Source organism: Eulemur rufifrons, chromosome 18, assembly GCF_041146395.1.
Source record: "Eulemur rufifrons isolate Redbay chromosome 18, OSU_ERuf_1, whole genome shotgun sequence".
NCBI classification, from domain to species: Eukaryota; Metazoa; Chordata; class Mammalia; order Primates; family Lemuridae; genus Eulemur; species Eulemur rufifrons.
Genome location: NC_091000.1, coordinates 47030203 through 47174381, shown reverse-complemented (window position 1 = coordinate 47174381; position 144179 = coordinate 47030203). Strand labels below are relative to the sequence as shown.

At 38.2% G+C, this 144179-nt stretch overlaps 8 protein-coding genes and 1 non-coding gene across 12 annotated transcripts; 8 read left to right on the top strand and 1 right to left on the bottom strand.

The window, feature by feature from the left end:
* Window positions 1-5075: 5075 nt before the first annotated feature.
* LOC138399075 (putative olfactory receptor 2W6) lies at window positions 5076-6002 on the top strand. Its single transcript, XM_069493566.1, has one exon. The coding sequence runs from the start codon at window positions 5076-5078 to the stop codon at window positions 6000-6002; it is 927 nt and encodes a 308-aa protein (XP_069349667.1).
* Window positions 6003-23069: 17067 nt separating this feature from the next.
* Window positions 23070-23283, top strand: LOC138399282 (small nucleolar RNA U3). Its single transcript, XR_011236157.1, has one exon. It is a non-coding gene; the product is annotated as a small nucleolar RNA U3 (small nucleolar RNA).
* A 5177-nt stretch (window positions 23284-28460) lies between these two features.
* On the top strand, window positions 28461-29402 carry LOC138398797 (olfactory receptor 2W3-like). Its single transcript, XM_069493265.1, has one exon. The coding sequence runs from the start codon at window positions 28461-28463 to the stop codon at window positions 29400-29402; it is 942 nt and encodes a 313-aa protein (XP_069349366.1).
* Window positions 29403-45864: 16462 nt separating this feature from the next.
* LOC138398796 (putative olfactory receptor 2B8) lies at window positions 45865-54188 on the bottom strand. The gene is given in 3 exon segments (XM_069493264.1): window positions 45865-46712; window positions 46715-46803; window positions 54118-54188. Coding segments are annotated over 3 exon segments (1008 nt in total).
* An 8208-nt stretch (window positions 54189-62396) lies between these two features.
* LOC138398794 (putative olfactory receptor 1F12P) lies at window positions 62397-100659 on the top strand. Its single transcript, XM_069493263.1, is given in 4 exon segments — window positions 62397-63331; window positions 96307-96367; window positions 96370-96384; window positions 100588-100659. Coding segments are annotated over 4 exon segments (1083 nt in total).
* Window positions 68359-76569, top strand: ZNF165 (zinc finger protein 165). Its single transcript, XM_069493561.1, is given in 4 exon segments — window positions 68359-68468; window positions 72013-72496; window positions 72764-72902; window positions 75569-76569. Coding segments are annotated over 3 exon segments (1458 nt in total). The 5' UTR covers window positions 68359-68468; window positions 72013-72085; the 3' UTR covers window positions 76477-76569.
* LOC138398881 (zinc finger and SCAN domain-containing protein 31-like) lies at window positions 88565-93089 on the top strand. Its single transcript, XM_069493335.1, has 3 exons — window positions 88565-89142; window positions 89274-89421; window positions 91840-93089. The coding sequence occupies exons 1-3, from the start codon at window positions 88744-88746 to the stop codon at window positions 92778-92780; spliced, it is 1488 nt and encodes a 495-aa protein (XP_069349436.1). The 5' UTR covers window positions 88565-88743; the 3' UTR covers window positions 92781-93089.
* ZSCAN16 (zinc finger and SCAN domain containing 16) lies at window positions 100497-108982 on the top strand. Of its 4 annotated transcripts, none has more exons than XM_069493326.1 (4): window positions 100497-100565; window positions 101267-101597; window positions 102721-102850; window positions 108321-108982. In XM_069493326.1, the coding sequence occupies exons 2-4, from the start codon at window positions 101298-101300 to the stop codon at window positions 108839-108841; spliced, it is 951 nt and encodes a 316-aa protein (XP_069349427.1). In that variant the 5' UTR covers window positions 100497-100565; window positions 101267-101297; the 3' UTR covers window positions 108842-108982. The 4 variants fall into 4 exon arrangements, with proteins under 4 accessions (XP_069349427.1, XP_069349425.1, XP_069349424.1 ...); XM_069493324.1 differs by having other exon boundaries at window positions 101267-101684; XM_069493323.1 differs by having other exon boundaries at window positions 101267-101684; window positions 108267-108982.
* Window positions 108983-124836: 15854 nt separating this feature from the next.
* LOC138399179 (zinc finger protein with KRAB and SCAN domains 8) lies at window positions 124837-139104 on the top strand. Its single transcript, XM_069493778.1, has 6 exons — window positions 124837-125084; window positions 131752-132263; window positions 132931-133072; window positions 135228-135319; window positions 135631-135754; window positions 136704-139104. Exons 2-6 carry the CDS (start codon window positions 131847-131849, stop codon window positions 137681-137683), a joined length of 1755 nt encoding a protein of 584 aa, XP_069349879.1. The 5' UTR covers window positions 124837-125084; window positions 131752-131846; the 3' UTR covers window positions 137684-139104.
* The last annotated feature ends 5075 nt before the right edge of the window (window positions 139105-144179 follow it).

Sequence of the window (144179 nt, the reverse complement as noted above, 5' to 3'; positions counted from 1 at the left end):
TACCCTGATACCCAAACCAGACAAGGACACAACAGAAAAAGAAAATTACATGCCAATGTCCCCGATGAACATAAATACAAAAATTATAAACAAAATACTAGCACACCAAATTCAACAGCACATTTAAAAGATTATTTACCATGATCAAGTGGGATTCATCTCAAGGATGAAAGGATAGTTCAACATACACAAATCAATAAATATGACATATCACATTAAAAGAATTAACAAAAACCATATGATGAAGAAAATGCATTTGATAAAATTCAACATCCTTTTACAATAAAAATTTCAACAAACTAGGTATGGAAGAAACATACCTAAACACAATAAAGGCCATATAGGACAAACCCATAGCAACATCACACTGAACAGGAAAAAGTGAAAAGATTTTTCGGTGACATCTGGAAAAAGAAAATGATGCCCATTTTTAGCACTTTTATTCAACATAATACTGAAAGTCCTAGCCAGAGCAATTAGGCAAGAGAAAAAAATAAAAGACATCCAAATTGGAAAGGGGAAAATCAAATTATCCCTGTTTGCAGATGACATAATCTTATATATAGAAAACCCTAAAGACTCCACCAAAGAAAAAAAACCTGTTAGAACTAATAAACAAATTCAGTAAGGTTGCAAGATACAAAATCAACATACAAAGATCAATAGTGTTTCTATATACCAATAGTGAACTATCTGAAAAAGAAATCAATCCCATTTACAGTAGCTACTGAATAAATAAATAAGATACCTAGAAATAAATTTAACCTAAGAGGTTGGAGGAGGTTAAAGATCTCTACAATAAAAACTATAAAACATTGATGAAGGAAATTGAAGAGGACACAAATAAAAGGAAAGATACTCATGTTAATGGATTGAATGAATTAACATTGTTAAAATGTCCATAGTATTCAAATCAAACTACAGATTAAATGCAATCCTTATCAAAAGACCAATGACATTCTTCACATAGAAAAAAAAATCCCAAAGTTTGTATGGAACCACAAAAGACCCTAAATTGCCAAAGCAACTTTGAGCAAAATACTACTTGACTTCAACATATACTACAAAGCTATAGTAACTAAAACAGCATGGTACTGGCATAAAAACAGACATATAAATGAAGGGAAAAGAATATAGAACCCAGAAATAAATCCATACACTTACAGCTAACTTATTTTTGTAAAAGGTGCCAAAACACACATTGGGGAAAGAACAGTATCTTCAATAAATAGTGCTGGGTAAACTGGATATTCACAAGCAGAAGAATGAAACTAGACTCCTATCTTTCACAATATGCAAAAATCAACTCAAAATGTACTAAAGTCTTCAATGTAAGACTCAAAATGATAAATCTACTAGAATAAAACATAGGAGAAGCACTTCATGACATTGGCATGAGCAAGGATTTTTTTGGATAAGACCTCAAAAGCACAGACAACAAAACCAAAAGTAGACAAATGAGATTACATCAAACTAAAAAGCTTATGCACAGGAAATGAAAGAATCAACAGAGTGAATAGACAAACTATAGAATGGGAGAAAATATTTGCAAACTATGCATCTGATAAGGGAGTAATATCCAGAACATATAGGAACTCAAATAATGCAATAGCAAAAAACAAAGTAATCTGACTTAAAAATAGGCAAAAGACACAAATAGATACTATATTTCTCAAAAGAAGATACACACGTGGCCAAGTGTATGATAAAATGCACAATATCACTAATTATCAGGGAAATGCAAATCAATACCACAATAGGATATCACCTCACCCCAATTAGAGTGGCTAATAACAAAAACAAAAAATTACAAATGCTAGCATGGATGTGGAGAAAGAGGAAAACTCATATACTGTTGGTGAGAATGTAAATTAGTACAGCCATTATGGAAAACAGTATGGAGGTTCCTCAAAAAATTAAAAATAGAACTACCATATGATCCAACAATCCTACTATTGAGTATATATACAAAGGAAATAAACTCAGTATGTTGAAAAGATATCTGCATTCCCATGTTTATTGCAGCATCATTCACAATAGCCAAGGTGTGGCATCAAAGTGTCCATCAACAGATGAATGGCCAAGGAAAATGTGGCATATATACACAAAGGAATAATATTCTTTTTTTTTTTTTTGAGACAGTGTCTGGCTTTGTTGCCCAGGCTAGAGTGAGTGCCGTGGCGTCAGACTAGCTCACAGCAACCTCAAACTCCTGGGCTCAAGTGATCCTCCTGCCTCAGCCTCCCGAGTAGCTGGGACTACAGGTGTGTGCCACCATGCCCAGCTAATATTTTCTATATATTTTTAGCTGTCCAGCTGATTTCTTTCTATTTTTTAGCAGAGACAGTGTCTTGCTCTTGCTCAGGCTGGTCTCAAACTCCTGACTTCGAGCGATCCTCCAGCCTCGGCCTCCCAGAGTGCTAGGATTACAGGTGTGATCCACCGCACCCAGCCAAAGTCCAGAATTTAGTTTTTTATTTGAAAATAATTTAAAGAACATCAATCAAATTGCATGTATTTATTTTGCATTTACTACATTCTTGTAACTTTACCAATCCAAGCTGAAGATAAAAGTTACAAATCAAGTAGCAAAGACAAAAATAACATAATCTTTTGGATTTTTCTACTTGAAAATTGTATTAAAACATAAGTAAATAAATTAGACTTTAAAATTCTGTCCTAAGAAAACTAAATATCAATTCAATTCAAGGATAAAGAAGTGTTCAAAAGCTGTTTATATTTGTGCTATGTTGCCAAACTTGACCTTTTTGTCCCACCAAACACCAAGAATATTTTACCATAGGAATAAATTTTGAGGATATGAATAGCTATGGCCCCAGTCAAAAACCAAAAAGAGAATCTGAGAGTTTTGATTCCCAGTCATCTCTTGTTATTTCATGATTTCCCCTAAGGATTTACCCTTCTATTCTCTTCTGCAGCACCAGATAATTACCCAAAGGGAGTATGCAATCCCCGTGATCTCAGCAAGAAAACATGTTATGCCAACTTCCAGGCACCATCTTCTATGCTAAGAAATTAGTCCTCTGTTTTTTCCATCGGGGTCTATAAGAGCTTCCAAATCTGCATTGGTTATTTTCTGGAGTGAGCAGGAAGTCCTTGCCTTGGAGCTTTGGTTGACAGCTCCAGAAAGCCTCTAGAAGGCTAAGTAGTTGGCTCAAATGGCAGGTAGACAGAGGAAGGATGCTAATGCTATTTTCTAATACAATTGCCTTTTTTCCCTATAATTTAATTACCCTATGGCAATTACTCCATTTTACCTTTTCTCTGAAGTAGTGCTATACTATTACTCTATCGCTTTAATCAAATTATAAAGAAAAGGAATAGACTCTTTCTCTTTTATCTTCAAAAGGAAACTGGAAACCAGAATTTAATGCATAGAAGAGCGTTTGGGGCTTGACTGAAAATCTGTTTCTTGATAAGTTGAGATCTTTGTAACTACTTCTATATAATTGCTGGTGCAGTAGTCTCATAACCTTACTGTTACTTTCTATTTCTATTAACTGCCCAGTCTTCCACAAAATCCCAGATAACAAACAAAACCAGAAGAAAAACATTAATATATTTTCTTCCTATATCCTTTGGAAAAATTAAAGCCAGGTAAGCCTAAATGACTAGAGAAAATGGGAAAAATTTTCTTTTGCTTTGGTGTGCTATATTTGGCTATGGAAAGTAAATTTACTATAAGAATTTCAAGGTCAAGAAAGTTTCATCAAAGACAAATTTTACATTTGAAAATCAAAATATCTATGATAAAAATTTAAGTCCTATTCTGTCTTTATTTTTTCTCAGATAACTAATTGAATATATTATTATTATTAGAAAAAGCCCTTAATTCTGTAGATCACACAGCAGTCTAGGTATTTTGTAATATCATTTAATAATGTTAGTCTTATTTATGCTTAAGTTATCAAAGAATCAACATGACTAAGGGTGTGAGATATATTTCCTTCTATACCAGCTGTTCTGCTTTTACACTTGTCTCCCTTTATCTGTTATTTCTTTGTTATCCAGGCATCCTTTAATCCAGTTATGAGTGTATCTTTTATGGATCTGTCTCTCTTTCTTCTTCTTGGTGATTTTAGGGTCAATCTTTTTTTATTTACTTTTTAAAATTACTCTTTCTTACTCTTTATTTACCACATTCCCTTTCCCCCTTTGTGTCCATTCATCTCTATTGTCATGTGCCTCTCTTCCGCAAGCTAATCACATTGTTTTGACATTTGTAAAAGGCTAAAAGAAGATAAAATATATCTAAAGTTGCCATTTTATTACTGGACAGAATATCCTCCCTGACCTTGGCAATCCAGGTTGCAAAATTTCATTACTTACAATGAAATGAATGGTAGAGATCTGAGTTGATAGTATTTTGTGAGTATAAAGAACTGAGATATTTATTATATACAATTATAATCTAAGTAAAAAGGTGACATTGACACTGTAAAGTGAATACACACTTATGCCACATTAATAAGATTAGAATGCTCACGGTAAGTAGTAGTTTCTCTGTACCTTGTGTTTTTCAAAAACTCAGTTAATGAGCTCAACCCTGGTTGTCACATTTTCAGAAAGTCATTGTTAACATTGAGGGCATATGGAAGACAGCTACTAGGGTAATAGTACACCTTCTAACCTTCTTATATGAAGAAGAGTTGAAGGAGTATGAATGGTCTTGGCCTGAAATAAATTTATTAATAGCTGAGATGTGGTAACTGCCTCTAAATATGTTACAGAAAGAAGTATTAGCCGTGATGTATATTCAGTAAAGTTAAAATACTTTCTCTTATGAATCATAGGGAAAAAATGTCAACTTAATAAAAAGATGATGATTATAAGTGGTAATTTGCCAATAATGAAATATTTTGCCTTATGTGTTTGAACAAATGATGAACATCTTATATAGCTGGGCAGAAGATATGCTATTATTGAATGGGTTGTTAGACTTGATAGCTATGTGTTCCCCCCAAATCCTGATATTCAAAGATATTCACAAAATATATATTAAATATTCTTCATTTTGTCCTTGCCAGCTGTACAGATGATGTGAAAGGAAGGCAATGGAAAAATCCAATGACAGCTTAGACTATGGTTTTATCTTGGTGGGTTTCTCTGATCGTCCCAAGCTGGAGATGGTGCTCTTCATAGTAAATTTTATTCTGTATTCAGTGGCTGTTCTGGGAAATTCAACTATAATTCTTCTATGTATATTAGACCCTCGGCTGCATACCCCAATGTACTTCTTTCTGGCAAATCTTTCCTTTCTTGATCTCTGTTTCAGTACTAGCTGCATCCCACAGATGCTGGTAAACCTCTGGGGTCCTGATAAGACTATCAGCTATGCTGGCTGCGTTGTCCAACTTTTTTCTTTCCTTTCTGTTGGGGGAATCGAGTGCATCCTTCTGGCTGTCATGGCATATGACCGTTATGCTGCAGTCTGCAAACCTTTGCACTATATGGTCATTATGCACCCCCAGCTGTGTTTACGATTAGTGGCTGTGGCCTGGGGGAGTGGACTGGTCAATGCCATTGTCATGTCCCCACTAACAATGACCCTCTCCCGATGTGGTCGCCGCAGAGTTAACCATTTCCTCTGTGAAATGCCAGCGCTGATCAAGATGGCTTGTGTGGATGCTCGCCCAGTGGAAATGCTGGCCTTTGCCTTTGCCATTCTCATTGTCCTACTGCCTCTCACTCTTATTCTTGTCTCCTACGGCTACATCACTATAGCTGTGCTGAGAATCAAGTCAGCTGCCGGGCGATGGAAGGCCTTCAATACCTGTAGCTCCCACCTCACAGTAGTCTCCCTGTTTTATGGGAGCATCATCTATATATATATGCAGCCAGGAAACAGTTCTTCCCAAGACCAAGGCAAGTTTCTCACTCTCTTCTACAACCTAGTGACTCCCATGTTGAATCCGCTCATCTATACTTTAAGGAATAAGGAGGTGAAAGGGGCACTGAAGAAGGTTTTGGGAAGGCAATAATGAACAGGAGAGGTATGATAAGCTATAAACTTGTGAACTAAAAATAAAATCCTAAGCCCTCTGCTAATCCTCAGCCAGCGGACCCCAGAAACACCTTAAAATTGCATTCCCAGCCATGAAGGGATGGAGAAATAAAGCACAATTACATGTATATGATTTTCCTTCATAAATATTCATGACTCCTCCTATAGCTTGTTGAATATGGATATTTGACAAACCCCACCCCCACCCCCCGGGTATAAAATCCTGTTCTTTTGTCTCTTCTTTGAATTATGTGTGCCTGGCTTCTGACTGGGGCTTAGGTTCCCAACCTGTGGAAATAGCCGCCCAACAGTTACCCTTCATGAGAAATAAAGCTCTCCTTCTTCCAAAGTATAAACCTCATTATTTTTTTTTTTCTAGTGAAAAAAGCCCTAGGCAAATTTTTTTCAAATACATTCATTTTGTGCTTATAATAAAGGCAGCCAATGTAGCAAACATTCTTGAATTTTTTTAATGTGAATAAATACACTGAAATGTATCCAAAGTCAATATGACTCAACCATAGCTTTATATGGATAAATCTTAGCAAAATAATTTAGTAAAAGGAATTGGGTCTCAGAGAGATAAAATGACTCCCATATAGATATGAAATAAGTATGTTAAAGATTTTTTTCAATTCAACAATGAGGGAACTAGGCAGATATAATAATTAGTTCAAAAAAAAGTCATAAAAGTTGAAATGAATGAGCAAATGGAGGAGGCAAAACTTGCTTCTTCCACTGTGGAGAGGGATATTAGTTCAATCTCTATCTAACAGCACTAAATTTGTCACAGAGAAGAATTATTCTACATTGCTATCAGTTATAAATAATTTATAATTATTTATAATTTAAATTATAAATAAATAATTTATGAAGTTTAAAAACATCTGCCACAGAATCAGAATCAGATAGCCTGAAGGGATAGAAAATGCAAAATTTTCTGCTGAAGCATAAATTTTTTTCTGCAAGCTAAACCATATATCTTATTTATGTTATAACACTAAGTCTATGGTCCCAAGCCTCATAATAAAAGGGTGCATTTTCATCTTGATTTTTTAAGTGGTGAAACTATGGTTTATAGAGCCTATGTAAGTTAACCTGGGTCACATAGTAAATAAGTGGGATTCAAAAGTGGTGGGTATGATGCCTGAACTTTTGCCATTATCCCCTGGTCCCCCTATCTCTTTGTTATAGAGTATTTGGTGCATATACAGGACACTCAATAATTGGCCCCAGCCTCATTTGCTTCATCTGCTTGCACAATCCTTCAAGCATTCTGGATATGCTATAGACCCTATGAGAGAGTTCTCCGTGCTTAATACCACCCCTTCCCACATTTCCCCATGAAAATACCCTGTTTAAATCTTTCCCATGCTTTGGTGGTCAGCTCAAATACAATATACTTGTAAAATTGTCTAGGACTCTGATTTAAAAATGTTCTATCACTCCTTTTAACCTATGGCATTTTTATACACTGAAATGACAGGATTTCTACTTATTATATTCATATATTTCCTGTGTCTTCTATTAGATTGTAAGTTCCTTGATGGTAGGGTCATTTTTCTTTTAATCCCTTTTAGCATCATTCCAAGTATTAAGTTGTTATTAAGGCTGGGCGCGGTGGCCTAGCACTCTGGGAGGCTGAGGTGGGCGGATCGTTTGAGCTCAGGAGTTTGAGACCTGCCTGAGCAAGAGCAAGACCCCGTCTCTACTAAAAATAGAAAGGAAGGATCTGGACAGCTAAAATTATATATATAGAAAAAAATTACCCGGGCATGGTGGCGCATGCCTGTAGTCCCAGCTACTCAGGAGGCTGAGGCAGGAGGATTGCTTGAGCCCAGGAATTTGAGGTTGCTGTGAGCTGGGCTGATGCCATGGCACTCTAGCCCAGGCAACAGAGTGAGGAGACTCTGTAACAAAAAAAAAAAAAAAAAAAAAAAAATCATGGAAGAGTAAAATGAAAAATTTAGTTATCCTGTGATATCAAACATATGCTTATCTAAGAAAATAAAAATAATAAATTATTTTTTAAAATTTCTAGTCAGATGATTTCATGTCACACAGAACAGATATGTTTATTTTTGTACAAGTGAATAAAATATAACCTAATATTTTGGCAAAATAACTTATAAATTTATTACACTTACTTGCCAATGACTGTTGGTTATGTCTGCAAATCATATACATTTGAAAGGCATTACACTGGTAGAATCCTGAATCTCACTTTAAAAGTTACCTCTAGCCCTAATTCTTTTTAGACCAAATTAATTGCATCAAGGGAGTGAATACCTATCTATTTGGATACACATATGCAAATTCCTGGTCACAATGGGGCAGAAACCCTTTAAGACCAAAACAAACAATGTAAAGATTTCATCTTTATAAAATTCTCTGACAGAGGTATAATCAACATGTTGTGCTCAAAACTGACTTTCAATTCACTGCAAATGATCTTTCCAGATAGCGTTAACATTATATTTGATTCAAACACATGATAATCAAACTGCCTAATGCTTAAACACTCCAGCTCAATTCCCCGTTTGTATGCTATGATCACCTTTCCGTAGGGTGGATGCAGGTTTTCATGAAATTATAAGATGCCCCAGAAGTTAAGAAAACTTTTCTCCTCATGGAGAAATTAATTTTTATGGTGGATATAGTAATTGTTTACTTCCAGATTTAGCTTTAGATTTTAGAAAATACCCCCTTTTATTTCCCTTGTGGTCTTCAACAACATGTATTTTCTTCAACAAAGAGTGGTGGAAGAGCATAGATATTTTAGTTACCGAAAGTTAGAGGTGGATCCCAGCTCTGCCATATTTAAATGTGTGTCTTTACCTAAAGTAACTAATCTCTTTGAGTCCTGGCTTATTTAGCTATAAAATCTGGTTTATTATAAAAATCTAGTGAGGCTATTTTGATAGTTATTAATACTATATTGCCAGATGTGAAAACAACACAAGTGCCCATCAATACATGAGTGGATTAATAAAATGTGGTATATATATACCATGGAGTACTGCTCAGCAATAAAAAAAAATAGTGAACTATCTCTTTTATTATCCTGGATAGAGCTGGAGCCCATTCTTCTAAGTGAAGTATCACAAAAATGGAAAAACAAACACCACATGTACTCACCATTTAATTGGTACCAATCGATGAACACCAGTGTGCACATATAGGAAGTAACATTCATAGGGTGTTGGGCAGGTGGGAGGAGCAGGGAGGGGATGGGTAAATTCACACCTAATGGGTGCCGTGTGCGCTGTCTGGGGGATGGGCACACTTGTATCTCTGACTCTGGCCATGCAAAGGCAATTGCAGTGCAAAGGCAATTTATGTAACCAAGGTGTTTGTGCCCCATAATACTCTGAAATTTAAAAAAATACTATATTGCCATCAATGTAACAGTTTGCTTTAACTATTAAATGGCAAGACAATTGTGTAGGTGTCTGAAAGCGTATGTGATTGAGAACAAGTAGCCAGTGAGGCAAGTTCATCTGAGGCAGGAATTCGGGAAAGCAGTAGAGCCATAAGGGGTAAGGGGATGACTGCAAGCCCACTGTCCCCCAGGCTGTACAGATGTTTGGCCTCACCGGTCAGAATGTATCCTTTGACTAAGGAAACACAACTTCCTCCAATTGAACAGGAATACCTCCTAGATTTTGACTCTTCCTCCTTAAGTCATTGCAACTCTAAACAAACAGTTAAATTGCCCTAAATGTTCCCAGAAGTATTTAACAGCATTGTCAGGTTACTTCAACTATGAGTTGATGCTTAAGACTATAAACTTTACTGATATTATAAGTAATAATTTAATTTTCCTGTATTAACTCTCAACATAAAATTTCTGTAAGCTGAGCTATGATAAGTGCCTGTTGTAATATTGACTGATAGCGAACATTCCAACATGATCATATTATAATATTAATTTCAGGGAAAGTGTTCTTCATTGGTAGAAGGAACACAATCAGACAAAATTAATCACTAGTAATTAGTAATATTTGAGCCCTAAAAACTTCTTGAATTATTTGAGGAAATATAAATAATTCCTTTGTTTAAGAAACTGTATGTTTTTGAGGTAAGCCTTTCTGGCAACAGAATGAGACTCTGTCTCAAAAAAAAAAAAAAAAAAAAAGAGGTAAGCCTTTCTGAAAGCTCATATTATGGTATCTTTAGTAGTGTAACATCAGCTCTGTGAGAAAGATGGAAACTCCAGACTTCAAAAGTCCTAGGGGAAAGACACAATAGGCTCTGCCTTCATTTTCCCTCAGGTTCAACAGAGAATAGAGTAACAAATATAAAAGATGATACCACTAATTATCCAGTCATAACCCATTCTAACTGCAATTCCACTAAAGAAGAGCTTCAAGGCCACAGCCACTTGTATGTTTTGACTCAGGCAGTGACTTCCAGGAACTTGGGCTCTGGGTGACATTGTCAAGTAAATAAAAGAAATATGACATGACCATTTGGTTACCACCTGAATTCTGGAGTCTTAATAAGACTTTCCCCTGTTTAATTGCCTCTATTAGTCATTGTAATTACTGTAGAAGTACCTTCCTTATTTAAGGTAGCATAGCATCTCTATTGGCTCCTTAGGGTTATCTGCACCATAGTTCATTGTGTCCTTGGTTGTTGGGTTATATGTCTATTGTCAGGTCCTCCTTTTTTGACTAAGTGATCCTGTTACAATGAGTAAGGGGGGATGATGACTATTGAGCCTCTTTTTGTCCAACAAAAAAGGAAATGTATATTATGTAAGTATGTGTAGGTGTGTATGTGCATTTGTGTGGTGAATATCTTGAAAATGGGCAGCTGGAGCTAAGGGAGAAAGAGGAGTTGTTTCAGTAAATAAGAGGTGGTGGCTTCCTGGGATGTCCTTTCTGCCTATGTTAACATATCTTGGGAGTAAGACAAACTATCTTTCTACTTAATAGTTCATAGGATACTCTCTCCTCCTAAAGCCTCATTAAACATCTTCAGGAGTATCATTGTATATATTGCGATAGTTTTGTGGTTCTAGAGAGCCCCTTGACCAATCTCCACTCCCACAAGTGGAGAGGGATGGGAGGGTGGGAAAGTGAACTCCAAAGACTGGTTTTTCCTTCCTAAACTCAAAAATGATACCATTGCACTAATAAGTACATGAATCTGAATTGGTAAGGGTAGATCATTATAGGCTATACTTCAAATCCTACATATACTCATTGCCATTTAATTTAATGTTAAGATAATGATAAAAACCTTTCCAAGTTTCAGTCACTTATCCTGTACTCAAACTATGACTATTTCTTTCTCAATATCCTAATTCTTTTATCCTTGAGTGCACAGAATTGGATTAAATATAACCTTTTTAATACAAATTTATCATTGATTGATGTATCATATTCTTGATTGTTTAATATGGGTAAATAAATTGCAGTATATTTAAGAGGCATGCCATATAGTAGTCAATATGAATGAACTTCAGCTACACATACCAATATGAATGAATTTAGTAGCAATATTAAGAGAAAAAAGTAATTTCCAGAAAGAAAAAAAGCAACATACTGCTCTGTTTATAAACTAAAAACAAATAGAAGTAAACCATATACTTTTAAGGACTACACATGCGTTGTAAAACTTAATACAAGGAAATGATGAACATAAAATTTAAAGTAGTAATTTTTTTCCAGTGAAAGAGAGCAGGGATATGGAAAGGTAAGAAACTTATGGTAGATATAAACTATTATCAACATTCAGAACGTCTTGTCAGATGGTGGGTTTGTGTGTGTTTATGACATATTTTTAAAATAACATGGTTATTTGTATTAGTTTAAGACTTCACACTTTTTAAATAGAAGAAAGAAGTAAAGAGCAATTTCTTGGGAAGCTGGAAGCCAGGTTAGAAGACCCAATAAAGCTGAAAACTAACCCAGCTGGGAAATGGGGAAAGAGGAAGAACACAAGCAAGCTGATTTATTTTACATTGCCTTAGGTTTGGATGGTGAAGCACTAGCAATTTATGAATGTGAGGGTACAAGTCAGTCTCAGGAGAAATTATTTGAAAGTCTGTATAAGACACAAATAAATCTCCATTTCTCCTCTTACTCCACCAATCAAGAGATCATTCTACCCAAACCTTTGGCAAAAATGGGGTCTACTCCATTGCGAGGTTGAACAAAAAGGATATCAAACTCTGAAATACCAAGCTCAGCATAGTTGATTAATCTGAAAATAGGAGAATGGATGAAAGTCTAGATATCAAATTGTGAGAACTTCCCATCCATGTTCCCCTATTGGTTCCAAGATCACTATCAGAATTATTTATGAATCCCACCAGAGATTTTGGAAAATTATTCTTTGAATAAATTGTCCAGCTGCACCACCCCCAAATACCTATTAATACAGACAGTTATGGGTCCTTGAAGAAAATGGCCAGTGAGAGCCATTTCTGGTAAAATCCAATAAACCACAAGTCCTGTCCACACAGCAGGATGTCCCATTGTCTCATAATCATATCAGTGCTTACTCTGTAAAAAAGAATGGTCAATCACAGATGAAGGAAAACCTCTACCATGAAGGAACTGGTTACCTATCTATTTGAATATGCATATCCAAATTCCTGACCACATTGGGGAGAAAAACCCTTTAAGACTGTGAACAAACAAATATAAAGATTTCATCTTTATAAAATTTTCTGATATGGAGGTATAATCAACACATTGAGCCCAAAACTGATCAAATCACTGCAGATGATCAGTCCAGATAGTGTTAATTTTCTGTTTGATTCAAACATCTGATGATCAAGTTGTCTAATCCTTAAACACTCCAGCTCAATTTCTCATTTGTGTGCTATGATCTCCTTTTCATTAGGTGGATTTTTCTTAGTAATGTAATATTCAATAAAAGATGCAAAGAACTTCTACACTGAAGACTAACAAATACATATGAAAAAAATTAAAGAAAATCTAAATAAATTTAGAGATATAACATATTTCAATGGAAAGGTTAGTATTTTGAGATGTACATCCTTTCCAAAAATCATCAATTGATACTATTCCAATCAAAATCCAAGTGAAATTTTTTATAGATTGACAAGATGACCCCAACATTTATAGGAAAATACCATAGACTAAAAGAGCCAAAATAATCCTAAAGAAGAAATCATACTCCACAGGAAAGACAAGTAAATTAATAGAACAGAAAAGAGAGTCCATCAATAGATCCACATGTAAATATTCACTTGATTTTTTTAAATGTCACCAAAGCAATTAAATAGAAAATTCTTTTACATAAATGGAGCTGGTGTAACTGAACATCCATGTAGAGGAAACAACATCAACAACAGAAAACCCAAATACTTGACCCTACCTCATAATATACACACAAATTAAATTGAGATGAGTCATATAACTAAATATGAAAGCTAAACTATGAATTTGTGTTCTTGTTATTAATCATGGCATAACAAATTATCCCAAATTCTAGAAGTGTAAAAACTACAACTATTTCTTAAGCTATGATTGTGGGGGTTAGGAATTTGGACACGGCATGGTAGGAATGTCTCATTTCTGCTCCATGATGTGTGGGGTAATAGCTAGGATGGCTTGAAAGGCTGAAAATGGCTGCTACAGCTCACCTAGGGCCATAAGTCTCGAGCTTCATTTCTTCTCCACATAGCATTTTTTGAGAATAAAATATTCAAGATGATCTTTCATTCACATGTCTGATGTTTGGTCTGAGGTGGTTATAATAGCTGAGGGCTTACTAGGACCACTCTTTCTCCACCATGATGGTCTCAGGGGATTCAGACTTCTAACATGATGTCTGGCTTCTTCTGGCATGATTGTTCTAAGAAACCATGGTGGAAGCTTTAAGAGTTCTTATAATCAAGCCTCCAAATTCCAGAATGTGATTTTTAGCACATTCTGCTGGTCAAGTGAGTCCCTAAGGCTAGCCAGCCCAAACCCAAGGGGAAGAGAAGAATATATTCTTTCAGTTATTGGGGGAATGGCATTATGTGTGAAAAGAAGAAAAGAATTGGTGGTGAACATCTTCGAGACAATCTACCACAAGCTTAGAAAAGGGAACATAGAAAAAACATCGTCATGGCCTTTGGTTAAACAAAGATTTCTTAAATAGGACACAGAAGACAGGACACACTAACAATATAATGGGAAAAAATGATATAGTAGAATTTATCAAAATTTAAAACTTTCTATCATCAAAAGACACTTTCTATCATCAAAAGCACATCAAAGGGCAAGCCATTATTGGAGAAAATACTTAACGTACATATACCTGATTTTTAAAAAAAAGGCTCATATCTAGAACCTATAAGGAGCTGTAGCATCATAAAAAAGAAAAATAGCAACATTTTTTAAATGGGCCAAAGACTTGAATAAGAATGTCACAAAAAAAGATTCAAGTGGCTAAAAACATATGAAAAGGTGCTTAACTCAGTACTCATCAAAAAAAATGCAAATTCTAAGTACAATAAGATCTCATTACACATAATGGCTAAAAATACAAAGACTGATAATCCCAAGCGTTGATGAAGATGGGGAACATCTTGAATTCTCACACATTGTTGGTGGGAATATTAAAACGCTATAATCCATTTGGAAAGCTGTTCAGCAGTTTCTTATAAAGTTAGCCATACTATCAGTTATCCATTGTCATTTTAACTAACAATCTCAAAGTTTGACAACATAAAACAACAATCCTTTAATTTGTTTATGATTTTCTAGGTCAGCAATTCAGGTTAAGATTAGCCAGGTGGTTCTTCCACTGGTCTTTCCCAGTCACGCATGTTGCTGCAATAATCTGGCTTGACTGGGACCAGATTGTCTAAGAGGGCTTCACTTATATGTCTGGTAATGGCTCTTGGTTGGGCTACATATCTTCAGCAAGATAGCCCAAACTTCTTTACATGGCATAGTGTTTCAACAGGGAAAGTCCCAATGTGCACTTTTCAAACCTCTGCCTAGGTCATGTTTGCTAATGTTCATTGGCCAACAATACTGATATGGTCAATGTGTCAGGGAACTATAATTCAGCACGGATATAGGGAGGTGGCCATTTCCTAACAATATACCGTTAATATATATACCTATCCTATAACCCAACAATTCATTTCCTAGACATATACTCAACAGGAATGAATGAATATGTCCACAAAAAACTTGCATGTGTTTACTGTTGACTGTCAAATCCCCAAAAGACCACCATACAGATCAGTTGATCAAGCAAAGCAGAGTTTATTGGACCTACTGCAATAATGGAAAATATTATCTTAAGAGTGTTACTATTATCTCAAAATGGTAAAATTGGGGAAGCATATTTGTAAGGTTTTAGGACCTCCGATAAGTGATAATAAAGTGAATTTTGCAAGACAGGGAACTGGTTGGTGTTGAGCAGAGTTTATAACTTAATAACTTTGGATCAGTGGGCACATCAAAGCAAAAGTCTTGAAGAAAACCTTGATAATTGAGCTGGTTAGTTGGTATTTCATGGAGCAAGCCACTAAGTTACAGTTGATAGTCTCTATATTATTTAAAATGGGGACTGGAAAGACTGTCTGGTCCATTTAATGCAGGGCAGGAAACTATGTTGTCTTTGGTTCTCACCACACAGTATGAAATTCAACTGACATTAGATAGTTAATAATTTTTTTTCTGTGTCTTTTTTTAACAGTGCCTTTCTAAATGTCATCTTTGTTTCTGATTGTAAGAAATAATTAGTTTTAGTAACCGGAAATTTAAAAAAAACTCTACATTTCTTATTTTGAAGTCAGAGTATATCTAACCACAACTCCTTACATTTATAGTTTTAGAAGTGGCAACATGATCATGCTCATGTATAACTAATAGAACTGTATCTCTATCATACTCCTTCAAAGTATTGACCATATTAATCCTTCCAGTTTAATAGCTAAAAGCAGCTGTTATAAATTAATAAATTTTTTCCTAATTGAAATTATCTGGTATTATGTAGAAAAATCTCAACTAATTTTTCTAACTCTCATTGTCCCTAATTTTTCACTCATACAACTCATAAATATTATCTTCCAAGTTTAAATTGTTGGAACTTTAAGTTGTTATTAACTCACATTGAAAAGCCAAAATTATTTCATAATTTTAATGCTAATTATATAATTTGACAAATATTAATCTATTAGACACTGCTAAAAATACAATGGAGATCAATTAAGATATTCCCTGCTTACTAGAATTACTAGACCAGTGTGAGGAAAAACAATAAATAAAATTCACACATAAAAGCGCAACTACAATTTGCCATAATAACAATAATGATGATAATCATGAACAAGCATGAATGTAATGCAGGTGTTGTTATTATCATTATTCTTACATATGAGAAAACTGTGGCATAGAAAGGTAGGTAACCTAACTACGATCATACAACTAAGTGGCAGAGTTGGGTTTGAATCCAGGCCATCTGAATCCAGAGCCCATGTTCCTGAACATCGTCCAGTGCTGACTTTCTGTGGGTTTTCTTCTTAAGTCTGTAATTGCTCAATTGTAAGAACTATGGCCACAAAGTATAAGATGTTATAATAAGGTATAGACATGGGCTAGGTGAGAACTTTATGATGAAGGGAATTAAAGTGGTGACCTAAAGGATGAGGTGGTATTATTCAGGTAGAGGAGCAGAGAGAGGATGAGTTCCAGTTTTAGAGAATAACAGGTTTCAAGGACAGGAAGTGGGAAAAAGTTTACATGCCAAAGAACTTAGACAAGAACAGCATGTGGTGCAATGCGGAGAGAGAAGAGATTGGAGGAGTCAATAGGAATCAACTCACACCAGGACCATAAAAGACACGTTAGGTATAACAGAAGGCCATTGAAATGTTATATGCATAGTGATAGCGTCTTAGTCTGTTCAGGCTGCTGTAACAAAATACCATAGATAGACTGGGTGGCTTATAAACAACAGAAATGAGAGTGCCAGCATATTTGGGTTCTGATGAGGGCCCTTTTCCTGATTTACAGACAACTGTTTTCTCATTGTATCTTCACATGGTGAAGAAAAGAGAGAGAGGTGCAAGTTCTTATTTCTATTCTTATAAAGACACTGACCCCATATATGAGGGCTCCACATTGATGATGCAATTGCTTCCTAAAGGCCACACCTCCTAAAACCACCACATTGAGGATTAGGATTTCAGCATGTAAATTTGGGGGGACGCAAACATTTAGTGCATAGCATAAGTTGAAGATGTATATATAGAAGTAAAGTGTAAAACAAAAATAGCACAGTGGGTAGAAGAAGTGGCAAAATATTATTTTAACTTAGACAGTGATAAGTTAAAGATTTATATTGTAAAATAAAAAGTAAAACAAAGAAGTACAACTAATAAAACAAAAAAGAAAATAAAATGGAATCCTAAAATGTTCATTAATAAAAAGAAGGCAGGAAAAGAGGGAAAAACAAAAAACAGATGAAAAAAATAGGAAGCAAGATGAGATTCAACTGCAAGTATATTGATAATCACATTAAATGTAATAAAGAAATATCACAAAGCAACAGCCTCAACTTTCTACTAAATAAACTAGAATAAAAGAACAAATAGAAACTTAAAGTAATCAGAGCAAAGTAAATAACAAAAAGCAATCAATCAATTAGAAAACAAACAATAACTAATAAAGAAAACCAATAAAACCAAAAGCAGGTTCTTTGAGAATATGAATAAAATTGATAAACCTCTACCCAGAATGATCAGGGAGAAAAAAGTCACAAATTGCCAATATCAGGAATGAGAGAAGTAACATTATGACATATACCATATATATTAAAAGGATAATAAAAGAATCTTATTAAAAGTTATGTCAACGAATTCAATAACTCATGGAATGGAAAAATTTCATGAAATACACACACTGCCAAGAGCTTAACCAAGAAGAAATTAATAACCAGAAGATCTGTTAAGGAAACTGAATTTGAGATTAAAAATCATTCCTGCAAAGAAAACTTCAGAATCAGATGGTTTCACTGGTGAATTCTACTAAATATTTAAGCAAGAAGTAATATCAATTTTATATAAACTCTTCCAGAAAATTGAAGCTGACTGAATACTTTCATGACTCATCCTTTGAGGCCAGCACTACTCTAATAACAGAACCAGACAAAGTCATTAGAAGAAAATTAAACTACAGAATAATATGCCTCATAAACATAGATGTAAGAATTCTTAACAAAATTTTAGCAAATCTAATCCAATAATAGAAAAAATAATACATCTTGACCAAGTAGGGTTTATCCTAGGAAGGGGGGTTTACAGTTAAAAATCAGCCAATCTAATTCACTGCATTAACTGACTAAAAAAATTAACTATATGATTATCTTAATAGAAGCAGAAAAAGTATTCCACAAAATTTAACATCTATGATTAAACTAGGAATAAAAAGGTACCTCCTCAATCTGGGGGGAAAATAATCTTCTGAAACAAACTGTAGCTATGGTTTTCCCCCCCTTCTAGGGTTGGGGGAAAAAGGCAACAATGTTTACTCTTGCCACTGTAATTCCACATTGTACCAAAGGTTCTGGCTGGTCCAATAGGCAAGAAAATAAACTAAAAAGCATATGTAAGCAAAAAGTAAAAAGTAAAAATATCCTTATTCATAGATCACATGATAGTTTATAGAAAACTTGATAGACTCTACAAAAAATCTGTTAGAATTTATAGGTGAGTTTACAAAGGATTGAAAGTTATATGACCATAATAAAAAATTACATGGTTACAAATCAGCATTGAATCTCCAAAATAAAAATAAAAAAACAATTTACAGTAGCCTCAAAAAATGTGTCCTATCTAGGGACTGGATCTGTCCAAATAAATGTAAGATCTATACACTGAAAAGTAAAAAAAACTGCTAAGAGAAACGTAAAAAGATCTAAGCAAGTGGAAAGACATACAATACAATTGGCCCTTCATATCTGTGGGCTATGCATTTGTAGATTCAGCCAACAGAATATTGAAAATATTAGGAAAAAAATGGATCCTTGCATCTGTACTGAACATGTATAGACTTTTTTCTTGTCATTATTCCCTAAACAATATAGTATAACAACTATTTACATAGCATTTACATTGTATTAGGTGTTATAAGTAATCTAGAGATGATTTAAAGTATACAGGAGAATGTGCATAGGTTATATGAAAATACCATACTATGCCATTTTATTTGAGGGACTTGAGCATCGGTGGATTTTGGTATCTCAGGGAGGGTCCTGAAACCACATCCTTCATGAATATTGAGGGATGACTACTGTGTTTATGCATCAAAAAACTCAATATTGGGAAATGTCTATAGATTGAACTATAAATTCAATGAAACTCATTGGGCTATAAATTCAGTGAAATTTCATTCAAAAATTGATTGATATATCCTTTTATCCACAGATTCATTCAGTAATTACTTTTTGAAGACCTAACAAAATATCAGTCACTATGTTTACAACTGAAGATACAAAAGTGAATAATGTATGAGCTATTACACTCAGGCGATACTATTTGGTATGAGAAAAACATATTGATAATTTATGGCAATATGTTGATGGTTCAAGGGCAGCAAAGTAGGAATTATTAATTCAGTCTATGAATGCCTATTGTAGACATGTATCCTACAGAATAGATAGGTATTCAAAAGATCTAAAATTACAAGCATCTCTGAAAGGAATAAAAATTCTTAGAGCATGAAATAGCATAGCATGTCAATGGTAATACACATAATGTGATGTTGCTGGAGAATAAATTGCTATGGAGTGTGATGAGCAAAAAGACTAGAGATGTAGGCAGTGATTTGGTGATGAAATGGCACATAGATAGCTAAGAAATTCTAAAGATCGATACAAATTGATGTTGTTCCAAATCTGGATACCAACATTTCTGCTCACCTTCCTTCAGTTTAAAATACAAAGTTAGCTGGGTATGGTGGTACATATTTATAGTCCCAGCTACTTTGGAGGCTGAGGTGGGAGGATCACTTGAGCCCATATGTTAGGATCCAGCCTGGGCAACACAGCAAGAAAAATGTAATAACAATAATAAAATTATTTAAATGGAATATATCTGGCTATATAGTTCATAAATAAGGCAATACAAAGCTCACAGAATTTCTCAGTAATTTATAATATCTTTTTCTGCTGTTTTTTTTAGAAAATATATTTGTTTATTCAAGTATGAAAAGATTCCAGTATTACATCAAAATTAATATATCAATGGAATGTTCAATGAAACTTGACAAGCTAATCTGAAAATTTAAGTGAAAGAGCAAAGGGCCAAGAATAGTCAAAGCATTTTTGAAGAATATGACTCTGAGGTAGAGACTTTGACTTTGAGGTAGAAAAGAATTTCTTAAATAAAACACTAAAAGCACAACTTCAAAATAAAAGACTGATAAATTTGACTGCATTAAAATTAAGGCATTCTGTTTCTCAAAAGACGTGACAAAGAAATACACAACACAAATAGGGAGGAGATATTTGAAATACATACAATGAGCAAAGGATTATTACGCAGAATTCAGAGGAATACATGTACAATGTAGGAGAAAAACACCAACAAATCACTAAAAAAAAAGAAAATGAAAAAAGAAAGGTGCCCAAATGAAAATGGTCAAAATACATTAATAGACATTTCACAAAAGAGAAAATGCAAACAAAGAAACAATGGACTTAAACAGAACTCCAGAACAAATGTGTCTGAATGACATTTACAGAACATTCTACCCCAAAACCACTGAATATACACTTTTCTCATCAGCTCATGGGACATTATCTAAGATGGATCATATCCTAGGACACAAAGCATGTCTCAAAAAATTTTTAAAAAAATAGAAATTATACCATGCATCTTCTCAGACCACAGTGGAATAAAATTAGAAATGAACTCCAACAGAAACTCTCATCTCTACACAAAGTCATGGAAACTAAACAACCTTCCGCTGAACAATTATTTCGTTAAGGAGGAAATCAAGATGGAAATCAAAAGATTCTTTGAACTGATAAAGGAGACACAACTTATCAAAATCTGTGGGATACAGATAAAGCAATCCTGAGAGGAAAATTTATATCCATAAATGCCTACATCCAAAATACAGAAAGATCACAAATAAATAATCTAATGAGTCATCTCAAAGAACTGGAAAAGGATGAGCAAACTGACCCCAAACCCAGAAGAAGAAAAGAAATAACAAAGATCAGAACAGAACTAAATAAAATTGATAAGAAAAAAACTATATGGAAGATTAATAAAACAAAAAGTTGGTTCTTTGAAAAAACAAAATTGACATGCCTCTGGCTAGGTTAACAAGAAGCAATAAAGAAAGAACTCTAATAAGCTCCATCAGGAATGGAAAAGGAGAAATTACAACTGATGCCATGGAAATACAAAATGTCATCTATGAATACTATGAAAATCTCTATGCATATAAACTGGAAAATGTGGAGGAAATGGACAAATTCTTAGAAACACACAGCCTCTCTAGGCTCAATAAGGAAGAAAGAGAATTCCTGAACAGACCAGACAAACCCACAGCTAACATCATACTGAATGGGGTAAAACTGAAAGTGTTCCCACTTAGAACTGGAACCAGACGAGGTTGCCATTTTCTTTTCTTTCTTTCTTTCTTTTTTTTTTTTTTTTTAGGTCTCACTCTGTTGCCCAGGCTAGAGTGTCATGGTGTTAGCCTAGCTCACAGCAACCTCAAACTCCTGGGCTCAAGCAATCCTCCTGCCCCCAGCCTCCCAAGTAGCTGGGACTACAGGCATGTGCCACCATGCCCAGCTAATTTTTTCTATATATATTTTTAGTTGGCCAGATAATTTCTTTCTATTTTTAGTAGAGACGGAGTCTCGCTCTTGCTCAGGCTGGTCTTGAACTCCTGAATTCAAACGATCCACCTGCCTCGGCCTCCCAGAGTGCTAGGATTACAGGTGTGAGCCAGTGTGCCCAGCCAAGGTTGCCCTTTGTCACTGTTTCTATTCAACATAGTGCTGGAAGTCCTAGCCAGGACAATCAGACAACAGAAAAAAATCAAGAGCATCCAAATGGGGGTAGAAGAGGTCAAACTATTGCGCTTTGCTGACAATATGATCTTACATCTAGAAAACCCCAAAAATTCTTCCATAAGTCTACTGGAATTGAGAAACAAACTCAGCAAAGTCTCAGGTTACAAAATCAATAACATTCCTATACACCAGCAACAGTCAAACTGAGAACTAAATCAAAGACTCAATACCTTTCACAATAGCAACAAAGAAAATAAAATACCTAGGAATATATTTAATTAAGGAGGTAAAAGACCTCTACAGGGAGAACTGCGAAGCACTGAGGAAGAAAATAACAGAGGACATAAACAGGTGGAAAACCATGCCATGCTCATTGGTCAGCAGAATCAACATTGTTCAAATGTCTATACTACCCAAAGTGATCTACAGATTCAATGTAATCCCTATTAAAATACCAACATCATTTTTCACAGATCTAGAAAAAATAATTCTATGCTTTGTATGGAACCAGAGAAGATACCATATGTCAAAAGCAATCTTAAGCAAAAAGAACAAACTGGGAGGTATCTATTTACCAGACTTCAAGCTATACTACAAGACTATGGTAACCAAAACAGCATGGTGCTGGCACAAGAACAGAGACATAGACCAATGGAACAGAACTGAGAACCCAGATATAAAACATCCTCATATAGCCATCTCATCTTTGACAGAGCAGACAAAAACATACACTGGGGAAAAGAATCCTTATTAAATAAATGGTTCTGGGGAAATTGGATAGCTACATGTAGAAGACTGAAACAGGATCCGCACCTTTCACCTCTCACAAAAATCAACTCACAGTGGATAACAGACTTAAACCTAAGACATGAAACTACCCTGTATTCTTTTAAAGTGTCAAAGTCATGGAAGTCAAGTAAAAACTGAAGAACTTTTCCAGATTGAAGAAAACTAAAGACACAAGAGAACTAAATGCAGTAGGTGATCCTGGATTGGATCCTTTTGCTATAAGAAACATTATTGGAAGACTATACTTTCAGGGACTATTTCTATACTTTGTTACTAGAGAAGTTTCTCTGAATGTGTAACAGTGGAAACCTCAGAGAGAAGGTGCAGCGTGTTCTCCTGAGCATGAACCCAGCTCTTGCTGTTCCTTTGCTGCATCTGCCATTTGCCATTGATGATCATTCTTCTCTTCCCTCAGGAGAGTAAGAGGGAGAGGATGCAGTCTGAGTGGTTTCTATTTAAAAAAAAAGAAAAAGAAAAAGAAAAAGAAACATTATTGGGACAATTGCTAAAACTTTAATGGAGTGTGTGAATTAGATGATAGTAACATATACATGAAAATTTCATTTCATGATTTTGATGGTTGTATTGTTATGTGGGAGAATTTTCTTGTTTGTAGGAAATACACTGAGGTATTTGGGTGTGATGGAGCAAACCGCTCTTAAATGATTCAGGGAAAAAAAGTTATTTGTACTAATCTTACAACTCTTCTATAAGTTTGAAATCATCACAAAATTTAAAATGTGAAAAAACACTTCCGGTACCTAAAACACCACAAAATCTTTTGAAACGATCTCAGGCCTGGCTAAGCCTCCTGAGCCTCAAAGATGAGATAAAGGAGGTAGACAGCTTATACAAAATGAAGACAAGTCCAGGACCCAGCAGCCCACCCCTTCCTCAAAGTCTAAGGGAAGCACAGACATTAGAAGTTTTCTTAGACATGTCCCACTGGCCTTCCTTTCTGGACAGAACAGCAAATTTGTCTAATTGCTTCGATGGAACATATATTCCCAAAGGCTTCCATGAAGAGAATAAAATATTTTTAGCTCTCCAATCTGAGACGTTTAGTAAAATTTCAAAGTATAAATTGTCTTTATTACTTCAGAATAGTTCTTTAGGAGTCTGAGGATCTGACCTCAGACTCCTGGTGTGGGGTACACTGAAGCCTACCAAGGCCCTCAGGATGACTTTACAAACTGAAAATGCACCAGTTTAAGAGGAATGCTGCCACTGTGCTTCAGCTCAATACAAGCTGAGGGTCAAAGTGACCTGAGATCAGGGTTGTTTGGTGAGTGGTTGCTCTCTCACACTGGCCTCCTTATGTAGGATTTATTTATGCAAGTTCCGAAGCAAGTTACAAACTGAAGTCACAAAAGGGCAAATATCCTCAAGAACAGAGACCACTGACCTGCTTCCTAGAATGAAAACTAATTTTCAGAGGAAAGAAAAAGGAAAAAAGAGTAAGAGAAGAATGAGAACAGAAATAAATCCTGACACTATTTCCTCATGGATACTTAAAGAGGAGGCAAGTAATATTTTAATTATTTCTTTATTTTCTAACAATAAATTGCTTTTTTTACCCCAGTTTACTTATCTCTTAACCATATAAATATGATTAACAAATATACTTAATAATATTAAAGGCTATATTTTCTTTGAAGTATCTAAGAAAAAAGAGGGTAACAGAGAAAATTACATAAGGAAGGAAGTATTGGACTGGAACATAACTTTAAATATAGTTGATAATAGAAATAAGCCAGATCATCACAAAAATAGAATTCATGTAGACAAATGAAGTATTAAAATTCATGCTTACGAAATTATAGACTGTCAAAATTCAACTTCCTTGATTCCTACACAGAACTTTTTATCCAACCTTCAAGAAATCTACATATTCATCAGTTGTGAATTATGATGTCAGAAACAAAGCTGTACTAAAATTCTTCAGCTTTCATTTTGGGGGCCATGTTTAGATAATGTTAAAAACCCATTTGTAAAAGATCCATGCTTTAATATAAATTATATGAATAAAATATCTTTCAAAATATTTCCTAAGAAAACTATAACTGTAAGAAAACCTGATTAAAAAGAAAATCTTTCAGACTTTCATAAAAATCCACCAATAATAAGCCTGATTCATCAGGTTAAGATTTTACTAATTCAAGCTAAAGTGAAATCAAGTTCTTGGCTGGACATGGTGGCTCATGCCTATAATCCTAGCACCCTGGGAGGCTGAGGCAGGAGGATCCCTTGAGCTCTAGAGTTCTAGAACAGCCTGAGCAAGAGCAAGACCCCTGTCTTTTTTAAAAAAAATTAAAAATTAAAAAAAAGAAATCAGGTTCTTCTGCTGACATTGGGAGAATTCTTGATTTTATTGGATATCATTATTCTTATCTCTAAACATGGACTGATCTGACCATTTCTTTATATCAACCTCAGGTTTGAGAACAAATTGACTATCTTAAACTTCTTTTTTTTTCCCTCACTCTATCACCCAGCTGGAGCGCAATGGTGCAATCATAGTTTATGGTAACCTCAAACTCCTGGGTTCAAGCGATCCTCCTGCCTTAGCCTCCTGAGTAGCTGTGACTCTAGGAGGGAAAAGGTGAGTGAATGAATTATAACTAAAGAAAAGGTTATTGATGATAAAGGAATTTGAAAATTAGGAAGACAAGCATTATTTTTTTTGCAGTGGGACAGACAACACTATGGAGAGGAAAAAAATATGATGATAAGAGTGTATATATGGTCAGGCAGAAGGAACTTTGAAATACATTTCCTTCACATCTCTACACCTAACAATTCTGGGCAAAAAAACTCAGTCATTCTATTAGAGGACACAGTGGACTTCCCAGCTCTAGTTACAGTGGACTTCTTTGATGAAGCTGATAACTGGAGATAAACACCACAGATACCACATGTAAACGCCATAAAGTCAAACTTCTTCAAAGCCCAGCAGAATTTTGCATCACATGTGGCCAAGAACACTTAATAGGAGTGTAACTATTGTGATAATAATAAATCTTTGAGTGATTGATATTATTAGACAGAAAAATAAACATTTTATACATTAGCCCCTTTATCTTTACACTAATATAAGTGATGCTGTGAAGTGAAGACACTTCTTCAATAAAACTGGCCTAAAGCCACGTATCTACATACCAGAGCTGAGCATTAATTAGTTCAAACAAAGATTGATCTGACCAAAGTGGACTTAGCTATTCTTTTTGTATTTAATTTTTTAAATTTATTTATATATTTATTTTAAAGATGAGGTCCCACTATATAAGATAAATCAAGTGAAGTAAATGTCTCCAAATCTCAGTTTTCTAAAACCAATAAAAGACATATAGTTATCCATTAGTTTGAAAGTTTCTGGATTTTAAGTAAAAAAATGATAAATCCAAACATAATAATGTTGACTAAGATTGTGAAAAATAACTTTTTTTTTTTTTTTTTGGAAAACTGGATATTGCAAATATAGTAGTTCCTCCTAATCCATGAAGGACTAGGAGGGACAACTAATCCAAGACCCTCAGTGGATGCCTGAAACCACAGATAGAACCACACCTTATAATACTATGTTTTTTTCTATACAAACATACCTATGTCAAAGTTTAATTTATAAATTAGACACAGTAAGAGACTAATAACTACTAATAAAACAAAATAATTATAACAGTACACTGTAATAAAAGTTACATGACTATTATCTCTCTCTCAAAATATCTTATTGTGCTGTACCCACCCTTCTTGTGATGATGTGAGATGATAAGCTAGAAGGCTACAAAGTGGTTACTGGGTAGCATAAACAATGTGGATACACTGGACAAAGGGATGATTCACATCCTGGGTGGGAAGGAGTGGGTCAGCGTGAGATTTCATCAGCCTATTTAGAATGGCACGAATTTGAAACTATGTTGCCCATTATTCTTTACTGCCTTCCCCAAAACTGAGGACATGGACACAGACTGATGCTGGGAAAGAATTATCAAGCCAGAGTCATCTGTCAGCCCATTGCATCCCATGCTCCCAAGTATCAGAACCTATTTCACATCCAGATTTTCATAGTAGTTCTTTAAAAATTGTCTCATGTTCTGAGCCTAACAATTTTTCATTGCCTTAACAATCTGACTTAGAACCAAACCGTGTTGGCTCTGTGACTGAGACATATCTGAGCATGTCTAGAATCAATTTGCCCGAAAGACCGAGAAAGTCCTGCTAAATAATTTAACAAAAGTATATATTTGTTTTGTTTGATATCTGTCTTCTTAACCAAAATGTAAGCATATCAAATACTAACTCATTTAATCCTCCAAACAACTCTTTTAAAAACTAGTATTATGCCCATTTTACAGATGATAAAATTGAGGCACAGGGTGTTTAAGTAACTTGTCCAAGATCTCTTAGCTATTTAATAGCATTACTAGGATCTGAAATCATGCTCCAGAGTCTGGGCTCTTTACCATTATGACACCCCTTTCTCAATTATCTGTTGTTCACTCAAAGATATTCAGAAAAAATTTTATTCTGTATTTCAAATAAAAATCTATTGATTTAATAATAATCAACATTATGGTATTTGTGGTATTTGAGTCCAATGCAAAGGATGATATCACTCAAAATAATGATTGAAGTGAACAGTTGCCGGTGATTTGGGGGAAAGCATGCTGTTTAGAGTGTAGTAAAACAGGTACTTCCATAATCTCTCTATCAAGACTTTAAAATATAGGAAATATCCTTAATAACCAACTACAGAGAAATATCTAGATAAATCATGCCATAGCTATAGGAATATTATACAGACATTAATGATGATTATTTTTGTAGAATCTTTTTTTTTTTTTTTTTTTTTGAGGCAGTCTCACTTTGTTGCCCAGGCTAGAGTGAGTGCCATGGCGTCAGCCTAGCTCACAGCAACCTCAAACTCCTGGGCTCAAGCAATCCTACTGCCTCAGCCTCCCGAGTAGCTGGGACTACAGGCACACGCCACCATGCCCGGCTAATTTTTTCTATATATATTTTAGTTGTCCATATAATTTCTTTCTATTTTTAGTAGAGATGGGGTCTCGCTCTTGCTCAGGCTGGTCTCAAACTCCTGACCTTGAGCGATCCACCCGCCTCGGCCTCCCAGAGTGCTAGGATTACAGGCGTGAGCCACCGCGCCCGGCCTATTTTTGTAGAATTTTAAAACCAAAGCAAGTTCTCACACTATAATATTTAATGAAAGAAAATCTAGAATATAATATTTTAAACACACTATGATATAGGTTGTGTGAAATTATATGTACTCATGAGAAAAGACAGAAATCAATAGTGCGATGGTGATTGTTTCTGGAGTGTGAACGATCTTTTCCTATTATTTTTATATATATGTTTGTATTTTCCAAATATTCTGCAATGAGCTGTACTTTGGTATTCAAAAAGAAATAAAAGACGCCAATAAGAAGAGACATTCTTCCCCAAATATATAATCTATGTCTCCATGGAATATTGAAATTTTATTTAACTATGTTGCATAATTCCTTGATATTACCCTTGTCTCTCTGTGTGTTCTTTAGCCTGCTTCATTAAGAACACATTATGTTCCTATCACTTCCCTGCAGGCATGTCCCAATGATCTGCTGTCATGACCAACCAGAGCTGCCAGGAACGGTTCATCTTACTGCGTTTCTCAGACAGACCCAGGCTGGAGCATATCCTCTTTGTGTTTGTCCTCATCTTCTACCTTGTGACTTTAGTGGGCAACATCCTCATTATCTTGGTCTCCCGCCTGGACCCTTCTCTCCACACGCCCATGTACTTCTTCCTTACTAACTTGTCCTTCCTAGACCTCTGCTTCACCACCAGTTCCATCCCCCAGCTACTTTTCAACCTAGGCGGGCTGGATAAGACCATCAGCCACATGGGCTGTGCCATCCAGCTCTTCATGTTCCTGGGGCTGGGTGGCGCGGAATGTGTTCTCTTGGCGGTTATGGCTTATGACCGCTTCACCGCAATCTGCAAGCCCCTTCATTATTCTGTCATTATGTATCCTCGGCTCTGCTGGCAATTGGTGTCTGTGGCCTGGGGGGTTGGACTCCTCAACTCCCTAGTTATGTCTCCGGTAACTATGAAGCTACCACGATGTGGGAGATGTAAGGTGAAACATTTCCTATGTGAGATGCCAGCTCTGATAAAAATCGCCTGTGTGGACACAGTGGCTATGGAGAGCACTGTTTTCATCCTGTCAGTAATAATTGTCTTGGTGCCCCTGTCTCTTATCCTCATCTCGTACAGCTACATTGCCCTGGCGGTGCTGAGAATCCAGTCGGCTGCAGGAAGAAGGAAGGCTTTCAACACGTGTGGGTCCCACCTCACTGTAGTCTCCTTGTTTTACGGGAATATAATCTATATGTATATGCAACCAGGAAATAATTCTTCTCAGGACCAAGGGAAATTCCTTACCCTCTTCTACAATTTGGTGACCCCTATGTTAAACCCTGTCATCTACACACTGAGAAACAAGGACGTGAAGGGTGCACTGAAGAGGCTTGTGTCTAGAAAGCAAGGTGACAGTCACTTTTTCTAAGGTTGCTTCTTTTACTTATTCTATTAATAGAATGAAATAATTCTTGAAGTGAAATTTTCAAATACGTCTAAATATTCCTACCTACCCAGTAAAAACCTCCAGGGGTGGAGCTTGAGACTATGTATTATAAAGTTCCAAATATGATGCCGAGGATTAGGTAAATTATAGGCAAAATTTAATTTTTATAGCATATTATTTCAACACATCAAATCATCTTTTCTCCTCCTTTCCAAGCTAGCCACATCCAATTAAAATCCAACAAAACCATAAGTAACTGTTTCAGTACCGTGGATTAACTGACAGAAGCTCTGCCTTAGCAAAAATCATATGATGATCCTCTTTCTCATTGGTAGTTTGTATGATTGTTATTTTTCCATGGAATTGAGCCAATGGAGTACCAAAATACTTGTACTACTTTAATCTTTTGATATCTGTAAATTTCATCATGTGGAAGAGATAGAGCATTAGCCTAGACATTGGCCTGCAATATCATTTAAATTTTTGAGCTCAATACTGCCTCACTGATCAGCTGCATTAAAATTACCTGGAGATATATATACTTTCAATTCCAACCCCAGAAATTGTGAGGCTTAGTAAGTCTAGAAATATTTGTGTTTAAAAAGTTCCTTGTGAGATTCTGATATGATTTTATGTTTGAAAACAAATGAACCATTCTGAATCTTTTCATTAGATAGCTTAGGAAACATTATCAAACAAACCACAAATAGTGGAGCTAAGAATTTAACATGTATCTGGATTTATCAGGATGAGTATAAATGTTCTCACTTTTTTAATATAAATTTTATTTAAGGGACTATTAAAAGTGACAATGATAAAAGTGAATATGAAAGCTGTATGTTTACAAGTATGCAGACATACACATTTATAAACATGCAAGCATTATAGTGCTTGTGCAAAGTTACACATGATTAATTTCTAAACTATATGGAAGAAGTGGGATTTGTGATCCTACATTTTCCTAGTGATAAAAAAAGAAATATATTCTCAAGTGTCTTCCCACTGATTCATATTAAGGACAAGGGTTCTATCTTGGTGAGCCCTTTAAATAGCTACTTTTTCAATTAAAATTTTCAAGTAGACATTGCTAAACATAGCCTTGATACAATGCCAAAAAATCCAAATATTAATAATTGTATTACAATGTTTTCTTTTTATTAAAGACAATTATTTGTATTTATTTTCTTAAAACTTAAAAATCATAGTAACAGCCAGGTGTGGTGGCTCATACCTGTAATCCCAGCACTTTGGGAAGCCAAGACAGGGGGATTGCTTGAGCCCAGGATTTCAAGACCAACCTGGGCAACATAGCAAGACCCCATCTCTACAAAAAAATTTTCTAAATGAGCTGGATGTGGTAGCACGTACCTATAGTCCTAGCTACTTGGGAGGCTGAGGTAAAAGGATCACTTGACCCCAGGAATTTGAAGTTATAGTGACCTATGATGAAGCCACTGCACTCCAGCCTGGGTGACAGAGCAAGACCCTATCTCATGAAAAAAAAAAAGCATAATAACCTTTTGTGTCTGAAGTAGAAAAGTAGTAAAGGCCATTTAAAAGAATGAAAAGAGAGTTTTCCTGGAGTAAAATTGGATTTTGTCAATTTATTTTTCAATTTTGAAAGTGTTTCTGTCTCTGGAGTGCTTCAATTTTCTCTCTATAATCACTGATATCATAGTGACAATTCTTATTGTTTCAATTTTTCTCCCTCTGCAGACAGCCCCCAAACCCAAACTGCATGCTAAAAATTGATTCCAAATACCCATTGTGCTGGAGAGTTCTCTACCCCTGGTTAAACCATCATCCTGCATATATACAGCTAATACCTCTGGATTTCTTACAGTTTTCTCTATTTATTCTCCTAGTTTATTTGGAATTTAACTTGAGGGAGAGAGTCAGCATTCCTCATAATTCAGCGCCTTGTTCAGGACCAGACTCTGGTCTTTTATTCCTTCAGTTTTCTGTTTCTTACTCAAAATTTCAGTACTTTCTTTTAATTATCAAAACAAAACCTATTAATTATATTTATTTTATATTCCACATCTAAAAATTCAAAAATCCAAAGTCTTTACAAAACTGATTCTGATCCCTTTTGTTTCTACCTTGTTCTTCCTCGTAGTACCTGTATTTCCTTGTGTGTTATTGTGATTTTGGATTGTGATTTGCTCATTTCCTTAAAACTTTACCTGTGGGATTGTTTGAACCCTGACATAAAGTTATATTCATCCATATAGGATTTGAATTTTGTTTGTCTAAGTCACTTAGATGCACTATCAAATTCTTTCAAAGGAACACTGAATGCAAAAGGGCAATGGAGTATTACTTTCAAAAAATTGAAGGAAATTACTTCAAACCTAGATTTTTATCCAGTAACATTGTAATTTAAATATAAGGGTGTGATAAAACTTCTCAGGTATGTAAAGCCTCAGAAGTTAGTCACACAAGTGAAGAGTGATGAGATGCTCATTTGAGTGATGAGATGCTACCTCTAAATGAATTATTCAGTTTCTCTATCTCCCCTTTTTTCTTTATTCCCTCATTGTTGTCTCCCATCACCTTTGAATATATTTTTCTTTTTGCATTTTATTCAACTTGCCTCCCAATCCACCACAAGAGATGATTAATATAATTCTGCAAAGAATATATTTCGTAAGTATTTAGCCAATGCCTACAAAATATTTTACATGTATGTATACATTTGTGTGTGTACACACATTAGTATCACCAAGTTGATCTTTTATTATGACTCATAATATATAGTATTCTTTCTCCCTTATTTACCTTTCATATCCAACATACAGAAATATTAGGTACAAAGTGAAGCTACATAAATCTTGACTCATTATAGACTTATTAAGTTGCTAAGCTTTCCAATAACATTTATTTTTCTAATATCAGAGTTGGTGGTTTCTTTTGAAGCTCTTCTGAGCTCCAGTTTCTGCCCTGAATGCTAGACCAGATGTTGCCATTTAATACCATCATGATTAGAAGAGTAATGGAATTTTCTGTCCTTTGGGAAACTGAAGATCCTGAGAGAAAATTGTGTGGAATGCTAAGTGTCTGTCAATACTCTGTTGCAGTGGCCTGGCTTGTGATTCTTCCAAGCCAGGAGCCAAAGAACTGGGACAACATCCCTCAAAAAAATCAACCCTGAGAAAAGGGGTAACAGAAAAACAAAAAGAAAGAATTCAACGTGTAACATAATTTCTTATAGGAGGAGAAGATCCTCAAAGCCAGATTATATTTAGTAAGAGGATGGTTAGCTCATCTACTTTATGTGATTGGAAGTGTATTGGAGATTGCACTGAAAGCAGCTGCACCAGAGTGGTGGGGAAAGAAGGCATTTGGAAGTGTTGATGGGAGAAGAAAAGAACATGGATTTTTTTGTGTCCTATCAAAAATATTGTAAATTAATGGAAGAGGAGAACTAGAAGAGTATGAGAAGGAAGAAGGTTTAACTTCTATTTTTATTTTTCACGTGAGCATATGTTTAGGCTATGGAGAAAGAGCCACCGGGATATCAGAAACTGAAGGTAAAATAGATAAGACATGATTGACTGACAAGGTCTCAACAAAGAAGGAAGGTAATAGAGTTGATAGCACTATTGGAAAACAATTTTTTTTTTAGCAAGCACAAACATATAACTAATTATGAAAGAGAAAAGGCACCAAAATTTATGCTTAATGAGATCTTTTTTCTCTTTTAAGTAAGAAGAGATATTTTTGAAAATATGGATGAAGAATTGAAATACTGGCCAAAAAAATTTTTTAAAGCAAGCAAACTGCTAGGTATGGGAAATGGAAGTATAAGTAGAGACAACTGGTTCATTCCTAGTCAATTTGGCAGCAAAAGACTGACCATCTGTTGATGTCACCTCTCCAGAGTCTTCCTCTTTGTCTGCTCTCCAGAGGCAGCCAAACTCTGGATACCTGAACTCAGGCTAATGAGTTGCATGGGCAGGACACTCTTGGGGCCACTAGAAATAAACACATTCTGACGTATCTCAGTCCCTAAAGCATGTACCTTAACTTTGATGGCTTATAAAAATATCTCTCAGATATAACAGCAGCCCCTTTATTCATGGGCAGATTACTTAGACTTCACAGATTCCAACTTCTGTTTAGTCACAGACTCAATTGTTCACTCTCATATATACTCTCTCTTATGCACTGGAACACCCTATAAAATGAGTGGATAGTCTTCCTGGGAAAACTTTGGGGATGACACAAGTTATGATAATAATTTAAAAAGAATTAGTACCACCTTTAACAGATCCTGAATGAGTAGCATTTTACATTTTCCTTGCCTTTGATAATTAACCCCTTTCAGGGATTATTCTGTCTGAGGGTGGCATATTTTAAAGCATATTTTTAATATGTGTATCTGTATTTATTTTAAGGATACTGTTCTGCCTACCTTATCCCTAACCCCATCTCTAGTTTCATGACCAAACTTACCACTTGGTACTCACTGAATGTCCTATAATTGGGAGACGAAAGTTCATGTGGTTTCACCTCCCTAATAACATGACAACTTTCTAGTTTTGTAGAACTATGGTGGTTCTTCTAAAACTATCTTACTTCTTCTAGAAGGTGGTTGGATGTATATAATCTTTGTTATTCTTCTGTAGAAGAAGATGTCATATTCTTAGCTCTATAGTCATTTAAACTGTTCCCTAAACCAGCTGAGGTTGTTCATTTCACTCCTGATTCCTTAGACCTAAAAAATGATGGTACTATCTGCAGAATTGTTGTCTATGCATGAATTTGCTATTTACTTAGAGTAAGTTTTAGACTGGAAGAGGAATATGAACTCTAGGTTAGCTGAATACCTCTGCACTAGAGAAGAGGATGTAAGTCTTTTCTCTTCCATTTAAACCTACCATTGCATCCAACGTGTATTGATGTTGTAGACCTGCAAAGAGTAACAAACGTGTGTAAGAGAGAAGCCATCACTGGTTTACTTCCTGACAAGTAAGAAGAATCAGTTTTTTTCTATTACTGTAGATTTCTGCTAGACACACACCAATACAAATGAGAGAAATAGCAACATTATCAATAATAATCTTAATGATTATCATGATCACAGTGTACCTCATTGATGAACTTGGAATAAGATAGAACTAATATCTGCATTTTAGGCTTACCATTGTGTGGCAGGCATTTATTATATAATAAAGAATCATTGCAACTTGGCAGACATGATTACATTACACTATTGTTATGGATTGAACTGTGTCCCTCCAAAAAATATGTTGATATTGTAACTCCTAGTTCCTGTAAATGTGATCTTATTTGGAAATAATGTCTTTGCATATGTAATCAAGTTAAGATGAGGTTATACCCAATTTGGATGGGCCCTAATTCAATATGATTGGTATCCTTAGAAGAACAGTAGACGAGACAGACATGAGAGAGGAGAATGCCATGTGACTATGGAGACAGAGATTGAAGTGCTGCCGGTACAAGTCAACAAACACCAAGAATTGCCAGTAAACCACCAGAAGCTAAGAAAATACAAGGAAATATTATCCCCTGCAGGTTTCAGAGGGAGCATGGCCCTATTGACACCTTATTTTGGACTTCTAGCCTTCAGAACTGTGACACAATAAATTTCTGCTATCTTAAACCATCCAGTTGTGGTACTCTGTTATGGCAGCTCCAGAAAACTAATATAACCATATTGAAATTTGTGTTTAAATAGCCTAAGTTAATTTAATTATATGTTTGTGTTTATAATGAATTATACATGGCTCTTGTCACAGTATATGCATTTTTGGTTCAGATCACCTTCTGTGCATCACTGAGAAGAACACAATCGCTTAAAAGCATGTTCTACACTAAGTTATGAGGCATTTAGGTGATCTCTAAGAAATAACAGACTATTCTAAAACATTGTAAGAGGCTTCAGCTGGGCACCATAGTGTGCTGGAGAAGCACCCTCTTTATGAACCTTAAAGCACAAGGACAGAGAAAGAAGCAAAGGTAAGCATTAACAACATTTGATAAAACAAACTCCAGGGGTTAATAGCAGTTTTATGATTCTAGGTATCTTGTAACATGGCCTGATAGTCTGGAAAACATAGAAATTAAGAACCATGTTGTCATTGAAGAATGTGCTAGAACTGAGGAATTCTTATTCAAAATATGGCATTAAAACTGTTGGGACATAAATCTATAAAGTTCAGTAAAGAGCTAAAAGTTAATAACCTTCTCTCTTTTATTTGTAAGGAGAAATGGCTAGGAAGTAGCAATGTAGACTTTAGAATTTCAAAGTTTATTAATGGCAATTTATACATAGAATACAAGTATTCTGATTCCCATGTTATTGTGTTTTAGAAGTTAACCACATTCTTTGGCACCATAGTAACAACTACCACCAAAGCAATCACTAAGAGCATTTAAGAATATGAACAATTAGGAGAGTCAAGAATCCAACAGGAAAAGCATAACGGAAAGAAGGCAAATTGTCCTCTTCACTGGTCATGGGTTTTGCTAATAGAAAAGTGGTATTTACAAAAAGTTAACAGCCTGCAAGTTTCTACACAACACAGCATTAAAAAACAATTTAAAGTTTAAATATTCATGGCTGTTTATTGCCATGTATCTCTAATGTGTTAGAGGAAATGGAAATTAAACTACGTATTTCCAAAGAATCCACATTTTTCAGGTAGCTAAAGTTTTTCTTATTCGAGAGCTAATATGACTCTTTAATAACTATTGTTCAAGATTTTCTTTTTTCTCTTGTACATGTATAAAGTTCTATAACCCCTAAATTCATTATCTATAGGCTATTACAGTTTTTAAGTTTCTTCTATATTTCCATTTATCCTATAAAGTTTTTATGTGAGTCTACCATATGGCAGGCTATTTTATAGGCTATGGAAAAATTATAAGACATCACTCTTTGTCAGATATTATTTACTATTAAACTTGAATCATAGGGGTGCATGTGTGTGTGTGTGAGAGAGAGAGAGAGAGAGAGGGAGAGAGAAATTTCTAAGAACAGGCCCAGTGATTTTAATAGAAAAGATTGTTTTTGTGAGTTTGGTATTTTAGGAAGTGCAGAGTGAGAAGCTGAAAAAATACATTATTCTATTACACTGAAAAAAATTTTTGAATTATAAAGTGAGAAAAAAGGAAAGACTAAATATTAGACTGGTGGTTCCAGGTTTTTTTTGCTGAAAATCGTATCAATGTTGCTTACTCAAGAATCCTGGAATATGAGGTTTGGAGACAATGAATTCTAAAATCATTTTCAATAGAAGCTTTCCAATCAATAAACATGATTCTAGGCTCTAGTAGTCAAAGACTTCATTGGTTTATTCACTAAAGTACATTATTCCTCTTTGAATAAAATTGGTAAATACTAAGTTTTATATGCATCTTCAGAAAATAAATGTTTTCTCTGCACAAAAAATAAATAGAAGAGCCAATCTAAAATATTTCAATTCTTGATGGAAACCCAAAATCGATGGATCAGGGGAGTAGAAAATTTGCAACTTATTCAGGAAAATTAGATTTAATTTTCGAAGAAACTCAAGTTATCTTTAAAGTTCATACAATCATAAAAAAAAAAACAACAACACAGTGTCCCTGGCAGTGAAGAAATAATGTTGTAAAGTGTCAACAGAAAAGAACTCAAACTCTGTAAAATAATTTAAAGAAGTTTATTCTGAGCCAAATATGTGCCACCATGTCCTGGAGAGCTATGCCCAAGAAGCCTTGAGCAAGTGATCTCACTGTGGTTGGGTTACAGTTTGGTTTTATACATTTTAGGGAGACAGGAATTACATGTAAAGTCATAAATCAATACATGGAAGGCATACACTGGTTTGGCTCCAAAAGGTGAGATATCGCAAAGTGGGGGATTACAGATTATAGGTGGGCTTAATGAGTCTTTTTGATTTGTAATTGGTTAAAGAAATGAAGCTAGACTTGTCTAAAGGCTTAGAATGTTTTAAGTTAAGATAAGGAAATTTGTTAATGAACTACAAGCCACCAGACAAATGTGGAGACTCAAGTGATCTGTTAAGTAAATTGATGGCCTACAGGTGTGGTTTAACCTTTGCCTTACTTGGCCTTAATCTTGTTAATGATTTTGTATCTTATTGTAACAAAGAATAACTCCAAAAGGGACAGGGCATAACTAGACATGTCTGACCTCCCTTCTCGTGGCCTGCAACTCAGCTTTAAGGGGTTTTTTTGCAAGGGATGAGGTCCCTTTGGCCAAGAGGGGCTCCATTCATTCGGCTGGGGGGCTTAAGATTTTGTTTTAGTTCACAAGAGTCAGTTTAAATCTTGCCTCTGCCATTTATTAAGTGAGACACCCTAGGAAATTTACTGAATCTCTTTAACCTTCAGTTCCTTTATGTATTCAACAGAGATAATGATAATGACAATCTCATAGAGTTGTAAGAAAATGCATGCAAAGTACTTAGGCCAGTGCCTATAACATGGAAGACACTCATATATAGTAACTATTTATCACCCTCTTTCTTGCCAACAAGGAAGTAACTGTAAAAACACCTCTCAATCAAGCTCTATTTACTGACTCTAGGAAAAAGGACATGGATTAAACATGCAAGATAAAAGTTAAAAGGCCTCTTAATACCAATCCATAGGGTACGATGGAAAGAGCTAATGATAGCACCTTCTCTGGATTCATTCTCTTAGGCTTCTCCAACAGACCTCAGCTGGAAACAGCTCTCTTTGTGGTCATCCTGATCATCTACTTTTTGAGCTTTCTAGGCAATGGCACCATTATTCTCTTGTCCATTGCAGATCCTCGCCTCCATACCCCTATGTATTTCTTCCTCTCCAATCTCTCTTTTATGGATCTTTGTTTGACTACTTGTACTGTTCCTCAGACACTGGTCAACTTCAAGGGGAAGGACAAGACCATCACCTATGGTGGCTGTGTGACTCAGCTCTTCATTGCCTTGGGACTCGGGGGAGTGGAGTGTGTCCTCTTGTCTGTCATGGCCTATGACCGCTATGCAGCTGTCTGCCGCCCTCTCCACTACATGGTGATCATGCATCCCCAACTTTGCTTGCAGCTGGTGGTAACTGCTTGGCTTACAGGATTTGGCAATTCTGTGGTTCAGACAGCATTGACCATGACTCTTCCCCTCTGTGGTAAAAACCAAGTGGATCATTTCTTCTGTGAAGTTCCAGTGATGCTGAAACTAGCCTGCACCAACACCTCCATCAACGAGGCTGAACTCTTTGCTGTCAGTGTCTTCTTCTTGGTGGTACCCCTCTCACTCATCTTAGTGTCCTATGGTCACATTACTCATGCAGTTCTGAAGATAAAGTCAGCCCAGGGGAGGCGGAAGGCTTTTGGAACCTGCGGTTCGCATCTCCTGGTAGTGATCATTTTCTTTGGTACACTCATCTCCATGTATCTCCAGCCTCCCTCCAGTTATTCACAGGATGTGAACAAAAGCATTGCACTCTTCTATACTCTGGTGACTCCTCTGCTGAATCCCCTGATTTACACTCTGAGGAACAAAGAAGTCAAAGGAGCACTAAGAAGACTGGTGGGGAGAACCACAGACTTGAGAGAGAGTTAATGCAGGGCTTGCAGTTCCAAACACTTGTGCATTAGAAAACTGTTGAGCAACTAAAAATTAGTTTTAACATAATTCAGTAAATCCTCATAAATCACCTACTCTGTACCAAGCACTGTTCTAGGGACTTAAGATATATATATGTCAGTGATCAAAACAGAGAGAGACCTTTGTCCTCATGGAGCTAAACCTTCTTATGGGGAAAAAATAAGCCAAGTAAGATAAGCTAAGAATAACCTGTGGTATATCATATATTGGAATGCTATACTATAATGAGAATAAACAAATTATAAGGACATACAACAATAAGAATGATTCTCACAAACACAATGTTGAGCTAAAGAAGTCAGATACAAAACAGTTCATACTATATGATTTCATTTACATGAAATGAAAAACCAGGCAAAACAAACCTGTGGCTTTGGAAATCTAAATAGTGCTTCCCCTGGGGAGTAGTGATTAGACGGAGAAATGGGGGAGACAGGCTTCTGGGGTTCTGGTCATGTGCTGGTTCTTGATCTGGATGCTGGTTATGATATGCAATTTGTGAAAAGTCATCAAACTTTACACTTAAGGTATCTGCAATTTCTGTATGCATGCTGTATTTCAATATCACCTACACATAAAATTTTGAATAAGGCAGAAATTAACAGAATATTATGGTACTAAATAATCACATTAAGTATTTTTTCCCTTTCATACAAAGTTTGAGTTTATATTCTAAGTGGTCTAAATTACTTCTTTCCATTGAACTGAACTACTAGATGCTAAGATGTTTTTGATATTAGCAGTATATAAACAGACTAGGATGAACTTTACAACTTTCATTTGAAGATCTCAATCAAAGATCATTTTTATAGTGAGTCTCTATCTCTTCTTCTTTCCATGTAGAGCCCTAGTGACCAGTTCTTGAGGCAAAAATTGAGTGATAGTTTTCAAATGAAAATTTTACTACTAAGTATTTTAATTGCCATGAATTAACTATATTATGACTGAAAAAGATGTTTAGTGTGTGCGTGTTTGTGTGTATGTGTATGTAGGTAGTCTACAAAAATCCACAATTTAGTAGAAACCTAAAAATATTTTTACTAGCCAGAGATTTCAAGATAGTTAAATATTTGATAGTGTATACATAAAATAGCAGGTATTGAAAGGGATTTATAAAACAAAGTAGAAAACAGAATCAAATTATTATTTGGTAAGTTCAATGTATGGTTTATTTGAACATTTTCCTCTTAATTATTTATTATTTTGATGATGGCAAGTTTGAGGGTTTGTTCATGTATTATTCCACAAATGTAATAATAGAGAAGCAAACATTTCTTTACATAAATGAAAACTGATTAGTGAACTGTTAAGTTCCCTAATGACCTTGTCCCTGCTTGTACTGAATAATTCTGAGTGATTTCTGGTTATTTTGTGAGTGCAATACAGAAGATATTATTTTAATGATAATTCCTTGGATTTTTTTTTTTTTAAATCATGACAGCTAGCTTCATTGACAACTGTCTCTATACTCTATATCCACCTTAGTGTTTACTTTTTCCTTTTCAGAAAATAAAAACTGCTTCCATTTCACTAACTCAATTTATTATCACATTCAAGGTAGTCTTTTGTGACTTTCACTTCTAGGCAGGATATGCTAGATTATAGCAGGCCAGTATTTCCACTGCAAGTACTTGAAAAAGTCAGATAAATTTTTACCAATCATATTTTCAAAGACATTAGAGAATTGTGGAAGTGACGAAGGTGATATGGAAGAGAACTACAGACAGGAGAAGAACATTCTGAGCTGAGCTGATGAGAAAAAGCATTTCTCCCCCAGGGAGAATTTGCCAAGCCTGAGTGTGAGCTAAGGATTGGGCTTGACCCAGACAGAGAACCTTTGCCAGAAGAAAAAGAAACCAGCATTATAGTCATATAAGGCTGGAGTGAAAACATAACATATCTCAAATGCATGGCCAGATGTTTCCATTTCCAATGGACTGTATAGGAAGCTAGAGAGCTAGACCAAAAGCTTCAAAAAGATAGAGTAAAACTGCCGGTAGTTTTTGTTCTTAGGGACACTAACCAGGGAAAGTAGTCCTGTCTCTATCACAGTTTTTCTCATTAAGACATTTGCCAAACTTTGAAGTTGCACAGAACAGGACACTAAATAGCAAAGCTGAATGTTGTTGAAGGGCAGAACTTAATCTCCCAGAATCTTTTAGAGTTTAAGACTTCCCAGACTTTCTGTTAAAATCCCAGGAGGGCTAACCCCTAAGATTAGGAGGGAGCAAGAGGTAGACTGAATCTAAGTCTACACCCCAGCCTGACCCAACTCAATCCTAACCATGGAAAGGGAGGATTCTCACTGGTGGAAGATACATTACCCAGAGCCTCCATGGTTCTATTATACACTATGTCTGGAATATGATTAAAAATTACAACAAATGAAAAGAGGGAAGATCATATGACTGATAATTGAGGGAATGGATGACAATAGAAGAGGAGGGACAGATGATGTAGATCAGTGGTCCCCAACACTTTTGGCCCCAGGGACCTGTTTCATGGGAGACAATTTTTCCATTGAGGGGGCGATGGTTTGGGGATAATTCAAGCCCATGACATTTATTACATTTGCAGCTGCTCCCCAGCACTAGCATCACCGCCTCAGCTCCACCTCAGATCATCAGTTATTGGATTCTCATAAGGAGCCTACAACCTAGATCCCTCGCATGCACAGTTTACAGTAGGCTTCATGCTCCTATGAGAACCTAATGCCACCAATGATCTGACAGGAGGCAGAGCTCAGGCGGTGATGTGAGCAATGGGGAGCAGCTGTAAATACTGCTTTGCAGCCCCCGTTCCTATCAGGCCACAGACTGGTACTGGTCCACAGCCCAGGTGTTGGGGACCACATATGTATTAATAGATAATGGAGTTAACAGCTTACAATTTTCAAATAGCTACAATTAAGACATTCAAGAAAAACAGACCACAGACTATAGGACAAAAATTGATGAAAGAATGAATTTCATGAGAGAATTGGAATCTATATAAAAGAATTGTTCTGAACCTTCAGGGCAAGCTAAAAAAGAAAAAAAATTAAAAAGAATTAAATGGACACTATAGAAATGAAAAATACAATTTCTATCACCAAAAACTCTCCAAACGTAATTACATAATGGTCCTAAGACTTGTAGCTATGCCTTGGGAACATTCTTCCCATGATTAGATGCACGAGCCTTGAGGGCATTTTCAACAGGCAAGGGAACTGATCAGTTAGGATTGGTGAGGTTTCATGCTTTTCTCTGCAATAACAGTAAGCAGGATTTAAAATTTCCCTCCAACTTTGGAAGCAAGCAAATTTGTGATGCGATGGGTTGAAACAGAAAAATTATTTTCCTGTGACCTGCGATAAAAAGGTCTGTTGGAAATTAAAAGCCAATAAAAAAAAAGTTCTGAACTTCTTAGTACAAACTTAATTTGAACATGGGAGGCTTATATAGAAAAAACAACACTGAAAATTGGTAACCTCATCCATTAATAAAGGCCAGCACCTGATTTTGAAAGTCCTATGGTTAAACATAGGGCTTTGCTGCGAGAGGGCCTTGAGTTGGAGGGTTGGCCCAGCATATAGCTGCATGGCTGTGCAGTCTGTTATTCTCTCACTGCCACGGTTTACTGGTCTATATTAATAAATATAGATGACATCACTTAAAAACAAACAAAATGAAAAACAAGAAATACCTTTCATTTCTTTCATCCCTCTTATTCTTAACTTTTCTAAGGCTAGATTTTTTCCTACTATTTAATGCAAAAATCTAATACAAAATCTCCACACAGTTAGTAAATGAGAGTGTTCTGGCATTATCCTATCTACAAACACAACCCCTCTTCATGATGGAATTTCAACCCAGGGCCTGAAAGAATGGCGCTTCTAATTTTTTTAACCTATATGTATCCATTGTGACAACAAAAGGGGTACAATTTGTTCCACGGACCTCTTTAGTGATGCAAGATTCTATCAATAGCAGATTCTCTCACCACCTCTGGGTAAACAGTGTTTTTTCAATGTAGCTTGCAGGAGTAAACCATGGTATGACATTCACATGTGTGTATTTTGTATTTATTTCAGAAAACATTGGAATTAGATCATTTAAAAGCATATAACTTTGAAGTAGTATAGAACTAAAGGAAACATACTTTCCTCTATCATTGGTCTTCAGCAAAGAGGTAGATTAACCTGTAAGAGATCACATGCGAAGTACATGTTCTGTGTGTACATGCATGTGTATGTGAATGTGTATGTGTGAAAGAGATAACATATATATGTGTGTGTATATATATGTGTGTGTGTATATATGTGTGTGTGTATATATATACATATAAAATTTAAGGCCACGTGCAAACCAAAATATAACATGCTGTGGAGGAATCTGAAGACAAATATTCTTTGGGCAGTGTAGGGACACTTCTTTATGATGGGGAGTGAATCCAGAGAGAGGTTTATTTCATGCTAAAAATTGCCAAGACACTCTCTTAATATGTTAAAGCAAACAGAGTTCTCATTTCTGTAGCTATATTAACAAAGCAACTTACTAAAGAGAATCTTGCGAGATTTTTTGATAGTTTCCAATGCCTTTAGCTGGGCATGGTGGTGCATACCTGTAGTCCCAGCTACTCCAGAGGCTGAGGCAGAAAGGTCGCTTGAGCTGAGGAGTTTGAGGTTGCAGTGAGCTATGATGACTTCACTGCAGTCTAGTCTGGGCAACAGAGTGAGACTCTGTCTCAAAAACAAACGAACAAACAAAAAAAGACAATTTCCAAATGCCTGAAATACTTTAAAATATTTGGTAAGTATTATTTGTGGCCTGCTAACACAAAAAAAGGGATGGACTCCTGACAAAGGCTGTGACAAGTGATAGTAATACTCCATTGATTGTGAATATCCCAAATAATCCAATAATTACAAATGTCCAGGATGCTTCATTGAGACTAAAGTCACAGGTATAACAGCTGAACAGTTTCACTCCCAAAGAGGTTAAAACTATCCTAAAAATGGTTGCCTACTCAAAAGAACTTGCAATTTTTTAAGACTCAGTAGATTTCATTCAATTCAGAATGGTTAAAGTGAATTCACCAAACAATGTAAATCAATAGATTTAAATTAAAAAGAAAAAGGAGCAAGAGTATCTGAGTCTCTAAGGCAATCTCAAGGACAATATCCCCTGATCTGTCTGATTCAGGAATCATTCATATTATGATTTCTACATTTACGTATATCCCAGCTTTCCAGCAAACCTCATTCCCAAGACATTTCCATACATACTGGTCCCCAGAGTCTGCCAGATCACGTTTTAAAATATTCTATGATACTAAAAAAGAGGAAGAAAGCTCTCAGCTATGCATCAGTTCAGCAGTCACCTGCAGGGGAAAGAGTTAACAGGGATCTATAACCTGGTCCTCCCTCTTTAATGAGCCTGGCCAGAGCAGAACTCTGGTAAAGAGCAGCTGCTAAATTTACTGACTAGGAGATAAATGAGGGTCTTATAGGGGCTGCTATAAACTGCTGACTGATCTAATAATGTTTTCAGCAGAATGGATATATCTGTTTAGAGTATTTATTATAAGTAAACCTATGATATATAGACTGCAGTTGTGCTAAAAAAAATAAAAGTTAGTCCAGAAGCCAGAACAGGGATACATGGGGAGGGACCTATAAGCCTTCTCTGTGCTGACTTGTACCATACACATTAACACCTCATATTTCAAATAAAAACACATTTCATTGTATAAAAGAGGACACAGGAAGCTGTGTCTGTCTGATTGGGGGCCTCATAGGTATTGCATTTGCTGTTGCTGCTGTTTTGTATCCTTTGCTAATCGTTAGTAAACCTTGTGCTGGTTGAAAATTATGTTTCACGTGGAACTGACTGACATTTTGGGTCTCTGTGATCACTCATCACCTGAGCTAATGGTGTGCACTTTGTGCTACTCAGAAAGCTATAGGGATAGAATAATCCGTGAATTTCTCTAGAGCATAATTATAGTACTGAACTCCAAATGCTAAGAATAGATGGGATAAAATGATCTGGCCAACCCCTGAGCACAATCACTGCAGCTGTTCCACTGTTGTCAGTGATAATTCAACAGGAAGCAAGTCCTAACAATTTTGGAGGCAATCTACACAACCCTGTAGTAGCTTCCACTGTCACTGGCAGCATTGACTCACACCCTTCATCCAGTGATTCCTGTGTACAGCCTTCTCTGAAATAAATGCTACAAAACATGCTGCCATACTGGCAAGGTCACAGTTGGGCCTAATTTCTAGATGGCTTTATCAGGACTGATGTTAGCAACTTTATCTTGAGCTTAAAGTTTGTTTTTTCCACAATTGCCCCACCTACTTCTGTGAAAAAAAGCTCTGATACAATCTATGAACTTTATAAAATAGCAATGATCAAGATGTAAAAAATAACTGATATCCCTCAAGAAATTTCTAGAAAATGCTCAAATTTTAATATTCTTTACTATGTTTTAGTAGTTTCATGTTCTTATTATGGCTGCACATTTATGATATGTACTTAAATGTCTTTTTGCAATAGAAATGGAATAATTTTCCCACCTAAGGGTGAAAATAAGAAAAACCTGTGGAGCTTTTTAAAAATTATAATAATGCAAATGCTCTAGGAATATTGAATCAGTATCTCTGGAGGTTGGACTGAATTCATGAGCTTAGGTTTTGATCACTAACTTTCCTAATAGAATTAGGTAAGGAAATTCCCTTGAGAGTTGCTGGGGGGATTCTGGATGACACATGGAGAACGCGCACAGCTTACAGGCTCTGGTATTAAAAGTCCTTCCACTGAAGTGTCTTCCTCTCCCAGTCATTTGGAGTTATAGTCCTTCCAAAGCACCTTTTTAACTGCTCCTTTCACATCCTTATTCCTCAGTGTATATATGAGGGGGTTGAGCATGGGTATAACAATGGTGTAGAAGAGAGAGAAGAACTTGCCCTGATCCTGAGAGTTGTTGCTGTGGGGCTGGAGATAAGCACACATGGCTGTGCCATAGAACAGAAAGACAACTGTGAGGTGGGAGCCACACGTCCCAAATGCTTTTCTCTGCCCTGCAGCCGACCTTATTCTCAAGACTGTCCTGACAATCTGACTATAGGAAAACATGATTAATGCAACAGGTACAAAAAGAATGACGACACTGACAAAGTAGACCTCAGCTTCATTCATAGCAGTATCAGCACAGGCAAGCTTGAGCAATGGAGGGATCTCACATAAGAAGTGGTCTACCTTATTTCTTCCACAAAGTGGTAAAAGGAAGATGAGCATGGTCTGCAGTAAGGAGTTGGCAAAACCAATGAGCCATGAAGAAGAAACCATCAGGGCACACAGACGAGGGTGCATGATTACCGCGTAGTGGAGGGGCCTGCAAACAGCTGTGTAGCGGTCAAATGCCATAACTCCTAAGAGAAAGCATTCTGTAGTTCCCAAGCCCAGAGAGATGTACAGCTGAACGACACAACCACCATAGGAGATAGTTTTGTCTGCTCCCCTGAGATTCACCAGGAGCTGTGGAACAATGCTGGTAGTGTAACACAGGTCCAGAAAGCTTAGGTTGGAGAGGAAAAAATACATAGGGGTGTGAAGATGTGGGTCCAGGTGAGACAATGCAATGATGGTTGTGTTCCCCAGCAAAGTGAAGATGTAGAAGATCAAAGAACCACAAAGAGGATTAGCTCCAGTTGAGGCCTGTCAGAGAAACCCAGTAGAATAAATCCAGTGAAAGAACTTCCATTTTTCTGTTCCGTCCTTTGTTAGTACACGTTTCCTATTAAGACCAAGCATTTAGCAAATTTTAAAAGATATCTTCAAAAACAAAGAAAAGAAGGTGAACTCTATCACCTGGACAAGACGTGGCCATGGAATTTTATATGCATGTAAATGATGTACTCATTGAGAACAACATATCTTATACTAATTTTGTTTACATTATTACAGAACTAATATCGGACAGAACAGTGGTGTGCGCCCATAGTCCCAGCTACTGGGGAAGGAGTATCACTTGAGTTTAGGAGTTCAAGGTTGCAGTGCACTATGATTACACCTATGAATAGCCACTGCACTCCCAGCTTGAGCTGGGATGTGACCCCATCTCTTAAAAAGAGAAAAAAATCCCTCATTTTATCTCTTCTTTACCCTTTTGGCTAAGATCAAGTTCAAAAAGTAGTATCATTGATATCTAATATAAGAAAGATCAAATAATGGACCTTGTGTTTGCATCAGTCATAGATATAAAAGATCTGTTTTAGATTGAGTTTAATATGATTTAAAGTACTACAAGAATATATGTATATTTTAGAGAAAATGGAGTTGAGGGAAAATCAGGGAGAGTGATCAGAAAGAATAAGAAAGTGGCAAGGACAGAGAGGGAGAGAGATTATTTTAAATATATGTCATAACTCTGAATTTGTACATACTTTATATGCAAGAGAACATTATAAAAATATTCTCTAGAAGTCATTCAGAGAATGTACTTATACAAAGGATTAAATTGCATTCAAAATATCACCAGTAGTACTACATATATGCATTTTGGCAGAATTGCTTCTCTACCTTATATATTATATTCATGAAAGTTATCCTGGTCTTTCTGTATAATAATAAGACAAATGTTCAATCAGACAGACTCTGAAATTCATTTAATTCACCATTCAGTTACAGTGTTCAACTCTTGCCCCCAAAATGTCAAAATTATCCTACCAATTTAACAAGAACTCTGAAAATTTATTGGGTATACACATTCACCTGGAATCAGAACTCTAAAATCCAGTGGCCAACACTTTCCTTTTTCCTCTATTGATTTCATTTCCACATATCATGAACAACTACAGTGAGTGGAATTCCTGAAAGAGGTGGGATTATTGACTACCAACATTCTAATCAGGATGAATATCTTTAAAAGTTATCCAATTTTGTAATCTATGTACAAAGTAAAATGCCTTACATCACTCCCTACAATAAAATAATTAAATACATAAATACATAGAAATAAAGGTAGATACATTGTCAAAGCAATGACAGGCCAAAGAGATATAACATAAAACTAAAAGCAATAAAGAAAAGGTACAAAGAAAAGGATATTTTGATTTTATAAGAATCTAAGAACGTCTGTCTACATTAGGTTAATTTTATATTGCTCCTTTCCAGGAGCTACCTTGAAGAGTTTGTTACACTGTGCCAAACACATTGCCATCTCTAAAGGGAGCCAATTATCATTTTCATACAGCTATTTAATACTGTGTCAGCACGGTCCCACATTGATCTAAGCAGCAACAGAGAATGAGGAATTTAGTTCCATCACATTCAAATGGTTAAACATACAGTAAATCCTTAATTTTAAGACTTTTTTAAAAATATGAATCAGGTTTGGTCATAGACCCATTGGTGTGTGAAAGAAATTGGTATAAAACATGTATAAAATAAATGTTAATAAAATCCAAATAAGAGAAAAGGAAAAGTCAAGTGGATGAAGAGTTAGTGGTAGAAAGATCACTGGAAAATATTTCTCTATCACTGCAGAAATGTCCTCCTCGTCCTATAATTTAGTTGCAAGGAAAATACACAACCAAAAAATCATGTCTTGAAATGTAAAATCACACATAATAGAAATTTAATACATCATATATCAGAAGGATTAATTAAACTGATCTAGCTTCACTCTCAATCCCAAAACAACAGTGTGTAAGGGTACTATTTTATATATTTGGCAAAACCCAAAAATATTTAATAAAAAAAGTTTTCACATTTGAAGTTTGAAAAATTTAAAAAGTATCCAAAAGTTGAAGGCTGAACTGATATGCTACTTACAGTTAATAATACTATCTGGTATTGTCAATTGTTTCATATGTTCTAAATTATTTACATGCATAATCTCAACTAATCTTTAAAAAAACTTGAAATTTATTACCATCTCTTTTTATATATGAAGAAATAGATTAAAGTGCTTAAGTAGCTTATCCAACATCACTAAACCTCTACATGTTTTAAAACAAATCTAGTTCCTTTTGATATCAAAGTCCATGCTTTTAACTTCCATGCTACTTTATCTTCAATGAAAGAAATATATTAAAATTCAGAGGAAGCTATCACATGTGAAATAAAGCATATAATATTTCACAATATCTCACATTCTCCCCCTCATTTCTTATAAGGTTGTGATCAGTGATAGCCACAAAAAAATCTATGCACAAAATTTTCATAATAGAATTAATTATAAAATATTAAAAACAACATATACAAATATCCAATGAAAAATTACATTGCCCTGACTCACACCTGCTCAGAAGAGTGAATAAAAAAAACTATGGCTCAGTCTCATGTACACATACACAAATATAAGTACACTCATCTGAAATGAATTTTCAAAATGTATCTAATAAAAGAAGCATTCATCAAAGTGAAAGAGGGTGAAAAAATGCTAATTCATTTAGAGAAAAATACCAATATAATGATTCATCATTATAAAAAAAGATATATTTTAATATTATCATATAAATAAGAACACATTTATAAAAGATCAAAACCTGGTGAGATGACATTGTATAAACCATTTGTTGCTTTACAGGGTAATATACACTAATAAAAATGAATGTTGAATGCTCCCTATCTGACAAACATAAAAATGAATATGATTTTAGGTTGAAAACTAAAATGATGACAGGCAAATGGGGTGTCCATTGGAACAGAATAGAAAATGTGATTGTCTGGGTATGTTACAATTGCTTCCAGGGCCACTCCAGAGAGCACACTGGGGGATAGATAATTAGGATGCTAATGTCATGTTCTATCTTCTAACTTTTAAAGAATTTCCTATTTACAAATCAGGGAAATTACTGTCCTTTAGTAACACTAGATATGTGAAATATCTAGCTGCAAGATGGATTATCTCATTGATTCTCAAGTGTGTTCTGCTGACTTATGTCCCTTTGTTCCCTTCCTACTTTACTACTCTGCATCCATCCCTCCCAAAGCAGTGTGCACCACCACAAAGGTAATCTTCCAAGGGAAGGAATATATTTTTAGCTAGGGCTAAATGAGACATTGCATTTCATTTTGTTTTCTTTCTACCTCTTTGAAAGAATTGTGCAATTTGACTGGAAATTATCATCTATGTTTAGATAAGGGTCAGTTGACTTAATGCACTAAGGAAGATTCAGATTAGATAAATTATATAAATAATAATAACTGGAAATATCAGACACATTTATCCTAGGTACAGGAACAAAGAATGGTGTTTTTAGTAACTATCACCATATGACATGATAGGAAATTCCTGTTGTAAAAATTGCACATAAATGATTAATTGAGTTGCAAAAAAATAATTAAAAATTCCATAAAGCAGAGATAATATATATGTAAAATATTTTAAATAGGCAAAATAAAAATAAGCACATTCTACAAAACAATCATGACATTCTAGTAACAGTTACCATCAAGAAAAGAATGTAATGGAAAATCACATCTTATAAAAGCACAAATTTTACAATAATAATTAAGAGAACAGGCATCAAATGAGAGAGGTTAAATGCTTGGTACTGACACATATCAGGCAGTAGAGGTAATGGTTTACAATGAACAATAACTGCACAACATTGACATGCAATATAACTTTAAACACTGTAATAGAAGTATAAATATTTCAATTTAACTAGATACTCAGTATGCAAACTACACATTTTAAGGACAAAAGATTCTATGATAAGGTCTATATATAAGATATACCAAGTTATACAACATTCACTGATATTTTCAACATGCATGCAAACTCTGCTCTGTCCTGAATTAATCCTGAAAAAGTGCTGGCAAAATTTCTTTAGCCTCAGTACTATGACTGAATCACTATTGCTTTAAAAAACTTCTGTCTCATAGGCCTGAGCTGAACTCAGATGTATTAAGGCTAGTCTCTGATGACAATGGAGTGTATAAACTAGGGGAAAATGGATCTATCAATGTATTGGAAATAACAGGTCTAAGAAGAACACAGAAAACAAATATTAATGTAATTTCAGAGAAAAAGGGAGTCAAAAGGAAAGAATGGAAGCATACAAACTAATACTGTTACATACGCACACACTAACATTCTATTACCGAAAGGCATATTTTGTTACAGCTAAATAAGACAGAATTTAAGGTTTTTTCCATATGTACATACAGAGATATAACGAATGTACTGCAATAGGAAGAAATGTCTAGTAATGAATTTTTGGCTTCTAAAATAAATATTTAAATTTAGGTCTCGTATTTGGTGAATTTCTGTAGTCTATTCCTTTTGCCAAATGACATATATGAAACCAATTTAAAGCTTTTTTGTTTCAAGAACAATTGCACCTGAATATAAACAAATTTACTGACTCCTAAAGCAGTACAGAGAGCACTCCTAAAGCATTCCACTCACCCTTATTGACCTTATCTGTGGGTCCTAAGCTCATCTCCAGGTTGCTATTTTTAACGTAATACTGGGAGTTGGAACTTGGGTACGTAGAATCAGGAAGAAGGTTGTATGGAAAGAATACAACGGATTGCTAATATCAACATTGGATTACTCAGAAATATCTCTTAAGCAAGAAGATGCTATCTTATGATGATTTCACACATCTTCTCATGGTACCAGAGATACGCATTCTGCCCTTGGGTGATAGGAAGATGAAGGAAGGCAATTTTGAGCTTCTAGTGTTGTTTCCTGAATGCAAGGACCTGGTTATATGACAGAGATCCATATGACCAACAGAGAGAGGGTGGTATGAAACTGCCCAGTGACTGGGTTGGCACGGAGAGAGAATCAAGCCTGTTTACCTGGCTGAAGTCTCTAGGGAACGTATGTCCTATAGTGTTAATTAGCTGATGTCACTGAGCTGTCCAGAGATGACAATCCTTAGGGAAAATGACTATTAAAGAGAATGCCAGAGAATAGCTAATCTGTCTCTTACATGATTTCATATGTTTGACAGAGGACAGATAACTCCTTAGACTTCCTAAGTGACCTTAGTGCTTGTCTTTTAATGGTTTGTTTTATAAAAACAAGATTGTTTTCTCACAATTGCAAAAATATATATTTTTTACATATAAGTATATATTAAAAATAAGAATTCATTCAGTTATCTTGTTTTAAATGTAAATATGTAAATACATTTTTCACATAATTTTATTCATAACCAACTCAAAAGGGATCACAGAGTAATATTTAGGCACATTCTAATCTTGAAGATGAACACAATGGAGGAAAATCACCACAGTTACTACTAAACTAATGTGGCTAAGAAAAAAAATCATAAATCCTCTATAACATTGTTCAGGTTATATCCAAAGTTTTTAATAATTTACTCAAATAATAAAAAGAAAAATTATTGACTTGTTAAAGTGCATTTAAGTTGCAAATGATTTTGAGTTTATCAGGATAGTTATAAATGATCCCTAAAAGAAAAAATAGAAGGAAGTTGATGGGTGTTTTGTCAAGTTTGCTTTGTAAAGTTGAAGTCAAGTTTGAGGATCAATTAATTTATTTTCAAAACAACTTATGTTAACATGACTGAACAAGCAAAAGGTAGGCATAAATAACAATGTCTGACTTTGCAAAGCTTCCTTGATTTCAAGGAAACCATGTGGTTTAATTATTCTATACTGAAAAATAATCACTTCTAGAGGGGAGTTTCATATACATGGTCATCTCACACAAAAGGTGGGCCATATTGGATATCTATTAATACATCTATGTTTCCACCTAACGTCAAAGTAACAAAATCTGGTCACTTTTGTTCAGTACAACATTCAGCCCCTCACCGCTCTGTTATACAAGCTGTAACTCTGGAGGTTTTCATTTAAGCAGAGTTTTCAGAGACTGGAGTTGGACACTCCATTGCCCCTGTGAGGTTCTTGAAGACTCCTCCCAAACTATTTTATCTCTGGAAATTTGCTGAAATGAAAGATAATTGTGTATTGTTAGTTAGTCTTATGGGAAAATGACTGTGAACACTATAAGCCTAAAACATGTGGAAACAACCCATATAGCTGTGGTCCCCAACCCCTGGGCAGAGGACCAGTACCAGTCCATGGCCTGTTAGGAACCAGGCCACACAGCAGGAGGTGAGCAGCAAGGGAGCAAGCGAAACTTCATCTGTATTTACAGCCGCTCCCCATCACTCGCATCATTGCCTGAGCTCCGCTTCCTGTCAGATCAGCAGTGGCATTAGCTTCTCATAGAAGTACAGACCCTACTGTAAACTGCACATGCATGGGATCTAGGTTAGGTACTTGAATCATCCTGAAACCATCCCCCCACTTCTTCCTTGGTCTGTGGACAAATTGTCTTCCATGAAACCAGTCCCTGGTGCCAAAAATGTTAGGGACCACTGCCATAAAGCACATGCTACATTTCCATCACCTACTCCTAATGCATACACACACATACACATATGTACAAAACATTTACATAACAAAGCTTTCAAAATTTGATTTACTATGTCTTATTTGGTCATTTGACCAATGAGTGACTCTGTGTTTAGGTTGCTCAATATACAAGAAACTGTAAAACAATTTCTATTTTAACATATTAAAATTTTTACCTTTAGGCATTTTGAGACCAATCCTATTTTTTATTGTAATTGAATTATAAAAATTAATGACATCTTAAATTGAAAGTTATAAACTTGAACCTTATAATCACACTGAGGACATCTTTGAATGTACAGCAAGCTGACTAAAACATTAAGAAAAGTTGATTGCCACCTTTTGGTAAACATTAGTCTCTGCCTAGTAAGTGAAAGTGGGGGCTTATTAAAAGGAATTTTTTTAAAAAAATATATCTCATAGTTCCAAGGAAACAGCGTAGCTTTGAAGTTTGCATATCTAGGTTCATTTCTTGGCCCCATCATTTGGAAGCTGGGTCACTTTTTTTTTTGAGACAGAGTCTTGCACTGTTGCCCAGGCTAGAGTGCCATGGCATCAGCCTAGCTCACTGCAGCCTCAAACTCCTGGGCTCAAGCGATTCTCCTGCCTCAACCTCCTAAGCAGTGGGACTACAGGCACCACCACATCCAGCTAAAGGCAATGACAGAATTATACACATACGTTGTACCAATGTCAGTTTTCTGGTTTGATATTGTACTATAGTCATATAAGATGTAACCAATGGGGGACATTGAGTGAAAGGTATCTGGGACTTTGTTGTAATCATTCCAATCTTATGTGTAGCAACAATCCTAGATCTACATGGTAATCCAGGTTAATTGTCCTTCACCAATAGTAAAAACTTTCTTTGCCTCCTGGTCTGTTGGAATGTGAGGAGCCCAGGGTGGCCAGATCGTAGACACAGCTTCAAGATCAGTAAAACCGTTACTGTTCCCTGATAGAAACATTCTCCCCCTTAGAATTAGGATCTCAAATCTAGGTGAGCTTAAGTTTACAGGAGTGAAAAGCATAAATTCCAAAAGCAGATCAGTTAGGAGTAATGATAAAAGATGTCATTCCTACTTTCATCCTTGGTTAATTACAAAAATGGCCACAATCCTGCCTTCCTCTCTGAATCTATGCCCTTTACAATGTGACTTTAAAGCTCCTCCCATCAATGGGCAGAGTCTTTTTTCACTCTTTGAAACTGGATTGGTCTTATGACTTACATTGGCCAATGGACTGTAATGAAAGTTATATTGTGGGAACTTTTTCGTTTTGTTTTGTTTTGGGTTTTTTTGTTTGTTTTTTTTTTGAGACAGAGTCTCACTTTGTTGTCTGGGCTAGAGTACTGTGGCATCAGCCTAGCTCACAACAACCTCAGACTCCTGGGCTCAAGTGATCCTCCTGCCTCAGCTTCCCAAGTAGCTGGGCCTACAGGCAGGCCCATGCCACCACACCCAGCTATTTTTTTCTATTTTTAGTAAAGACAGGGTCTCACTCTTGCTCAGGCTGGTCTCAAGCTCTTGACCTCAAGAGATCCTCCCACCTCGACCTCCCAAAGTGCTAGGATTGCAGGCATGAGCCACTGTGTCCAGCCAACTGTGCGAGTTTTAAGCCCTGACTTCATGTTTCTCTCTGTCCCTCTCTCAAATCTGCTTCCACCATATAAAGTATGCCATCTTAATGAAAAATGAAAGATCCCATCAAGCAGGCACAAGTCATCCCAGTGATAACCATCCTAGACCAGTCAGCCCCAAACTGACCCAGCAGCTAACTGCAGGAATTTGAGTGAGTCCAACCAAGACCAGAAGAACTACCCAGCTGAATCTAGCCCAAACTTCTGACTGACATAATTATGTGATAAATAAGTGGTTTGTATTTTAACCCACTTAGTTTTGGATGGCTTGTTATGTGGAAAAAGCTAGCTGATACATACTCTTTAGCACCTGGATCTATACAATATAGCAATAGGGACACACTACTATATAGTAGCCATTTTTTCCATGTATATATACCATCCTTGAGTAGAACTGAGACAGGGAACTGGCAGGCACTGCTTCAGGCATTGCTTTAGGCATTGCTTCAGGAATTGCCTAATTGTGCAGGCATTGCTTAACTGAATCAAGAAGTTTCAGAACAAAGTTTCCCGAGCTACCCTGATCAAAACAAGATGGAGACAGGACAAGTTCCAACTGGTTAGAACCAAGATGGCAGAGAATCAACTGCCTCTTGATCTTGCAGCTTCATTATACCTTATTACCATAAAATTACCATAAATGTTGCTAAGGAAGCCTCCCACTCCCATTATGTATCTGATACCACGACACTTCCTGGTTGATCATATTTAGTCAAAAGGAGACCGTCACCCTAATTCCAGGAAAACACCAAACCTTTCCAAGAAATAACATGAATATTCCTCCCCTTGTTTAACATATAATTAAGGCATTGCTTAAATAGAGGGGCTAAAGGAACCATGGAGTTGGTTTTCCTCCACAGGGAGAATTGGCCTCTACTTTGTTTGTGGAGTAGGTTTTCTATGTTTTCTATATAAAACTTGCTTTCACTTTATACTGTTGGCAAACTCCTGAATTGTTTCTTGCAGGAAGCCAAGGACCCACTTGGACTTTAAGTGATTCCCAGCATGGGAGTCACCTCTCTGTGTCAGAATATCCCCAAATTCCTGGGTGTTAGCCCCATGCTGACACATTAACTGAGCCTATAAGGGGTCATTCCACATTGTTATTTTAAGCTGATGGCTTCTAGGAGATGGAGTATGTGGCAAGACTAGTAAAGTCTGATCACAAGCTCATTGTCTCATCTTCTTTGCCACACAATGGGTCCTTTGATCTCCTGTAACATTGACAGATCAGGCTTTTGTAAGTCCAAGGATGATGTTAACAGTGCTTCAGGCAGTGAAAACAAACCCTATATTTAGGGAATAGGTCAATCCTACTAAAGAAGAAATAACTCAAGCTAGAAAAGGTTATTTGTTATTTGTGTAACATTGTAATGCTGTTGTCTGGGAGCCTCTTATTGGGTGGAGAGGGAGAGGCTTCACAATCCTTCCTGGTAGCCTATGAACAAGCTCCAGAACTTTTAATTCCTTGAATCTCCCTGGACGGTTGTTTACCAGGCACATTATCTCTACCATTGCAATTGAGAAAGCCACAGGGGGATGAAGTAATTATTACTGGAGTTGAGGAAGCTTGTCAAGATTGGGTTCCCAGGGGCTGCAAAAAAGCTGTGAATTTTAATGTGAGGGAGTCCTTTAATCATTCTAGCTCTCACTGCACAAAGAATCATCCTTTTCCTCATCGTTGTACGTGCTGGGGGAAGGGCAACATTCTCCCTTTTTTATATTTCCCATCACCTCTGAGTGAGACTTGGAAGATAAAATTCCTGCCAGAAGACTCTGATGGGAACACCTGGTAAGTACAATGGGAAGTATGCAGATTTGGAGAAATAAGGAGAAAGCCTGTCCTTCCTGAGACAAGCAAGACAAGTTCAGGCTCCACTCAAGGTCACTGGGCATTGCTAACACATAGTAGGTACCTAATACTACTTGTGGAATGAATGGATTGATTAATTAATGGGGGCCCACCCTGTGAAGGTGTGAAATTCTAGATACAGTAGTGGCATATTGAAAAGTGGGTTAGATTTCAGATCAAGAAATTTTAATTCAGATCCTGCTTCTGCTAAAACTCAGTGAAAATATGTGATATGTATTACAGAATTGTGAAGATTGACAAACTGAAATCATTTCATGTGGCATAAAGTACTTGATGTAGTAACTCTTGTCTTATTTTTTTCTACCTTGTTGAAAATTTTATGATTTTTTACATAGTTATAGGATTTATTCAACTGATTTCATGTACTTCTCATTGTTTTATCATGTTTCCAACAGTGAAAATGTTTGCCTTATGGCAAATTGAGGGGGGTAATGTCTTTACTGTCATCAAAACGGCTACACTGATGACGCACTAATGAGATCAATAAATATTCTTAATTCTGCAACAAAAGTATTTCCACATTCCTATACTCCTTTTTTTTACGTGTTCTATTAATTATTAGAAAGCTTTTTTTCCTCCTTCCAGGATATTTGTTTTCCAGAATAGTCCCTTTATACATTCTCTGTAAATGAATGTTTCAATATCCAGATACTTTAACAGAATCATACAAACAGCTTAGGATAACAGTTAATAATAGGCATGGGTGAAAATAAAAGAAAAAAGTACTAGGAAAAAAAATTACCTGTAAGCTGAAAAAACTAGGTAAATGAGGCCTGAAATGCCAATAGATATGAATGTGGCCCTAGCTGTGGCCACAGTTCTGAAGCTGTGTCTTCAGAACTCAGGAAGAATCCAATTTGGTAGGGCAGGAAGGTCACAGGTGCAAGGGGAGGGAGGAAAAATAAATAAGGGAAAATCAGTTTGGATGATCACAGAGATTAAAAAATGTAGGCTGGGTGGTGGTTCAAGCACCTAGCACTTTCCGAGGCTGAGGCGGGAAGATCACTTGAGCCCAGTAGTTCAGGGGCACAGTAAGCTAGCCTGGGCAGACAGAGTGAGACCTTGTCTCCAAAAAAACACAAACAAAAGAGAGAGAGAGAGAGATTAAGAAATGAGTCATAATTGAAGGAGCACTCTGTGACTCTCTTACCTCTTTCTTTAAATCTACTCTTCCTTCTCTGCAGGAAAATTTCCTCTATTATTCAATCCACACAGCATAAAGTGGCCATAGCTTAAATCCTAAATTTTCACACCTCCTCTGTTCAAGAACAAACACCACTTTGCCTGGCCATTCCCCACCTCCCTCAAAGTCCCCTGAGTGAAAGGGCAGACTTTTATGAAAGAAGGGAGAAGACTACAAGAGCTGTTTTTCTCTGGGAAGTTTCTCTTTTAAGCAGAAATGAAGGTTCCACACACTACAATTAATTCTGGCAAGGTAGAGAGGAATTCTGCAAACTATACGCTAAATGAAGAAAGGCATTGGCACTTTGGACTCCAGAGAACACAGGGCTGCCTGTCAACAGCAGCTCTGAGGGCATCAGTCCCTGACATCAGCATCCCTCTTGTCAAAGCAGGCACTGGCAGAACAGTAGTGATGAGCAGCCCAGACACAAAGGGGAAAAAAACAAAATAAACCATCCACCAGGGAGAAGGCAGAGAGCACGTGTGAGAACTTTCTGAGGACTCTAAATAGAAATTGTAGCAAGTGATAAAAGCAGAGATTTCTGTTGTGCCAGCATGAGATGTGGACATGAAGGAGGGCATAGCGAGAAGAAACCTTCCAGAAAGGACTTTTAATATTGTCATTTCTTCTGCTTCCTGCAAAGCTCATAGCTTACTCTCCCCTTCATCTATGTCCCCTTGATATTCTCTAATGAAAATCCTATCTCCTGCAGTCTCCATAGCTGTTTAAGAACATTTATTCAACTAACATTTTTAAGTGCACACTACATGGCAAGAGCTGTGCCAAGCAATATGATGTAGCTCTAACTTGTGTTTCCTGAAATCAGTCAGCCTGAAGAGCTGATATAAACAGGAGGCTGCTATTTTATCTACTATTATAAGTCCTGAAGCCTATAGAAAGCTGCTTTAATTATTTCTTGGAGTTCCCAGGAAATTCTCACAAGAGCTCTGTGTTCTCTGAGCTCCAAAGTGCCAATGTTTTCCTCCATTTTGCATAAAAGTGTGTAGAATGCTTCTCTCTTTCATTCAGTTTCACACTTTATTATCTAATCAATGAAAAAGTTGTCCAACAGAGATGTTCCATTTCCTTTAGTTTTCACCACCAGACTCCCCGTTCCTTTGGCTGAGACACAGGACAATAGGGCTGGGTATAGAACCAATAATAGAATCACACAGGGTGCCGCCTTGCATCTCCTGGCATGCAGCTCATTCCATCCAAAAACTCAGTCTAACTCCATAGGCAAATATAAATCATTGTTTATAAAACTGGATTCTTTTACCCAGAGATGAGTAAGATTCAGTCCATGTGCTCTCCAAAATCCTATAAACAAGGATTCATGAAAATAAAACAAAACAAAACAACAACTGTATACTACATGGCCTAGGATAAAAGTCACTATAAAATGTACATTGAAGGCACATATTTCTATCTGATAATATCAGAAAAAGTTTCTGAATCTTTAATAAGTATATTCATTAATTCATTTATTTAACAAATATTGGCCGGGCGCGGTGGCTCACGCCTGTAATCCTAGCACTCTGGGAGGCCGAGGCGGGTGGATCGCTCGAGGTCAGGAGTTCGAGACCAGCCTGAGCAAGAGTGAGACCCCGTCTCTACTAAAAATAGAAAGAAATTATATGGACAACTAAAATATATATATACAAAATATTAGCCCGGCATGGTGGCGCATGCCTGTAGTCCCAGCTACTCAGGAGGCTGAGGCAGTAGGATCGCTTAAGCCCAGGAGTTTGAGGTTGCTGTGAGCTAGACTGACGCCACGGCACTCACTCTAGCCCGGGCAACAGAGTGAGACTCTGTCTCAAAAAAAAAAAAAAAAAAAAAACAAATACATACTGATTACCTACTGTATGCCAGCCACTATTCTATACATGCAGTAATTTAAAAAAAAAAAAGACAAAGACAAATTTTCTTCTCTTATAGACTTTACATTTTAGAATGATATTAATATAAAATATGTGGGGAGGAGGACAAGAAAAGTTCAGATAATGGTGAGTGATATGAGGACAAAAACAGAGCAATTTTATAAAGAATGTCTTGGGGGAAGTTTTAAATAGGGTGAGCAGAGAATTCCAAAATGAGAAAGGCCATACATACATAAAATTATAATGTGTGTCAGAAAATTCTAAGTGTGAGAAATTGATCATAGCAAGATAAGGCTAGAGAGGAAAGAAAAGGATCATGAAGAACTGTGTATGCTATGATAAGTAATTTAGAATTTGGATTGAAGGCAATTAAAAACCATTAGAATGTTTTAAGTTGTTCCATGAAGGGACCATGTATGCACAGTGATCCTCCAAATGCCCAAGAAGCTGAGATACCAAAGAATGAGGCAGACAAATCCAGTTTGTCAGTATATGATAATTTATTAGGGGGACTTACAGATAGAAGCACTGTCTTGGGCAGCTTCAAGAAAGGTAGATCTCTGCACAGCAAGCCCCCAGACACAGGGCTTTTATCTTGGGGGGAAAAGTACACAGGCTTTGGAAAGAATGTGTAAGTGTCTAAGAGAGTGCTGCTGGCATCACAGTCTGTGATGTGTGTAGCAACATCAAGGGTTGTTTCGGAGGAAAGGTGAAACTTAAAAGTTGTTTCTACATAAAGAGTAATATATCAACTAGATATTATGGAGGCATTCCCAGACTCAGGGTTAGTCAGGCAGATTAGCATTTAAAACTAAAGTCACTTTTGATCACACAGAAGTGGGGAAATTCTTGTTTTAGAAGGGTAATTTGTTAGGAAGCATGATAGGATTGAAAGGGGGAAATCTATAGGAAGGAAGACCAATTAGCAGTCTATTGCAATTATCCAAATGAAACATCGTAAGAGTCTGACTTGATCACTCAGCCCACAAGTGGTGGGGTCTGGTTTCAATGTAGTCTAACTCCAGAGTTCACACTCTACAGCATCTTTTCTCCCTCTTACAAAGTCCTCCGTTCTTCTATAATTATCTCATCTATATAAGAATGTCTTCTTATTTTGCATGATAATGTTTTTCTTCCACAACCTGATTCCAAGTGTCTCAGGGCAAGAACTCTTGTCTTCTATTACTTTGTGTTTTCTACAACTCCAAGAATTTCAGGACCCAACATAACATACTTAGGGTATATTACTTATATACATGAACTCCTTCTTTTAGTTATAGTTAAAATATTACAAAAACATTAAAAGGGAATCTTTTAAATCTGCCCTCCTGTTTTGACACACTTTTATCCTGTGTTCTCCTTTAGATTTTTTTTTGTTGTTGTTGTTGTTGTTTTGAGACAGAGTCTCACTCCATTGCCTGGGCTAGAGTGCCGAGGTGTCAGCCTAGCTCACAGCAACCTCAGACTCCTTGGCTCAAGCAATCCTCCTGCCTCAGCCTTCTGAGTAGCTGGGACTACAGACCTGCACCACCACACCCAGCTATTTTTTTCTATTTTTAGTAGAGATGGGGTCTCACTCTTGCTTAGGCTGGTCTCCAATTCCTGAGCTCAAGCAATCGTCCTGCCTCAGACTCCCATAGTGTTAGGATTACAGGCATGAGCCACCACTCCTGGCCTCCTTTAGTCTTACCACATGTATTATTGATATATAACTACACGTGTTATATAACTTTTTAAACTTATGTGTAAATATTTTCCTATATTGCTCATAGTTCATACAAACTATAATATTTTTGGATACTTAACTATTTACACTTGTCAAGCAAATTAATGTATTTTTCTTTTGAATCTTAAAGAAATAAGATTGTTTATCCTTATTTTGTAACTCCCTAGTGATAGGTGTCTGACTGGTGTTCAAACAGGATGGTTCATATGATTTTGGACAAATATTTGGAAAAATTTCCTCATTTAAATCACAATATTTGGAATGGAGCCATTTAATATGTCAAACTCATGAATGCATTCCAACACACAGCAATCAAGCAACCATACATGATGCAGAATGTGCAAAAGTTGGTGTCAACATCACAAGAAGGAAAAGAATCTCTGCCTGCTGAGAGGAGATGTGTACAGATCCCATGGAAATCTTGGATGCGGTGAGGTTCCAGTAAGGGAGGATAGATGTAAAGACAACCAGCAAGGTGGAAGGACGTACTCAAGGCTCTGTGAGGCTTGAGAGGGAGCATCAGAGAGAAAGTAGGAGAGAACATTTAGTAAGTGGGACTAAACTAGGTGAATATACAAAAAAATAGCAAGGGAAAAAATTTTTTTACTGGCAAAAATATTTCATTCTCTGAGTCTTCGTGCAGATATATTCAAGCAATGGAAAAGGAAAATCAAACCAGTGTCTCTGAATTTCTCCTCCTGGGCTTCTCGAGTTGGCCAGGGCAGCAGGTGCTACTCTTTGCACTTTTCCTGTGTCTCTATCTAACAGGGATGTTTGGAAACTTACTTATCTTGCTGGCCATTGGCTCAGACCGTCGCCTCCACACACCCATGTATTTCTTCCTTGCTAATCTGTCCTTGGTAGACCTCTGCCTTCCATCAGCTACAGTGCCCAAGATGCTACTGAACATCCAAACCCAGACTCAATCCATCTCCTATCCTGGTTGCCTGGCTCAGATGTATTTCTGTATGATGTTTGCTAATATGGACAATTTTCTTCTCACAGTGATGGCATATGACCGTTATGTGGCCATCTGTCACCCTTTGCATTACTCCACCATTATGGCTCTGCGCCTCTGTGTCTCTCTGGTGGCTGTACCTTGGGTCATTGCCATTTTAAACCCTCTCTTGCACACTCTTATGATGGCCCGTCTGCACTTCTGCTCTAACAATATCATTCATCATTTCTTCTGTGATATCAACTCTCTCCTCCCTCTATCCTGTTCTGACACCAGTCTTAATCAGTTGATGGTTCTGATTGTGGTGGGGCTGATCTTTGTGGTACCTTCAGCATGTATCCTGGCATCCTATATCCTCATCATCTCTGCTGTGATGAAAGTCCCTTCTGCCCAAGGAAAATTTAAGGCTTTCTCCACCTGTGGATCTCACCTTGCCTTGGTCATTCTTTTCTATGGAGCCATCACAGGGGTCTATATGAGCCCCTCATCCAATCACTCAACCGAAAAAGACTCAGCTGCATCAGTGATTTTCATGGTCGTGGCCCCTGTGTTGAATCCCTTCATTTACAGCCTAAGGAACAATGAACTGAAGGGGGCTTTAAAAAAGACCCTAAGCCACAGCAAAATCTTCCAGTAATTTATACTGGCTGAAAGGAGTTTAACAGGAGGCAAATCCTAATCAAATAATCACTTCCATTCTCATAATAATTACAAATCTGTTATTAAATACCTAATTAAATTTGTTACTGATCTATGTTTGCTACAAATTGTAGGAGTAACATAATCACAGGTCTTATCCATTTAATCTTCCATTAACATATCCCTTTAATATTATTGATGTGGAAAAATATTTATATATAAAGTCCCTGAAAGTCACAGTAAAATGTGAAATCAACATCTCAATGTATCATTAAAACATCACATACAGCTCAGATTAACATGTGAATATGCCACAGGGAACACAAAATGGAGCATTTTCCCAGGACTGTCCTCCTTCTAGCATGTACTTGAGTACTTACCCATATTGTTGTGCATGAGAAACACTAGAAAATAAAATTACTATGTAATCAAAGGTTCTAATCATAACTGCAATGTGAGATCAAAAGGAGAAGATATTGGTGAGGACTTAAGAGGTCAAGCACAGCTTCAGGAAAAATATGGCACTTCATCTGGGTCTTGAACATGAGTGAGTTTTACATAGGAATGATGAGAATATTCAAAACACATGATGAAGGCTTGTACGTAAGAAGGAGTATGGTATGTTACTCAATATGAGTAAACATTGAACAAATTAATCTGAATGTAGTAAATAGTCCATATTAGGGACTGACAAGAATGAGGGATGGAGAGTTATTAACATTTCTCATTCTGATGTTTTGTACTTATTCGCATTTTATGATTATATTGTATGCATTTCCTATAACCTGTCTGCATTCCTTTGTGTAAAAAGTAGAATTTATGTCTATTGTCTACACCTATATCTATATAAATCTTCATACTAGTCTACAAAGAATTGCCTGGCATGCTATGAATCATAATTTTAACATTAAAAATTCTGTATTTGTCTTTTACTCTTGACCATGCATAGAATTGCCTATATGAGAAGCAGACCCTACCTGATTGAAAGCTTATGCTTTGATTTGGAGCTTATGCTTTTCATTTGGAGCTCATATCTGATTTGATCGGTCATTTTCAGCATCCACAATGTCCCCCAGAACCCTGAAATTTTCCATATGGTGTATATCCATATTTTAAGTCATACCATCCAAAATATCTCTTCAAACTTGGTAAAAATATGCTCAACCATTTTCATGTGACATAATAACACAGAGAAAGAGAGATAAAAAGATATAAACAGAGTTGAGTAGTTCATAAAATTGCTGAAAAGGCCGGAGAATGGGGCCCCTCTCCCACAGCCAAAACAACATACAAAAACCATCTTACAAGTTGACCAAATTACTGTCACTGAACACTGGGTGTTGCAATTTATGCTGCCTACCTGGACGCTGGGTGCCTATGTTAGCTTGCTGCCACAGCTGCTCCATAAATTGGACATTTCTTCCACTGCCAATACCACCAGAGAGATTTTCCACTGCCTCTGGGGCTTTGTACCACCTACTTGATTCAAATTGCAGGAAAGCTGTGTCTGATGAGTCAAACACAAAACACATGCCTTTGCCCTAAGTACAAGGAAGACTGAGGAAGAGAACATCTCAGATTTTCACCTGTACTGAACACCATGCTGTGTCTCCCAGAACTTAAGGACTTATTCCCCCAGTTGCTGAGAGTGCTGCTGGCTGATAGCCCTCTCTGACAGCCCTGGCTCTCCCCTTCTCCAGAAATTGCTCTCAGCTGCAAAGAACAGCCTGTTCTTCCTAAGGCAAGCTACAACCAGGGACTGGTCTCTTGAATGGCTATAAAGGCCTAACCCCCTCAGGACAACTCTGAAGTTGTCGTCTTAGTTCTGTGGGAGCAGCCAAATCTTTTGTTGTGATTATATCACAGCCCAACTTCTCCCTTCTGCCCAATGCTGCTGCCTTAGCTCCCTCACAGGTGTTAATCCCAAAATCACTACCTGTAAACTTCTGCATGTTATCTGTATCTCAGAGTATACTTCTCTTGAAACCCAATCTGCAACACCACCTACAATGAAATAGTTAAGACAACATCTCTGAGTATAATTCAATAAAATTAAAAAGTAATGACACATTCAGAAAGAGAAAAGCCTTCCACTTGAAATGTTTTTAAATCTCTCTTAAGTAACTGTTGATTCAAGGAGGAAATATAATCACTTGAGAATATCTGGAAAATGATGATAATCAAAACATATGGGAAGAGCCTCATCAGTGTGCAAAGGAGAATTCTTAGCCATAAACACTTACATAAAATACACATAAATCTAACTAATTAAGGATTAAGGTTAGAAAAAGACAATATAAACTGAAGGGAGGCAAAGGGAATTAAGAGAAAAGAATAAATGAATAAATCAGAAAACAGAAAAAAACAATAAATCTAAGAGCTGGATATTTAAAAAGAAATTAATAAAATAGAGAAACCATTATCTAATTAATGAAAAGAGAGAAGAGCACAAATATACACAATAAGAAACAATTAAGTTACATGAATAAGAAACAAAAGGAGATACTTACAGAAACAGAAAATTTGAAGGAACATAAAACTAGATTTACTTTAATTAAACCTATGCAAATAAGTTTGGAAATCTATCAAAACTGACCATAGATACAAAATCTGAACAGACTGGTTCCATAGATCTAATAAAATTCTCAAAGAACTAACACCCAAAAGAACTAGACCTGAAAATTTCATAGGGAATTTCTATCAAAACTTAAATAATTGTCAGAACATAGAAAAATTTACAAAATGTATACAAAATGAGCAATATTGATATCAAAAGTTGGCAGAGATTAGACAAAATTGAACTTGATAAGTCTAACTCATGATTACTGATGCAAAAATAAAAGTAATATATCAGCAAAAGGAATTCAGCAGCACTTCAAAAGAATAATACATTATGGACAAACATGCTTAATTCAAGGAATGCAAGAATAGTTTAATATTACGATATTTGTTAATGTAACTTATCATGATAACAAAAAGATGAAATGAATAGGAATAATCCTAAAAACTGTCCCAGATAAATACAAAGAAAATTTTAAACTACAAGTGAAGGAAACAAAAGAAAACTTGAATACAAAAATACAGAAACTTGAATAAAGATTCTCAATTCTCCCTCAATTAGGTGTTTTTTTTTTTGTTTGTTTGTTTGTTTGTTTTGGAGACAGAGTTTCGCTCTGTTTCCTGGGCTAGAGTGAGTGCCATGGCGTCAGCGTAGCAAACTCCTGGGCTCAAGCAATCCTACTGCCTCAGCCTCCTGAGTAGCTGCGACCAGCGCCACTATGCCTGGCTAATTTTTTCTATATATATTTTTAGCTGTCCAGCTAATTTCTTTCTATTTTTTTAGTAGAGACGGGGGTCTCGCTCTTGCTCAGGCTGGTCTCGAACTCCTGAGCTCAAACGATCCACCCGCCTTGGCCTCCCAGAGTGCTAGGATTACAGGCATGAGCCACCAAGCCTGGCCTCCTCAATTAGTTTTAAATTTTAATGTGGTCTCAAAAATTACCAACAGTTTTCAAATCCAGAAACAGGTTTTAAAAATTTACAAGGAGAAAATAAATAAGCAAATCAATAAGGGGAACTAGATTCATTAGATATTAAAACATTATACAGTTCCAATAATTGTGTGGCATTTAGCAAAACAACCAAACCAACAGAACAGAATAGAAAGTCTAGGAATTGATGCAATTATAGTCAAGAGTTTAGTATTAAAAAAATGGCAAATTATAAAAAGGAAAAATGTACTATTTAATAAATAGAATAGGGGTCTATTTGAAAAAAATTGGATCCATTACTCATATCTTTCACCACAACAAATAATAAATGAATCACAGTATTAAATTAAAAAAGATGAAACAACAAATGTATAATAATAAAACATAAGAGAATTTCTTTAAATTCAAAATCCAGAAATCATAAAAGAAAAAAATTGACATATTCACTACATAAAAGGTTTTTAAAAACAAAAAATAAAAAAACTTCTACATGGCAAAGACATCAAAAGAAATGTCAAAAGAATGACAAACAGAAGAAAATATTTGTAACTCATATTAAAAACAAAGCTCTAAGAACCCCTAGAAATAGATTTAAAAAAGACATTAATAGAAAAAAGGCAAAAAATATTAGTAGGTAATTCAAAGAAAAGGAAATGCAAATGACTTTTTAACAATGAGTAAATAATATAATTTATAAAAGGTAAAGCAAATTAAAATTACCGTGAAATACCTATAAGATTTTTTTAACTTATAAATTTCATGATGTTTTCTGATAATGAGACATTGGTTAACAGGGATATCATACAATATCATCAAGTGTAAATTGGTGAAACAATTACTATTGTTGGCAAATTAGTAGGTAAATAAATAGGTAGATAAAAAGATGGGTAGGTAGATGGGCTATAGAGACTTCTCAGGCTTATATTCTTCTCAGACTTCTCAGACTATTATAAAACACCCTGGAAAAACCACAACTTTGCGCAAAGGCCATCGCAATCTTACACAAAAAAGACTTCTGCAAGGACATCTGCTCAGCAACTGCCTGTCCAACCTCAGACTGGCGTCACTCTTATAATTAATCTTTGTAGTAAAGGATAATCATTTCAAAACAATTTTATAATCTTCCTCATTTTTCCTTTAAAAACCTTCCTCTTCCTTTATCTCCCTGAATACAGACATAGTTTACTATGGCACGTGTGTTCGCAATGCCCTACTCTCGAATAAACATCATTTTCTTTTAGAAAGCCTCTCTGTTGACACCTACGACAATGTTGAAAAAAGACACCTCCTCCCTAAAGCTCAGAAAACCTCAAGACGTTGGCGAAAATGCCCAGGACGAAAGTCTAAACGCCTGAAGGGACCCAGAAGGCTTCTGGGAATCGTAGTCCAAATCCAGCCTATCTTCTGCGCAGACGCACAAGTCCCTGTGGACGGAATCCTTGAAGGGTGGTGCAGCTCCGTCCTTTCACCGGAAGTGTCCGATCGGAACCAGCCCTATAGGAAAGGTGACTCCGGATTTGGGGACCAGGTGTCCGGACCTATGTCCCCTTGCAAACATCCAGTCCCTCTCATATTCCTTTTGGGATTACACCAGCTTCGGGGCGACCAGGCCGTAGACGTCAGAGGATTCCCGGAGAAAGGTGGAGCCAGTGTAGAGGTTGGGAGGACGCGCGCACTAGTGTATTTCGTGAGGGTTTGGCGGTCTCCATAGTTACCTGCGTCGCGTGTGGCGTCATAGTGGAAGGCTGAGAAGGCGCGGTTGGGGGGGCGACGTACTGACCTTGAATTTGGGGTCACCGGTAAGAGGAGCTGACACATCTAGCTGGGTGGAACGGGGGAAGACTGTAGAAGTCTACGATCTGCTGCTGTCTGCCAAAAGAAACTGCCACAGGAGCTACCCCCAATCGCCTGCGTCTTGCGAGGAGTAACCCCCTTTTTGCAGGAAAAGTGGGGACAACCCTGGCCTCTTGAAATTTATTCACACAGTAGTATTTCCTGTTTGCCTGGGATGCAGGGAAACCAACACTAACCCCCTGCCCTCCTTCTAGAACGAGAGAGAAACAGCAAAGTAGGCAGTTGTAAGACTGTGGAAAATGTCTCAATGTGAGAAACACAAGGAGGTACTGTGGGAGCGTTATCCAACATGGACTTTGAAGCCTCTGCTTTGCTCTATGGTCTCTACTGGATTTCCTCTGACTCCCTTCCCTCCACCAACAAAATTCTCGCTCCCATCTTCCCCTCCCCCAACGTGCACACCAAGGACCTCTTCATCCATCAGAAGCCCTGTTTCTCTACCTTTCTCATCATGATTAATTACTCCTTCCTCTGTTCTCATAGGATTTGTTTACATATCCGCTTAGTCATTTTTGTAACTCTCCCAACACAATAATTGTAAAGTACTGGATGCTCAAATGTTTATTAGTTTGAAGTTGGTAAGGCTCCAGGAGGGATATATCAAATCCTTGAGAACTAGATAATTCCATCTGGAGTTGCAGAATCAGTTTTAAATGGATGAAAAGTGATGAAACACAAGGAGATAGGAGTGTCAGTCATCTGAGGAGATAACATGGTATAGAACCAGCTACTTAGCATGATAATTGAAGTTTAGTTAGTATTATATAGGCCCCTTTACTGTCCATCTTCCTATGCTAAATGAGATAATGCTCATAAAGCATTAGGACACTACTTGGTAAGCACTTGATTAGCACATCTAGGAAACATAATGGGAAGTGAAATTAGACTAGACCACTACATCAAAATGACCCAGTAAAATATTAGGAATTGAAACTATACGGTTAATATACCATAGAACTAACCCCTTGTCTTCCCTTTATCACTGATAAATTTTGTTCTTACACTCTCAAACTGTATGTTTTCCAAGGTTTAGTCTGAGCCTGTGATATTTATTTCCATGCTCTTGGAGAATTAATCCTGATATATATCTTCAACTATCCTTTTCATGTATCTTATCCAGATCTGTGTTCTCGTTCCAAGCTCCTTTCCATTATTAAAATCTCATAGTATCTGTTGGAAATATTTTTCCAAGTAGATATCTTATAATCTTAGATACAGAATATCCAAAACAGAAGTCACCTCAAACTTTCCTAATTTTCTCTTTCATTCAATGAACCAACAAATATAGAGCCTTAAGAACAAATATTAATAATGCATGGTCCTTAACCTCATGGAACAGCAGTCAATTGATGAAAGAAAAGCACCCTAACAACTTAAAATAATGCAAGGTGATATGTGTTGTATTAACAGATGTATGTGTTAGGACTTGTAGGAACTCAGACTAGAGTTGAGGAATTTCTTATCAGAGGTAGTAGAATTCTTAATCGTTATCATACCCTGCAAGCTGGTTTCACCATCAATTTGCTGCTCATTTCCACTTCTCAACTCTTTTCCTATCCTGTGTTTTTGGAATCTTTCTTTCTTTATTGTCCAGTTGAAGCCCACCACCTCTAGGAAGTACTTGCTACCATTCAGTCTCTTCCTACCTCAGAACCATTAGGGTATTCAATGTCTCCACCATACAACTCATTTAGCACTTCAACATTGAACATTTACTAAGCATTTACAATGTGTGTGTCATGTGAAACATGTTTTTTCATTTAAATGTTTTATGTCATTTCTTCCCAACTAGTTTGCAGACTCAAACTTTTTTTTCAAATCCTTAAACTATGTATCAGAATACAGATTTTTTCCAGGTATACACCATACTGACCAAGTTACCATCTCCAGGAGCAGGACCCAAGTCAGCAACTCCAGGGACAGGGCCCAATTACCTGTTTCTAACAAAGTTTTCATATGCTGATTAGGCAGCAAGTCCAGTCTTGCACTCAGATTTTCTTGAAATCCACTGCTTTACAACTTCTATCCCAATGCTTTGCTTGTGCTAAGATTCTTAATAAAGTATATGTCAGTATATCAGTCAGTAGTCAACTTAGTGAAATGTTTAGTAAAAGAACCTGAAGAATTTACATTTGCATTTTGCTTTTGGTCTCTGTGGCTTCACCTATAAATCCTTTATTCTGGTTTTCAGATCAAAAACCAGACTGACCATTCCCACAGACTGATAATATTTGATGAGCGGATAAATTCAAGAACAAGACTCATAGAAGACTAATAAGCAAATCATGGTGGTGATTTATTATATTTCATTTTATTGGTGAGATGAGGGGCCTCAATGGCCAAAACATGGACTGAGCCATGAAACTAGAAAGGCCAAGAAGGAACTTACGGGACAAGAGGAAACCTACTGAGACTTTTGGGGAAAGAACCACTTACGCTGCTTGAAATTAACCTCTTGCTCTCAGGAAAAGTTGCCCTCTTCTGTTATTTAAGAGATGTATAAGTAATCCTAATCAGCTTATAATTTAAATTTAAAAATAAGACAATTTAAATTAGAAATATTAAACTTAAATGTAATACTAAATATTAACAAGCCATATGTGATTACATTTTATAAGTTATATAGAAAATAAGGACCAAAAGAGAAAAATGATATAAGTGCTTTATAAAATAGGAGAAGGGAAAAGTATAGTTGGTTGCAATGGTCAGGGGAAGCTTAATGAAAAAACAAAATTCTGCAGAATGGATAAGATTTGACTAGGACATAGGAGAGAAAGAGATGGGAAATTACAAACACGGAAACAGTTTGAACAATTGGTTAAGGATAGGAACACAGAAGTAGGAAAACAAAAAGTTTAGTAGGTTTGTATAAGAAAATTACAGAGGCAAAGGTTGGAGCCGTACCATAGAAATGTCAAATTCTAAGACACGTCAAATGTCAAGTTCATGAATTTTGAATTTATCTTTTAGGCACTGGGGAGCCGATGAAAACTTCTAAGCATAATGACCTGCTGAATACTGTGGAGATGAACATGTCCTTCATTTCTAGGGTGGACAGCAATATGAAAAGATAGAGGCCACTGTACTCATACAAGTGTGAGGAAAACACAGGCTTGGATTGTTATAATTATATATTCAGAATTTGGAAATAGGATTACTTACATTGTGTTGAAAGAGAAATCACATAACAGTTGTATTCCACACAGCATGTATGTCAGTGCTTTTACATACAATAAATGCCCTGTAAATTTTTGTGTAATGGAGAATGATGATGTCTATGATGTGGTCTTTCATCTTCCTAGACAGTAACAGTAATTTTTGATCCTTCAGGAGAGCTCTTGAAACTAAAGAAGGCCCTTCCCAAAACACAAGTGGGTTTTCTGATAATACAGTCTATCCAGAGATGGCTGCAGAATCAGAAAAAGCTGCAGCTCAGAACTTTCCAGAGGATAAAGGACTTCTGATAGTGAAGATAGAAGAGGAAGAGATTATCTGGAGACAGGACACTTGCATACAAAGAAGTGATCCCCTCAGGCAGGAGCTCTGCCGGCAACTTTTTAGGCAGTTCTGCTACCAAGATTCCCCTGGACCCCGGGAGGCACTGAGCAGGCTCTGAGAGCTCTGCTGTCAGTGGCTGAAGCCAGAGATCCATACCAAGGAGAAGATCCTGGAGCTGCTGGTGCTGGAGCAGTTCCTGAGCATCCTGCCAGGGGATCTCCAGGCCTGGGTGCGTGAACATTACCCAGAAAGTGGAGAGGAGGCAGTGACCATACTGGAAGATTTAGAGAGAGGCACTGATGAAGCAATATGCCAGGTATGTAGGGGATCTCTAAGACCTCCATAATGGAGGGGGTCCCACAGTGGGAGGAGAGGACCTGAGATTGATTATCTAGTGAAACTTGCAGGAGCTGTTGGTTCAGTGTGCATTTATGTCTCCTTTCCTGTCTGGTACTACACTACATTTTACAAGTGATTTAGACTTGATTCCTCCTTCCCCAGTTTTGTATTTCTTAGTTGTTAGAACATGTTTAGCTCCAACAAGGATTCTCTCATAAGCCCAAATGTACTTGCTTTTTCTCAGGTTCCAGCCCATGAACATGGACAAGAAATATTCAGGAAAAAGGTATCACCTCCTGGACCAGCATTTAGTGTCCAGTTCCAGCCAGTTGAGACCAAGGCCCATTATGATTCTTCAGAACCCCAGCTCCTACTGGACTGTGGTAAGTGGCAGAATGCTATGTGGTGCATGTCACTGAAGAAGCAGGAGAGTGAATCTGCCTCTTCAAACTCGTCTTAGTAACTGTGGATGGTCCTTTCCTTCATTATCCAATGAAAGTAGAGAATGTGTTTTTTCCTATGAGTCTTTGACCAATTTGGGGGGGAAAGATAATTTTGTTCCTTATCCAGAATATTTACAAACACAGGATAGTTTTATGATGTGACAAAATTAAGGGAAATAAAAATGAATGAGTTGAGAAAATGTCACAGAAAGAGAAAAGAAGCAAAAAGAAAGAAACACATGGACAGAAACAAAAACAAAGCATGTTATAGAGAAGTACATATAATGATAGAGAAAGAGGCATATACATGATGATATACTTAGAAATAGAATATATTTGCAGGTACATAGACTATGATCCGTATGTTTGCCTTTTATATTGTACTCTTAGTCTTATAAAGCTCTTTTATGTTTTTATGTAAAGTTAGCCATACTTCTGGAGACCACCTCCATAGAAAACTCATCTCTGTTCTAAAATTCATCTATTTAAAAGGTTCACAGATGCAATATCACTTTAGGTATGAATACTCCTAATGATAAACCCAAGAATAAGTTACTGTTAATTTTTTTTTTTTTTTTTTTTTTTTTTGAGACAGAGTCTCACTCTGTTGCCCAGGCTAGAGTGAGTGCCGTGGCGTCAGCCTAGCTCACAGCAACCTCAAACTCCTGAGCTCAAGCGATCCTCCTGTCTCAGCCTCCCGAGTAGCTGGGACTACAGGCATGCGCCACCATGCCCGGCTAATTTTTTCTATATATATTTTTAGCTGTCCATATAATTTCTTTCTATTTTTAGTAGAGGTGGGATCTCGCTCTTGCTCAGGCTGGTCTTGAACTCCTGAGCTCAAACGATCCGCCCACCTCGGCCTCCCAGAGTGCTAGGATTACAGGCGTGAGCCACCGCGCCCGGCCAAGTTACTGTTAATTTTTTATGAATTACCACATACTCCACCTTCAGGTTTATTCTGGAACTATCTCCATCTACCCCATATAAAATTGTAAATTTCCCTTACCCCAAGACCAATACTCCCTAACCCACTTTCCTACCCTAGCATATTCTAGACAAAGGAAACCCTATAACAAAGAGGGTTTGCTTGGCTTCAGCACAGTATAGAGTTATGAGCTAGAAAGTAGGATTTGTGAAGACCAGATCATAAATGGGTCCTAGAAACCAGGCTGGGGAGTTAAGACTTGTTGTGGAAGAAAAGAGATTAAAGGTTTCTGAATAGGGTATAAAAGGATGACAATGTTTAATGACAATTAGTCTGGTAAAGATATTTAGGATAATTAGGAAGAAGAAAAGCACAAATATATGATAGCAGGGAGGCAGTTACAGTCATCTGGACAGGAAGTAGTGAGGTTCCAGGCTATGGTAATGGTAGCAGAAATGTAAAGGAAGGGATGTATAGCAGAAAATGATGACAGAACTTAGAAGACTGATTAACCATGAAATATGAAGAAAAAATGGATGGTGGATGATGGATGGAGGTTTTCTCACACAAACCTCAGAGTCATTTATAGCTTTACTTTTCTCTCCTGTGTCCTCATCTGCTTTTCTTTGAGGTGGTACCTCCATTTTTCCCTCTAAGCTTAATACCATAAATGTATTATAGACCTGAAGTTCCCAAGATCCCCCTTGGTCACATTGTATAGTTCTTTCTCTTTACTTATCTCCCCTTCCCAGTTCTTGCTGCTGCTGATGCTTCTCCCAATCTTTTCTGTTGTATATATATATCTTCAGACATCTGTTTCCTCTCTCTGCCAACCACTGCATGCATTACTTGCTTTTGCCAATGTTTCTTTTGTTTGTGTCCTTGTCCCTCACTCCTCTATGAAAAGCCACATATTTATTTTATTTATTTGTTTATTTTTCTTTTTATTTTTATTTTAAAAAAGAGACGGGGTCTCGCTGTGTTGTCCAGGCTGGAGTGCAGAGTGGCTATTCACAGGTGTGATCCCACTACTGATCAGCACGGGAGTTTTGACCTGCTCCATTTCTGACCTGGCCTTGTTTGTCCCTCCTTAGGCAACCTGGTGGTCCCCTGCTCCTGGAAGGTGACCATAGTGATGCTGAACTTAGTGCAGACACCCGATTGGCATAGCGCACTACAGCCCAGAACTCCTGGACTCAAGTGATCCTCCTGCTTCAGCCTCCCCGAGTAGCTAGGACTACAGGCCTGCGCCACCATGTCCAGCAATTTTTTATTTTTTTGAGACAGAGTCTCCATCTGTTCCCCAGGCTAGAGTGCCGTGGCGTCAACCTAGCTCACAGCAGCCTCCAACTCTTGAGCTCAAGAGATCCTCCTGCCTCAGCCTCCTGAGTAGTGGGACTACATGTGCACACTACTACGCCCGGCTAATTTTTTCCATTTTTAGTAGAGACAGGGTCTCACTCTTGCTCAGGCTGGTCTCAAACTCCTGAGCTCAAGTGATCTTCCCACCTCGGCCTCCCAGAGTGCTAGGATTACAGGCGTGAGCCACTGTACCCAGCCAAAAAAAGCCACATATTTAAAATGGCCAAATGAAGTATCAATTTATAACTATCTTGAGCATGCTCCCAAATTTTCTTTCCTCCCAGGGTGATATTTACTTCTTTTTTCATTATTTTAGATGATGAGAGTGAGAACAATGGATCCGTGCCAAAGCTGGACATTTATGAAAAAACAGAATCTCAGAGAATTATATCAGGAAGAATCTCAGGATACATGTCCAAAGGATCCGATGGGCCGCAAGACATTTGTAAGTCTGCAGGCAGGGTAAAGAAGCAATGGGAAAAAGAACCAGGGGAGTCTCAGAGACCATCATCAGTGCAAGATGGAGGTTTTGGTAAAATCCTCACCCACAAAAATACACTCACAGGTGAAATGATAAGCCATGATGGATGTGAGAGGAACTTAAATCTGAGCTCAAATGAATTCACACATCAGAAATCTTGTAAACATGGTACCTATGAACAGAGCTTCAAATGGAATTCAGATTTTATTAACCATCAAAGAATTTATGCTGGAGAAAAAATTTACCAATATGGAAAATCTTTCAAGAGCCCAGTACTTATTAAACATGCAGCAATTTTCAGTGGAGAGAAAACTCATCAGTGTAATGAGTGTGGGAAAGCTTTCAGGCACAGCTCAAAGCTTGTTAGGCATCAGAGAATCCACACTGGAGAGAGACCCTATGAATGTAATGAGTGTGGGAAAGGCTTTGTAGGAAGCTCAGATCTTATTAGACATCAGCGAATTCACACTGGAGAAAGACCCTTTGGATGCAAAGAATGTGGGAGAGCATTCAGTCTGAACTCACATCTTATCTTGCATCAGAGAATTCACACCAGAGAAAAACCCTATAGATGTAGTGAATGTGGGAAAACCTTCCGTGTGAGCTCCCACCTTATTCGACACCTGAGAATCCACACTGGAGAAAAACCCTATGAATGCAGTGAGTGTGGGAGAGCCTTCAGTCAGAGCTCACACCTTAGTCAACATCAGAGAATTCACGTGAGGGAAAACCTGTTAATGTAAGGAATTTAAATTCATATGGAAATGCTGAGGAAATAGCAAAACATGAAAAAAATCAAATAAAACATAAATATTGTGTGAGATGAAAGACTAAAAGACTAGTGTCTTTTTTCTCTCTCTCATTCTCAGGGTTGCTGCTTTATGTATGATCTTCATTTCTGTGTTTGTGCTTTCTGTGATATTGGGGATGTGCCTCTTCTTTCGTTGACTGCTAAGGTCAAACCAAAAGAGCAGCATTTGGGGGAGGCTAATAAATTGGTTAGTCTGTGGCAGTAGGGTGTAGAGAAACAGAGCTGGGGAAATAACCATGATTACAGTGTCAGAAGAAAAGGAAGATTCAGGTAAAGAGACTGAACCCTAGTTAATTCTTGTTAATTCTCCACAAGAGGAGGTAGGCTAAACCCAGGAGTGAAATAGTTTGCAGAACACAATGTACTGCAGAACCATGTTTTCAGAACACTCCTTTAAAAACTGAAGACCACAAAACTAAATTAGATGGTCATGTTAAGTTAAAGAGTCATGTCAACAAGAGGGCATACGTAATGGTAGCATTCCAATATGAGACCAAAATCTATGTCCAGTGGTCATGCCAGGAAATAAATGACCAGAAGAGCATTCAAGGCAAGAGGCCAGAATCCAGAGATTGAAGTAAGACAGGAAGAAAATAGAAGTGAATAAGGCAAAAGTTGGGTTAGGGGTGAGGAAACATGTTCAAATTGAACTAAACCTCAGAAGTTGAAGGATAGACACAGTAGTATAACCAGGCTTTTACTGGTTTGGGGCACCTTTCTGGAGTGGGTTGCTAGGGTCTGTAGTTTGGAGAGCTCTCCTGACAGACCTGACAGGATTCTCTGGCAGGCAATTATGGAAAAGAGCTGAGGGAGTTAGTACTGAAAATAATGGTCCTGAAACTTCATTTTCTTGCTTCTGGCTGCTCTCCTCTCCAGAAAAGACTAAGAGAGTGTATAGAGTGATAGTATCTGAAAGAGTGCAGGAAAGGATGGTATTTGCAACAAGTAGGAACTCCACCAATGTTTTCAGGATATAAAGGTAAATTCTACTGCTTTTACCTGTTTGATGAGGCATTTTTTTTTTTTTTTTGCTAATGTGAAAATTAAAAGCAATTATATAAGGCTTAAATAGTCCACAGTCTGTAATGGTTTTACATTATGAAATGTAAACAGGACTTTGGTATTAGTATGATAATATAATGCGAAATGTACAAAATCTTCCACTAATAGGCTTGCTTGCTTTATTTATTTATTTATTTATTTATTTATTATTTTGAGTCAGGGTCTTGCTGTGTTGCCCTGGCTAGAGTACTGTGGCATCATCATAGCTCAATGCAACCCCAAACTCTTGGGCTCAACTAGTCCTCCTGCGTCAGCCTCCCAAGTAGCAGGGACTATAGGTGCTTGCCACTACGCCTTGCTAATTTTTCTTAGAGACAGGGTGTCAGTTTTGCTCAGGCTGCTCTGGAACTCCTGACCTCAAGCGACCCCCTATGCCCTCCCAGAGTGCTAGGATTAGAAGCATGAGCTGCTGCTCCTGGACACCACTGAGAGGCTTTATAAGAAATAGTGTTTATTTTCTATGACCTGGAACTAAAAATGTCCTGACAGGATAGAAGTATAATAGCACAATATTTGATTTTTTTTTAAAGATAATATTGAGCTTATAGGTTTTTACAGGCACTATACTAATATGTCCTATCTCATGATTCGTAAGTTCTATTATTTTTCCCATTTTATAGATGAGAAAACTTAGCTGTTAGGAAGTTAAGGATCTTGCTCAAGACCACATAGATAGCAAGTGGTAAAACCAGGATTTAAATACCCGTTTTTATTCCAGGGCCCTAGTCCTTAAACCCTTAACCTTAATTATGTCACTCACAGTATCAACACGGGATATAACATCAGAAAACATAATACTTGTACACCACAACTTTAAAATTGGCCAGGAACGGGTGAAGCATAGTACCCTTTTAGAAGGCTAATTGGCCAACATTTCAAAATCATGGCGGGGGGCCTTGACCGGCTAGGCCTGAAGCCACTTTGCTCTCCAACTGCGCGCCCCTGCCCCTCGAAGGCTGCGCGAGGCCACCACCGAGAGCATCTTCCTAGAGGGACAGGAGCGACAGCGGTTGGCCAGGATTGTGTGGCTGGAATGAGCAACAATCCTGCCAGAGGGGGCCTGGGGTTGTGGCCCAGGGCTATGTGCATACTTCTCGCCTCTAGCAACAGAGCGAGACTCTGTCTCAAAAAAACAAAAAAAAAAAAAAAAAAAAGGAGAATGAACATCCTAGAGAAAGAAGTGTCCATACAACCATGGAAGCAAGGTTGGAGAGTTTTGGCCTTCATTCATCCTGGCTAGATATATTAGTCCTAAGGTCAGAGACAGAAAGACATCTCCATCCATGGAGGCAACCTGGCTGAGATGTGGGGACACCCATTTTTGGACAGGGAAAGAGAAATGGAAACATAATGTATACAGATTTATGTGGAACTTCAGCGGATCTCATGGCTAGAGTCCTGAGATAAAAACTATTAAAACTTTGTGTCTATGTGTTTACATGTGTTTTGCATATGTACATGTGTTATATGTCTACAAGGTACCAAAATTGCCTTATAAATAAAAGAAGCTCTCATAAATTAAATAAGCCCAAATGCTCTTCTAGTTCGTATGAATTTAGTAATCTTTGGTAAACAAAATGGTTTTTAAAAATTATTGATAAGATAGCAATAAAAATGTCTTCAAAATTGTCAGTGTACATTTTTGCCTTCTTTTACTGGTCATTCTTATATTTGAAGGTGTCAGGGTTTGACACAAAGATTAGAAAACTAAAAACCTAACCCAAACAAAATAATATGTGTTTGCATGATTTTTAATAAGACTAATTTAATATTGCTGGTTTTAATAAAAACAGCTAAATCTCCTGAGTTCTCAACAAAAATATCCATGTGATTATGGTTCTTACTCAGGTAAAAGTATAGATATGCCTAAATAAAAAAAAACATCAGTAAATTAGAATAAATAAACCTCTAAGTAAATGATAGCACAAAAACAGAAACTATGGTGAAAGGTTTATGAAGATATTTTGGTTTTGTTCTCTTAATCCTAGTTGCAGATGCTGTTTCATCCATAGACTTTACTGTCTGTGGAAAGGTACTGTGAACTAAAATAAAATTTTAAGGCTCACCCCCACACCGGCTGACTAAATGGACCCCCTCGTGGCCAAAGGAATATCATAAAACTAAATTGCCTGCCAGGAGGAAGGAGGTCAAACATGCCTTATCATGCCCCCCTCCCTTCCTGGGGACATCCTTTGCAACCCATCAACAGGCCTAAGGGTATGCAAGACAAACCTACAGGTCTTCAATTTACACAACAAATCTATGTCCGGTGGCTTATCTCTGATAAACAGCAACTATCTTAAAACGTTCCAAGCCTTTAAACAAAGCTTCATGTCTTTGACCAATCACAAGCCAAAGAATCTTTAACCTATAACCTGTAAGCACCCCTGCCCCTCAAGATGGCCCACCTTCTCAGGCCAAACCAATGTATGCCTCCCACGTATTGATTCATGACTTTACCTGTAACCCCTGTCTCCCTGAAATGTATAAAACCAAACTGTAACCCAACCACAGTGAGTCCACTTGCTCAAGGCCTCTTGGCCGTGGCTCCGGGTCATGGTCCTCAAATTTGGCTCAGAATAAATCTCTTTAAAATTATTATACATTATACCAAGACAAAATCTTAGAGAATATGGAAAAAAAAAACATAAAAAAAGATAAAAAATTATAAGAATAAAAAAAATTATTATACAGAGTTTGGCTTTTTTCCGTTGACAGTACACACAAAATCTGTTTCTGACTCACTCTTTCTGAGTACTGGTTGCAAGCTAGCCTGTGTACTTGTGTTGCCATAGCAAAGGTATTTGCCTAGAAAAAATTTTTAAAAAGAATTCTTGAACTGTTATTTTTGTATAATAGTTTATTCCAAACTGAACAAAATGATTATTCTTAGAATCCAAAGAGAATCTCAAAACAATCTTATTCTTTGGAAGTATTACACATAATTAAATTTCCACTTAAGTAAAAAAATGTTTTGAGCCCAGTTAGATTGTTTTTAAAATACCTTGATCTTCATCCTTATGACTTTTTGCCGTTATTTGAGATGCTAAGGATTGATGTTAAATCTATTCGGTCTACAGTCTGGTGGTGTCAATGTCATGTCAATACATTTTATTTTGGTATATTGGTATTTTAGAAAGATCAAATTGTAGTTAACATCTATAAGCAGGATGTATGTGTTCTAAAACTTCTATTGTATTTATAGAACTTAAAGATGTTACATTATTCAGAATAACAAGTCTTACTAAAATACTATGTTTACTATTTTGATAGATTTTTATAAGTTTAAAAATATTTGAAATTATATTTTGTGATTGTTTCTTAGTCTGTTTTAAAATTTTTTTCCTTCTCTTTTCTCCCAATTGTTAATTAAGCAAATGTAAATGAGATAAATGTAATAAAATTTTAAGAGATTTTCTATAATCTGCTTCTTTTGACACTTCTCAGGTTTATATCTTAGAAGTTCAAGTTTTGCTGTGTTTTATTGCTTTCAGCTTTTCCTCTTATTGCGAAGATAATCCTTTCCTTCAACCTTTTCATTGGCTCCTGTAACTTTTTCCCTCCCTCTGGTTCTAAGTCTGCTGTTAAGGTCTGATGCTGAAATCTTTACCTTAAAGGTCTGAAAAACAATGGTCTTCCTTAGCTTTTTGATATGTCTGAATTGTTCAACATGGTCAAAAAATCCTCATATGCTGTTACTAAGTTGTGTATTCCCCTTCTCAAGGTATTAGTTTTCTACTTTCTGGTTTCCTTTATAATATAATGTTCACTCATGACCCTGGACACAGTCTTCTTATATCTGATAAATGCTGGTACTCTTTTCATGAGGTTTGACTTCCAAGTTGTCTAAATGGGTTTCCCCATTAAAAAAAAAGAAAACAATCACACTGAAGGTTTTTCTTTACCTTTTGGTAACTGACCTAAGAAACAAAGATTTTATGTTTTATCAGGATAATTCCTATATTGTCCTTATTAGATTTTTGATTACTTGGGAAAACTAAGCTTGAAAAAGTTAAGGCTTTTTCTGTACTGCCTTTAAAGTCTTTTGATTATCATTCTTGGTTAAGTAAATTGCTGTTATTTTATAATAACCTATAATTCTGTTTTGATCAAATGCTTTGAGCCTTTTAACATCTTTGACAAATGTCTGCAAAATCTAGATAATTTGAATGTTTAGCTTTCCTGTAAGTTTCCACTTTCCTGTCATTATCAGAACTAGGCAAGATTTATAATCTTTTCTTTAGAATGTTGTTTGTTCATCCTGATATAAGAATCTCTAAATCCTTAGCTAAATGGTTTTAACAAATGCTTATGTCTTGTATAGTGAATTCCTGCAAGTCTGACTGTAGCTTGTTGCTTATAGACAAGTTAATTTTATAACCTTGCTTTTGGTGTTTTTGCTCTTATGTTGCTTAAAAAGTTTTAAAGGTTGATAAATGCCTGTCTACCTCCATTCCCATCTGGCCTGGAACATTTAATTGGCTATAAGTCTTTTGACTTTTTAAATTGTTTTGTGCCTCAGTGTCTTCCTTTTAGATTGACATTTTGAATATTCTGGGATCCTACTGTCATGTTTGGGGGTGGCCTACTCTGGTCTCCTATAGGCCAAAACCTGAAACAACCCTTTATAAATTAATAAAGCGGTGCAAGGTGAGAACTGTGGTGAAGGCTTAAAACACTGCAAAGGCACAGCTGTCCCCTTGTTTGCTTTCATATAATTGCTACTCAGGAGTCACATAGCTGATGGTGATAAAGATTCTTAATTTTCCCCATAGATAACATCATCCTTGTGAAACCTAACATTAGTTTTTGGGATATCTTCCAGGCCCTGCATTCCAGTGGAATGGGTGATCCACCCAGACTAGTGGCCCATACTGAGGAACTGACTCAACTAGTACTGTGACCCCCACCCAAGAACCAACCTAGCAAAGAAGACAATTTCTACACCCCTATGGTTCTGCTCCAAACCCAGCCCATTAGCAAGCCCAATTGCCCAGACTTTTGCCTGCCAAACTGTCCTTAAAAACCCTTTCTCCCAAATTTTCAAGGAGATAGATTTGAGAAATTCCTCCCATCTCCTTGCATGGTGCCTATTAAACCCTTTCTCTGCTGTAACACCTGCTGTAAGGGCGGCCTTGCTGAGATAACAGGAAAATATCTAATCCTGTAATTTTCTAGTGGCAGCTAGGCTAGAGATCAATCCTATGAGCTTTCTCTCTCTCTTTCTCTCTCTAGCTAGCAGGCAACCTGCATGGACTCCATTTTCACAAACATCTGAAAAGAGCCAGCCAAAAGGAAATGTAAATCTTTCTCTTTACGTTCACTGGCTCACAGCCTTTAGAATCTGTTTCTGTAGCCTCAAGAGGTTTCTGAGAAGCTCCTGGACAGACAGCATGGGGTAAACTCCAGGCCTTAGTTTCTTGCCCAAAACCATATTTCAGGGACAAAATCACATCCCTTTGTGATAAGCCTTGTGAGGTTTTAGTCTGAAACCGGTTCTTGGCGCACTCATGGCCGAAGAATGACCAGACATGCCAAAGTTAGGCAAGCACGAAAATGAGGTTTATCGAGGAAAGAAGGATAGGATTATAGGGTAAGAGCACGATATAGGTTAACAGAGCATGGTACATATGCCACAGACGACGACTGAACCCATTGTCACAGCAGGGCAAGCAAAAGGATGGGCAAAGAGGGTGAAGCTATGGTCTGCATCTTATTTTATAGTGCCTTGGTAGGGACCTCCCTTGTGGTTCAGAGGTCACCATGGAACCACTTTGATTGGACAGTTGGGAGTCACATGACCTGAGCCTTAACTACGCATGTAGGTTCTAGGTCACTTTCCAGACTTTATGGTACCCATGTGGCTTGGCCCATGGGCTAGAGAGTCTTCTGCATTCTTTTGCAGCTGGCACACCAAGTTCTGACTGGTAGATTCCTAGAGTGTTCCCTCCTCCCCGAGGTATGGAGAATTAGGGTTGGGCAGGACCAAGATGGGGGCAACAGCACCCACTTTCATCCCTAGGAGACCTGGACTCCCTCACTACCTACCTAATAGCCTGACTATGTGTCAGAGATAACCAAGTCTCCAGGAACAGAGAAAACAAGAAAGGACAACCTGACATCTCACAGCTGTCTGAAATTATACTCCACAACTTACTATGTTTTCTTTCTCTTTGTCCCCATAAAAGCAGCAAGCCACTTGGCCTCACTGCTGGCATCTCTCTTCTCTTTCTTTGGAATGCCATGCCGTCTCTCTCTCTCTTTCTCTCTCTCCCTCTCTTTCCTCTCTCACTCTATCTCACTCTCTCTCTTCTAAAAAGGATAAAATAAACTTTTTACTTGTATATATTAATCTCTGCTTGAGAAATCTTTCTCCATCTGCGACATGAGCTCCTACTAAGTTTTCCACCCTAACACCTGATGTCTCAGTGTACTGGCTTCTTCTTGGGCAGTGAGCAATGAACCTGGTTAGGCAGAAACAAAACTCTCTCTTAATACTTCTCTGTTCCTGGCACATACACTAATACTAAGCAGCTCATGGCAACACTGCACCTGCAGGGCAGTATTTAAATTCCATTGGATACATTTTAAAAAGCCATGTAGCGCTTTCATTTTTAAATGTCAATATATACAATATACCTATAAATTGTGTCAGATTAACTTGAGCGCTGGTGTTCTCCGGTTGTGTGGCACTAAATTTAGTCACACTGTAGGGATTCCAGGACTGGCCTGGATCACACATGTGTGAGCACATCCTGCTCATCTCCTGGGCTGTGTGGACTTGGACAGGTCCCTTAAGCTTTTTGCATGTTTCCAGTATAAAGGATAATAAAAATCTCCCATCCCCCAATCTCTATGCAAAAGGAAAGGTCAAGCCTGGAGGGTGAGTCATGCAATACTCTTCCAAATGAACAGCTGTTACCAACATTATGCATCAGCCAGATCCTCATGGAAAGGTAACTACAAGGACCCCCACTAATCATTCATAAGGAAATTCCTTGCTGGCTTCCCATAAGCAAGGACATACAAATTGTAACTTTAGGTCTGCAAGCTATGTCTTGCTCCTAAAGTCTGTAAAATTCCACACGAATAATGAATTGCAAAGCTTATCTTCCTAGGTGCAGAACAGAGACAAGATGAAACATTCTTCTCTCTACCAAGGGACATCTACCATCTATCTACATAACTGATGCTTCTTTCTTTTTTTCTTCTAACAATCACCTTATCTTACCTAAAGTGTAGGTTTTCCTGGCCTCGCAATAATGTAACCATTTTGCCTCACTTCCTACTCCCCTGCTCCTATTTCTTAGGTACACTCTAGCCTCCTTAAATACTTGTTTTTCCTCCTCCTTCTTCTTCTTCTTCTTTTTTTTTTTTTTTTTAGCGCATTCCTTCCTGTTGTATAGCCTCCTTAAATACTAAAGTTCCCAAATTCCTGTTTGGAAAAAACAGTCACAGATGCTTCTGTGGGTTTTGTCAGTGCATCCTCAACTGTGAACTAAAATAAAATCTGAAAGCTCTTCACTGGCTGACTGAATGGACCCCACCCTGGCCAAGGAGACATCCTAAAATTAAATTGCCTGTCAGGAGGAGGGAAGCCAGACCTACCTCATCGTGCTCCCCTCCTTTCTTGGAGACATCCTTTGTAACTCATTAGCAGGCCCAAGGCTATTCAAGACCAACCAGCAGGTCCTCAATTTACACAATAAATATATGTGTGTGGTGGCTTGTCTCTGATTAACAGACCTCCTTATCTTAAAACATTCCAAGCCTTTAGACAAAAGCTTCACGTCTTTGACCAGTTACAAGTCAGAGTCTTTAAACCCACCTATAACCTGTGAGCCACCCCCACTCCTTCGTGATGGCCCACCTTTTTTTACCAAACAAATGTATGCCTTCCAAGTATTGATTTACGACTTTACCTGTAATTCCTGTCTCCCCAAAATGTATAAAACCAAACCGTAACCTAGCCACAGGGAGTCCACTTGCTCAAGGCTTCTTGGGTGTGGCTCCCGGCCATGGTCCTCAAATTTGGCTCAGAATAAACCTCTTAAAATTATTTTAAAGAGTTTGGCTTCTTTTCTGTTGACACAAGTTTGATTTAATAAACCTCCATTGAAATCTTTGCCTCATTTATTTTGGGTTGTCACCGGGTTTTAAGTAAAGCAGTGCGGTACAGCGCTTATCAGTTTGCCTTGATCCTTTCCCTTCCTCTCCTTAATCGTTTAGGATCAATCAAGACTGTGCCACTGCACTGCAGGGAACACGGAAGCCATATTCTGGTTGAGCGATGTGTCTGCCTGGTAAACGGATTAAGGTTGATGAAGGACGGGACGGAGTGGCCAATGACGCCGACCAGGGATGTTGGCAGGGAGGGACAGGCGACTCGGGCTCAGTGGACAGGAATGGAGAAGTCTGGAGAAGTCCCCGCCCACAGATCCGCGCTAGGAGGACGGACTGAATGCTGCGGAGCCGGCACTCGACCTTCTTTTTAGGATGAGACAAATCGTGAATCAAAACCCCGTACGCCTAGGCGACCCGATTTGCAGACTCCGCGGTAGGTGCTGCGCGCCCGGGCACCCCAAATGGTGCGCACTTTTCCGAAGCCGCAGGCAGCGGGGGTGGGGCAGGACCTGGGCGGGTCCGCAGACGCACTTCCGTCGGCGGCCTGGAAGGATGAGGCAGAGCCAGGCGTCATCCTCCAGCTGGCGCAGGTTACACTGGCGGGGAGATAGCCGGGTGTCGCGACCCGAGTCCCCCTTATCGGCTGGGCGCGGGTGGGAGGAGCCCCGTTCTTGCTCAGCCCTGAGCAGGAAGCACCGTCTGAGGCACCGCTGGGGAGGGACTGGGTGGGGTCGGGACCCCGGCACCGCTGGGTTTCCGCAGCGGCCACAGCCCAGCTCCTTCTGACCGCCCCGGACGTTAGGTCACAGATACTGACCGGGTGGGTCTATGCGAACCACCCGTCTCTCCAACGTGGCCTCCGACTCCTGGAAGCCTTTTGTGCTGTCAGGTACTTGTGGCTTAAGAGACACATGCAGCCAAACTTTCCCAGTCCGGGCTCATTATGACTGTCTACTGATCATCTGCCAGTTCTGTTTCACATTTCAGGGTAAATGTAAAAGGTGTTTGTAGTTTGGTTAGTTAACTCTCTATTTCGCCTTATTCTTTCACAGATCTAAACTAGTGGAAGGCAACCTATAGAAGCAGCCCCATAGATTTTTTGAGGGGGAATTTCTTGACACAATATAACTATTTGCAATTTTTGTCTCCTAGGGCAAGAATTTCCTGGAATAGCAAGGTCATATTGATAAAGACAGTGGAATAGTAGTGTCACATTAGTGAAAACAGCTGAATAGTAAAATTATGTTAATGTAGGTAGTAGGTCCTTTATCTTGAACAATTCCTGAAACAGCCTTTCTCCAAACCTGCCCCAAAAGCCTATAAATTAATCCTTAGAGCCTAGGAAGTGAAGGTGTTTTTGAAAGATGTCCTGGATAACCAGATGCTAGGCACTAGAGGCCTTCTTGTGCGGTCCTAAGTTTTATGCCTTAAAACTGGAGAAGTATCCCTAAGTGCGAGTTGTGGCCTCCCTAGCCACTGCCTAGATGACCAGGTCACAGCAATAGCTGCAGCTGAAGTCTTACAAAGTGCCAGGCACTGAGTCTGGTGCTTTCCATAACACTGAGTATAATGCTTTTTGCAGTTTTTCTAAAACAACCCTATGTAATAAAGTTTGTGGTTTAATCACAGTATACCAGTATTATTTTCCTGGTTTTGTAACTGTGCTATGGTTATGTAAGATGTTAACATTATAGGAAGCTGGGTGAAGGATAGAAAGACTGTTCTGTACCTTTTTGGAAATATTCTGTAAATTTAAAATTATTTCAATATAAAAAGTTAAAAAACAAAACTATAAGATGTTTTTACAGAAAGGGAAATAGAGGCCGGGCGCGGTGGCTCACGCCTGTAATCCTAGCACTCTGGGAGGCCGAGGCGGGCGGATCGTTTGACCTCAGGAGTTCGAGACCAGCCTGAGCAAGAGCGAGACCCCATCTCTACTAAAAATAGAAAGAAACTATATGGACAGCTAAAATATATATATAGAAAAAATTAGCCGGGCATGGTGGTGCTTGCCTGTAGTCCCAGCTACTCGGGAGGCTGAGACAGGAGGATCCCTTGAGCTCAGGAGTTTGAGGTTGCTGTGAGCTAGGCTGACGCCACGGCACTCACTCTAGCCTGGGCAACAGAGTGAGACTCTGTCTCAAAAAAAAAAAAAAAAAAAGGGAAATAGAAAGAGATGTTAAGCTACTACACATAAGAGAATGTGACAGGATTCAATCCCATGTCCTTTGGAATCCATAGCTCATGCTTTTAACCACTGGCCACACCATGTTAATCCTGGGTCACAGAAAGGCCCTGCTTAAGTCATTTATTACCTGGAAAACTGAAACCATCTACACCCACGGAGCCTACTACCTACATTAACATAATTTTACTATTCATCTGTCTTCACTAATGTGACACTACTATTCCACTGTCTTTATCAATATGACCTTGCTATTCCAGGAAATTCTTACCCTAGGAGACAAAAATTGCAAATAGTTATATTGCGTCAAGAACTTCCCCCACAAAAAAACTATGTAAGTAAACATCAATCTCCTCAACTCTCAATGATTTGCATCCAGACTTTTTGAAACCCTCACCTCAAAACCTTCATCTTAATGAATGTGTCCATCAATCTTAAACTGTTGTATCATCATCCTTGCCCAGTCCTAATCCTGCTTTGAAAGATCTTCCTTAAACTCTCAAATCTCTTAAATATCCTGATTTTGCCTTCTTCCCTCACAGATGCTACTGGGACTCTGTCAAGGTAACACTCTTCATCACTCATAAGAGTTAACTCAGTTTTGCCTTATCAACAGACTGTTTTGTTGTTATTTTGGGGAAGCAAACATTCAACAATATTCTCAGTATTGTCAAAAATGCTGTCTCTTTCTTGACAAACATTCCTCCTACTTGGCAAAAGGTTTGAACTGCCTTAAACTTATTTTTTTAACTGTAGTTTCTGTAACCTTAGGACTGTGCTTTAACATAACATTTACAGCAGCAATCCTCTCAGCCCATTGGAGTTGGAATGGCCACTGTGTCCCTTCCATGGGCTCCTGAAGAGACAAAATGTCTCTTTCAAGTAAACAACAAAGAAAAGCCTGTCAGAGCCCAGGGATCCAGCCCAAACAGGAATAGCCCAACCAACCAGGAGTTATTCCGCCAGCGCTTCAGACAGTTTTGCTACAAGGAGACTCCCGGGCCCCGGGAGGCCTTGAGCCAGCTCTGGGTGCTCTGCTGTGAGTGGTTAAGGCCTGAGATGCACACCAAAGAGCAGATGTTAGACTTCCTGGTGCTCGAGCAGTTCCTGACTATTCTGCCCGAGGAGCTCCAGGCCTGGATGCAGGAGCATCATCCAAAGAGTGGAGAGGAGGCAGTGGCTTTGCTGGAGGATTTGGAGAGGGAGCTGGATGAACCAGGCCAGCAGGTAGGAAAGGTTCCTATGTACTGTGGTGGAACATCTGGTAGAGGGTGTGCAGGGTGGTCCTTTGTGGGCTCTCTGGGGATTATGCACACTGTTGGCCCTTCATATGCCCAAATGAACCTGCTTGTCCTCAGGTTTCAGCCCAGGGCTGTGTGCAGGAAATGCTTTCTGATCCATCAGTGCCTCTGGATCTGGCTAAGGAAGCAACACATCTCCAGCCTCAACCCACAGAGACTTGGCTTAAGAGTGAATCTGAGGATGCTCAACAGCAAAAGGATCATGGTTAGTGTTGACAGTTGGGTCATATGGCTCCCTTGGAGACCTTAGAATAATTCATCATCTGGCAAATATACATTAACTTATTATGTGCTAGGCACTGTGCAAGGCACTAGGAATAGTGAACAAAGCAGACATGATCCTTGCTATTATGGAGACATTCTGGTGACAGAGGTACTAAACAAATGAACACACAAATATATCGTGACAGATTATGCATGGGGAAAGAGGGTAATCAGGGAAGGCCTTTTTGAGGAAGTAACAAACATTGGTGCTGAATCCTAAAAGTGGAGTAGGAATTAGCTAAGTGAATAGTAAAGGGAAAAGCATTCCAGGCCAAAAGAGTACATGCAAAAACTGAAGTGGGAAAGAAATTGGTGGGTTTGAGGAACTGAAAGAAGGCTAGTGTGACTAGAGGATGGAGAGACAGGCACAGCCACAGAAAGGAAGGAGTCAAGAGCCAGAACATGAGGGTTAGAAGACAGTAAATCTTTAATTTTCACTGTGTGTAAGACTTAGCTCTGGGTTCCATGAGGGATCTTGCCCTAAAGGAGTTGAGTACCAATAAAAAGACAGGCGTTGATTTGACACAGTGAATGATTGTATGCCAAATCAGAGCTCACAGTTCTGAGAAGAGAGGAATCTGTCTCTTCAGGCTTTGGTGGTGGTCATGGTGGAGTGGGTGGGTTTTTAACATGTTTGTAAAGAATGAGTAGCATTTCACAGAGCAGGGTGTATCAGGAAGGGTATTCCTCATACTCACCCCTCTTCTCTCCATCCTTTTCTCTTCTTTGACCACATTAAGACTTCTTGTCATTTATCCCATTTATTTCCTCCCAATGCTCTTTCCCTCCCTGTCCCATCAGATCCATGGTACATTTCAGTTTTTTGCTAATGTTTTATATGTTTAACTTTTTTCTACCTACCTCTACCCTGCTGCCATACATCCACACATACACACATCCCCACCCTGCTGAACTCATCTTATGAAATACAACTTGTGACCAAACCTTCTCCACTTTTCCATTAAACCAATTCATATCTGTTCTTTAAGACTCAACTCACCTGTCACCTTCTTGATACCCACATGTTTCTGTTACATGATGTACCTTGTGCATACTTCTACCAGTGTTTAGCATACTGTACTACCACTTCACTCATCTGAGCTCTGTGTATCTCCTGCATCTGCTATGTAGGAAATGCTCAATAAAGGTAAACAATGAAGTCTAAGCAAAGAAATAATGTGGAAAAGTATAAGTCATGATAGGAGGACATGGGTAGATTAGTTTGGCTGAGATTGAGTAGCTGATAGAATAATGCTAACAGGGTGGCCTGGAACAAAATTGTAGAGAGCCTAAGAAGGTTTTTATTTTTCTTTTCTCCATTTCTTAGAATGGGGGGTAGTTTGAGCAGGAGCCAACATGTGCCTTACAAGCTGGATGTAAGCTGGATTGGGGACGGAGGGGAAAAAGGACCACTTTGAAGACTACTGAAGTGGGAAAGAAATTGGTGGGTTTGAGGAACTGAAAGAAGGCTAGTATGACTATGGTTCAACTCAACATTAGTTCAACTCAACATTATGAAGGCCAAAAGTAGGGCAGTTTCAGATGATGATGGAGAGGAAGAGAGAGATGTAAGAGAGCTAGATCTTTTAGAGTGGCTCTTTTTGTTTCCTTTCCTGGCTTGAACAAGGAATCCAAGGTTAGAATCTTCCTAAGCCTGATGGGTAGAAATGATGCCCACATTTACCAAGGGCAAATGAACATCATTATTAGAAATAGTGTCATCTAAAAAATATGAGCTGTACTTTCTTCATCATGATTGTCTTTATTATACCTACATAGGACTTTTAATGACCATAAGTTACTTCTTACCTATGGGGGTATGTTTGGTCATCCTAATTTGAAAATTCATGTTTTCTAAATTTTTTAGTTACAGAATTGTCAAGAAATAAGGTGTTCCACGTGCTAGGATTTCCATAAATAACTGAAGCTTTGCTATTTATTGGTCAAAACTTCATTATTTGCGTTAGCCAATGGACATCTTACTGAGATGTATAACATATTCTTGGAGTAAACTGAACACAATTTATCCTTTTCATAAAAAACTTTAGGTAATCATTATGAACATTAGTACTCACTCTGGCCTGCAAGATCACTGCTGCCCTTGAAGGCTTTAGGTAGGTAGGGGTATCAGCTTTATCCTAAAATGGTACCAGACTGCCATTAGTAGATGACAGATGTGGGATTTAGTCTTATCTCCAAAGACTGTGGCTGTATTCTTAACTCCATAGTACTGGTAGAGTATAAAAATGTTATAAAACCATTTTGATGATATATTTAAACTGTTTACTTCTAGTATATGTGTTTAATTTTATTTCCTGTATATCCCAGTGGCATTTGAATGCTATACATTTTATTTCAGATGATATGATCAGAATCAATAAAGTAAAATTGAGTCAAAAGCAGAAACTTACTGCAGATATGGAAGCCCAAGAAAAACTACCTGGCCAAATCAATGGAAAGGTTCCTGAATATAGAGAAACCCAAGAACACAAAGGACGGATGGAAAGACATCAGAGAAACACTTCAACTGAGAGAATATATAAATGTGATGAATGTGGGAAAACATTCACTCAAAACTCAAGCCTCATTAGACATAAAAGAATCCATACCAGAGAGAGACCCTATTCATGTAATGTATGTAGCAAAACCTTCATTCAGAGCTCACAACTTACTGAACATCAGAGAATACACAGCCGAGTAAAACCCTATCAGTGTGATGAGTGTGAAAAGGCCTATTATTCCAGTTCACATCTTATTCAGCATCAAAGGACCCACACAGGAGAGAAACCTTTCCAATGTAATGAGTGTGGAAAAGCTTTTCATTATAGTTCAAGTGTTATTCGACACCAGCGAACCCACACTGGAGAGAAACCATACCAGTGTAATGACTGTGGGAAATCTTTCTCTTTGAGTTCACATCTGATACAACATCAAAGAGTTCACACTGGAGAGAAGCCATACCAGTGTAGTGAGTGTGGGAAGAGCTTTAGCCAGTGCTCGGGCCTGGTCCATCACCAGAAAATCCACAGGGGAAAGAAACCATATGAATGTGATGAGTGTGGAAAGGCCTTCAGTTACAGTTCAGCTCTTATTGGACACCAGCGAATCCACAGTGGAGGGAAGCCCCACGAATGTGATGTGTGTGGGAAAGCTTTCATTTATAGCTCACATCTTCTGGGACACCGAAGAATCCACACTGGAAAGAAGCCCTGCAAATGTGATGTGTGTGGAAAATCTTTCCAGTGGACCTCATGCCTCATTTTACATCAGCGAATCCACATTGGGAAGAAGCCATGGTGATGTCAGTGCGGGGAGTTAGCTACACTCCCACCAAAAATTGGGTCCCTTTGGCAGGGGTCATTGCAAGGGATAAGGAAATACAGAAAATAGAATATAGAAATAAAAGAAGACACAGAGAACGAAAGTACAGTTTTTATAAAGTATAGTTTTATAAAGTTGGGGGAGTCAGGCGTCCTCAAGCATTCCCGTGAGGACTTCCTGTGAGGCCCCAAGTGAAGTCCCGCATCAGTATTTATTGGTACAGTGATCGGTTGCCAGGGATAACAGATTTATATAATAACGGGTAGTTCAGTTTAGGTTAAAAGTCTCCCAGAAAGCTTCTAGAGATCCCGTAATTAACTCTATCTAAGTGAGCAAATGGTTACAAAATCATTCTAAGACAAACTTCTAAGATAAAATTATCACTTAGCAGAAAGGCTAAACAGAAATATAGTGGCTCTATATCTCTTTATCTAGTTTTTTGTTGATTGAGACAGATAGTCAGGAGTGAAGCAGGAACTGTCCGTTAGGCTCATTGCCTTTAGTTGCAGGTGTCTGTCTCTGTCGGGCAGGCAGTCTTTGATCAGTTCTCACCCTGTGGCCCCATGCCAAGCTTTGTCGTACAGAAGCAGGTGCAAGCTAACAGGTCTGAGACACAGCGTCGCTGTGGAAAGTGTGCCGACCGGTGAGATACCCTCCTGAGGCGAGGCAGCTTTTGATACGTGAACTAACATGGTCACATATTCCTTCAGGGCAAAGCCCTGCAGAACTCCTGAAATCTTATATGTCTGTATAGGAGACATCTCTATAGAGCAACATGTCAGGAGTGATACAGCGTTGTTCATCTATACTCATTCCTCTGAAACACCAGAAAAACACAACTAGAAAAGGATGCCACCAATACTATGATATAGGGAACTCTGCAATCACTATTGCAATTTCAGCAGTCATTTGAAAATATGTATGGAGGTGAGGCTGACATAGTCAAGCACTTGAAAGCTTAATAAACAAAGTTTTTTTTTTGTTTGTTTGTTTTTGAGACAGAGTCTTGCTTTGTTGCCCTGGCTAGAGTGAGTGCCATGGCATCAGCCTAGCTCACAGCAACCTCAAACTCCTGGGCTTAAGCGATCCTACCGCCTCAGCCTCCCGAGTAGCTGGGACTACAGGCATGTGCCACCATGCCCGGCTAATTTTTTCTATATATATTTTAGTTGGCCAGATAATTTCTTTCTATTTTTTTTTAGTAGAGACGGGGTCTCACTCTTGCTGAGGCTGGTCTCAAACTCCTGACCTTGAGCAATCCACCCGCCTCGGCCTCCCAGAGTGCTAGGATTACAGGCGTGAGCCACCACGCCCAGCCTAAACAAAGTTTTTGATTCTCTGCCACTAGGCACATCATCTGATGAACCGGGACTTTACATGGGCTCACTCCATACTCAAACTTTTCTTCTCTGAAGCAAGTAGCTCAGGAAATCTAAAAGTTCTATTGTGTGTGTGACACACACTAGAGGTTTTAGGGATTATTTCTATTCTCTTTTCCCTTCCCTTTTTCTCTTGTATTTATTTTCTTTGGAGTTGGAGTAATAATCTGGGATGTGAATGTAGAATTTACCACTGACCTACATGAACAAAAGCCCTGAATTTTTGGTTAACTTGATAAAATACAGTAGCCTTTCAATGATTTACCCTAAGTGCATTGTGAAATACAAAAGCCATTTTATAATGTTAGAATAAATTATGATTTACCCAGGTAAGATGATTCAGTGAAGGTAGAACAAGATTTATCATGCAAATTCCCAGTGACCTTTCACATCTTAAACCAGAGACAGCAGTCTGGCCAAATGGGCTGCTTTGGCCTACACAGGCATTCTTTCCTCACACACAGTATTTCTTTTATATTTAAAATTATTGCCACTATTTAAGAATCTGGAGATTTCACATAAAATCTGACTTTCCAGATTCTCTTACAAAAATGCATGAGATGGCAACACTAAGCACCACATTCCCATATGACAACAGTTGGCTGGAGCTGATTATCATTGCTCTCTAGTTGGACATAGTCCCCCTCCCCCACCCCCCCACCCCCGCCACATACTTCCTATTGCCCTATCTCACCCCTCATCATTCATCCATTTAACCTGTGTGTGATAGGGGTTTCTTAGAGGGGCTTCAGGGGCTCTAGGTCCTACACCATCCAAACAGCTTGACTTTCATTAGTTATATATATTTGCCTTCCAATTAGAATTTTCTATGGAGAAAGGGTTTTCTGCTATGAGGTTTGAAGATTTACATGAAAAAGTAAATTAAAAAATGTATTCTTTGATCAACAGAAGATAGAGGAAAGCCACTTTAAAATTTTCTTTGGATAGAGTTTGTATATAGTCTATTGAAAGTCAACTGTAATAGCTTCTAGCAGAATCCTTAGAGACTAGGTCTTTGGGTGAAATGAAAAACACACACAAAGGGAGTCAACATTAAGTATAACAGTGAGAAAACCTAGGGCCAAAAGCAGGGGAGAGAACCATTGAAATTTGAAGCATTTATTAGTAGGAGCACGTGTGGGAAAGCAGTAGGATGAGGCCAGAATGGGAGAGCGGGGATAAGTAGAAAGAAAAAGCAGCTAAGAATACAAGAAGGATGGGAATAAACTCTGTGAACAGAGGAAAGTGAAGAGGAATTGGGGGGGAAAGGGGAAAAGTGGTAAAAAGGGACAAGGGCACCACAAAAACAAACTGCAAAGAGGAAATGGAAGCAAAATTAGTGAAAGCATAGTAGGTGAAAAAGTAGCAACTTCTGAAGAAACGAGGTGGAGGTTGAAGATCTGTAGAGGTCGGAGCACTTAATGTTCTTTTTATCATTGATTTTTCAGTGACTTCAGAGTAATAATCAACCTTTTATTTCTATGCCATGTGGGCCAAATGCCTAATATGAAAGATCTTAACCCACATCTAAGTTCACTACTATTCCCTGGGGGCCACTTAGGATTCTGGTCTTGTGTGGGTCTCTGAATGTTCTGACATAGGACACTTCTCTTTCCTCTACCACTCTAGGCCCCAACTTGTTGAACCCTGCTCAGCCTGGACTGTACCTTCTCAGCAAAACCAACCAAACAGAAAGATTTTCCTAAGGAGCAAAAATACATTCTTGGCTTCTCTCTGAGAGGTATCCAAGATGTTCCTTTGTGGGAAGAAGCTTGTCTATTTCCCCTAAAGTGGGAATGATATGTTGTGAGATAATAATAGACCCATTATAAATTAAATAAATGACACATGTAAAAGGAAAAGCCCTTTGCAAACTATAACAATAATAGCTGCCATTTTTTGAGTACCTACTGTGGCTCAGACATTGTATTAATAACAAGCACCTTATATATCTCATGTAAACTTTCCAATGCTGTTAGATAGGTATTACTAATATATATTTTCTCAAACACTGTATAGATGTAAGTTATTCTCACGAAAAATTTATAATAAAATGAAGTTTTTATTAAAGTGTTTCTAGAATACAATCACAACTATGTAAAACATTTAAAATATTAAAAATTGAGGCCGGGCGCGGTGGCTCACGCCTGTAATCCTAGCACTCTGGGAGGCCGAGGCGGGTGGATTGCTCAAGGTCAGGAGTTCGAGACCAGCCTGAGCGAGACCCCGTCTCTACTAAAAATAGAAAGACATTATATGGACACCTAAAAATCTATATAGAAAAAAATTAGCCGGGCATAGTGGCGCATGCCTGTAGTCCCAGCTACTTGGGAGGCTGAGGCAGTAGGATCGCTTAAGCCCAGGAGTTTGAGGTTGCTGTGAGCTAAGCTGACGCCACGGCACTCACTCTAGCCTGGGCAACAAAGTGAGACTCTGTCTCAACAAAAAAAAAAAAAAAAAAAAAAAAAAAATATTAAAAATTGAAAGAAAATGACAACAAAATATCAGTAGTGACTGCATTTAAGAGAGATGAAAATAGAGTGATTTCCCCTCTTTTCTTCTTACTTCTCTATATTCCAGACAGAAGAGTTAGAATTCATCATACACATGTAAATACTTCTAAAAAAATTAAATGCTACAGAATTATGAGTCTTTCTAGAAATGATTCTTTGATAACTTTGGCAATTATTTTCTTTTGGGTTTATTTAGATTTTTCTACTTGAATGAATTTGAAACTAATGGTTTTATCCCCCAGAAAATCACCAATATTATTGAGATTTTCAAAAATTTTTAGTAGCATACTTTCCTATTTATCTGCTATTATTTATCATTTATAATTTTTAAATTTTTTTCTCTCAATTGCATTTACCATAGGTTTGTTGCTTTTATGGGCTTGTTTGGAAAGATTTCATTCTTGGATTTATTAATGTCACTATTTTTCTAATTCATTTTCTCTACTTTTACCTTTCTCTCTTTCCTAACCTTAGGGGCAGGGAGTCTTTCTCCTTTCTCTAATTTCTTGAGTTGAACATTTAGTTCATTTTTCTTTTTAAATAATGAAAGCAAGGAGAATATATATATCTACCAAGTACTCTTATTTTTTTTAAATAGACCACAAGTGGTGTTTTTTTATGGGTTTGGGTTTTTGTTTTGTTTGTAGTTTTGGAAAATAAGGAGAGGCTGAGGGTCTTGTTTGTCATACAGCAGACTGTATACTTATGCCTTAATGAAGAGGTCAGAGAGGCTTCATCCTACTAGAGGAAGGATATAACTAACCCAAGGGCAGAACCAGGATTTTAACAAGATTGTGACAGTGGTTGGAAGCCTCATTTTGTCTGTTCAACCACTTAAGTTACCATAGTCAGGTGCTCCAAGGTGCTGCAAGTTGATTCTCTGAAGCTGATGATGAGCCAGAGGCACAACTGAAGAATATTTGGTGCTACTCAGGAAGTTCAGAAGCTGTAGCAGAAGTGTCATCCAGAAAGCAGGCTGGATTTGTGCTTAAAAATCTGATAAGAGAATTTGACACAGCAAGATATTAGACAAAGAGGAAGAAATACACAGATAATGCACTGTGCACTAAAGGGGAAGCAGGAAATATTTAAGCATTATCTGGATTTTTTTATCTGCTCAGTTGGCTCTGAGGGACATGTTATATCACAGTCAAGGGAAGAAAGGACTTTGGCTTTTGATCATATATTTCTAATGGAAAGAAGAGCAGGGGTTATCTTTTTCCCAAAATTTTTTCCCCAGGGAGTATGCTAAGGCTTATTTGGCAGTTATTAATTTCCATACTTTCTAAGTGTTCCACCCAGGTTTATTTGATCATTTATATTTGCCCTTCAGAAGCACAGGGAGGTTGAATCTGATTTTCATCTTAAAGGAGTTACATCCTTTTACAGGATGACTTGTCGGGGAAAGAATTTCAGAAGAGAAAAGGGATGTTAATGAAATTCCCCATACAGGAAAAATTTTTGTAGGTTGTGGAAAATAAATAGGGATTTTAAAAAAATTATTTTCACCTGTTTACACCAGTAGCAAATTTTTCTTAAAAAAATTGAAACTGTCCATAAACATGTATAAAATCCAAGTTCTCTTTAAGTTTACTCCAAGTGATAATCACTGTGAACACATTTAAGATAATTATTATTTTACAGAAATAATCATGATACTGTTTTGTAACTTTTTAACTCAATATACCTTTGGCATCTTTTAGTTTTTTAAAACTGAGTGTTATTTTAATGAATAGACATATGGAAATCTAAACTCCCAAATGTTGGACATTTGGGTTTCCCAATTTAAGTAAATGGTGTTTCTTTGTACATATGTTCAAACATTTCTGTAAGCATTTCTATATGGATAATTCCAAGAAGCTAAGTTGTAGGATCAGGGATAAGTACATATTAATTTTAATAGGCCTTGCCTTCTAAAAAGGTACAACTAAATGTGACTATCTCCACACAGATTCCAACATTGAATATTATCAATCATTTGTCTTGAGGGAGACAAATCTCTAAAAGATTTTTAAAAATATCATTCTTGTTTTATTTAAATTCTTTAAATATTAGTGAACCTTTTCATGTTCATTATTATCCTCAATATTTGTGTTCTATAAATGCCTGCTGAAGTCATTTGCCAATTTTTCTATTGGCTTGTTCACATTTTTATGTAAGAGGTCTTTGTATATTAAGAAAATACAACTCTGTATCTTTTAGATGTGTGGTATATTTTAGTTCATTTTTTCACTTTTGGTTTTTATTTTTTCATTCAAAAATTTTAAATTTTTACAACCAGTTTCATTTATCCTTTCCTTTAAGGCTTTTTGGTTTTATGTCTTTAGGATTTTGTGTCATTCTCCAAAATGCCCTCCCTACACCAACGTAGCAATAGCTTTCCAACCTGTCTCCCTGCTTCTTCCCTTGCCCTACCCCCTTTCACATACAAGTCTACTTTTAACACATTAGCCTAAATATCTTCAATATCTAAGTTTGATCACATTACTCCTATACTCAGAAACATTGAATGGCTTCTCAGAGTAAAAACATCTTTCCACTCACCCTCAGTATCCCTCTCTCTACTCCCAGCACTCTTTTGCTCACTCAGCTGCAGCCACACCAGGATCCTTTCTGTTCCCAGAATACTTCAAACATGCTCAGCTCCAGGCCTTTGCATTTGCTATCCCTCTCCCTGAAACATCTTTGCTGAAATGTCAATTTGCTAATGAGGTCCTCTGTGAGCATTCTATTTAAATTGCATCGCTGCATTCTCACCCCAAACTCACTATTTTTTTTTTTTTTATTTTCCCCTTAGCACTGACATACACCATCAAATGCAGTATATATTTTTCTGGTTTTTTGCTTGCCTTCCCATCTCACACACATACACTCGATTATAAATTCCATGAACACAAGGGCATTGTTTGCTCAAAACTGTAGTTCCAGCTTCCAGAATAGTACCTGGCATAGAAGTTAAGTAATGAAGATTTGTGGAAGGAAGGGAAAGAGGGAGGAAAAAAACTAAGACAGCATTTCTTACCCAGTGGCAAAGATCAAAATATTTTATAACACTGTTGACAAGCATAGGTAAACAAGAACATTGCTAGTGGGTTCTAAGTTTGGTGTTCTGGCAAAAGTACAAATGTCCCTACTCCATGCTCTGGTAATTCTTTTTCTAGGAATACAGACTATGGATATATCCTTGAGAAATGATGTATGTTCACAGTAATTTATTGCAGCGGTGGGGAAAAAACTGGAAACAAACGCATGACCATCAATGAGGTAGTTATTAATAACTTATGGCACATATGCACAATTGAATACTGTGCCAGTTTTTAAAAAATAGAGCAAGATCAAGGAACCCCTTTGTGTACCCGTCTCCAAGATCAACTGGTAAAAGAAAAAATAAGCAAGGTACAGAAGTGCTACAATTTTTGTAGCAGGACAAAAGCAAGGGTAACATATATCTGTAATATATCTACGGAAAGATACATCATGTCACAAAAAACATTGTTAAATTACATGCTGGGGGGACATTGTTCTTTTTAATAAATTTATGTGAATGTATTACTTATCCATATTACTTATTTAATAATTAAACCTAAAAAAATCTTGAGTAGGAAAAAAATTTAAAAAAAAAAAACAACGCTAAGAAGACATGCTCCAAATACCTGCAATTCCATCAATAAAAGACACAGAAACCGGGTCCTCCACCGGCTAGGGCAGGGGAGGCAAGCCCTGCCGCTGCCACCGAGGTGAAGCTTCCTAGAGCGGCCCGGAAGTGCCCGGCTGCCAGTGGCCGGGCGCCAATTGGTCTCTTTGAGTCTAGCCTTTGTTCGAGGCTGTCCAAAGGACACCAGCTGTCGCACCTGTTACCCTCTGCGTGTAAGGTGAGTATCTTCCGGCTCCCAGGTGGAGAAGAGGAGAGGACGGAGTACAGCTGTGGTCAGCAGCAACCCCCTCCCCTTTGCGGACATAGTGTAATGCTCCTGTCCCTCCTCCCATCTCTCGACACATCTACAAGAGGACTTGGCCCGACCTTCCCAGAGAGGACAGGGTTGAAGGGGGACTCAGAGGGTTCCTCTGCGGAGGCATTCATCTGACCCCCATCCTAGGGCATGGCGCACATGCCCTAAAACCACTGAATCCTGTGGACACAAGCCAACCCATGCTTCTCAGGATTTGGAATGAGCCTTTTAACAAAGCTAATAATACTCAGGGTTTATTTAATGCTTACTAATGCCAGCTGCCATGCCAGGGACGTTGCATACGTTCTCATTTAATCTATATATTAAACTTATAAGAAACTTGAGAATTTTACATGAGGATTTGTAGCTCTAGTCTAGATAAGTATTAATCACCTCCTCTAAATTACACAGTAAAGCAGATTCAGATCATGTCCTTGTGTCACTGTTCTTTTTTACAGCCTCCTATAAGCTGTTTTCTCTGACTCAGTTCTAGTGGCTTGGCTTCATTAGTGTGTGTTTATGTTTGCAGCAGCTTTTGTCATTCCTTTATGGTTATGATTTTTTATGCTTTAGGAGTGTCTCTGAGGCAAGATCCTAAGAGATTCTCCTTGAATCAATCCCAGATAGAGGATTAATCTCCTGAGAAAGCCTAGAATGTCCACAGCCCTGAAACCTGAGAAACAAAAAGGACTTCTGATAGTTAAGGCAGAAGACCACTACTGGGGACAGGATTCCATCTCACAAAAGTACAGTCCTCATAGGAGGGAACTCTTCAGGCAGCACTTCAGGAAGCTCTGCTATCAAGATGCACCTGGACCCCGTGAAGCTCTTACCCAGCTCTGGGAGCTTTGCTGCCAATGGCTGAGGCCGGAATGCCATACCAAGGAGCAGATTTTAGACCTGCTGGTGCTAGAACAGTTCCTGAGCATTCTTCCTAGGGACCTGCAAGCATGGGTGCAGGCACATCATCCAGAGACTGGAGAGGAGGCGGTGACTGTGCTGGAAGATCTGGAGAAAGAACTTGATGAACCTGGAAAGCAGGTAGGTGTGAAGGGGCAGTCATTTGGCTGTGAGTGATCAGGGTATATGGACCAGGCCAAAGCAAAAAGCATGTGAAAGAACACCTGAAAGTATTTAGTATGTGTACCCTAGAGAAGAACAAGGTTAAGAGAGGGACCTATCTATGTTAAATAACTAAAGTGTGGCTGGGTAAAGAGAGAGGAAACACTAGACTAATTTTATGCCAGTTTGGAAAACTAGGATCAGTGGGAAGCTACAGGAAGGCAAACAGGTATCAGAGGAAAAAAGAATTGTCTAACATTCATAGCTGCTCATAAATAAAATGGGCTACACCATAAGAAACTCCCTCTCCATAAAAGTATTCTAGTAGAGGTTCACGTAGCTGTCAAGGATGTTGCAGATATCCTTTTTCTGCCCCTTCCCCTTGCAAAAAAAAAAAAAAAAAAAGAAGATATTGCAGAATAGTACTATCCAATAGAAATATGTGAGCCGTATATGTAATTTAAAGTTTCTAGTAGCTGCATTTAAAAATAAAACAGGTGAAATTAAGTATATTTTATTTAACTCAATCATGTAATCAATATAAAAATGAGGTATTTTAGATTTTTTTGTATTAAGTTTTCAAAATTTGATGTTTATTTTACACTTAGCCTGTCTCAATTTGTACTGGCCACATTTTAAGTACTCAGTAACCACATTTTGCTGGTTACTAACATATTGGACAGCATGGTTATAGAAGAATCACCCCCATTTACTGGAATTGTGTTAGATGATTTTTAAGGTACCTTCCAAATCCCAGGACTCTGATCCTGGACCTCTGCAGATCAATGAGAGAAGAGATACTGAATTTTACTCTTTAGTGTCCTGAATTGTAGAGATTAGCTCTGTCTCTTTTTCTTAGTCATTATTGCCATTTACAATTGAATGAAAATTTGTCCAACTTTCTTTGTCCCTGGGTCCCTGGCAGATACTGCTTTTGATTTTTTTTTTAATCTGAAGTTCTTTCAGTTCCCATAAAATCTAGTTTATAAGTCTAGTCATACCTCATTGTTCCCAGGTCCCAGCCAATTCAGAAAGACAGGACATACTCTTGGCCCCCTTGGGAAGGTCATATGAGTCACTGGCTGTCCAGCTCCATCCCAAGAAGAACCAGCTGGAGCAGGAATCTGGGAAGTCACAACGGAAAGGTAAGGAGCGAAAGTTTTCAGTGTATGAGGGAAGAGGTGGGTTCTTAGGTTAGAGTACAACTTTCTCACTTTCATGTTCTCCTTTTAAAGATTTCCTGCTTGTCTTCCACCTCACTATGGATAATTTTCTCTTCTTTTTACCTTTACCCCATCATGAAAAGAATTATATTTTAGTTTCACTAGATATAGAAGTTGCTATTTGGCCCAAGGGGTGGAAAATGAAATTTAACTAATCATTCAAGTTAATAATACCTTTTGTTTGTTTTGTTTTTTAGGACATAATTCAAAATGAGTTAATAATACCTTATACTTCTATTTGTTATCTAATGGTTCTAGTTCCAAATTGGTTTAAATTTACATTTTGAGACAGGAAAATTTATGGCACCCTGTATTATTCAGCTAGGGCTGCCATACAGAATACCCTAGACTGGGTGGCTTAACAACAGAAACTTATTTTCTCACAGTTCTGGAGACTAGAAGTCCAAGGTGAAGGTGCTAACAGGATTAGTTTCTGGTGAGGCCTCTCTCCTTGGCTTGCATACTTCTCGCTGTGTCTTCACATAGCCTTTTCTCTGTGCACTCACACTCCTGGTGTCTCTTCCTCATCTTGTAAGGACACCAGTCCTATTGAATTAGGTCTTATCCATGTGACCTCATTTAATCTTAATTACCTCATTAAAGGCCCTGTCTTCAAATATGGTCACATTGGGGGTTAGGACTTCAACACAGGAATTCGGAGGGGGTGGGACACAAGGGACACAAGTCAGTCTACAACACACTCACATGCTGAAAGAAGTAGAGGGCAAGGATCAGTCAAAACAGCAGGGTTTTTTTGGTTTTTTTTTTTTTTTATCTGTACGTGAAGTTGACTGGGTTTGGTCCCCCATTCCAGCTCACTAATTATAAACTGGAGTATCTAGTGTATCCCCAGATTCCATTAAAAAGCAGACAAATTTTAAATTCCAATTTGCCCAAATCTTACCCTTTTCAGTGTCCCCTGCCTTTTCTCTATAGGCTCTCATGTCCATGATGCCTTTGCTGTGCAGTACCTTAAACTCTGAGCTATTTTGTATTCTTATTACTTAAATTTTACCAATATAGTTCTCTCATTCTCTGGGATCCCTGCCAGGTGATTTGCCTAATCTGAAAAATTATTTTGACTTAAGGTGTTATATCTTAGCGATATCTGTGATATATGATATCTAGCTGATATCTGGAAAGGATGACATTCAATTATACATAATTTAAAGGATTCTTTCAGTGCTTTAACTCTAGGAGTGGAGTGCTGGTTATTGTTTGGCTTTAGAGGTGAGGTTGAGAACACCCTGTCTGTTCATTCATTCGTCTTTCATTGAACATTTATTGAACAGCAGCTATATGCCAGGCACCATGCTAGAGGTAAGGAATCCAAAGATAACACACTTAAGTTAACTTCTCTTCAAGAAGCAGAAGGAAGAAGATTTTGTGGAGACAGAGCAGAGACTGTCAGAGAGGTAAGAGAAACAGAAGAGAGTGGTGTCACTGAAGCCATTGGAGTTGTTTCTGCCAGGAGAGATCAGCCGTAGCCAATGCTACTAATAGGACACAAGATGAAGACTGATAAGAGTTCACTAAATTTGACATTTAGAAGTTAATGATAGTCTAAGCAAGAGTAGTTTGGGGGCAGATACTAATAGGTGCAGACCATTTTAATAAGCTTTAGTAAGCTTAACTATGTGGAGTCTTCACCTCTTTTCTATGAGGAGGCATATAATTTGGGAGGTGACAGGACATACACTCATAAAACAGGTCACAATAATAATTTAAATGTCAACATGCTAAATTAATTTCACTATGTTTAACACAATTACTGATTATGACTACTGGCTTATCTATTCAAAACTTTAAATTCTAGATGGTCCTTCTGTCCTTCTCTGTTTGTTTTTCTATAAATACTTCTGGACTACTTCCACTCTGCTTCCTGTTAGCATTAAGTCCAGAAAAATACACACTTCCAATACTTAAAATTGTAGAGGCTTATACAAGTGCTGCTACCAAAATAATCTTTCAAGGGAATACTATATAGTTAAAATATGATGCTTCAGGAAATCTGTGAGGCCTGAGAATTCTTAGGGAAGCACCTGTTTTGTCTATGTTGAACAGTATAGGTATGATTTCTTTTTCCCCTAAGGTACACCCCACCAGCAACCTTTGGCAATTTTTATCTGTATTCACCACCACCACCACATTCCCTGCTGAAAAAGACATGCAAAAACAAAACAAAACCTGGCTGGGTGTGGTGGCTCACCCCTGTAATCCTAGCACCCTGGGAGGATCACTTGAGGTCAGGAGTTCGAGACCAGCCTGAGCAAGACCAAGACCCTGTCTCTACTAAAAAATAGAAAGAAATTAACCGGACAACTAAAAATATATAGAAAAAATTAGCCAGGCATGGTGGCACATGTCTGTAGTCCCAGCTACTCGGGAGGCTGAGGCAGTAGGATTGCTTGAGCCCAGGAGTTTGAGGTTGCTGTGAGCTACGCTGACGCCACGGCACTCTAGCCCAGGCAACAGAGTGAGCCTGTGCCTCAAAAAAAAAAAAACAAAAAAACACCAAAATAAAACCTGCAAAAGCCACAACACATACATTTCAAGAAGTGCCTTTCAGCTTTCTTATAAGCACATAGTATCTGTTCCAAACCCTTATTGTACAATTGAAGAACTATACCCACAGTGGTAGTGACTTGTCCAAGTTTCCATAAGGAGTTAGAGGCAGAAATGAGATTAGAATCAGAACCTGGAGTTCCTCCCTGCTAGCCCAGAACAAATTTTTTAAATGATCATGATAATATACCAATAAGCCAATACCTTTTAAAAATAAATGTACTATTGAATAGAGACTAACAGTGTTTTTTTTATGCAGTATTTCTTATTTTAAAAAATTCATTGTATCCATACTAAGAAGCCAGTATTAGCTGTTAGCTAGGGTAACGGGGATCATTTCCATATACATATTATTGGGAATTATAACAGTAGTTGCTTAATACAAATTATCTTTATATATGACAGAAGAGCTCGGACAGCTGAATCTTAAAATTCTTTGTAACACATTTAAAACTGTTTCAAAAGTAAATGAAATCTTTATGGATATGCTATAGGCTACAACACTGACTTTCTCTGTTAGCAATAAGGTCCCCCAGTCAATCTTCTTAACTCTGTTCCAGTTTTACTTCACTTAGCATCCAAACTTGTCCTTTTTCCCCTAGACTGTCCAGCAGCTAGTAAACATGGTTATTAAATGATCTTTGTGGACTTATCCTCATCTCAGTGATCAGGAGGGCTTGAGCCTATCTGGAATTGTAACTGATAAGGACTTTTAGTATTACACGTACCAAAATAACATTGGAAAAATGGCCCTGGTAGAAGATGCTAAAACCAAATATTCCTAATTTTGTCAGTTCTGAAACAAAGTCTCCTGGAATCCTAGTAGGCTGGCACTTGAAAGAGAGTCATAAACAAGACCCTAAAATTCAGTTGGTTAAGAAATAGACTGCAGATCCCTGAGATGAGAAAAGTTTGTATTTGACAGTTTCCATACATTATTCTTTACATTGTTCAATTATAGATCTAAGGGAAAAGGTTATAATTTGAATTGCTGATCGAGGAAAACTGATCCTGTATTTTTAAAAATATCATTTGAAGTCCTAGTGAGAGATTTTTCTCCAGCTTTCTCCTGAAGTCGTGGAGAGATACTCATCCTGAGGACTGGTAGATTACTCTGAAGACAGTGAACGGACTATTGGTGTTGACTCTTTGTGTCTTTTTTTTTTTTTTTTTTAAATATTCATCTTCATCCATAACCTACAGGGAAGCCAACCAGGAGTAACTCCAGTATGTAAGAGAAGATGTTGAACCAGTATGTTGATGTTTGAGATCATTTTTCCTAGTGGTATGGGGGTGTCTATGATTTCCAGGATTTGCCTGATAATTACCACCCTACTAACTTTGTGATACTTCTGTCAATGCATTATACTTTTCCAATTACTTTATCATACATTCCTTCACTTACCTGGTCATTCAAACAATAGGTAAGAAGGAAAGCACAGGTGATAAGGAAACCAAAGTGGTTATCATCTACCAAAATTTAGACAATTACCAGAAGAACCAGGACTGGAATCTGAACCTTCTGGCTCCAATCTAGTCTGCTTAATTTCTTGCCAGAAATAATGTGGCATTGGGATTCCAAAACAATGTTATCTTAGAGCAAACAGCCAAACTTTTGAGAAAGCTGCCTGATGAAAATGATTATAAGGAGGAAGGTAAGATTTGATAGGAAGGAGTTATGGTTATTACAATGAGGATGTGAATTCTTGGGACTCAGGTAGGCCAGACCCAGTGCCTTCCATACCCAGCCCAGGCATTAAAATGTTCTGGTACTCTTGCAGCTTCTTCTGTTATGCCAAAGGAACTAATAAAACTATCTATAATCAATGGTAGTTGTATAGTTGGTATGCCTAGGTCTGTTGAGATGGTGGTTTCAGCGTGGAGCATGACCAAATTGGTGGTATCTTGTACCCTCTCCAAATCATCAAAATAGCTGTTTTCTTAGGGAATTCAACTCAAATATTTACTGAATACTTGCTGTCCACCAGGTTCTATGCTAAGCCTTGGGTTAAGGACATAAGAATTAGCAAAAGGGAATGAGCACATCTATTTTTGGAGATTAGGGAAGACTTTCTGGAGAAGATAGCATTCGAGATGGCCCTTGAATAATGGCCAGGCCAGTGGTTCTCAAGTATGGACCAGCAGTATGTGTCTCACCAGGAAACTTGCTAGAAATGTAAATTCTTGGGCTCTACCCCAGCCCTACCAAATCAGAAGCTTGGAGGTGGAGGAAGAGGAGCCCAGCAATCTGTGTTTTAATAAGCCATCCAGGTTATTCTGATGTACAATAAAGTTAGAAACCACTGAACTAGGATTTAGACATGAGGAGATGATGGTGAGGATGTTAGTTTTAGGAAAAAAATTCTCCAGGCATTTTTACTCGATTTTACTCCCACTTACCACCTACATTTTAGGCCCTTCCATGTTTCTGCCAAACTTTTACCTCCCTCCCCATCTCTGTTCTCTGGTTTGTCTGCCTATCCTTCTTAATTATCCTTAGCATATCTATGGTCCCCCCATTTACCACTCTGCCTTTGCATAGGATTGTCAGGTAATCCCTTGATCTCCATTTTTGCCTTTTCCTCTCTTAATCTACTTTCAAATAATTCATCCTACTGCTATCTTCCTTACTGGGCTCTTCTTAGTTTCTTCCCTATATTGTGACTATATGATATGATGGTACCAAAAATAAGATGGTGCCAAATATTTGATATGTGTGTTGTATGTGACTTTTCTCATTATTTATAACATTGACATGTTCTTTGTTCAATAGGCTTTTTGCTTCCCAAACCTAGAATAGGACCTGTTTGTGTACTGTTTGTTACAGGTGATAAAACCAGGACTAAAAATGAAGAGCTGTCCCAGAAGGAAGATGTTCCCAAAGACATGGAATTCCTTGGGGAGATAAATGACAGACTCAACAGAGATATGCCTCAGTATCCTGAAACCAAAGATGCTGCTGAAAATGAGGGCAGATTTGAATGGCAACAGAGGGAGAGAAGACGATATAAATGCAATGAATGTGGAAAAAGTTTCAGTCATAGCTCAGACCTTAGTAAACACAGGAGAACTCACACTGGAGAGAAGCCCTACAAATGTGATGAGTGTGGAAAAGCCTTCATTCAACGCTCACATCTCATTGGACATCATAGAGTACACACTGGAGTAAAACCTTATAAATGTAAAGAATGTGGGAAAGATTTCAGTGGGCGCACAGGTCTTATTCAGCATCAGAGAATCCACACAGGTGAAAAACCCTATGAGTGTGATGAGTGTGGAAGGCCCTTCAGAGTAAGTTCAGCTCTTATTAGACATCAAAGAATTCATACAGTAAATAAACTCTACTAATGTGGAGGCAGTACTAATAACAAAATCTCTTTAGATGCTCAGGCCTAACTAGTTATCATACTCTACCTTAGAGACCTTATGAGTTTCCTGAATGTTCACAAAGCATCAATCATCATTAAAAACTTCTCTGGCACCAAAGAATCTACCTGAGTAAAATATCTTTATTTCAAATTAGTTCAGTTTTTTGGGAGGAATCAAGAGTTATTTCAGAAAGCCTTGTCTACTGACAGCACTGCCCACTTGCAGCCCAAGATCAATGTTTCCTAGCTGAAAGACAGTGAATTCTACCTCTGGCTCCTTTTTACTTGACCATTCAGTGTATGACTTTAGACAGACCTTCAAATTTTCTCTGCCTTCATTTCTCCTTTTATAAATTGCAGATGATAATAGAGGCCCACCAGGTATGTGCTAACAAGTTAAAATAGATGAAAACTACTTTTGAAATTAAGAACTAAAACAACGCTAATTTATTTGTTTTCCATCATTACTGACATAATGGCCTAAATATTTATCCTTTTCATGTGTGATCTTAAAAGTAGGGGATGTGATCATTTTGTGGAAATTTTTTGTTTGCCAATCATAAAGAAGAAGGTATAAGAAAAGACAGGAAGCTGGCTGGACATGGTGGCTTACGCCTCTAATCCCAGCACTTTGGGAGGCCGAAGTGGGAGGACTGTTTGAGGCCAGAAGTTTGAGACCAGCCTGGGATAATAGCCAGATTCTGTCTCTACAAAAAAAAAAAAATTAGCCAAGCATGGTAATATGTAACTGTAGTCCCAGCTACTTAGGACGCTGGGGCAGGAGGATCACCTGTGCCAAAGCTTTCAAGGTTACAGTGAGCTATGATCATGCCACTGCACTCCAGCCTGGGCAACAAAAGTGAGACCTTGTCTCTAAAAAAAAAAGACAGGAAGCTAAGGAAAACATTAAAGGAGTAAGGAAAGCAGTGAGTGATTAGTAGAAGCTGCTGGGGAGGGGAATGAGAGAGTATGCGAAGGATCTGTAACTTTAAATAAATCTCTTTTGGATCTCAGGTTATTGTAAGCTGAGGGAGATGGGGAAGAGTTAGTCTAGAACTGGGCTGTCTAATAGGGTAGCCAGTACCCACATTAACTCAGATAAAATGGAAAATTCCATTCCTTAGTAACATTAGTCACATTTCAACTGCTCAGTAGCCACATTAGAAGCCACTGTATTGGACAGCACATATATACACCAATTTTATCATTACAGAAAGTTCTAAAGAACATTGCTGTCTAAAAAAAAAAAAATCACTGGTAAAGTATCTCCTAGCCTTGATATTGTGTGATTCTGAGTTCAGGAAGGCAGCTAAAGAGATACCTGAAGAGGCTACAATAGCAACAGTAGATAAAATGGAAACACCCCAAATTGAAATTATTATGTAAAAACTTTACAGCACTTTTTCGGCCTTGAAAAAGGAGAGTATTATAATTGGAGGAAGGTGATCATTAAAGTAAATCTAATCTAATATCAAACTGAAAGCTTATATACCACCTCACCTCTATGAAAAGATTGTGATTACCTTTATAAAGTAGCATCCCCTGTCAGATACCCTACACTGGGACTCTTGGGAAACCAATACTTTAGTGCACAATCTATTTTTTTTCCCTTTTTGCTTCTGGATGCATTAGCATTTCATGTACTTCCAACAGTTTTACATCCCTAATTTGAGGATTTTATAGTATGACAGTAATTGTGGCCTAAAGGCCCAGCACACTTTAATTCATACCACCATCAAACTGCCAGGAACAGAGTTCTGGTTCCTTGACCGGTTCTAGGAATAGTTATCACCAGGGCAATCAGGAAGAAGTGATCTAATCTCTTGTTGAAGATATCAATTAAGCACACTTGCTTTTGCATTTTGTTTGAGATCAGGAAAAAAAAAAAAACAGAATCATTTTTACAGGAAGATGAATCTTAGAGCATTCCTCATAGCACCATAAAGATAAACTTAGTTTTTATGTCTTGGACATAATGGTCCTTTTTAAAATGTACATTTATTTTGACTGTCTTAAATCAACTGATACAAATTTTTAAAATGTCAAGTTTCATACCAATTCTTGTTTTATGACTTACTTTTATCATCTGAGCAATATTTTGAAGCATTTGAAACAACTGGAAAAAGGATTTTTTATTGGTTATGAAGAAAAAAGTAAAGTATTAATTCTTTAGTAGTAGATACATCCTTAATAAATAAAATTCGGTGCTTAGAGAATAATGGTTTTTCCCCCTTTCCCTTTAGTCTTGCTGAGAAACACTATAATGCTTAAAAACAGTTCACAATCTTTAAAGGGGAAACTCATATTTCCGATCTTACCCTTCCTTGAATTTAGAGTCTTCTGCAATGGTAAGAAAAATGATCTTGGCTACCACAAGATTAGATTAGGTTTCCTAAAACTGGTAAAGGCATAGCAGACTTTTTTCCTTTATCATTCTCTATATGACAGAACATTCAATTCAGCTAGTAGTTTTGAATACATGTTATATACAAAGAACTGTTCTAGTCTTAGAGTTCTACTTAAACACTGAGTGAAGAGTAGTTTGGAGCACTACAACCATGCTATCCTTTTTAGGTTTGATGTTGATTCCAAATTGCCACCACAGTGTCTACCACAGGTTTGGTCTACTATGCACAAGAGGGATAATGGTCAAGGTCAGAAAGAGAGAGAAAGAAATGGGGCCAGAGACAGCCTGGAGTGATACAGGCAAGCAAAGAAAGGCCAGTGGGACCTGGGATAACTGCAGGCAAAGGCAAAGGAGGCACGAGGTCAGAGGAGATGTAAGTAGTTGCTGGTATTAAGTATGCATGTAGAAACCCACCAAAGAAACTGGTCAGGGTGCAACCAGTTGGAAAGAAGAGCACTGAGTTCAATCACAGTTACGGTTATTGGAAGAGGAGATGTAATGTGTTGGACATTGTATTCAGAATCACTGGATTCTAGCAGAGAGCCATCCTGGATGGACAGTACCTGTTCTAGAACCCTGAACATGGAAGGCAGTTTCTCAGAGTTGTGTCAAAAGCAAATGCATTGTCAGGATAGACAGTGATTATAAGAGGTAGCTATAGGGAATATGAGGGGCAGCTCTGAGACACAGAGTGGGGTTGGTGGTGAACTGGTGATTCTAAAGGAGGGAGCCAATGGCTATAAATGGAGGAAATAGATGAGTGTTGAGGGAGGGGCTGTAGTAGATATGAATGGGCATTGGTGAAGAGGGAAAAACAAGATAGAGGAGAAAAAGATGGAAGGAAAAGAGAATAATTTTTAAAAAGAGCAATGGCATGGGGAGAGGAACAAAGATAAAACAAGGGATGGAGATAGGGAAAGATAGAAGAGGGAGATAAGTATTAATAGTTCTAATATATTGTCATCAATCATATTTGAGACAGTGGGTCATATGATACAAGCCATACAAAGGTGAATAGATTAACTCCTGGTCCCAAGGTGCTTCAAGTCTTGTGTACAGCACAGATTATTTATATTATATTTATTAAATGATTTATATTCTTACCCTGAGCATGAAATTATTTCATTATAGTCTAATCACAAAGTCCATCAACAGTGAAAATACAACTGGAAACTCTGAAATGCTTCAAAACAACCTCTTCTCTCCTCAGTAATATCACAAGGGAGTCAGGCTGACATTTTAAAAGAGTAGCTATCTCAGTCTTTCTTACTCAAATCCTCTAAAGCAAGGTTTCTCAACCTTAGTTCTATTGACATTTGGGGTGAGACAATTCTTTGTTGTGAGGGGCTGTCCTCTGCATTGTAGGATGTTTAGCAGTATCCCTGGCCTCTACCCATCAGATGTCACTAGCACTCCCCATTTGTGACAACCAAAAATGTCTCCGAACAACATTGGGAGCAAATGTCCCCTGAGGGGCAAAATTGCCCCCAGTTGAGAACCACTACTCTGTAGAAAAATAATCTGATTTCCATGACTATTCCATATCATATACATTAAGATTCTATTTAGAAATGCTACATGTGACCAGCACTACTGGACCCTTTTCCTACAGCAGAAAATGATTCCCTGAGTACCTAAAATCTATGCAGCAATCATGCTAAAATGCAGTCTACTTTAGAAAGCCTTACCTCAATTACTGGTGAGAACGAAAGGAATTTGTCTTCAAATGTGACTTCCATAAAGAGCTTACACTGCATTTTTGCAGACCTCCCTTTCCCTTCATGTCACACTTCTGGTGCTACCTCCTCCTTTGCCCCTTGACCCAACTATGAATATAGATACTTTATCCTTGATCTAGATCTGTGATGTCTAATATAGTAGCCACTAGGTACATGTGGTTATGCAACTGAGGAACTAAATTTTTTATTTTATTTAATTTTTAATTAAATTGAAAAACTGATACTCAATTCAGTTACTGGAATAATTTGAGTATATGAATCTGTTAGATAGTTAGGCTCTCCAGCTCTTCTAGGGACAAGGATTCCCTACTTTGGTGCTGTCTATGAGCAGTTGTTCCACCTTGGAAGAAGGATAAGGGTGGGTACTCCGTTTTGGTGTAGCCCATTCTTAATCCTATCTTGATCAACTACTACACCTGCGGAAGGAGGGAATGCTTTATCAATCTGAGAATTCCTCATCCCAGGCATAATAGGATTTCGAAAGTGATCCAGAGTAATCTGAGGGTAATTATGCCATTAGCTTGAATCCGGACTGTGGTTCACCCTCCCCAGGTGGGCTTTCTTAGAGGGAACTCATATATACTTGTTGATCATTTGATAGCATCCCACACCTTCCCTCCCCAAAACTGGGTTAATAAAAGGAAACAATCCGAGAGAGTGGGTCGGTCAGTGAGTCAACAGATTAATTTCACCTGTCTTTTAAAAAAATTAAAATTATAAAGCTGTATCCCATTATATTCCTATTTATTAGAACTGACCAAGATATTCTCACCCTCAAGGTAGGTCCCATTCTCTATGTTCCAAACAACATCACTTCTGGGAGACTAAGTTCTATGATGTCAAGGACTTTTTTACCATGTCTTATGCATTCATTCAACAAATATTTATTGAGTGTATGCTGTGTGCCTAAGCCTCTATTCTAGGCACTGGGGATATACCAGGGAATAAGATAAATAAGATCCCTGCTGTTTTAAGCCTACATTACAGTAAAGGGAAACAAACAAACAAGACAAATATCAAATAGAAATAAGTGGTATGTAGAATATAATAATGAACTGAAATGAAACAGTGCCTGAATGATTATTACAAGTGGTTAGAAAAGGCTTTTCTGGGGAGCTGACATTCTAACTGAAATATAAATGTCCAGCCTTGGGAAGTTCTGCAGAGGATAATTCCAGGCAAAGGCAACAGCTAATGCAAAGTCTCTGATAGGAATGAATCTGGGATGTTACAGGAATTTAAAGTAGGCCATGTGTTTAAAGCACTAGATTAAGGGGAAAGTGGCATAAGATTAGGTCAGAGAGGTGAGAAGGGGCCAGGACGTGTATTCTAAGCCTGATGGGGCATCACTGGAAGGGTGGAACATGATCTGATTTTTGTTTTTAAAAGATCATTCTGGCTCCTTAAAGAAACAAGAGTGCAAAAAGAGCAGAAGCAAGGAGACCAGTCAAGAGGCTACAGTAGTAACCCAAGTGAGAAAAAGATGATGGCATGGACCATGGGTTTGCAGTGGATAGGAAGAGAAATAAACAGATTTAAGGAATATTTGAGATAAAGCCAGAGCAACCTGCTAATTGTTATAGACTCCTCAATTCTCAGATAAAAAGATGTTTATGTATTAGGTTAAACATATGTAACTGCTGTTTTTGTAGGTCAAAAACAGTCAAATACCAGCAATTTCAAATGATTTAACCTAATAGAAACAAAATAAGGACAGAGAAGAATCTAGAGAAGAATGAAACAGGAGAAGGGACTTTGAGATGGGCCTAATTAATTTATTAAAATGAAAATTTGTATTATTCTCTTCTTAAAACTTTCTGTGGAAGATACCCTTGGCAAAGAACCCCTTTGTCTAAAGGCAAATTGCCAACAAACCCGATGAGATTCAGAACACTGCTACAATGACATGTTTCTGCACAAACTTACACCTCCAACTGGATAGCACATTTCTTAAGCTGATAAAAATCAGGTTATCAATGAATAGCGGTAGAACACAAGGTTAAGAGAAAAATGCCTAGGTATGAATCCTGTTCTTCCAGTTACTAGCTATATGATCTTGGCTGATACAACTCATTCTCTCTGTGCCTCATGTTCCCCATTTGTAAAACAATATTGTAATGGTGTCTGCCTCATAAAGTAGGAATTATATGAGTGACTCAATATAAAGATTTTAGAATAGTCCCTGGCACATATTAAGTGTTATAAAAGTCTTAGCCCCTACTAAGAGCCCTGCTAAGTCTGTTTGTTAGCATTAAATTCAGCATTTTCTTCCTCTCAAAGCTGCTTAAATCAGTTAACTGGTATTTGGTCTTCATGAACTCGCTGCATTGTTGCTGTTGTATTTTTAAACAATATCCATAATCTTAACAATTACCATAATTTTGAACTGCTCCCTAATACCTACTCCAATCCCAACCCCAACAGTCTAGCAGAAGACAGCAGAAGCCACCACCCAACCTCGCCCTCATTCCGACACTCACCGGCCAGACCTTCTCTCCCATCTGTTTTTAGTCTCTGGTCCAGGGAGGGCCCAGCTCACATAGCGGTTTAGGGAGTTGCTCTGGAACCGTTAGCAACCGGAAGTGGCTAGAGGTCGCGAGAGAACCGGAAAAAGGGGCCGGCATTTCCCGGCTCCCGAAACACTGGGGTTCCGGCCTGGAAAGAGACCCAGGGGTCCTACATGGATAAAGAGGGGACCCATTTGTGTGGATCTGGAAACACTGGCAGCCGGTTCGGACTGGGCTCACGGCCACTGGACCCTTCTCGAAAAGTATGCCCACCCCGGAATCTCCGGAATGCCTGGGGACCTGCCTCTGCCGCGGCCCTCAGCTTCCTATCTCAGCCCTTTCTGCAGTTGTCGACTATAGCCTGAGGCTTTGAGCGTGAGCGTGTGGTCCAGCAGGCCCAAGCACCGAGCGGGCCAGCGGGCCTCCGAGGAAAGGAGCGGTCCTACAGAGCTGCCGCCTCAGGAGAGACCCCAGTCGACCGCTGCCGGGAAAAGAAGCGTTCTACTGTTTTAGTTCAGCCGGACCGCAGGCGCTTGTCTCCCATAGAGGGGCGGGCTGGGACGCTTGCGACTTTGGGTCAGACTAGGGAGGGGCGCCGAGGAACGTTCCTCCATTCACGTCTTGTGCTTTCAGACTGTACTTGCTCACTGATCTGGCAGAACCTTGTGTACCTAGGGAAACGAAAAGTGGCCCGGCTTGACTCACTCTCATCCTTAGCGGAAAGTGAGGACCCAGAGCGAAATGAGTGAAGAGTGCCGGCGCTAGAATCCTTTAGACCTGGGTTCAAATTCTGATTCCACCACTCTCCAGAGAGAACCGAGGGCAATTTTTAAAGCCTCTCCAAGCCTCAGTTTCCTCGTTTGTGTAAATCGGTTTAATAACGTAGTGCCTATTTCATATGCTGGTTTTGACGATTAGAGTGCATGTAAAACCGTAGTCTTAGGACATTTCTCTCCTTTCCTGGGTGTCAGCAAACACTCTCATTCTTGTCAGACCAATGAGACTAATTAACCAACTTTCATTTTTCTGGAGCACGTGTAAAAAAGAGTAAAGTGCAGGACTGGGTAAGGGAGAAACCAAGAAGAATGCAAAAGATTGACCATCATTGTGAGCTTCATATAGGTGCGCATCTCAGCACTTTCACCTCATTTGGCCTCTGGCAGGTGATGGGTTCTTGATAAGTACTTGGATAAAAAAGGACCAATTTAGGAATTAAGACTAGAACAGAAGGGAGGAGATCAATCAGATGGATTAATTTAGCTAGTTGGCAAAACAAGTCCAACCACTTTTCCTGTCAAAATGCATACACGTCTGCATATTTCAAGGGCTACCATGTAATGCAATTGGGAGAGTGATCTCAACAGACACCTAAGCTGAGGAAGCTTTAATCTATTTGACAGCAAATGTAACAATAGCAAGAAATATAAGACAGAATGTGATCAGTGCTAAATAGGTGGTAAAATCCTGAGAAAGAGAGAAGGACCTGTTACTATTAATAGAATAATAAACCAATGTTTTAATTGAGTAGTGAGCAATGAGACAAATCCTTTGACTTAGGAGTACTGGGGAAATGTTACCATGATTATGGGGTAGGGAGAGAGACATTCTGGAAGGCAGTAAAAGGTAAACGGGATTGCTAATGGTAGAAAAAAGGGTAAAATTTAAATGTCTATAAACAGGGGAATAATTACACATGCCATGTTCTATTGTGGAATACCATTTAGCCTTTAAAATGATAAGTGATCAATGAAAAAAGTATCGGAACAATATATACTATTTTCTTATATATAGGAGATATAAGAATATATATTCTATATTCTTGGAAGATTATATAGATGTAATTATTAATATGTATGGTATTTGTACATGTTAAGGAAAAGGATGCACTCCGAACAACAGTGATTATTACCCCTATGTTTAAAAAGTATAAAGTTTTCACCCTATTTAACCTGCCACAGTTTTATGTATACTGGCAGAAGACACTAGACTCCTAGGTCAGAGACAAAGGACTTTATTACTTAATGACTCAGACCTCATGATCTTTTGTGGGGTCTGGGCCTAGAAGAAAGGATGGATGGATGGATGGATGGATGGAAAGAACGTGAGCAGGGTGAGTGAAGAGTCAGGCGAAAACGCCTGCCCGAAGCTGCTTGTTTGCTGTGTGCAAAGGTCAGCTGAAAACAGCTGATCGGTATGGAAGTTGTTAAAGAAATTAGCAAACAGCCCTGACCCTTTGCACGTGTCCTTGGAAATAAATATGGGGAGGAACTTAGCTGAGGAGGCTTTTTCTCCTTCTCTCTAAACACTGAGTAATTATTCATTCCTTTGCTACTGAGCTCAGGAGTGAAAAGCAGCCCCTAGAAGTGGTGACCCCGAAGTGATTCGGGAATCCGCGTGTCCGGTGAGCATTTTCGTTGTCCGGACTACTAGGAGAGTCATCCTGGTAAGGGACAGTCCCCTCCGCTGCTTTGGGAAAGGGACCGACGCGTACAGTTTCAGAAGGGGATTCCTAACATGGGGTAAGGGCTGACAAAAGATCAGCGAATCTATCTGCGCACTTTGCAGCGACCATTAAAAGCTGCTCAGTGTTCTGTTGAACCTCTTATATGCAGTAAGGCAACATTGCCCCATGTTCCCAGATGAGGGCACGTTAGATTTACAACTCTGGGAGCGAGTAGGGAAGTTTTTTAAGAAGAATTTTGGGCAGGGGGTTCCTGTACCTTTTGCCGTGTTAACTACATGGAGCCTGGTGCGAACAGCGCTGACTCCCTTACATGTTCCTACGGGTTCTAATCCCTTGGAACCCTCTCCGCCGCCACCGCCGCCGTCTGCTCTGCCAGAGAAGCCAGAAGCGGGCGTCCCCTGCCATACTCTTCACCATTGCCTTCTGTGGCTCAACTGGAGGAGCAGCTACCTCCTCCTCCTCCAACCCTTCTCAAAGGGGATCTCTAGTCCTCCTCTGGTAAACCATCCGCTTTTCAACATTGCCTACAGGAGGGCCAATCTGTATGGGGAAGAGATTTGCTAGAACAACAAAATCTTCTAACTACCCAGCCTTTTCGTTAGGGGCCATTGCTCAGGTGCATCCAATACAACCCATACCTTTACAATGGACTACTAATTCACCCATCTGGATAGAACAATGGCCCATTAAGCAGGATAAATTAAAACACTTAAAAACTTTTGTCCAGGACCAACTTAAAGTGGAACATACAGAACCTTCCCTGAGCCCTTGGCACACTCCCGTATTCGTCATACCTAAAAAGAACAATGAGTGGTGTTTACTACAGGACCTAGGAGCTCTTAATGCTATTATAGTCCGGATGGGAGCCCTACAACCCGGTCTTCCCCAGCTGTCATTAATTCCAAGAGATTGGCCTTTGATTGTAATTGATTTAAAAGATTGTTTTTTCACAATTCCTCCAGCAAAACAAGACTGGGAAAGGTTTGCATTTTCTGTTCCCACTTATAATAATCCCATCAGGCTGACAGGTATCACTGGAAAGTTCTTCCACACGAAATGTTAAATAGTCATTTGTCAATATTATGTTCTTCAAGCCCTACTCCCTTCTCGGTGCCAGTTCCCATCTGCTATCATCTATCACTATATGGATGACGTATTATTAGCTCCTACTCAAGCAGAATTATTGTTGTTTGCCCAAGTACAAACATATACTGCCGTCCATGGGCTGCAAATTGCCCCAGATAAAATATAACTTACCGAACCCTGGCGCTATCTTAGTTATCTACTTTTTTCACGTTCCCTGTGACCCCAACAAATAACAATCTCCTTGCTTTCTACCCTGACACCACATTCATTACAACAACTTTGGGGACATGTGAATTGGATACATCCCACTTTAGGAATTACTAACCAACAAATACATCATCTTACTAATATGTTAAAGGGTGATCCAGATCCATCTTCACCTCGTTCATTAACATCTCTGGCATTACAGGAATTCCACGCTATCAACAAAGCCCTTCGTTACTGTCAACTGTCAAGCGTGGACCCTGAGAAACCCATTCCTTTATTTATCTTCACCCCCCTATCTCCAACCGCTCTTATGGGCCAATTAACACATCACATTCTCCTTTGGAATGGTTATTTTTACCTCATACTCCGTCCAAAACTTTTTCTCCCCTTCTAGATCTTTGCCCCTTTAATTATTAAGGGACACTGTTGTACACAACAATTGCTTGGATTAGATCCACACACTATATATCTCCTTATTCCTAAGAACTGCTTTAAAGCAACTTTACGTAATTCTTTATTTTGGCAATCAGCCCTTGCAAGTTATGTAGGTTCTCTTTCCTTCCATTACCCCTCTGACAAGCTTCTCTCCACTCTCTCCTTACTTCCTGTACAACCGCTTACAAAACTCTCCCCTACACCTCTTTCTGCCGCTCGGACAATGTTCATAGATGGCTCAGGATGATCATCTAAAGCAGGAATTGCATGGAAAGATGGTGATTGGGAATATTTATCCACCTCCAGTTTTCCCTCCACTCAACGAGCAGAATTATGGGTGCTTATATTAGCTTTAAAAACATTCCCATTAGAACCCCTAAACATCATCACCAACTCCCATTACGTATTCTATTCCGTTCTCCGTATCGAAAATGCTGTCATGAAGGATATACCTAATCAAACTTTACTTCAACAATTCCTTGTTCTACAGTGCTTGTTAGATATCAGGCAACACCCCCTCTTTATTTCTCATATTCAAGCTCATACCCCTTTGCCTGGACCTCTGACAGAAGGAAATAATGCTGTTGATCATCTTGTTTCCTACCATGTATATTCCACTAATGCCTTTAAAAATGCCATAACGTCCCATCAGTTCTTTCACCAAAACACTCGAACGCTTACTAAACAGTTTCCCATTACCCAGAATCAAGCTCATCACATAATAGGTGCCTGTTCAGCTTGTCAGGCTGTACAAGGTGTACCTTTATCACCTGGGATTAACTCTCCGGCTTAACTCCTAACTCACTCTGACAAATGGACATTACTCATTTCCCTGCCTTCAGGTGCCTTCGATATCTACATGTAGCTGTTGACAGTTGGGAATGATTTATGCCACTCCATTATCAGGGGAGGTGTCTCCCATCCTATCACTCATTTGTTAAACTCTATCGCTTATCTAGGGCTTCCTCATCCTGTAAAGACTGATGATGGACCCTGTTACACTGCAGTTGCTTTCAGATTACTTTACAGGACTGGAACATTTGCCACATCACTGGCACTCCACATAACTCTACTGGACAGGCCAACTAAACCTTAAAAAATTATTTGGAAAAACAAAAGGGGGCGTACCCTGCCCCTCCACAATAGAGTAGCAAAAGCGTTATACGCTATTAATGTTTTGACTTTGTCCAGTCTCCAGCCGCCCACCACCGCGATCCTTTGTCAGTATACGTCCCTTTCCAGATCCCAACCCGAGCCCTGACAGAGTGTGTGGGTGCAGTGGTGGGACTCCACAGGAACCTGGGACGGCCCTTTTGGTGTGTTAACATGGAGAAGAGGATATGTTTGTGTTCAGACTTCTATAGGTCCCCAGTGGTTCCCTTCCAGACAAGTTCACCTACATGATGAGCTGGATTCCATAAATGAAATGTCTCTCCCTCCAGCTGCTGCCGATGGGGGTCCTGCTGTGACAGACACATAACACCATGATGGTGCCCAGGATCATGTGGGGTCAATTGAAACAACTAGAGACACAGGCCTCAGCTGTGATGACACAATTGGGGGGGGTCCTCCTACCCTGGGGAGCATTTTCCTGGTGTATTTGGCTATTGTTGCCTGTAATAGCAGTCAGGTACTCCGAGAAAAAGGCTGCTTTGTAGCCTTTTTCTCCTTTTATTTCTCCCAGGCAGTACAGCCACAGTTTACTGGGCTCATGTCTTAAACCCGCCTGTGTTTAAGCCCATAACATGGTGGGACTCGGAGATCCCTCTGTCTACCAATAATTCCACATGGACTGGAGGAGTATGGTTGCCTCTACGTTCCTGGCAAAAAGTTGAACAGACTGGCTTAATATCAGAATTGGTAGTTTATCATTCCTCTAATCCTCCTGTGTGTATTACCAACTTACATGATATAACATGGTGCATTCCCATGATCACCCAAAAATATATTATCCATGGTTGTGCTTGGTCTTGTCACTTTCTGTCTTTTATTTTCTAGGAGGACAGATCTGCCAATTGATGACCTCCCAGCACCATTATGAAAAAACACTGGCTGAAGATTACATCTCTTTCTCCTACTCACTCTGTCTCTAATTTTAAATAAAAAGGGAGACGTGTGGGGGCTGGGCCTAGAAGAAAGAATGGATGGATGGAAAGAACGTGAGCAGGATGAATGAAGGATCAGGTGAAAACACCTCCCCAAAGCTGCTGCTTTGCTGTGTGCAAAGGTCAGCTGAAAACAGCTGACCTGTATAGAAGTTGTTAAAGAAATTAGCAAACGGCCCTGACCCTTTGCTTGTGTCTTTGGAAATAAATACACGGAGGAACTTAGCTGAGGAGGCCATTTTCTCCTTCAGACTTTGGCCTCTCCCCTTCTCTCTAAATACTATGTGTTTTGAGTAATTATTCATTCCTTCACTACCAAGCTCAGGAGTGAAAAGCAGCCGCTACAAGCTTTGTGTTTCCTTGTCCCCAAAGCCCACAGAAGTGATGTGGAGAAGCCCAACTAGATGTAGCTCACACAGTGGGCTTATATCCTAGCAGAGGAACCCCAAGCTTAGGAAAATCCAATCTTTGCTAAACTTTGCCCCAGAATGAGACATTATCCTTAATATCCTGGTCAAGAAACAAATCTACTCTAGAAAGAGGATACAAACATCCTTGAAAAGATAATCTGAAAGAAAACTCTGCCACAATCCTTGCATAAATTCAAGAGCCCTTTGGAGAATTGTCTCCCAACACTCTAGGTAATAGCATTTGGGAGTAGAGATGCCAGCTTTTTATTTTTAACTTTACATACTTCTGGGCTATAATTTTAATTTTTTTTTTTTTTTTTTTTTTTTTTTTGGTGAGACAGTCTCGTGCTGTTGCCCGGGCTAGAGTACCATGGCATCAGCCTAGCTCACAGCAACCTCAAACTCCTAGGCTCAAGCGATCCTCCTGCCTCAGCCTCACAAGCTGGGACTACAGGTGAGAACCACCAAGCCTGGCTAATTTTTTCTATTTTTAGTAGAGACGGAGTCTCACTCTTGCTCAGGCTGGTCTTGAACTCCTGACCTCAAGCAATCCTCCCACCTAGACCTCCCAGAGTGCTAGGATTACAGGTATGAGCCACGGCACCTGGCCTTATTTTAATTTTTAAAAATATAATAAAAAATAGAAGGCAAGCAGAAGTTCAGATCTTTTAGTAAGAGAAGCCATTCAGGTTAGTGATTGGGAGAATGATAATATTTAAGGGCGTGAACATAGTAACCATGCCTTGGATAATTAAGAAGACTATCTCAAGACTTGGAGTCACCTATGTATGAGGTAATTAAAACTGAGAATAGTGGTTACATTAATGGAGAAGAGAAACATTTCAATGGAGAAATCTGGCTCTGATGATTTCTCCTTTATCTCCATATTTCCATGGGTATATCAAGGAAGCCTCTCAAGCCTTTGTATAGCTTAGAAATTGGTGATATGATTGATAATAGTGATAACTCACTGGGGTTTTGATTTTGCATTTCCGTGATGAATAATGATGAGTATTCTTTCATGTACTTATTAGCCATTCATTTATCTTTTTTGTAAAGCATACATTCAAATCTTTTGCCTATTTATGCTGGATTGTCTTGAGTTGTGATAGTTCTTGGTATATTCTAGATACCAGTTCTTTGTAAGATATACGTATTGCAAATATTTTCCAGTGTGTGGTCTTTTTTTTACTTTCCTAATGGTGCTTTAGCAGAAGACTTAAATTTTGATGATTTAAATTTTAGGATTTAAGATTTTGATGAAGATTTAAAATTTTGAAGTCAAATTTATCAATTATGTTATCAGTGCCTTGTATGTCCAGTTTGAGAAATCTCTGCCTAGGCCATGATGCTATTTTACTTCCTACATGTACACAGCTATGTGCACAGCATGTACAGATGTGTGCACAATGTATCTGTATAACTACAGTATGTACAGATGTGTGCACAATGTATCTGTATAACTACATATATGCACAACTTTGGATTTAAAAAATTCTTTTTTAAATATGAAAAAAGAAACAGTTCTAATCTGTTACCAGTTACCTCCAATTACTATCCCAGTTGGAAGGCAAGAACTATGAAATAAAGAGCAAAAGTAAGTGCACTGAAAAAATCTACAAGCACTACAACTTCTTGTTTATGGTTTACTTGTTTTGTTGTGATGACAAGATGGCAAAACCCTTAAAAACAAATCAAAACTACCTGGTAGGTGGACAAAATATGTGGGGGTTAGGAATGGGGAAGAGATAGTAACATTGGTGGTGGCTACTGGCAGGAGCAGATAAGAAGGGAAATCAAGACTGGAAGGGCACCTGAGAACTCAATAAATGGGTAGTTAGGAAAGGCGCTGAAGGGAATAAAAAGGTGGGACCCAAACAACAAAAATAAGACACTTCCCACAACCTCTACCCTCCTAAAATCCTATTTAGTCTCAAAAGTTAAAAGCTTTAACACAACAGGTATATAAAGAATGAACATAGATCTGTGTCCTGAATTTTGTGCTATTAAAAGGTTCTACTCCTTAAGTTTACATCATAGATTAGCATTAAAACAGCTAAGTAGCAAAACAGGTTTTTTAAGAGACTGAAATTCACTAGGAAAGGGTGGAAAATATGTAAATATTCAAAAAGAATTTACATTTAATTATAATTTTTAAATAATAAAGTGTACTATTCCCAGCTGCCATGCCATAGGGAATTCACAGAACTATGAACTGTGATTAGCAGGAATTCCTCAAGAAATTTGCAGTCTATGTGGGAAGACTGGATATATTTATGAAGTGAAAGCAATAAAGTAGAAAGGGGTATCTAACAGAGCCATACTCGAGTCCAGTCAATTAGCAGCATAAGGATCCATAAAGCGCTCCCTTCTCCACTGCTTTCCCAGGTTCCTCCAGTTCCCAGCCCCGGCCTCCGCACGCCCGCAGATCTGCCCCCGGGGGACCGTTACACTTGCCAGCTAACGCTCGTTAGCCAGACGGGCTCGAGAGGCGAAGGGGACACCAACGTCCGTTATTCCCCAGGAGATTCACTGTCCCCAGCAGCAGCACAACCCTGCAAAGCGCAGATGCGGGAGAAACCCAAGGCACGGCGTACTGTGGGTGAGGAGCTTGTTGGCCCGGTCCCCTCCATCGACAGACCATAGAGCTTTCAGACCTCCAGGATTCCTAGAGAGCTTCCGGAAGTGCCTTTGAGGCAGGATGCGTGCTGGCCAGTGTTGTGCCTCCGCAGGTTTGGAAGTTAGTGCCTGGAGGGGCCTGGTCTGGGTACTGCTTTTGTCCCCTTTTTTCCCCGACCTTCCTCCGAGTCTGTTCTTCCTTTGCAGCCTCCTTACCCACCCCGGGCTGCCTCTGGGACTCACGGTGAGTATGGTCGTGCTGTGGACCGGAGGAAAGGGGGCACTTTGTGCCTGGACCAGGCCGCAGCTGAGGGCAGGCCTGAGGGGTCTGGAGAGGGATCCTGTGCGGTGGTCGACTGATTCGGACTGTGAGGGGCCGCCTTAGTTGCTAGCGCAGGCCGAGTCCGTGTCCCCAAACTTTCTGTGAGGGAACCTTTTATGAAGATTCGCTTTCTTTATAGCTAATCATTTTATGATATTATTTTTTTAGTAGATCTTATTTATTTTAAAGTAGGGAACTGTCCCCTCCTTATCTCTTATCCAGCTATTTCCATGGTCTGAATTTTCACTTAGCACCGTTTTACGTTTCAGTCGCAATAAAATTCTTACTTTTTAAAGGATACACATTTTGCTTTTGGAAGCCCCAGTTACCTATGGACCTTTCTATTTTTGCTGTTAAGTTATTCTCCTTTTAGTGTATTCAGAGACTAGTGGTGTGTTGACTGGATAATTGTACAAAAGAAACATTTTTTAAAACTTTGGAGTAATATAAAAATCAACATCAGAATACATTGCTTATTTCATTTATTAATGCTAACTGAAGTAGATGTCTGTTAACTCTTTGGGACGGTCCCCATTTCCAAAACCCAGGTCAGTCATGAGTAATTTTTGTCAGGCTCCTTGACTGCCACCAGCACCTTCAAAAACATTTCTGTTGTTTGGTTAGTTCAGTTGAGTATATTTATGTAGCAATCATTACTTTAGCAAATGCATACATGTTTAGTATTTCTGTTTTGGTTAAGTGTAAAATGTGGTAGGATATTAAAAACTCAGCTAATGCAATTTCAGGTAACTAGAAAGTATAGTATTTGCTTCACCTACCTTTTCTGGAAATTAAATCCTGGAAAATATTTTTTTGTTTTCAGTTCCCAAACAATTCTCAATTTAGACTTAGTCTGAAGAATTTTCAACAACTAGTGAAAAAGTAATGCTTTTGAAAGTTGTCTTCGGTAGTTCACGGTATTATAGCATTTAAGATCCAGAAGAAGCTTTAAAGATTATCTATTTTAAATTCATAAATCAGTAAACTTGAAGAGGTGTTAAGAAGAAAATAAAAGAATTGGTCTTCATCCACAAAGTGCTTACCAACTTAATGCAGATGTGTACACTCAAAACTTTTTGAGAGGAAGGTACATAGTAGACTGATTTTGTACTCATAATTTATAGGTGGTAATTCTCAAAAACTGGCTGATTAGAGAGGGGAAGAGACTAAAAAATGGAAAATTAGCCACTAAAAAGAATAATCAAGAAGAGGAATGGACAAGACCTGTTGGCTGCTTTGATATAAAATATGAACAAACCTTCATATGACTTTTGTCACTATTGAGATTTTAACCACATCAATAATATAAAGTCCTTGAATGCTGCACACTTCACATTGAAATATTTTATAGCTAGTATTGATGAGGATTGATTGTAAGATGGCCAGTTGTTGAGTAGTTAAAAATGAACCTTGGCTTTAATGAAATTTATAAGAAAACATGGTAGGACTATAACTATATAGTATCACATTCTAAACAATTAGACCTTAGAATTCACGTCCCATTGTGATGACCTTTAAATTTTAACATTAAACCGTAAGTGGTTATTTTAACAAAATTTAAGAATTTGTTAAACCTTAATTGATTTTAAAAATTAGATTATTTTAAAATAAACTGAAATAATTTTGTTTTAAAATTAGGAACATCCATATCTGTTCAAAACAAAATTGATTACCCCTTATCTCAAACCCTCAACAAAATCTCAACATCTTGCCCAAATTCTTTACTCTTCCCCCAAACCTCACTATTCTAGCAAATCCCAGCACTTCTCTGTAAAGTCATAATCCATGAATTATACTCCTGATGTTAATTGCTATATTTAACTTCATCTCTTGCTCTTTGGTTCCTCCAATCTGTAGTTTATTCCTTACACTATTGTTCCCAGCCTTGTCTAACTTTAAAGATAATTTTCAAATTCCCTTCCTTTTCTGTACACACTTTCTAAATAGGATTCTTCTTCTTTTTTTTTTTTTTTTAATCTTCCTGGCATTCTTGGATGGGTTTTGGGTCTGTGAACTCTGCTGAAATTGAATGTAAAATTTTGTGCCTGTAGGTACATACAGTTCTGTGTTTTCTTTAGATTGAAGAGTGTAAACCAACTCCTCCCACCTCCCAGAAAAAAAAAACCTGAAGGATAACGAAGCACTGCTTTTAAGACTCATGTCAGGAATTATATGTACAGTAATCTCATTTTCTTAAGTACCTATCTCTTTCTGGACAATAGGTCTGTGGTGTTATCTCGATATTAGGCGTCTCTTGCCAGCTGCTTTTGTATATGCTGCCTTTGGTTATGCAAAGGTTACTTCTGCAAACAAACTTTACAAGAAGGCCATGGCCACAGACAGACATTCCCTGTACTCTGCACAATGTGATAAGTTCTATATTTGGGCTATGTAAAAAATACTTTGGCAGGAATGAGCACCTTCATCAGCTGAGAGGTTGACAGAGAAGACCTCATGAAAAAGGTAGTAGGTAAGTTAGAGTTGGTCTTGAATGATTTCAGCTAGACTGGGATTTATTAACTTTGGCATTGACACTTTGAGCCAAATAATTTTTTGTTATGGGGGGGCTGTGTTGTGCACTGTGGGAGGTTTAATAGTATCTGTGACCTCTGTGCACTAATCCTTCATGTGTCCTCTCTGAGTGTCTATCTCTATGTTCCTCTTTTCTTAAAAGTATACAGTCGTGCTGTATTAAGAACCTATCCTAATATAACTTCATCTTAACTTGATTACATCTGCAAAGACCCTGTGTCCAAGTAAGGTCATGTTCACAGGTACTAAAGGTTAGGACCTCAACATATCTTTTGGGGGGACATAATTTTAACCCACAGCAGTGTTGTGGAACATAAATGGGGAAAAAAGGATAACCGAAGGTAAGGCAGCCAGTTACCACTGCAGCCATAGGCAAGAGATGTCTATGCCAAGGACAGAAACTATAGACGTATATTTCACAAAGAAGTAGAGATATGAAATTCAACTCATTTTGGACCTTTGGTCTTGTTTCTAAACCTTACTCTTATAACAAATACAGACACATTCTATGTTAAGAATTGTAAATGCAGCCCTCTAATGTTCTTTGATTCTATCAATGAGATTAGAGACCTCTGCTTAAGGGGAATTTGCAATTAAGATGTGAAGTCAAAATTCCTTTGCAACTAGTAATATACAGTTACGGGATAAATAACATTAAAGCAGTACACATTTATGTGGCAGAGATAGGAAGAGGGAAATAACTCCAGGAAAGGGTTTTAAAGGCAACAGTATTTTACCTTATCCTTTAAGAATAGGTAGTTGAGGTACTGATGAAAGAAGTCAAAGAAGACTTAAATGTAGAAATACACCATGTTCACAGATTGGAAAACTCAGTATTGTTAAGATATCAATTGTCCCTAAACTGAGCTATTAGATTCAACACAAATCCCATCCCAGAATTTTTTTGTAGGAATGAACAAGCCAATTGTAAAATGTATATCAAAAGGCACCAGAATTAGAAAAGCCAAAACAATTTCAAAAACAAACAGCAAAATTGCAGGACTCACACTGCTTGATTTTAAGATCTTAAAAGCCACATGAAGACTGGGCGTGGTGGCTCACGTCTGTAATCCTAGCTCTTGGGGAGGCTGAGGCGGGAGCATTGCTTAAGGCTAGAGGATTACTTGAGGCCAGGAGTTAGAGACCAGCCTGAGCAAGAGAGAGACCCCATTTCTACAAAAAACAGAAAAATTAGCCAGGTATGGTAGCATGTACCTGTAGTCCCAGCTACTCAGGAGGCTGAGGCAGGAGGATCACTTGAGCCCAGGAGTTTGAGCTGATAGTGAGCTATGATCAAGCCACTGCACTCTGATAGAGTACGACTCTGTCTTAAATAAATAAATCACATAATCAAGACAGTTTTGTGTTGGTGAAAGGATAGACATATAGGTCACTGGTACAGAATAAAGATTCCAGAAATAGGCCGGGCGCGGTGGCTCACGCCTGTAATCCTAGCACTCTGGGAGGCCGAGGTGGGCGGATCATTTGAGCTCAGGAGTTCGAGACCAGCCTGAGCAAGAGCGAGACCCCATCTCTACTAAAAATAGAAAGAAATTATATGGACAGCTAAAAATATATATAGAAAAAATTAGCCGGGCATAGTGGCGCATGCCTGTAGTCCCAGCTACTCGGGAGGCTGAGACAGGAGGATCGCTTGAGCTCAGGAGTTTGAGGTTGCTGTGAGCTAGGCTGACGCCACGGCACTCACTCTAGCCTGGGCAACAGAGAGAGACTCTGTCTCAAAAAAAAAAAAAAAGATTCCAGAAATAGACCCACATGTATATGGTCTATTGATTTTTTGAGAAAAATATAAAGAATTCAGTGGATAAAGGATAATCCTTTCCACTAATGGTGCTAGAACAATTTGATATATGTATGCAAAAAAAGAACGTCCATCTATACCTCAAACTCTATATAAAAATTAACTCAAAATTGTAGATCTAAATGTAAAACCTAAAACTATAAAACTCTTAGAAAAAAACAGAAGAAAATCTTTGTTACCTTGGGTTAACCAAAGATTTCTTAGATATGACACCAATAGCATAATTCCTAAAAGAAAAAAAATAAACTTCAAAAAACTGTGAACCTTTGTTCTTCAAAAGGTACTGTAAATAGAATGAAAAAGGAAATACTTTCAAATCATATAAGGGGCTTCTATCCAGAATATATAAGGAACTCTGAAAACTTAATTAAAAAAAATTAAAAAATAGGCAAATGTTTTGAACAGAAACTTAATGAAAATATATGGATAGTAAATGAGCACATACAAAGATACTCAGCATTATTTGTAGGGAGGTGCAAATTTAAACCATAAATGAGATATTAAAACCATAATAAAATATTACTATATACCTATTAAAGTATCTAAAATTAAAAACAAAAACACATCAAGTGCCGGTTAGGATGGAGAGCAGCTGCAATTCTCATATATTGCTAGTGCATCGCAAAGTGTTATAGCCACTTTGGAAAACAGTTTGACAGTTTCTTATAAAGTTATACATACATGTATTTTATTATCCAGAAGTTTTACTTGTGAATATTTACCCAAGTGAAATGAAAACTATATTCACACAAAAACTTGTGTAGATGCTCACAGTGGCTTTATGTGTAATCAAAAACTGGAAACAACTCATCTCAGCTGGGGAATGGGTAAACATTTATCCACATAAGGAATAAACTGATATATGCAATATTGATTAACATCACATGTATTTTGCTAAGTAAAAGATACCAGACTCAGAAAGCTACATATTATATGATTTTATTTATATAACATTCTGGAAGCTCATTAGCATATGGAATTAGACTTTTGGGTTGTAGATGTTGATAGGGCATCCAGATTCCTTGGGAGAGTTCTTGAGTTGGACGTAAGGTCCATAGTAGAAGAGGTTAGCCTTGAGAGAATAGGGAAGATGGGGAGTGCAAGTAGGATAAAGGAAGGTGTTGGGAAAGCTCTTTTTTTTTTTTTTGAGACAGAGTCTCACTCTGTTGCCCAGGCTAGAGTGAGTGCCGTGGCGTCAGCCTAGCTCACAGCAACCTCAAACTCCTGAGCTCAAGCGATCCCACTGTCTCAGCCTCCCGAGTAGCTGGGACTACAGGCATGCACCACCATGCCTGGCTAATTTTTTCTCTCTATATATATTTTTTAGCTGTCCATATAATTTCTTTCTATTTTTAGTAGAGATGGGGTCTCGCTCTTGCTCAGGCTGGTCTCGAACTCCTGAGCTCAAACGATCCGCCCACCTCGGCCTCCCAGAGTGCTAGGATTACAGGCGTGAGCCACCGCGCCCGGCCGGGAAAGCTCTTGACAATACCTTGAGCTAGCTCATATAGAAATTAGTCTCATCTGATTATTTTGTTTGTTTTTTGAGACAGGGTCTCACTCTGGGGCCCATACTGTAGGGCAGTGGCATGATCATAGCTCACTGCAGTCTTAAACTCCTGGGCTCAGGTGATCTTCTTACCTCCGCCTCCCAAGCAGCTAGGGTTACAGGTGCTTGCCACTATGCCCAGCTAATTTTTTTAGAAACAAGGTCTTACTATGTTGCCCAGGCTGGTCTCGAACTCCTAGGCCTCAAGCAATCCTCCCTGACCTCAGCTTCCCAAAGTGCTGGGATTATAGGTGTGAGCCACAGCACCTGGTGTTTATCTGGTGAACATGAGGGAAAGGTTGAGAGCTGAAGTGCATAGAAATAGTTTAGTACAGCTGGCGAAACAAATGCTTAAAAGGAGTTAAATGAGCAGCACTGAAGGCCAGCTGAGGTTATACATAGAATTTCACTTACTCCTGGTCCTAACTTTGTTTAGCCATGTGCCTCATCCTCAAACATATAAATGAATAGCAGAAGAAAGAGGTTATTCTCTGGATGGGTTTGACGTGGCTGGCATGGCAGAAGGTTAAGGAGGTCAGGAGTTATTTCTGGAACAGTGGAGAGGATCATTTAAATGGCTAAGCCATGAAGTCTATATCATGGTAGAGAGCTTGTTAAGGTATTGTAGTAAGTTACTAAGACTTTTGATTTGCTTTAACACTATTTATCATTTTCTCTTCCTGAAGAAGTACCCTTAGAAAAGAGGCTCTCAGAAGGTTCATCTATTAAGAAGATAAAGAAGGTAGTGGACGCAGAGCCTCCTGAGCTTTTCAGGCCCTAAATGGCTGAAGAATTAAGAAAGCTTTCAGCCTCATCTCCACCAAATCAGGCTCCTGAAGAGGACCTTGTAATTGTCAAGGTAGAGGAGGATCATGGTTGGGACCAGGAATCTAGTCTGCATGAAAGTAACCCTCCTGGCCAAGAACTGTTCCGCCTGCGCTTCAGGCAGTTATGTTACCAGGAGACACTAGGACCCCGAGAAGCTCTGATCCAACTCCGGGCACTTTGCCATCAGTGGCTGAGGCCAGATTTGAACACCAAGGAGCAGATCCTGGAGCTGCTGGTGCTGGAGCAGTTCTTGACCATCCTACCTGAGGAGCTCCAGACTCTGGTTAAGGAACATCAGCTAGAGAACGGAGAGGAGGTGGTGACTCTATTAGAGGATTTGGAAAGGCAGATTGATATACTGGGACGACCAGTAAGTAGAAGGAGGTGTGCATGCTGTGACTGGGAGTCCTGGAAGCTGGGAAGAGGGACATTGGCATCACAATGGGAGAGCAATCACCAAATGCTTAGTATCAGTTTGTGTTGGATAAGGACAAAAATAGTTATAGTGTAGTATGGCTTGTATTTGTAGAGTTCTTTTTATTTTTGTAAAGGGTATTAATCCATTTTTTTTCCCTCATAACATCCCTACAGCGTATTATTGCTCCTCTTTGCCACGAGGCTTAAATTACTTTTTCAGGGACGTCCAAATAATTAAAGGTAGATTTGAGGTCAGAACCCAGGCTTCATAGTTCCTTATCAAAAGGTTTTTTTCATTGCATAGCACTACTTTAAGTTTCTTTTTTTTTTTTTTTTTTTTCTTTTATTCTTTTCCCCTGCCTTGGGAACTTAAAATATTGGTGTTCTGTGTAGCAGGGAGGGCATCAGCAGAAATATATTCCTTCAGTACTAAGCAGAAATGATACCTTTCTTTCTGTGCTAGTCTACATGTTTGTGTTCCTTACTGTCCCTGGGAAGTAAATGAGATTCTGCTGCTTCCTTCCTCAAGCATGTATCCCTATAGATGTGCTCTTGGTCCCCTCATGTTGTTCACTTCATTTCATGAAAAGATTCCTTGTAATCTGTCTCATTGTTTCCAGGTCCCGGCTCGTGTACATGGACATAGGGTACTCTGGGAGGAAGTGATACATTCAGAATCTGCACCAGAGGTTCCAAGTATTCAGCTCCAACCTGCAGCAATCCAGCATAAATCTCCAGTGTCCCAAGGGCCACAAGAGAGAGGTGAGGAGCCAGATTTCAATGATGAAGAAGGGGGAAGTAGAAACATTTGGGATACCTGGAGAACCAGGAACTAAAATCTTGTTCATATTCCAGTCCCAATATCTGTGCTTAAATACTTATCTAGGCTTCAAACACAGACTATTCATCTCAATGATAAACTCATGAACAAACTAAAGTATTTGGGGATTTTTATGTATCAACACATTTTTGCTATCTAGTACACTGACAACATAGGCATTTTTGAGGTTTTGCTGGTATCATCATACCAATTTATTTTCAAATATTTCAGTAGGCATTTCCTCAGACAAGGGCATTTCTTAAATAACCATAATAAATTTATCACAAGTAAGAAATGTATCATTGGCTGGGTGTGGTGGCACATGCCTATAATCCTAGCACTCTGGGAGGCTGAGATGGGAGGATTGCTTGAGCTCAGGAGTTCGAGACCAGCCTGAGCAAGACTGAGACCCCCATCTCTACTGAAAATAGAAAAATTAGCCAGGTGTTGTGGCACGCACCTGTAGTCCCAGCTACTCTGGAGGCTGAGGCAAGAGGATCCCTTGAGCCCAGGAGTTTGAGGTTGTAGTGAGCTATGGTAACGCCACTGTACTCTATCCAGGGTGACAGAGTGAGACTCTGTCTCAAAAAAAAAAAGAAAAGAAAAAAGTAACATTGATACAATAGTAATCTAGTCCACAGTTTATATTTTGCTAGTTGTCCCAATAATGTTCTTTCTGGTCCAGTCTAGTCCAAGATCACACTTTGCAATTAGTTGTCATGTCTCTTTAGTCTCCTTTAATTTGGAATAGTTTCTCAGCCTTTTTCTGCCTTTCATGATCTTGACATTTTTGAAGAGTACAGGTGTGTTATTTTTTAGAATGGCTGCAATTTGGGTTTGCATGATGTTTCCTTATGTTTAGATTCAGGTTGTATGTATTTGTCAGGAACACCTCACCCTGCCAAGTATATACAACATAAATCTCAATAAATGATGTTGTACTCCTTCTCAGAGATATAACAGGAATTTGTCCTGTTATTGGTGATATATCTTTGATGACTTAGTTAAGGTTAGCTTTGCTAGGTTAATCATTATAAAGTTATCTTTCCCATTGTGCTTAATAAGCACTCGTGAGAAGATACACTTGAGTCTGTCTAAATATCCTAGTCCTCATTAAACTTTTGTTGCTAAAACACTAGTTTTAGTACTCTTTGATGCTTGTTGACTAAATCATTGATTACAAAGATGGTTATAAAATAGTGATTTTCTAACTGTCATTCCTTCTACATTTATTTGTTGTTTATTGTAAGGGAAAGTGTTCCCTTCTCATTTTATTTTTTTATTATTATTTGTCAGTATAGACTGATAAATTCCTATTTATATCATAAGTATTCTGTTATTATCTTTGTTTTGATGTTTAAATCATCTCAGATTTGGCCAGAGGAGGTCCCTTCAGTCTGGGTCCTGTGTCTTTTTGACATTTTCCCATCAGTTTTTGCAAATTTTCTTACTTTATTGCAGAATGAGATATTCCAGTCTCATCTTCCCTCCTATTTCATATTTTTTCATTTATGTGGTTGATAGTAGTTTGTTTTATACATATGAATTTTTAATATTTCTAAAGATGTACAAAACACTTTCAATTAGTAATATTCTTATCTAAAGTCATAACATTTGTTGCCTGAGATACAATAATCTATGTTGATTTTGGTAATAAGCTGTCTGATATCTATAGGAAGCAAATACTGGCAGCCATGATAGGCATTTCAGAAAAGTAAATGAGTTAGTACAGGTGTATTGGTTGTTATATTCAATTTGTCAAGAGAACAGGACCTAAAGAAATGACTGTACACAAGCACAAAGATAGAAATAGTTTTGATGTTAGAGAAGAAATTGAAAAGTGATTCCTGTTAGGAAACCAGTATACCTTCTATTTTTGGGTGTAACTTCTGGCTGAGTTCAGGGACATCAAAGTATAGATGTTTTGTGGGCAACCATAGGTGTATGGGCTCAGAATCCAAGGTATTAGCACTTCATATGCAAAATCTTTGACATGCATATCTGTTGAAATACAGGTAATTTGGAATGGGTGAGTGCTGGCTCCCACAATCACAACACAGGATTGGTCTCACTCACAGCTCCTTTCTCCTCTCTCAGCCTTATCTGCTTCTCAGAGTCCTACCCCTTCCCAGAAAGGAAGTTCTGGAGACCAGGAAATGACAGCTACACTTCTAACAGCAGGATTCCAGGTGAGTTGTGCTCTTTCTCACTGAAACCCCATAACTCTGCTTGGCAGTGTTTGTGGCATCTATGCTATGTCTGGACTGTTTGTGGTAGTACCTACCCAAGAACTTGCCCCAAATTCTTTTGCATAGAGCTAGATTGATCCTGGATTTCCCCCCCAATAAATCAAATGCACTTTCCTCTTCCTCCTGGTTATTCATATCCCTTTATACAATACATTTCCATCTCTTAATCCTATCCCAACACTGGTGGATCTCTGTAGGTTTGAGCTGTGGAGCAGTCCCAGTCCCCAAATGGGGATCTTGTTGTATTTCAGACTTTGGAGAAGATCGAAGACATGGCTGTGTCCCTTATTCGAGAGGAGTGGCTTCTTGATCCATCACAGAAGGATCTGAGTAGAGCTAACAAGCCAGAGAATTACAGAAACATGTTCTCCCTGGGTAAGGAGAGCTGTGGTTTATTATTATCATTTAAGATGTTTTATTTATTTTTTTTTAATGTGTATGGTAGCTATAAGCTTTTTGAAAGACATAGTTGAGTTTAAACTCAGGATCCAACAGAGGGATAGAGTGTTGAGACTTACTGAAACTTTTGTTCTTCAATCCAGAACTTCCTTACAGTTTGTACTTGGCTACTGATCTGTTTGCCAGTTGGAAATTGACATCTCTCTAGTTCTTTCTGGGTTCACCCATCTCTTCTCCCAATTCCTATAGGATCCTTACATCGATTTTTGACACATAAGCCTACTGTGCCTCTTTTTTTTTTTTTTTTTTTTTTTTGAGAGAGACAGTCTCACTCTGTTGCCCAGGCTAGAGTGCAGTGGTGCTATCATAGCTCACTGCAACCTCGAACTCCTGGGCTCAAGTGATCCTCTTGCTTCACCCTCCCAAGTAGCTAGGACTACAGGCACATGCCACTACGTCTCTATTTTTTTTAGAGACGGGGTCTTGCTGTGTTGCCCAGGCTGGTCTTAAACTCCTGGCCTCAAGTGATCTTGCTACCCAGCCTCCTAAAGTGTTGGGATTACAGGTGTGGGCCACTGCGCCTGGCTGTCCCTCCGTTTTAATGACTGGAGCATTTGTGCATTTCTGTCCCATTCATTAGTTCTTTTAGTACTTCCATATTCTATCCCACTTCCCAACTTCTACTTCATCTCACTAGATTCCTTCTTGACTTTACTTCCCTTTCCAATAACCCTCTTTTTTCATGGTACCTCTTTCCCAATTGGCCTGTGTTACTTCTGTCTGACCCTGCTTATTATCTCCCCCTATTAAGCAACCATTTTGAAGACAGAAGCTTTGTGTTTACTTATACACGTTTCATATGTACTTTCCTTTTCCTCTTCATTTCCTTTACATTGGCTTGATGTTTATTACATTTTTATTTTAGGTGGTGAGACCAGGAATGAGAACAGGGAATTAGCTTCAAAACAGGTAATATCTACTGGAATCCAACCACATGGAGAGACAGCTGCCAAATGCAACGGGGATGTTATCAGGGGTCTTGAGCATGGAGAAGTCCGAGACCTTCTGGGCAGATTAGAGAGGCAGCGGGGAAATCCTACACAAGAGAGACGACATAAATGTGATGAATGTGGGAAAAGCTTTGCTCAGAGCTCAGGCCTTGTTCGCCACTGGAGAATCCACACTGGGGAGAAACCTTATCAGTGTAATGTGTGTGGTAAAGCCTTCAGTTACAGGTCAGCCCTTCTTTCCCATCAGGATATTCACAACAAAGTAAAACGCTATCACTGTAAGGAGTGTGGTAAAGCCTTCAGTCAAAACACAGGCCTGATCTTGCACCAGAGAATCCACACTGGGGAGAAGCCATATCAGTGCAATCAGTGTGGGAAGGCTTTCAGTCAGAGTGCGGGCCTTATTCTGCACCAGAGAATCCACAGTGGGGAGAGGCCCTATGAATGTAATGAGTGTGGGAAAGCTTTCAGTCATAGCTCACACCTCATTGGACATCAGAGAATCCACACTGGGGAGAAGCCCTATGAGTGTGATGAGTGTGGGAAAACCTTCAGGCGGAGCTCACATCTTATTGGCCATCAGAGAAGCCACACTGGGGAGAAACCCTACAAATGCAATGAGTGTGGGAGGGCTTTCAGTCAGAAGTCAGGCCTTATTGAACATCAGAGAATCCACACTGGAGAAAGACCCTATAAATGTAAAGAATGTGGGAAAGCTTTCAATGGGAACACTGGTCTCATTCAACATCTGAGAATCCACACAGGGGAGAAACCCTATCAATGTAATGAGTGTGGGAAAGCCTTTATTCAGAGGTCAAGTCTCATTCGACATCAGAGAATCCATAGTGGTGAAAAATCTGAATCCATAGGAGTTTATGAAAAGCTTCAGTCATAGTTTGAGCATTATTCAGCATTAGAGGGTGAGAGGTCTTTAGTAAAAAGGCAGAAAGTTTATCATCGTTGCAACTTTAGTGTCAGAATCTATAGTGGTGGCAAAGTTAGAATAGCTCTTCAGTAGTTTGGGCCCAGTGCCTTGGTGCACATTGATTAGCTTGACTGTCGTTGGAGGTAGCTAGTGGAGTGGCGCTCCTGATGGCCTAATGTATCCTTTAGAAATTTAACATAGCATTAGAGCAAGTTGCTTGTCATGACTTGAGGCACTTAACTTTGTCTTTTGGGTGAGTAGCTATAGGTTTGAAAGAGGCTGCTACTCCTAGTTCCTCTGTTTCCTCCCATGTCCTGTAAAGCCCTTCTCCCATTTATTCTCCTGAGGGTGCCCTTGTACTCCCAATCTGATCTAAGAAGCTGCTCTAGAGTCCAAAGCAGCCTCTATGTGAAACTTATATTTAGCTTTCTAAGATCCTAGATCTAGGAACATTTTTATAGACACTTAATGTATTTATGCTTAAGTGTGCATTTTTTATTCTAATGTTCCTTCTTGTCGGCGGAAATCTGTATTCCCATGCAAACTCAGAATGCTATATTTTTAACAGCACTCGAGCATTTTACTTCATATTATCTCCTTCACTGACTCCACTCAGTCATTGAGCATCTGTACGTATCCTTCATCGTCCCCAGTCCCAGTACCTGTGTCAGCAAAGGAAGTGGACACATTAGTGGTGGTTATGGGAGTGATACAGAGAAAGAGGTGAGTGTAGACTCAGCCCAGCTCCTCTTAAGCTTGGATAGTTGTCCCTTTTGGTGACTTCTGATTCTCCTTCCACCTCCCCACTGTACACTTTGGTAAAAATAGAGATTTATGTTATCCTAGTTATAGTGTCAGATAGGAGGAGGAAGAGACAGAGGTGCTTGAAGAAGACATAAAAATCCTTACAAAGAATGTACTTTAATCCTTTTAGGCCCATTATAGTACTGCTCTCTCAGGTTCCTATGAGCCTGCACAAGCTCCCTGACTAGATGGTCTGTCACTCTTGTCATTACCTTGGACCCACCTTCTTAGATGGCCTCAGTACGTCACTCATTATTCTCCATCTATTTCTTGCTATCAGTTTATATAATTTTAGTATCCATAGTGGTAATCTAATACCTTACCTCACAATTCCTCATTCTTGTGAATTCTGGTGTATTCTATCTATAATCCATGAATGTAATCTACCAACAAAGACAAACTATTAAACTCATTATCACCAGGCACTATGTTTCATCTTTGAGGCTTTCAGTATCCCAAGGAATACTGTATAAAGTGATGAGACTGGTTTAAAGTAACATGCCAGAACTTATGCATCCAATATGGGTTAACCTTTAAATTAGATAGTTCTTGTTATTCCAAAGTACTATTCTAGTAGTGCTACTGATCCTCAAAATATTTGGAATACTCTTAGAATCCCTATATAATAAACCATAAAAGAAAACTCTCTATTACTCTTATTCACATTTCATTCTGACTATTTGATTATTCAGTAGACTTAGAATTGAATAATTTTTGGCTTTCCAAAATTAACCCTCAAAATTGAAATTGATTCTATTAAGCCTATTCAGAAAAAAACTATTTAGATTCTGATGAAAACACAAGAGCACACTGAAAAGGGTAACAGTGATTATTTTATGATTGATGGACTAAAAAAATCAATCATAAAACCTTCACTCATAGAGGTCCACATTTTGGATCATAAATTGCTTCCCTATAAGCACCCCTTTTCTACCTCCTTGTGGCCCACTTTGACTAACAACATCAAGGTTGTCCTACATTTATTTCATTGACCTATTGGTGAATGAAGCCACCCATCACTTGTCATCTTGGTTTGCAACAGTCCTTTCCATTATCCTTTATTTTCTTATCCTCCCTCCTCTTTTTTTTTTTTTTTTTTTTTTGATCTATAGGTTACCATTCCTAATTCCCTTGTACTTGAAATTTCAAGAAACCAGAAACAAGTAAATCTGGTTGTGTCTAGGTCCTTGCTCTCTGCTTCAGTTGTGCCTTACCCTCTGTAAGATACTGACTCTGCCTGGGGCCAGTACTACCTTGTATGCAAATATTACATATGAGGGGTACATTGTCAGAGGGAAAATACGCAGGTGTGTGCATCTGTATGTACACACACACTCCTCCCATATGCTTTAGAGAAACACTTGCCTTCTATTCCACTGAAGTGCTCTTTTAGTAGAGCAACATATTGAAATGTCTATAGATATACAGGCTAATGTCTTTTTATACATCAGTGTCCAGAATAATGTATACCAGATTACTTAAATCTCAGAATTACTAAACATCTGGCAGAAATTTCGGAGAAAATAAATGAATACGTATAGAAAAATTACTATTATACTGGAGTGAATGTAAAAAAAGACTGTTTTCTTGAAAAAATTATCAAGGGTAATTCAGCACATGTATAGAAATAGCCAAGTGGTGTAAGACAACAGAAAAGGCTGTAGATTCTTTGAAGACATAAGTAGAAGTCATTCTTACTCTACAGTTCTCACTCTTAGCATTAGAATATTATTGATCAGTCTCTATGACATTATTTTGAGCTCTTACTTGATGTGCATTAAAGCTCCTTTATCCTGCAGATCGTTTTTATGCTTTTAATCTGAAATGGACTATTCACCTTTCTTCTCCCATCCTCAGCTTCTTGTTTTAGGACCTTGCATGATAAGATGGTTCTTCCATAACTCTTTGGCCATCCAACATAGTCATAGGAGAGGTATCTTAGGTTTCAAATATTTTCTCCATGGAGCAAAGTGGCAGTACTAGAGTGTGGTGGTTGATTCCCATACAAGAGCATTTAGCTTTACTCCTGGTTCTGAGTCTCCAGATAATAATAGCTGACATTTATTGATCGCTTACTGTGTGCCAAACTCTGTTAAGCATTTCTCATGCTTCTGATAGGTATTATTAGTATATCCCCCAGTTTATAGATGAAGAAACTAAGGCTTAGAGAGTTGAGTGAGTTGATCAATATCACACAAGTAAGTCATAGAAAAGATTCAAACCTATACAATCTGATTCTAGAGCCTGTACTCCTGACCACTGTGCTATGCTGGCTATAATAAACAGCATAACTCTGGCCAGCTGTTTAAAAATATGTATCCTTGGTCATGAGAGGTACTAGGAAAGAGAATGTGCAATACAGTGCAAATCCATTATAATTACTGAAACATTGGTTGAAAATGCCATTTGGAGTTATAATTATATCTTTAAATGTTGATGCTTTGTAGTGCTAGAAAGCTGAATTATGAGAATAAAATATGTTTAAAAGAGTAACTGGGAGGATAAAGCAGTAATAACTTGGAGATTCAAATACATTTCTCTCTAAACTGCCCAAGGGAAAGTAGAATTATGGAGAGAAATGAAATATCCATGTACCAGGCCAGGCAGATGGGCAATTAGGATGACTATAGTAAGTTTATCTATAGCATAAAATGTGAAAAACCTTCAATCTCATTGCCCTTTTCTATTTCTCTTCTATCATTTCTGGTTTTTCAAACATGTCATCTATTTTTCAACCCCATTTTCTTATTAATCTCTTCTTAAAACTTCTCCTTACTGGCTTTGATACTCAGCATTCCAATAAAATGTCCTTAGAAGTACCAGTGGATAACTATTAGGCCTTTTTTTAGTTCTTGTCTTTCTTGATCTCATTTATATTTCATATTGTTGAATTCCCCCTGCACTTCAGGAATTCTCTTCTCCTTTGGCTTCTGGAATCTTTTTAGGTCATTTTTCTCCAGTATCTGTCTTTTCTTTAATGGTCTTTTTTCCCTTCCTCTCCACTCAGAATAATTTTCATGTCTTATTTTTATTCACTACTTTTTCTATACTCTTACTTATCCATTTGGATTGTTTATACTTCTTTCTGTATATGAATAACCTCATATTTCCCACCCTGTGGGTCACGTGGGACTTGGGGAATTTTCCACAGGTACCTACACAACTTGGTATTTGAAAATAAAACTCATCACTGTATGCTCCCAACCCCCATTTTCTTTTTAAATAGGCATCACTGTTTAACTACTTTACCCTGTAGAGACTCATTGCCCTTCATATTTTTATCCCAACTTTGGAGTTATCTTTTCATTGTTTTCTGCCCTCTATTCTCCATGTCCAAAATTTGCTGTCAATCCAGTTCTTAGTCAATCATCTTCTTGAGACTTGGTCTCCCAGTTTTACTATCCCATTATAGCCTTTCGTGTAGATCTGCATCATATAAGGCCCAGGTTACAGTAATTCTTTCTTTCCAATTTTCTTGCTCTCAGGATCTCCGTCTTGTATAAAGCTTCCAAGGTGCTCCTCCTCAAACTCCATTTTCATGATGTCTGATTTTCACTCAATGTAATACAACAGTAAATAATTCCTGTCAGAGCAATGGTGTTTCAAGTAGTTCTCCATTACCTCGCCCTTCATGCTTAATCTGCCTCAGCCTTTATTACTCTGTAGCATATTCACCATGATTCATCACATTCAAACTTTCTACAGCCTTCTACTGTTGTCTTAGAAGCCCTTGCCTCTGTGCCTTTCTTGTGCTATTCTTTTTGCTTAGATTTCTCTTTGGTCCCCAGTCATGTTCATCACTGCCTTCAAAGCCTAGCTTCCTTTATGTCTTCTGAATGAGCTCTCCCTGACTGACTTCACCTCACACTGAGACCTCCATTATTCTGTGCTGCCTCAGCACTTACCTTTTGGGTTTGTATGTGGTCCATGCACTTACTAATATATTGCTTTGTAATTATTTTCTAGCACTCTGTATTGTAGTTTCACATTTGTATTTATTTCCAAATTTAAATTGTAAGCTCCTTGAGGGCAGGAATAATAACTTTTACATTTGTATCTCTGCACCCTGAGTGCCTAGTATAGTGCTGAGCACATAGTGGGTGTTTAATAAATGCTTGTTGAATTATTGTGTGGATTATTTATGGTGTTATCTACAGAAATTTTTAAGCTGTTTTCAAGGATATCTCTTACCACTTTATGCGTTCAAAAAAAGTATAGACCTATGTTTTTCCCCCTTATGCAAACCTTGTCTAAGATACACAGTACATCTGGATTTGCCTATACTTGAGAGTAAAGCCAAAGAAATCCAGCTTTAGGAGAGTATGTGTGAAAAGCTGAAATATGAAGCTCTCCGTCTATTTGGCCAGACTTAGTGATTGGTTAAGAAAGAAAGAAAACAGGAAACACAACACTATTGTATAATATTAAGGTTATAGTTACAAAAGTCCTTGAGAATAGGCTTTTACATCTGAGGTTAATCAGTGGTTCTCACTGGGAGAAATTTGGCAATGTCTGGAGATGTTTTTTGGTTATACTATTGATAGGCAGCTGGGATGCTACTAGCATCTAGTGAATAGAGGCCAGAGATGCTGCTAAGCACCCTGCATGCACAAGACAGTCCCCACAACAAAGATTCTCTGGTCCAAAATGTTTAATGCTGAGGTTGAGGCACCCTAGTCTACATATGTTTAAGGTAAATAGAAGAAAGAAGAGATGCCAAATACTAGCATTACAATTAGAAAAATTGGCTATGCCAAGCTTTAAGAGAATACGATGTGTACATTTTGTGGTTTGTAAGATTATAAAAGAAAAAGGAGCCTTAGTGTTTAGAATTCATAACAACATACATGTAGGGTGTTGATAATAAAATTGTTGATGATGTCCTAAGGTTGATTTCAACATGAAGTCTGCCACCATCCCTATGCCACGTGTTTCAGGCTTACAAATGTTATGGGAGTACAAGTCTAGTTTTAGCCCTCTACATCTTGACTCATTACCGTAGCATCAAAGGTAAAACACTGGGGGCTATCTAGTTAGCAGAAGGGCTGTAACTTACCAAAGATTTAGCCTTGGGGACAACAGGACCCTGAACAGTTCCTTGGGCAGCCATAGACAGGAATAATTACCACTTCCCCAAGGAAACTACAAACCAGAATACGGTCAGATTTGCCAAGTAAAACCCATTCCCATGTAAAGTTTTTTTTTAGAGACAAAGTCTCGCTCTGTTGCCCAGGCTGAAGTGATCATAGCTCACTGCAGCCTTGAACTCCTAGGCTCAAGCAATCCTCCCACCTCAGCCTCCTGAGTAGCTGTGACTGCAGGCACATGCCACCACACCTGGCTAATTTGTTTTAATTTTTTGTAGAGACGGGGGTCTTGCCTTGTTTCCCAGGTTGGTCTTGAGCTCCTGGACTCAAGCAATCTTCCCACCTCAGTCTCCTAAGTGCTGAGATTACAGGTGTAAGCCATCACATCCAGCCTGTTTTTGACATACTATGTCAATCCTATTTAGGAAGGCAAGTATGTTAGAGGAAATGTGATTTCCTAGATTAAATAGTTAAAAAGCAGACCTTTAAAAACACTAGTTTTTTTCTGTGGTTCAATGATTCTTAATTCAACAGGTTTAGAAAGTTTCACACCCAGAGTTAGAAAATCAGTTTAA

What these genes read in the sequence shown, in the direction of transcription:
- LOC138399075 (XM_069493566.1), top strand. Translation starts at nt 5,076, where the DNA reads ATGGAAAAATCCAATGACAGCTTAGACTATGGTTTTATCTTGGTGGGT.
- LOC138398797 (XM_069493265.1), top strand. Translation starts at nt 28,461, where the DNA reads ATGACCAACCAGAGCTGCCAGGAACGGTTCATCTTACTGCGTTTCTCA.
- LOC138398881 (XM_069493335.1), top strand. Translation starts at nt 88,744, where the DNA reads ATGGCCACTGTGTCCCTTCCATGGGCTCCTGAAGAGACAAAATGTCTC. An exon ending in TGGATGAACCAGGCCAGCAG is followed by an intron (nt 89,143 to 89,273) that starts GTAGGAAAGGTT and finishes GCTTGTCCTCAG; the next exon opens with GTTTCAGCCCAGGGCTGTGT. An exon ending in TCAACAGCAAAAGGATCATG is followed by an intron (nt 89,422 to 91,839) that starts GTTAGTGTTGAC and finishes ATTTTATTTCAG; the next exon opens with ATGATATGATCAGAATCAAT.
- ZSCAN16 (XM_069493323.1), top strand. Translation starts at nt 101,298, where the DNA reads ATGTCCACAGCCCTGAAACCTGAGAAACAAAAAGGACTTCTGATAGTT. An exon ending in TTGATGAACCTGGAAAGCAG is followed by an intron (nt 101,685 to 102,720) that starts GTAGGTGTGAAG and finishes CATTGTTCCCAG; the next exon opens with GTCCCAGCCAATTCAGAAAG. An exon ending in TGGGAAGTCACAACGGAAAG is followed by an intron (nt 102,851 to 108,266) that starts GTAAGGAGCGAA and finishes TTTGTTCAATAG; the next exon opens with GCTTTTTGCTTCCCAAACCT.
- LOC138399179 (XM_069493778.1), top strand. Translation starts at nt 131,847, where the DNA reads ATGGCTGAAGAATTAAGAAAGCTTTCAGCCTCATCTCCACCAAATCAG. An exon ending in CCAAGGGCCACAAGAGAGAG is followed by an intron (nt 133,073 to 135,227) that starts GTGAGGAGCCAG and finishes CTCCTCTCTCAG; the next exon opens with CCTTATCTGCTTCTCAGAGT. An exon ending in CAGAAACATGTTCTCCCTGG is followed by an intron (nt 135,755 to 136,703) that starts GTAAGGAGAGCT and finishes TTTTTATTTTAG; the next exon opens with GTGGTGAGACCAGGAATGAG.